This window comes from Sus scrofa, chromosome 6 (assembly GCF_054392235.1).
Source record: "Sus scrofa isolate SSC_HxYL_T2T_F1_AM1 chromosome 6, Sscrofa_HxYL_maternal_Yorkshire_Landrace_v2.0, whole genome shotgun sequence".
Classification (NCBI taxonomy): domain Eukaryota; kingdom Metazoa; phylum Chordata; class Mammalia; order Artiodactyla; family Suidae; genus Sus; species Sus scrofa.
In genome coordinates this window covers 88806480-88930000 of record NC_139388.1, presented here as the reverse complement: position 1 = coordinate 88930000, position 123521 = coordinate 88806480, and the positions used below count along the sequence as shown (strand labels likewise).

The window sequence follows — 123521 nt, the reverse complement described above, 5'->3', positions numbered from 1 at the left end:
GCTTAGGTCGAGACTGCGGCTAGATCTGATCCCTTGCCCAGGAGCTCCATATGCTGCAGGGAGGCCAAAAATGGGGGGTGGGGGGAGTCTCCTCTCAAAAAGTTAAACTTAGAGTTACCATATGACCCAAAAATTCCACTTAGGTATATACCCAAGAGAAATGAAAACCTATGTTAACATGAAAACTTGTACCTGAATACTCATAGCAGCATTGTTTATATCCCCAACATAGAAACAACCTAAATACCCGTCAATGGATATATAAAATGTGGTATATCTATAATGGAATACTATTCATCCATAAAAAGGAATGAAGTATTGATTCACACTATAACATGGATGAAACTTAAAAACATTATGTTAAGGGAAAGAAGCCAGTCATAAAAGGCCATATGTTGTATGAATCCATTTATAAGAAATGCCAAGAATAGGAAGAGCTACAGAAACAGAAAGTAGGTTAGTGATTGCTTAGGGTTGAGGGAGAAGATGGGGTCAGTAGGGTGGACTGTGATGGCTAAAGGTTACGGGATTTTTTTGTGGGGGAGGGTGATGAAAATGTTCTGGAATTAGATATTGGTGATGGTTGCATGACTTTGTGAATATATTAAAAAGTGCATAATTGCATGCATTAAAAGGGTAGAAGAGAAAAAGTTCCAAAACCCCTTTCTTCCTTTCTCTACCTCTAACTCACAACTTACAAAAAGAAAATTTAGTTCTCACTCTTTCCTTTGTCTGTCTCCTACCTTGAACAATAGTTATTTATTTAGTTATTCTCTTCCTTAAAAGACTAAAAGCATCCTGAGGGCCAGCTCTGTATCGGATTCATCTGCTGATCCTCCTGGCTCTCCAAGAAGTGCTATGGGCTTATTAGGTACCAATAAATACTTGCTGAATGAAAAACAGCATGACTGCCTTGCATACGAACAGTGTTTTTTATACCAATCAGAAGAATGCTTTTGTTTATGCTTTTCACTTGAACTTCACAACAATCTTGTAAGGAAGCTAGAAAGTTATTATCACCTCCATTTAACAAGGGAGAACTGAAGCACAATGCTATGTAGTACTGAGGAAGAAGCACAGAGCCTGGATCTAGGGTCTTGCACTCTAAGCCAAGACTGCCTCGAACTGGCTTTGAGACTCTGAGTAAGGCATTTCATTCCCTCAGCCTATTTCCCCATCTGTAAAATGAGAGGTAGACTCTGAGATGAGCTACAAAACCCATTTCTTTTTTTTTTTCTGTCTTTTGTCTTTTTAGGGCCACACCTGGCATATGGAGATTCCCAGGCTAGGGGTCTTATCAGAGCTACAGCTGCTGGCCTACACCACAGCCATAGCAATGCCAGATCCGAGCTGCGTCTGTGACCTGCACCACAGCTCACGGCAACACCGGATCCTTAACCCACTGAGCGAGACCAGGGATTGAACTCGAAGCCTTATGGTTCCCTAGTCGGACCCGTTTTCGCTGTGCCACAGCGGGAACTCCTACAAAACCCATTTCAATGCCATTATCCCATGACTCTGAGGATACACTGCTGGGTCAGAAGCATGGAGGAGACGGAACTCAGGTCATCTGTATTCTCTTTCCTCTGGACTTGCTGCCTCCCACTAGAGGGAGGTTGCCCCCAGCAAGTGACAACTGAACCCCTTTCAACATTCTGAATTATGTAAAAGATGTATGCAAGTTTCCTTTCACTCTATTTGCAATGGTTTCCCTACTGGCCATCCTACAGGAGAGAAAAAAAAATGTACTTCCAATGCATAAAGGTAATTAGAACTACTAAAATTTAAAAAAGAAAAGAAAAGAGGAATTCCCGTTGTGGCACAGTGGTTAACGAATCTGACTAGGAACCATGAGGTTGTGGGTTCAATCCCTGGCCTTGCTCAGTGGGTTAAGGATCCAGCATTGCCGTGAGCTGTGGTGTAGGTCGCAGACACGGCTCAGATCCCCCGTTGCTGTGGCTCTGGTGTAGGCTGGCGGCTACAGCTCCGATTCGACCCCTAGCCTGGGAACCTCCATATGCTGCGGGAGTGGCCCAAGAAATGGCAAAAAGACCAAAAAATAAATAAATAAATAAATAAAAGAAAAAAGAAAAGAAAAAGAGTTGGGCTGCAGAGTCTGACAGACCCAAGGTGCAAATTCAAGTTCTGCCACCTACTTTCTTTGTGACAGCATTTCTAAACTTTTTTCTTAAACAGTTTCCTAATCTACAAAACAGGGATGATAGCCTATCTTTGTAGAATAATGAGGAATGGAAGAGCCACATATGTAAAATGCTTGATACCGAGCCTGGTAAATAATACTTATTGAACATTCTAAGCATTTTACAAGTGTTAGCTGACAGATGCCTCATAACAGCCCTATGAAGCAGGTACTATTGTTATCCTCATTTTACAGATGACAGATCAGAGGCTCAGAGAAGTTAACCTACCCAAAGTTACAGCTACTAAATTAAGAGTCAAACTAGAGTTTAACTCCAGGGCCCAAGCCAATGGCCACTAAAAAATAGTTACTATTTAAAAAAAAAAAAATAAAATAAGTTACTATTACCATCTTTAACCAGACTGCCTCCAAGAAGTCTTGCTCAAAAGAACCTTTGTTCCCTTACCGTTTCTTAGGGTTAGAAACAAAATCACTTTGACTCTGCTGGTCTCAAACAAATTTAAAGTGCGTTTCAGAGTCACGGACTAAGCTGGCACAAAGGCAACATCTGGGAAAGGTGTTTTTGGTAGGACAAGCCCATCAGCAATTATCTACGGGAAAGTTCTTTGCCATCTTTGAGGGTCATGGCTTAAATGATTCCATATGGAGCTGACTAAAGCTTTCTCGCTGTGGAAGGCCATCCTAAGAAATGCTTCACTTTGTGGGAGCCTCTGGATAAAAACTCACCTTGATGTCTCTTCTGCTGTACAATTTTGTATTGCCATTCGAGTTTTGTGAAAAATTTTCCTTCATCTTTTCAGAGCTTTGCATTTTAGTTATCATAGCTAATTTATCTGCCTTTTCCTAGGTCCACAATTAAAGCAGCAGAAGGAAACAGAAAGACAAATGGAAGCATATTCTGATAATGCTATCCTTTCTCACTGTATTCATGAACATCTGAAAAAAAAAAAAAAAAAAAAAAAAAAAAGACAGAAAAAAGACAGGAGTTCCCGTCGTGGTGCAGCGGAAACAAACCTGACTAGGAACCATGAAGTTGCAGGTTCGATCCCTGGCCTCACTCAGTGGGTTAAGAATCCCCTGTTGCAATGAGTTGTGGTGTAAGACGCAGACAAGGCTCAGATCTGGTGTTGGTATGGCTGCGGTGTAGGCCAGCAGCTGTAGCTCTGATTAGACCCCTAGCCTGGGAACCTCCATATGCCGCGGGTACAGCCCTAAAAAAGAAAAAAAAAGAAAAAAAAAAAGACAAGAACACCCCAAGTTTTGAATTTTGCCTTTAACTTGCATCTTTCCAAATTCTGCCACAACTCAAAATACTTCTCACAGGGAAGCCTTTTAAATTTCTCCCTCTAACATTACTCCTAGCAGAAAGGTCAAGGAAAACTAAGTCAATCAATTTGGAAACGCTTCCTTTCTATTCAATTGCCGGCGTTACATCCAGAGGTCTGATTCAAGAGGGAACCAGGTAAGCCCAACACTCAGGTCTCAACTGATGAAGCTCCTTGACCAGAAATGCCTCACTCCCATTCTGAGAAAGACTAAAAGGTTTAAGAATAAGCACAGTTTCATGTTTTCTAAAAACAGAATCTGGAGGTTATGAACAAGGACAAAATTTTACCAAGGCCCCGATCCTAACATTGCCTCTAGCAAGCTTGCGGATAGCTACCTGAGCAAGGAGTGACCCTGCTCTGCCCCCTTCTCCAAGGAAATGGGGCTAATACCTCCCCAGATGGCTACAGGAAGGATTAAGGGTTATTATACTTAACATCCAGCTCTGTCAAAGCTCTAGCAGTTGTGACCCTGTTCATCCTAAAATAAGACATTAAATATTAAAATGCAAACAGTGATCTCCGAATCTGATTCTACAATCGGGTGAGAATTTTCTTTCCACAAGGCCTCTGACACTGCCTCCTATACTCCAACCTGTTGGCTGAATCCGCCTCTTATTCAGGACACAAGTTTTTAAACTATTAGTCACTAATACCACAAAGCCCTTGGAGGAGTCAGCAGCTATTACTAATAGCACAAAGAATGAAACCCAGAACTCTCAGGGTTTCAATCAGGGCAGAATTCACCTTGAAGAAACCAAAGGGGTAGCCTGTAATCCCCAAATGCAGGCTCTTGAGGGCAATCAATGTGGTCTAGTGAAAAGCGTATTTTATTACACCATTCAGTTCACATAAACCCATTGTATCATTAAGTCTCACTTCATAGATGAGGAAACTACAGCTCAGAAAAGACGTGATTTACCCTGGATAAAACAGCTAAGAAGGTGCAAACACAGGTTCAACTATTAGCCCTACTCCTACCAGCTGTGTAACTCCAGCATATTTTTCAACTTTTTGGACCCTCAGTTTCCTTATGTGTACAGTGGGAACAGTGATAATACTTACCTCAGGGGATTGCTTTTTTGTTTGTTTTTTAGGGTCCCACTTGTGGCATATACAAGTTCCCAGGCTAGGGGTCGAATTGGAGCTATAGCCACCACCCTACGCCACAGCCACAGCAACTCCAGATCTGAGGCACATTTGCGACCCGCATCACAGATCATAGCAACACTCTATCCCCGAGCCACTAATCAAGGCCAGGGATTGAACCCAAATCCTCATGGATACTAGTCAGATTCATTTGTGCTGCTCCATAAGGGGAACTCCCCTTAAGGAATTTCCGAGAATTAAATGAAATATTGTAGGAAAGGTGTCCAGCAAATGCCAGGCACAAAGTAAATATTCATTACATACTAGTTTTGTTTGGGGGGGCTGGTTTGGCCACACTCATAGCATATGAAAGTTCTTGGGCCAGGGATCAAACCCATGCCACAACAGCCAATGTGAGCTGCTGCAGTCACAATACTGGCTCCTTAACTTGCTGCACCACAAGAGAACTCCATATTTTAGTTTTTTACAGATCAAAATGACAGGAAATTGATATGACATCATTTTCACACGATAACAGTATTTAAAAATCAACCCACTTATTCCAATTACCTTTATAAGTATGAACTCCTCTACAATATACTTAATAAGAAGTGGCAAAGCCTTCGCTTGAATATCTCCAATAATGGATAACTCGCTCCCTCACAAGATAGCCCATTTTGTTTTTAGAAACCCAAATTCTTTTTTGTCAAGCCAAGGTCTACCCTCTTGGAACTTCCATCCTTTGATCCTAGTGCTGCCTTCCAAAAATCACATGAAGAAGAAAGTCCAAACCCTTTCCAAAGATAGTTCTTCAAGTATGTGCTCCCTCAGGCTCTTAGCTTTGGTCCTTGCAGCTCTTGCTCATGTGCCACAGTCCCTGAGAAAGACTTGGGTCTGAATTCCAGTTCTTTGCCTTACTAGCTGTGTGACCTTAAGCAAGTTTTTTAACCTCTCTGAACCTGTATCTTCATATGTATAAAAGGATAAAACGATTTTCAACTAACAGGGCAGCCATGGAGATTAAATTAAGTAAGAACACTACCTAGAACAGAGCCTGACATATACCAGGCTCTCAATAAATGTCAGTCACTTTTTAGGATGTATTCCAATTAGTAAATATCTCTCAAAGAAAATTACCCAGAATTAAACATAACACCAAGGGACTGGTTTCTGATGACAACTCTCAGGGCTTGGGTGTTTGAAGAGCTTTTTTTTTAGATAGCTGAGAAGAAAGCACAGTCTAGGAATTACATGGGTTTGGCAGCCCAAAGATGCAGTGGAGAATTTGGAATGGATCATTAAAATAGCGACCCAAAAGGAATTCCCTTTCTGGAGCAGCGGAAATGAATCCCAACTAGTATCCATGAGGATGCGGGTTCAACCTCTGGCCTTGTTCAGTGGTTGAGGGATCCGGTGTTAGCTGTGGTATAGGTTGCAGATGCGGCTTGGATCCTTCGTTGCTGTGGCTGTGGCAGACGCCAGCAGCTGTAGCTCGAATTCGACCCCTAGCCTGGGAACTTCCATATGCCTCGGGCACAGCCCTAGAAAAGCAAAAAAAAAAAAAAAAAAAAGTGACCCAAAAGAAAAGTATCATATTACATGTTGTCTATGACTCCCTCTCTGAGACCTGTGACTGTACATGTGGGCTACATTCCTTAATTCAAAAAGGAGAGAAAAAAAAATAAAAGAATAATTAAAGTCACAGCTCTAGGTCTTGCCAGCAGTTAAGCCCTCAAGATCCACAAATGTTCAGCAGGGGATTTCTTCAGTCGTATCTTTCAGATTCTGAAGTCCAGGTGTGTGAAACACCCTCCTTAGGATATCCCATGAGTTCTTTCCAGCTAAATTGTCAACTGTTTGACAATTCTAAAACTCAAAACTGGCAAATCGTCAACATTAACAACATCATCGCAACATTACACATATTTTCTTTCCTTCAGTGACCCCCAAGGGAAAAAATCCCAGGCAGAATATGGATTGTTGTTCAATTATTCTTCAGAGTTGACCCAAAGCACTGCTTCTACAAACTGGGATGTGACTTGAACATAAGTTTCCCCAAATAGGTCAAAAGAGGTAAGGTAGCAGGACTCCAGAATTAAAGCAGCATTATCACAAACTATGGCAGAAAAGGTTGTTTCTCACTTCTCAGTGAAATACAACAACCTGCAATGAAGAAATCCATTGTTAGTCTCACATTAGGCCCAAAGGAGCCCTGCTAGTTAATCCTTGGTCTGCAATAGAGGATTTGGTTATTACTATACTCAACAGCCATGATTCAATTCCATCTCTTTAAGAATGTAAGAATTACAAAGAAGAAAAAGCCAGAACTCAAATCAGAAATAGTCTTAAGTAGTTCCTTCAATTCAGTGAACAGAAACTGGCCACTCATGAAGGACTGTAAGGTACAGAAAAGCTTAGTGAGGCCACTGCACAAACCTGTGCCATAGGTGGGGATTTCATAAAGCCTTTGAGTCATGAGATGCCTTCAGAACAGCCTCCTTCTCAAAACTGATTCGGTCTTTATTAAAAGGGACACTTAACTGCCACTTTACCCTGATCATCTTACCCCATCTTTGGGGAAGCTACAGCCACCCTACCAGGCTTTTAAACTCACTAACTTGAGAGGAAAACTTTAAAGTTATTTCACCACTACCTCAGGAAGTTAAAGAAAGTCATAGAAGAAAAGGCCTTTGGGGGAAAGAGTCAAATTAGGTTGTTAGATATTAGTCATAAGTCCTACCCAATACCTCTTTCTAGAGACCCTAAGAGTACACCTGCAGAGGAGAGCCAGAGGGCACTGAATAAATTCAACCTGGTTGGCAAGGGGGCGTCTCACTGCAGCTTTCAGCAAGGAGAATTGGATCCTGCTGGGTCGCAGTCTCTCTTCTACTCCACACTTCCTATTTACCCTTTGAAGTGGGTACTGAATAGCCAGTCCCCAAGTAAAGGCCCTTTGTACGGGCGCTACAGTCGCCTGGTGGAAACACCTCGGCAGAGTTCAGTTTGGTGCCAGGATGGGCCACTGAAGGCATCTGCGGCTGCCAGAAGCCTGGACTGGACACGGGGACACGGACACACACAGAGACAGAGAGAGAAACTAAGAAAGAGCAGGTCAGGTCAGCGTTGCCCTCCAGCACTTCCACCTGCCCCCTTCTTCCTAAGACCCGCGCCAGATCAGATGTCAAACAAAAACTCCGCAAAAAAGTCCCGTGATGGGACGACTTCCATCTCTCCGTCGGCAGAGCCTCCCTGGACTCCCAGAGCCTTCCCCTCCTCGTCCCAGCCAGCCCTCCGTCCCCACCCCGCCCCGGGCCCGCTCTGCCCTCCGCCCAGGCGAGGCCTGCCCCCCCGGGGACATCCCGGAGCCCCCAGGCGGGCTGGCTCAGGCCCCCGGGCCGGCAAGGCTGGGGCCGGCCCAGAGCGGGCGGCCCGTGTGCCGAGGCTGTCGAAGCCGGTCCTCGCCTTGGCGCCCGCGAAGAGCAGGGGGCGGCGGCTACCCATACCTGTCAGGCCTCTTCCCAGGACTGGTGTCGGCGCAACTTCAGGAGCCCATGTCCGTCCCGGGGGCCCGGCCCCTCTCCCCGGAGGGGGGGCGCGGATCCCGGGGAGGGGGCTGGGGGGCCGGGACAACTCTAGCCCCTTCCCATGCTCCCCGCCCGGCGCCTGGCCGGGGCCGGACAGCGCCTCCGCCCGCCCCTGCGCACCGCCTCACACCCGCGCTCACACACACTCACACTCCCTCGCGCGCTCTCACACACGCACTCCCCTCCCTCCTCCTCCTCTGTTTATCTCCTCCAGCTGTCTGGGGACCCAGGAGAAGCCCAGCACCGCGCCTGCGCCACGCAGTCTCCGCCCCCGCCCCGCGCTTCGCAGCCAGCGGCTGCGCTACGGAAGCAGCGCCCGGCCGTTTCTAGAATGGCGATCAGGGCTCCCCCCCGCCCCCCCAACCCCACGAGTCCGGTCAACGTCTGCTGCCGGCGGCACCCACTAACCTGCTAGTGGGGGAGCCGCGCACGGCTGCGGCCAATCCGCTTCGCCGCTCGCCAGACCGGCAGCCAGTGGGCGGATGGAAAAGCCGGACTAAGCCCTGGGGCATCTTGGGAATTGTAGTTTTTCTCCGTCGAAGAGCTTCTGCGGCGCGGGCTCACCCCGCCCAGTTGCTATTAGTTACTCGGACGCACCTCCCACCCTACATTCTCGTAAAATGCTCCCTCGCGGCGCTTCTGGGATACTCGACTCACGCGTGTCCCCCAAAGCCCGACGTAGCTTCCCAAAAACCTGCTCAAGACTTGTTCCGAGCCCCTTAATTGGGGAACCCTTTAGGCTGGGGCCTCAGGGCCCCCAGAGCCAACCCTTAGCTTACTCCTTCCTGCTCTGGGGGTTGCCAGAGTGGCATATTACTCTCTGGTGTCCCCAGAAGGAAGAGGATAAGAGGTAAACAGTCTACACCGGGTGGCCTGGAAGGGAGCCAGCCACACCCACATTCTGGGAACCCTCTGTTGGTAGAGAGAAGGTCTGTGTGAAACTGGTGGAGTTACTGCTGTTCCTACCCCTGAAAAGAAGAGGCAGTTCCAGCGTGGTGGAGTCCCAAGTCCGATGGGAACACTTCCTCTGTAAGGAAGTTCCCAAGGTCATAAGAGTCATCATGCCTAACTTCTGAAGGTAGAAACCAGGCCCCACCCATGAGGAGCCTCCAGTCAGAAAAGGAAAAAAATGGTCACCTTCTGAGAATGGAAACTTTTCATTCACCCATAGGGTGCCATCTGTCAGATAATAACAATAATTTGCTTTTGTTGAGCATTTAATATGTCAGCACTTAATACTGAGTACAGTTCCTTAGATAGGTACAGTTTTGCAGTAGAGGAGACTAAGGCATAAAAAAGTTAAAAGCAACTTGCCCAGGGTTACAGAGCTAATAAGGAACCCATTTGAGATTCAAACCGAGCTAGGCCTAACTCCAGTGTCAGAGCTTTAGACACTGTCCTCCAGGCAGCAGCTACCCTCAGAAGGGCTGTATATACATATTTAGCATTTAGAGTGTTTGTCCTGTGTTTATCGCTCCATGAGTTGCTTGTTTTGTCCTGCTCAAATCAAGAGTTGAATTAGTCTGCAACATCCAAAGCTGATTTCTTCCCATTTGGAGGAGTTAGAAACTACCCTTGTAAATTCATGTTTCCATGACTCTTAGCACAGCCTTTTTTTTTTTTTTTTTTTTTTTTTGGCCACACCCTTGCATATGGAGGTTCCCGGGCTAGGGGTCAAAACAGAGCCACAACTGCTAGCCTAAGCCACAGCCACAGAAACATCAGATCCGAGCCAAGTCTGCAACGTACACTACAGCTCAGGGCAACACCAGATCCTTAAGCTACTGAGCGAGGCCAGGGATCGAACCCGCAACCTCATGGTTCCTAGTGGGATTCATTTCTGCTGCGCCACGATGGGAACTCCTCTTAGCACGATTTTTGGCACAGAGCAGACACAGTAAATATTTGTTGTCAGAAAGAAACTTTGTTGATAGGGAGTGGATGACATGAAGAAGAATATTAATAATAGCTGCAGCTACTATTTTCTACCAGGAGCTCACCTGTCCTCTCATGCACTCTTTCCTACACCTATGAATATATATGCATGTGTCTGTCTGTGTCCACATGTAAATGTGTCATGTATGCATATATGTATGTGTATATACATGTATCTGTACAAATAAGTTTATAAATGTGTGTATATGTACATGTATACCCACACACATATGCATTCACACAAACTCATTTGATCCTCACAACTACCTTGTGAGTTAGCTACTATTCTTATTCCCATTTTATATAGAAGAAGAAACAGAAACTCGCAGGGGAATTTAGCTCAGAAAGAGACACTCCTCCCAGCTACAGGTGTTTTCAGATCAGTTTCAGAGAAAACTCTCTAACCATTAGAACTGGGCCACTTTGGGAGGTTTTGAGCCCTCTGTCTATGGTAGTATTCAGGTATAGGATGTATAATCATCTGTCCAGGATACTCTAGAAGCAACTGTTGTATTGTATAGATATTTAAGTGACTGATTCTAATATCTCTGACATGGATTTTTGGAAGCAAAGATTATTCACATAAGGCTTGTGGCAGTGAATGCAATTCTTTTTTCTCTCCTAAAAGCATCAGATGATACCCCCAACTGAATAGCTCTGCAGAAGTAGTCACTGACACCACCATTTTCATCTTCTGATTGGACTCCTGGGCAAAAGAGGTTATATGAAGATGCTCATATTTACAACCCATCAACTTCTGATATTTTAGAGGAACTGTTGCAGATGTGCACAAGGAAACATGGGCAAGGATACTTCTTCCAACTCTGTTACAGTAGCAAAAAAAAACTTCAGAACAACCTAACTGCTCTCTGTAGAGGAGTGGATGGATGAAGTATGGTTTGTTTATACCACTAAGTACTGCATAACCAATTCAATGATTTACATGCTATCAAGAGAGATAAATTTTTTTTTCTTTTTAGGGCCACACCTGTGGCATATGGAGGTTCCCAGGCTAGGGGTCTAACCAGAACTGCAACTGCCGGCCTATGCCACAGCCATGGCAATGCCAGATCCAAGCAGTGCCTGCAACCTACACCACAGCTCGTGGCAATACCCGATCCCCAACCCACTGAGTGAGGCCAGGGATTGAACCCACAACCTCCTGGTTCCTAGTGGGATTTGTTTCCTCTGTGCCACGTCGACAACTCCAAGACAGATAATCTTAAAAACATAATAATGAGTGGAAAAAAGGAAGTTGAAAAGATGATGTTAGAATGATACTGATGTAAAATAACACAAAAATACCATGTTAGAGCTTACATATGAAATGGAAGTACAAAAACTTAAATGGGAAACGCACACAGCAATTTTGGGGAAAGTGGTTACCTCTGAGAAAAAGGAAGAGAAAAGACCCCAGCGATGGGGTTTTAGCTGTATTTGGTAACACATTGGTAAGACATTTCTTTAAAAGGAGATCAATAGTAAACAGCAAAATATTAAACTTTGAAATAGCTTATAATTAAATATTTTTTTAAAAATGCACTCCTTGGAAGTTCCCTTGTGGTGCAGCAGGTTAAGGATCTGGCATTGCCTCAGATGTGGCACAGGTTGCAACTGCACTGTGGATTCCATCCCTAGCCCAGGAACTTCCACATGCTGCAGGTGTGGCAAAAAAAAAAAAAAGTACTCCTTCCTTGTATTTTCTTTAGGACTTGTGGCTGCAAAGCATTTTGGAGTACATTCTAAGTCATTGTAAGAAAAGGTTGAGACCCACTTATTTCTTGGTAAAATGTTAGTCCCTCATTTTACCAAGGAGAAAACTATAGCCTAGAAAAATCTGGTAACTTGTTTCAAGTCATAAATTCTCAACTCATCTTGGGCACATTACACCTCTGTCCAAGCTATGCCCTTCTCTTGGAATCGCTCGTGTGCTCCCATTTATCTTACTGATCTTTTTTCTTCTTTTGGCCCTGTCCATGGCATGTAAAAGTTCCCCGCCCAGGGATCGAACCCCTGAGCAGTGACCTGAGTTACAGCAGTGACAATGCCAGATCCTTAACAGCTATAGGCCACCAGGGGACTCCTATCTTACTGATCTTCTGTTCCTTCTCTAAAACCCTACTTAGCTAGACTAAGAATTAGTTAATTTCTTAACCTAAACTTGGTCTGAAACTTAGAGTCATGGGGGCCCTAATCTTCCCTGCTCACATCCTCGGCTTTTGGCTCACCGCTTCCCAGAAAGTTCTCCAGTTCACAGTACATTTCCTTATTTGCATTATTCCAAACATTAGACAATTCTTAATAATAAAGTTCTAGGAGTTCTCTTGTGGTGCAGGGTGGAACAAATTTGATCCCTGGCCCAGGAACTTCCATATGCCATGGGAGCAGCAAAAAAAAAAAAAAAAAAAAAAAATTAATATAAATAAAGTTCTACTTCCACTATTTGCTTTAGCTCTCTTCTCTGTGGCAACATGGATTTTGTGTATTAAATGATGTGATATTTTTGTAAACAATAAAGGCTTGGGTCAATTTCATAAGAAGCAGTAGGAGTATTAGTCAAAATGATCCTTTTCAGAGTCCCCTTGTATCACAGCAGATTAAAGATCTGGCATTGTCAGTGCAGTGGCTTGAGTTGCTGCTGTGGAGCAGGTTCAATTCCTGGCCCGGAAGCTCCATGTGCTTTTGGAATGGGAAAAAAAAAAAGAAAAAAAAATCCCCTTTGCTCTTAAAAAAGCTTTAGAATACAACTCTCATATACACACTGAGTCTTCCCTTTCCTAAATAAAATATCTTCATTTCTTTCTAATCCAGCCAAAGAAGGGGCAGAGATTGACCTAATGGGGACATTCAAGAGACTATGTCAAGAATCCTATGGCATTACCAAAAGAAGCATTCCAGAAATGTCTATGCAATGATGCCCCTCCCCCACTAGAATAGTTAGCAGATTGATTGAGACTGCAGTTGCAAGTAATAAATAACCTGACCAGCAGTGGCTTTAACACCTGAGGCTGAGATTTCCCACATACCAAGAAGCCCTGGAGTTCCCATCATGGCTCAGTGGTTAACAAACCTGGCTAGTATCCATGAGGATGTGGGTTTGATCCCTGGCCTTGCTTGGTGGGTTAAGGATCCGGTGTTGCTGTGAGCTGTGGTGTAGATCACAGATGAGGATCAGATCCCATGTGCTGTGGTGTAGGCTGGCAGCTGCAACTCTAATTCGACCCCTCGCCTGGGAACCTCCATATGCCGCAGGTGCAGCCTAAATAGGCCAAAAAAAAAAAGACAAAAAATAAAAAGAAGCCCTGAGGTAGGTGGTTGTTGTAATTCAGCTGTTCAACATAACTCATTTCTATTTTTTCTGCTCCAGCATCCTCAGTTTTAGTTTTTCAGCACAGTAACGAAATGGCTGCTACAGCACCAAGCGTCCTATGTTCAAAGCAAGAATAAGGGAAAAGGAAACAGCACTGGCTGCCATTAAGAAACCAAAAGCTTTTTAGAAGCCTCCAACAGATTTCTGCTTGCCAGGATATCAAATAACTACCTACAAGGTAGGTTTGAAAAAGTCCAGAAAATGGTTATTTAGCATTTTGAGCCTCTATATTGCAGGAGGCAAAGGAAAAAGATTAATGAATGGATATTGGGCCAGTCAACCAGGAATAGCTGCGGTAAAATCTTGCAAGGTGATAGTCTGGGGTAGAACGCAGATCCAGGGAGTTCTTGCTGTGGCACAGCAGGCTGAGGGTCTGGCATTGTCTCTATCCCTGGCCCTCATCACAGTGGGTTAAGGATCTGGCAGTGCTGCACCCGTGACGTAGGTCACACCTGAAACTCAGATTTGATGCCTGGCCAGGAAACTTCCATATGCTTTGGGTGCATGAAAACAACAACAACAACAACAAACAACAAAAAACACCCTCAGGAATTCCTGTCGCGGTGCAGCGGAAACAAATCCGACTAGGAACCATGAGGCTGTGGGGCCCATCCCTGGTCTCGCTCAGCAGTTAAGGATCTGGCGTTGCTGTGAGCTGTGGTGTAGATCACAGACAAGGCTCAGATCTGGCATTGCTGGTGTAGGCCGGCAGCAACATCTCCGATTGGACCCCTAGCCTGGGAACCTCCATGTGCTGTATGTTCGGCCCTAAAAAAGGACAAAAGACAAAAAATAAAAACAAACAAAAAAAACCCAAAAAAAGCAAAAAAAAACCTCAGGGAGTTCCCACTGTGGTACCACTGCTGTGGTATCACTGCTGTGGTGAGGATTTGATCCTTGGCCCTGGAATGTCTGCATGCCCCCCAGGGGAGGGGGGAAGACAGTGTGGGACTGATGAAAGAAGAGACAAATAGATCAATGGAATAGACTAGAGAACCCATAAATAGACCCACTGATCACAGACAAAGGAACTAAGACTATTCAAGGGAGAAAAGACAAGCTTTTCAACAAATAGTAATGGAATAACTGGACATCTACATACAGAAAAAATAAAGAATCTAAACACTACCTTACATTTTTAATAAATACTAACTTATAATAGATCATAGACATATGTATGTAAAACATGAAAGTATAAAACTTCTAGAAGATAACAAAGGAGAAAATTCAGGTGACCCCGACTTGAGTGATGAGTTTTGAGATCCATGAAAGAAAAATGTGGTAACCTGGACCACAGGCCAGCAGCTGTAGCTCCAATTTGACTCCTAGCCTGGGAAACTCCATATGCCGAGGGTACAGCCCTAAAAAAAAAAAAAAAAAAAATCATGCACATAGATATTATGGCAATTTTATTCATAATTGCCAAGGACTGGAAATAACCAAGATGTCCTTCAAAAGATGAGTTGATAAACAAGCTGTAGTAAATTGATACAAAGGAATATTGGTGATAAAAGAAATGAGCTATCAAGCCACAAAATGACATGAAACTTAAATGCCTATCATTTAGTTAAAGAAACCAGTCTGAAAATGCTACATATTATATGATTCCAACTACACAGTATGCTAGAAGAGGCAAAACTACAGTAACAATAAAAAGATCAGTGGTTACCAGGGGTTTAAGGAGGAAGGGAGGGATGAAATAGGATTTTTAGGGCAGTGAAACTATTCTGTACGATACTAACTGTGTTGGTGGATATATGATATTATGTATTCATCAAAAACCTTATTGCTGCACAACACAGAGAATGAAACTTAGGTAAACTACAGACTTTAGTTAATGTATCAATATTGGTTCAAATGTAACAAATGTACTGCACTAATACAAGATATTAATAATAGGGGAATGGAAAGAGGCTGAATTGGCCTCTCTGTACTATCTGCTCAATTTTCTATAAATCTAAAACTGCTCTTTAAAAAGTCAATTTATTAAAACAAGTAGCAATGAGATATCTTTGGGCAAGTTTCTTCCTTTTTTTTTTGTTTCAAATTGTATTTTGATGTTGACAAAGATTGGGAAGGATGGACAAACTCACATTCTGTTAAAATTAAATGGCAGGGAGTTCCCCTTGTGGTTCAGAGTGTTATGAACCCAACTAGTATTCATGAAGATGCTGGTTCGATCCCTGGCCTCACTCGGTGGGTTCAAGTATCTAGCTGTGGTGTAGGTCACAGAGAGGCTCGGATCTGGCATTGCTGTGGCTGTGGTGTAGGCCGGCAGCTACAGCTCTGATTCGACCCCTAGACTGGGAACTTCCATGTGCTGTGGGTGCAGCTCTAAAAAAAAGGCAAAAAAAAAAAATATATATATATATATATATATATGTATATTAAAAGGCAAACTACAAAGAAGGAGAAGATATTTGCAACATATGCAAATGAAAAAGGCTTGTGTTCAGAATACATAAATAACTACTGTAAACCAATAAGAAAAGAGCAACAACCTTTAAAATAAAAGGAAGGTAAGGCATTCCCTTGGTGGCTCAGCTGTTAACAAACCCGACTAGGATTCATGAGGATGTGGGTTTGATCCCTGGCCTCACTCATTGCTATGAGCTGGTGTATAGGTCATGGCTCGGATCCTGTGTTGCTGTGGCTGTGGTGTAGGTCTGCAGCTGTAGCTCAGATTCAACCCCTAACCTGGGACTCTCCATATGCCACAGGTGCAGCCCTAAAAAGAAAAAAAAACATGAAAAACTCCTCAAGGGCAAGGATGAGGATTTAAGGATTTGCCCTCTTCTTTTTTTTTGTCTTTTGTCTTTTGACGGGCTTGATCCTCTTAAGCCTCATCCTAAACAAGTCTCGTTCTCGTGACTAAATGCCAGCCTCTTTTTTGGTTTCCTTAGATGGGCTCTGCCTTCTCCCCCTGGAAGATTTTTGTTCAAGGATTCTCTCAGCTGAAACACTCTTCCTCCTCAGACAGACTGTGTTTTTCAAAAATGGTCACAGCAATCTTTCTTATCCCACATGCTCTTCCAGAACCGCGTCTGCAACCTACACCACAGCTCGCGGCAATGCCGGGGTGCTGGATCGTTAACCCACTGAGCAAGGGCAGGGACCAAACCCGCAACCTCATGGCTCCTAGTCGGATTCGTTAACCACTGCGCCACGACGGGAACTCCGGATTTTTTTTTTTTTTTTTTTTTTTTTGCCTTTCTCTAAGGCCACACCCAGGACATATGGAGTTTCTTAGGCTCAGGGTCTAATGGGAGCTGTAGCCACTGGCCTATGCCAGAGCCCCAGCAATGCCAGATGCAAGCCGAGTCTGCAACCTACAACACAGTTCAAGGCAACGCTGGATCCCTAACCCACTAAGTGAGGCAAGGGATCGAGCCTGCAACCTCATGATTCCTAGGCAGATTCCTTAACCATTGAGCCATGATGGGAACGCCGAATGAATGGATATTTTGCCCCACAGTCCCTGGCACAAACACTAGGCATGAAGCAAAGTTGGACACATCCTTGAGGATTTGGGACTTAATTTTGGCAACATTCTTGTGTGAGGTACTACATTGTCACCAGAGTGGTCTTGAATTACTGTGTAAATCCTTTACTGTTGCCATAAAAAGATACCCAAGATATATTATTATTATTATTATTATTATTTATTTTGGCTGTGCCCATGGCATGTGGAAGTTCTGGGGCCAGGGATTGAACCTGCCCCACAGCAGTGACCAGAGCCACATAAGTGACAATGACAGATCTTTAATATACTGAGCCACCAGGGAACTCCCCCAAGATGTATTTTTCAGTAACAAAAGTTTCCTTTTTAAAAATTTTTATTTATTTATTTATTTATTTTTAGGGCTGCCTGAGGATACTAGTCAGGTTCATTAACTGCTGAGCCACAATAGGAACGCAATTGTAATTTTTTTTTTTTTGGTCTTTTGTCTTTCTTAGGGCCCCACCCATGGCATATGGAGGTTCTCAGGCTAGGTGTCAAATCGGAGCTGTAGTGTCTAGGCCACAGCTACAACAACGTGGGATCCAAGCTGCCTCTGCGACCTACACCACAGCTCATGGCAACGCTGGATCCTTAACCCACTGAATGAGGCCAAGGATTGAACCTGCGTCCTCATGGATGCTAGTCAGATTCGTTAACTGCTGAGCCCCGACGGAAACTCCACCAATATGTTTCAAGAAATTTCATAGGCTTTTACTTTCACTTTAGATGACAAAAGTGGCAAAGAATATCACTTCCAATTTAATGAGGAGAAAAAGGCAGATAATCTACAAAGTCATAATTTTTCTTCAGTCTGTCAGAGAGCTGAGATTGTAAAGCAAACAAGTCAACTGAATTTCAAAGAGCAGAAAGACTCTCAAAGGTAAGATCGGATAGCACATCATAACTAAATGGGGTTTATTCTAGGAATACAAAGTTCATTCAACACTTGAAAACCAATCAATAGAATTCACCATATCAATGACTAAGAAAAATCATACAACCATCTTATTTTTTATTTTTATTTTTATTTTTTTGTCTTTTCTAGGGCCACACCCATGGCATATGGAGGTTCCTAGGCTAGGGGTCTAATCCGAGCTGTAGCCTCCGGCCTACGCTACAGCCACAGCAATGCAGGATCCGAGCCATGTCTGCAGCCTACACCACAGCTCATAGCAACGCCAGGTCCTTAACCCACTGAGTGAGGCCAGGGATGGAACCCTCAATCTCATGGCTCCTAGTCGGATTCGTTAACCATGGAGCCATGACAGGAACTCTGTCATGCAATCATCCTAACAGGTGAATAAGGATTTACTAAATTTAATGTCCATTAATAGTAATAATAAAGACAATTCTCAGCAAACTAGGGACGGAAGGGAACTTATGTAACCTAACAATGGGCATTTTTCAAAAATCTACAGCTAAAATCATACTTAATAGTGAAACACTGAATGCACTCTCCCTATGATTAGATAGGAATGTTTAATGGAGGAGTCACATTACCTGATTTTAAGACATACTGTAGGGAGTTCCCATCGTGGCTCAGTGGTTAACGAATCCGACTAGGAACCATGAGGTTGCAGGTTCGATCCCTGGCCTCACTCAGTGGGTTAAGAATCCGGCATTGCCGTGAGCTGTGGTGTAGGTTGCAGACGTGGCTCGGATCCCGAGTTGCTGTGGCTGTGGTGTAGGCTGGCAGCTACAGCTCGGATTTGACCCCTAGCCTGGGAACCTCCATATGCTGTGGGAGCGGCCCAAGAAATGGAGGAAAAAAAAAAAAAAAAAAAAAAAAGACATACTATAAAGCTACAGCAATAAAGGCAGTATGATATAGATGAAAAGGTAGATATTAAATCAACATAACAGTATAAAGAGTCCAGAAATAGAGCCATATACATACGGTCAATTGATTTTCCACAAGGTTGCAAAGGCATTTCAATGGAAAAAGGATAGACTTTCCAACAAATGGTGCTGAAACCACTGAATGCCCATGTTCAAAAGTATGAATCCTGATCTATACTTGTACCAGGTATAAGAATGAACTCAAAAAAAAAAGAAGAAGAAGAAATTCAGTAGTTCCCACTGTGGCTTAGTGGTAAAGAATCCAACTAGTATCCATGAGAATCCAAGTGTGATCCCTGGCCTTGCTCAGTGGGTTAAGGATCTGATGTTGCAGTGAGTTGTAAGTCATAGATGCGGCTCGAATCCCATGTTGATGTTGCTGTGGTGTAGACTGGCAGCTGCAGCTCCGACTCAACCCCTAGCCTGGGAACCTCCATATGCCACGGGTTTGGCCCTAAAAAGCAGAAACAAAGAGGGGGGCGGGTGTTAAGAAATGATTAACATGGAGTTCCCGTCATGGCGCAGTGGTTAACGAATCCGACTAGGAACCATGAGGTTGAGGGTTCGAGCCCTGGCCTTGCTAGTGGGTTAGGGATCCAGCGTTGCCATCAACTGTGGTGTGGGTCGCAGACACACCTCGGATCCCTTGTTGCTATGGCTCTGGTGTAGGCCAGCAGCTACAGATCAGATTCCACCCCTAGCCTGGGAACCTCCATATGCCGTGGGAGCGGCCCTAGAAAAGGCAAAAAGACAAAAAAAAAAAATTAATGAGGATCAGAAGAGCCTTCCTAATCTAATTCTGATAATCAGAAAGAAAGGAATACCAAAGAGTGAGATTTGAACCCCAGTATCCCAGGAAGATCTGCAATATAAACATCTTTTTTTTCCCTGCACCTGAGGAAGGCTGATGTTCCTGGGCCAGGGATTAAACTGAGCCATAGTAGTGACCAGAGCCACAGCAGTGACAATGCCAGATCCTTAACCTACTGAGCCACCAGGGAACTCCCTAAACATATTATTTTTATTGACTCACACGTACCAGTTTTGTCTGGTCACAAAATTCTCCAAATTCCTGCTACTTAAAATGTGCTCTGAGAGTTCCCTGGTGGCCTAGTGGTTAAGGATCTGTCTTTGTCACTGCTGTGGCTTGGGTCACTCCTGTGGCATAGGTTCGATCCATGGCCTGGGAATTTCTGCATGCCTTGGGTGCAGCCACCCCTCCAAAAAAAAAAAAGTGCTCTGGAACCAGTAACCTTGGCATCACCAATTTGTTTGAAACATAAGTTCATAGGCTCTACTCCAAACCTAAAACTACATTTTAGCTACATTTTAGACACACAGTTCTAAGGTACCTTGATTGCAGGAGCTGTGGGTTTTGGACTCAGTATCTTAAGCCCATGAGAATGTGAACTCCATTAAGAGAGGATTTTTAGGGAGTTCCCCTCATGGCGCAGCAGAAATGAATCCAACTGGGAACCAGGTTCAATCCCTGGCCTCGTTCAGTGGGTTAAGGTGTTGCTGTGAGCTGTGGTGTACGTTGAAGAAACGGCTCAGATCCTGAGTTGCTGTGGCTGTGGTGTAGGCTGGCAGCTACAGCTCTGATTGGACCCCCAGCCTAGGAACCTCCATATGCCATGGGTGTGGCCCTAATAAGACCCCCCCCCAAAAAAAGAGAGAGGATTTGTATTCATCTTATTCTCTTCTGTATCCCCCAGTGCTTGTATGTGGTTAAAAATTCAGGCTGACCATCCACAGAGGAGTGGATAAAGATGTGGTACATATACACAATGGAATATTACTCAGCCATTAAAAGGGAAGAAATAATGTCATCTGCTAATTTCTGGACCTAGAAATTAGCATGCTAAGTGAAGTCAGTCAATGAGACACCAATGTCATATGCTATCACTTACATGTGGAATCTAAAAAAAGGACAAAATGAACTTTGCAGAAGAAATACTGACTCACAGACTTCAAAAAACTTATGGTTTCCAAATGAGACAGGTTGAGAGGTGGGGAGTTGCTGGGGGTTTGGGATGGAAATGCTATAAAAGTGGGTTGTAATGATTGTTGTACAACTATAAATGTAATAACATTCATTGAGTAATAAAAAAATTCAGACTGAGTGCTGGGGAACCTTTTGCATTAAATCCTACACCCTCCAATGATCTCGCAGAGGATCCACAGGATACTAAAGCTGGAAGGAACTTAAGTACTAGTCAATGCTCTCTATTAGAACTCTCTGCAATAATGGAAATGTTCTATATCTATGCTGTCCAATATGATAGCCACTATCTACAATTGTCTATTGAACACTTAAAATATGACTAGCGTGTCTGAGAACTGGTTTAAATTTTAGTTAGTTATAATTAAATTTAAATATCCACATGTGGCTAGTGGGTACCATATTGACATCAAGGCTCTAGACTAATCCTCTGTTCTACACACAGGAAGACTGATGCTCAGAAGAACATCTGTGACTTGAGTACGTGGGCACCTTGAGTAGATGGGCATGTAGATGTGATCTGATGGGCGTTAAAGATGAAGTGCACTGAATTTAGAAACAGACATCCAAGGGTCTCTGGTACTGGCTCAGCCACAAAACTGGGCAACTTGAATAATTTCTCTGGGCCTTGTATGGCTTCTGTAAAAGGAGGCATTTACTTTAAGATTTGCTTACTCTAAAATCCTTTCTAATTATTCATGTTGAAAAGTTCTAATTGGTTAATTTGTGTGCCCTCCTCGCAGTGCCACCTGGTGGTGCACTATGAGCCTTGCATTTCCTCCTAGATCAAATTCTCAGAAGTGGAGAATGGAGACTGTTTTGAGTTGTTCACTCCCTCACTGTGAGTGATTTGGCCATCAAATCCCACTCCTACCTACTCTCCTCATGTAGATGCGGGCGGCTGTTCAGGGCTGACACTGCTGCATGTCCCAGGGCTTTTCCTGGCCACTTCTTATTCCCTGCCTCCACAGGACCAAGGCTTTGTGACAGCTCTTGGTGGAGTCACACCTAACTTACATGTCAAAAGTCTCCTGTCTCTGTGCCTGGTCCATGACATGGCAGCCACCTCCTCTGACAAGCCTCTAGTTTGATAATTTTTTTTCTTTATCGAGACACAGTTCAGCTGATGCCCAAGGGAAGAGTCAGTAGGAGGAGAAACATGAGCCCCATAACATCAATGTGGGGACAGTGCCAGAAAGACGCACGAGGCCTCTGCTCCCATGGTCATAACAGCTCTGTGGATAAATAACTTGGATAAGTTATTCAATTTTTCTCAGCTTCAGTTTATATAGTGAAGATAAAAATACCTACCTCTCAGGTAGTTCTAAGAAATAACATATAGAGTATTTAGTGCATAATAGGTGGTCAATGAATGGTGGTTGGTTACTACCATGGTAATACAATACAAATTCTGGGACGTCCCGTCATGGAGCAGCAGAAATGAATCTGACTAGGAACCATGAATTTGTGTGTTTGATCCTAGGCCTCACTCAGTGGGTTAAAGATCTGGTGTTGCTGCGGCTGTGGTATAGGCCAGCAGCTGTAGCTCCAATAAGACCCCTAAGACCCCTCCATATGCCAAGGGTGCAGCCCTAAAATGCAAAAAAAAAAAAAAAAAAAAAAAAAAAAAACCAAACCAAACCAAACCAAACCAAACAAAAAAACCTACAACTTCTGTTTGCTCAGCACCAATCTCTGAACTCTAGGGGATGCAGAAGAGCTGCAGAGATGTGATCCCAGTTGGCTTCTGCCTTGGTCATAAACAGCAGCCTACCACACAGGAGCAAGAGATCATTGGAGGCAGGGTATCATTTAGTGCAAAGTGGTGGGTCATTGCCTGTGAGAGCTGCGGGAGCACAGTGCCAAGAAAGATAATGATCATCCTCATGTCTACATAACACTTCAGTATTTACACTGCGGGTTTTTTTTTTTTTTTTTTTTTTTTTTTTTTTTTTTTGTCTTTTTGCCTTTTCTAAGAAAGGGCTGCTCCTGCAGCATATGGAGGTTCCCAGGCCAGGGGTCCCATTGGAGCTGTAGCTATTGGCCTATGCCAGAGCCACAGCAACTAGGCATCCAAGCCGCGTCTGCGACCTACACCAAAGCTCATGGCAATGCCGGATCCTTAGCCCACTGAGCAATGCCAGGGATCGAACCCACAACCTCATGGTTCCTAGTCGGATTTGTTAACCACTGCGCCACGACGGGAACTCCTACATTGCTTTTTAACATCTATAATTTTACTTATAACAACTGTAAGATGGATATTATCATCTCCATTTTAGTGGGAACTGCGATGCTCAGGGGCAAAGTGACACATCCAAGGTCACACTAGGTCACACTAGGAAGTGACAAAAGTGGGACTTGAGCTAGGGGCATCCTAATTCAGAGGCGGCCTTCTTTTCCCTCTCCAGGAGATTTTCTGGATGAGTCTGGACCTGAGATGGGTCCTGAAAGGTGACAGGCAATAAAGGCTATTCAGTGACACCCACAGGATGCAATGGAAGAGGGTGAGAAATTGGAGCAGGTGACCACTGGGACCAACACCAGGGATCAAACCTGCATTGTCAGTGGATACTAGCTGGATTGTTTCTGCTGTGCCACAGTGGGAACTCCTGACTTCTGGTTTCTGGCTGGAGCAGCTGTGGGGGTGGCGGTGTCAAGCCCCAGGCTAGGGAAGATGAGAAAGAAGAAGTCCTTGAAGGGAAGGCAAAAGAGTTAGGCTTTGGGAGTTCCCGTCATGGCTCAGTGGTTAACCAATCCGACTAGGAACCATGAGGTTGCGGGTTCGATCCCTGCCCTTGCTCAGTGGGTTAACGATCTGGCGTTGCCGTTAGCTGTGGTGTAGGTCACAGATGCAGCTTGGATCTGGCATTGCTGTGGCTGTGGCATAGACCGGCGGCTACAGCTCTGATGAGACCCTTAGCCTGGGAATCTCCATATGCCCTAGAAAAGGCAAAAAGACAAAAGAGTTGAGGCTTTGAAGGGTGAGAGGGATTGAGCAGCTCATGGGTAATAATAGGGCATCAAGTCCTCCAAAGAACCCCCCCTTTTTTTGTCTTTTTAAGGCTGAACCTACAGCATACAGAGGTTCCCAGGCTAGGGGAACAATGGGAGCTGTAGCTGCTGGCCTACACCACAGCCACAGCAACACAGGATCCAAGCAGCATCTGCGACCTACACCACAGCTCATGGCAACACTAGATCCGTAACCCACTGAATGACGCCAGGGATTGAACCCGTGTCCTCATGGATGCTAGTCAGGTTCATTAACTGCTGAGCCACGATGGAAACTCCGAATTTCCCGCTTTTTATTCATCCAACACAATAGGGATCTACTAGAGGTCAGACATGAGGAAAACAGCAGGGACCCAAACAGACGAGGTCCCTGTTCTCATGGAGTTTACATTCTAGTGGATGGATACGGACAACAGTAGAGAAGTATAGAAATATGTCAGAGTGAGGCAGGTGCTATGAAGACAGATGAGCACAGGAGTTCCCATCGTAGCTCAGCAGTTAACCAATCTGACTAATATCCTTGAGGACGCAGGTTTGATCCCTGGCCTCACTCAGTGGGTTAAAGATCTGGTGTGGCCATGAGCTGTGGTCTAGGTAACAGATGAGGCTCAGATCCTACGTTGCTGTGACTGTGGCCTAGGCTAGTAGCTACAGCTCCGATTTGACGCCTAGCCTCCATAAGCCTCGAGAAAGGAGAGAAAAAAAAAAAAAAAAAGACAGATGATCACAAGTAAGGGGGTGTGAGCTATAGAGGCTGCCATTTGCATGGGGTGATCAAAGAAAGTTTCTCTCATTTTTAGACATAGACTTGAATGCAGAGAGAGAAGGACATGGAGGGAGACCCTTCTGGGCAGAAAGAAGGGCAAGGCCTTGAGGTGAGAGGTCCTCTACACACTGTGGCCACTCCAGAAATCATAGGTATGAGGTCAGAAGTGGCAGCTAGGAGTTCCCATTGTGGCTCAGAGGATTAAGAACGCGACGTAAGTGTCCCTGAGGATGCGGGTTGGATCCCCGGCAGTGTTTGATCCCTGGCCTCCTTCAGTGGGTTCAGGGTTTGGCGTTGCCGCAGTCACATATTCAGGTCAGATCCTGTGTAGCTGTGGCTGTGGCACAGGCCAGCAATTCCAGCTCCAATCTGACCCCTAGCCTGGGAACTTCCGTATATGCAGGTGTGGCCATAAAAAGAAAGAAAAAAAAGAAAGAAAAAGAAAAGGGGGGCTAGACACCCTGAAAGCAATTTGGATTTTACTCTAAAACCATTCCCTCTTCCCTGTAAGGTAAAATTCCCCAAGATCATTTCCAAGCCCAAGACTCGAAGTGGTTTTGCTCTCTCCCAGCCATGCCACCTATCAGCTGCATAACCTTGGACGTGCCACTTACCTTCTCTGAGCCTCGGCCTTCTCATAGAGTTGCTGTGAGGACCAAATGAAATTATTCGGAGTGCCTAGAACAGATTAGCCTTTTGTTTTCTTTTTTCCATGGAGGAATAAAAGATATGGATGGAGAAAATTGGCTTAATTGAAGTTTGAAATCTGATAAATTCTAGCATTGAACTCTCATTGCTACAATAAAGGACAGGAAAAATGTACAGTCATCCCTCGGTATCTGCAGAGGATTAGTTCCAGGACCTCCTGCCAATACTAAAATCCACAGCTGCTTACGTCCCTTATACCTATAAAATGCATAGTATTTGCATATAACCTATCCATACCCTCTTGTACACTTTAAATCATCTCTAGGTTACTTATGATACCTAATATAATGTAAAAACCATGTAAATACTTCAAAATACAATGCAAATCACTGCGAGTGCTCAACAAATTTAAATTTGCTTTTTAGAACTTTCTGGAATTTTCTTGTTGTGAATATTTTTTTGATTTGCAATTGGTTGAATCTGCAGATTCGGAGGGCAGACTGTGCACTGATACTGTTTCTCTCCCGTTTTCTTCCCCCCAGCTTCTGACCTGGACATCCTTGTGTTTCCAAGCAGGCTTTCAATGAAAGACTGATACTGGACAATTTTCCTGGTGGCACAAGGTTCTGTCTTAAAGTTCCTTCTTCTACTGCTGGCGAGCTCCCTCCCCCACAGATGAACTGGTTTCATTTCACTTTGGGAGGAGAGAGGAAAGAGAAGAGAGAGCAGAGAGGGCGTGGTGGAAATGACTCCACCTAGAACTTGTGGGATTTTTACCTTAGGCTCCACCCTGCTCCTCCTCCTCAGGGGTCTCACGCTGGGTGGGTTGAAAGGTGACTCTAGCCCTTACCAGGTGTGGCGGCTGCTGAGCCTCTCAAGACCACTGAACCAGGATAGGGTGGAGGTGGAGGGTGGGCTGGGGTGATGAGCAGCTAGTGGCTTAGATTCCTGCCAGAGCTTGGGCCCTGCAGGCAAAGAATAAAGAGCACGTGGAAGGAAGAGGATCTCCGGTAGGGGAGGGTAGAAAGGGGCCTGGGGAAGCTGAGGTGTGTGACCTTGGCTGAGTCACTGTGTAATCAGCCACACCCTTGCTCGGTACCCTTCATTGGTTCCCCACTGCCATGGGATAAAGTCCCAAAGGCTTAACACTGATCCAACCTATAGTATCAGCTGGGCCTGCTACTCCCCTACCCTTTACCCACGCTCCCTGCAATGCAGCCTTATCAGAGGTCTCTGCTTTTTTTTTTTTTTTTTTTTTTTTTGATGCCTTTCTCTAGCAAACAATAGGATCCAGGGCCAGGAATTTTTTTTTTTTTTTTCATATTTTGTTTATTTATTTATCTTTTTAGGGCCACACCTACGGCATATGGAAGTTCTCAGGCTAGGGGTACAATCTGAGCTGTAGCTGCTGGCCTACACCACAGCCACTCAGGATCCGAGGCTAGTCTGTGACCTACACCACAGCTCATGGCAATGCTACATCCTTAACCCACTGAGAGAGGCCAGGGATGGAACCTGCGTCCTCATGGATGCTATCAGATTCGTTTCCGCCAAGCCACGACGGGAACTCCCTGTGATAAGTTTTTTAATTAAACTTTTTCTTTGGAATAATTTTAGATTTACAGAAAATGTGCAGATAGTCAAAAGTGTTCCCCTATATACCCCTCATCCACTTTCTCCTAATAGTAGCATATTACCAAGGTGCATTTGTCAAAATTAAGGAGTGCCCGTTGTGGCTCAGTGGAGACAAATCTGACTAACATCTATGAGGACATAGATTCAATCCCTGGCCTCGCTCAGTGGGTTAAGGATACAGCATTGCTGTGAGCTGTGGTGTAGGTTGCAGATGAGGCTCAGATCTGGCATTGCTGTGGCTGTGGCATAGGTAGGCAGCTGTAGCTGCAATTCAACCCCTAACCTGGGAACATCCATGTGCTTCAGTTGCAACCCTTAAAAAAAAAAAACGCCTCAACATCGGTATACATACATATTATCATTAGTTAAATACCAGACTTTATTTATTTATTTATTTATTATTATTTTATGGCTGCACTCACAGCGTATGGAAGCTCCTGGACCAGCGATTAAATACAGGTCACAGCTGCCACCTAAGCAGCTGTGGCAGCAATGCTGAATCCTTTTACCCACTGCACCAGATGGGGGTCAAACCTGTGACTCCACAGTGATCTGAGCCACTGCAATAGGATTCCTAACCCACTGCGCCAGAGCAGGAGCTCCAATTCAACTTTAATTAGATTTCACTAATGTTCTTTTTCTGTTCAGGGACCCCATCCAGGATACCACATTGCATTTAGTCCTCATGTTTCCTCAGTCTCCTCTGGTCTGTGACAACTTCTCAGTCTTCCCTTGTTCCTATGACCTTGAAGAATATTGGTTAGGTATTTTGCAAAATGTCCTTCAATTTGGATTTCCTTGAGGTTTTCCTCAGGACTAGACTGAGGTTATGGGTTTAGGGGAAGAATAGCACAGAGATGAAGTGCCCTCCTCATCACATCCCATTAGAGGTCACATGCTGCCCACATGACTTACTGGTGATACTCTAACCCCCATCACTTGGTGATATTTGCCAGAGTCTCCACTGTAAACCCACTCTACCCATCCCCGCTCCCCAACTACCCCCCGCTTCCACCTGTCTTTTCTTTTTTTGTCTTTTTAGGGCGTCACTCATGGCATATGTAAGTTCCCAGGCTAGGGGTCAAATCTGAGCTGTAGCTATTGGCCTTTACCACAGCTCACAGCAAGGCCAGATCCATAACCCACGGAGCAAGGCCAGGGATTGAACCCACATCTTCATGGATATTAGTTGGGTTCTTTACGGCTGAACCACAACAGGACCTCCTCCACCTTTTTCTTTTATCTTTTTTCTTTTTCTTTCTTTTTGCCTCATTCTTGGCATGCAGAAGTTTCAGAGCCACGGGTAAAACCCATGCAACAGCAATGACAACACCAGATCCTTAACCCACTGATATACCAGGGAACTCCTCCACATTCCATTCTTTAGCAAGTCACTAAATTCAGCTCACACTCAAGGGATGGGGAATGGGATTAATTTCCAACTCCCGAACAGCAGAAGCATCTACATAAATTATTTAGAATTCTTTTTTTTTTTTTTTGCCATTTCTAGGCCCGCTCCCCCGGCATATGGAGGTTCCCGGGCTAGGGGTCGAATCGGAGCTGTAGCCGCTGGCCTACAGCTAGCCACAGCAATGTGGGATCTGAGCCTCATCTGCAACTTACACCACAGCTCATGGCAACGCTGGATCCTTAACCCACTGAGTAAGGTCAGGGATCGAACCTGCAAGGTCAGGGATCGAGCTGTTCCTAGTCAGATTCGTTAATCACTGAGCCACGATGGGAACTCCTAGAATTCTTTTTTAAAGAAGATCTATCTCTTCTCCTCCATTTATTTATTCAATCATTTATTTTTATCAGCAAGGGCTCAGGTAATGTTTATTTTATACTTTGGCTTATAATCCAATGCTATGTTATTTCTTTTCTTACTCAAATTGTCTCAGCTTTGGCTATTGGGTGCTCTCTCAGGTTGACTCTGGAGTCTTTACTATGCCCTATCCATTTTTTTTCTTTTTGCCTGTTTGTCTTTTTAGGGCCACACGCGGTATATGGAGGTTCCCAGGCCAGGGGTCTAATCTGAGCTGTTGCTGCCAGCCTACACCACAGCCACAGCAATGCCAGATCTGAGCCATGTCTGCAACCTACACCATAACTCACAGCAACACCAGATCCTTAACCCACTGAGCAAGGCCAGGGATCGAACCCGCAACCTCATAGTTCCTACTTGGATTTGTTTCTGCTGTGCCACAACAGGAACTCCTGTTTTTCTTTTTATCTTTGTCAGGCCCCACCCAAGGCATATGGAACCCCAGGCTAGGGGTAGAACTGAAGCTGCAGCTGCCAGTTGACATCACAGCCACAGCAATGCCAGATCTGAGCCGAGTCTGCAACCTACACCACAGGTCTCCGCAAAGCCAGATCCTTAACCCCCTGAGAAAGGACAGGAATCGAACATGAATCTTCATGGATACTTGTCAGTTTCATTACCACTGAGCCACGATGGGAACTCCTCTTTTTGTTTTTTGAACACATTCTTACTTTCTGGCACTGTGCAAGATGCCCTGACCTCATCTTGTCTTTTCTCTAACCCAGCCCTAAAATCATCTACTTCTCCAAAGATCCCTGGTTCCTTCTAGTGGAGAATGGTTTTTAGAAGCCAAAATCTGGATCCTGGATCATTGTCCATCCCCCTGCTTTATTTTTAAATTAAAGCATAGTTGATTTACAATGCTGTGTGCATCATTGCTCATTGTTACTGGCGAGTAGACTTATGTATTTAAATTGTGAAATATATGATATACAGAAGAGTACATCAAACATATAAGTACAACTTAAGAAATAATTATAAACTGAATATAATCAAATCTATTTTTAACCAACTATGTCCTTTGGCTAATTTATGTCCATTCCTGTGTATCTTCCTCCTGAAACCTACCCCTGACCTACAAGGCCAGGATGGGGTGCCTCTCACATGAGCATCCATAACACCTAGTTCTTATTCCCATCTTGATTCTATATTAAGTTCCCTGAGGAGTTCCCATTGTGGCTTAGCAGTAATGAACCCAATTAGTATCCATGAAGATGAAAGTTCAGTCCCTGGCCTGGCTCAGTGGGTTAAGGATCTGGCGTTGCCGTGAGCTGCAGTGTAGGTTGCAGACATTGTTCGGATCCCTCATTGCTGTGGCTGTGGTGTAGGTTGGCAGCTGCAGCTCCATTTCTGCCCCAAGCCTGGGAACCTCCATACGCTGAGGTTGTGGCTCTAAAAAGACAAAAAATAAATAAATAAATAAAAATAAAAAAAAATTAAGTTCCCTGGTGGTGAATCGGATTAAAGATCTGGCCTTGTCACTGCTGTGAAGCAGGTTTGAGCCCTAGCCTGGGAACTTTCACAAGCTGAGCCTGTGGCCAACATGGAAAAAAAAAGAGAGAGAAGGAAAGGTAGCTCAGCGGTAACAAACCCGACTAGTATCTATGAGGATGTGGGTTCAACTCCTGGCCCCGCCCAGTGGGTTAAAGAGCTGGCATTGCTGTGGTTGTGGTGTAGGCTGGCAGCTACAGTTCCAATTTGACTCCTAGCGTGGGAACTTCCATGTGTCTTGAGTTTGGCCCTAAAAAGACAAAAAAAAAAAAAATTATTAAATTAATTTTATTTGTACATGTGACAAAACTTTTACACTTAAAGTTGGATTTATTTTATTGTATGTAAAATAATAATGGGGATTTAAAAATTCTAAGACACAAAATTTACATAGTTATGTATTTATTTATTTTTAGGGCCATACATGCAGCACACAAGATTTCTCAGGCTAGGGGGGGAATCGGGGAACTGCATCTGCCAGCCCACACCACAGCCACAGCGACGCCAGGTCCTCACCTCGTCTGTGACCCATACCACAGCTCACGGCAATGCCAGCTACTTAACCCACTGATCAAGGCCAGGGATTGAACCCACATCCTCACGGATGCTTGTCGGGTTCATTACTGCTGAGCCACAGTGGGAACTCCTTGAGACACAAAATTTAATTTCAGCTGTGTGTTTTGTTTTTTTTTAACTTAAAAGATTACAAGAGTTCCCATTATGGCTCAGCGGTTAACAAACCCAAGTAGTATCCATGAAGATTCGGCTTGGATCCCATGTTGCTGTGGCTGTTGGTGTAGGTTGGCAGCTACAACTCGACTCGACCCCTAGCTGGGAACTTCCATATGCTGTGGGTGCGGCCCTAAAAAGACCCCCCACCCCCCGCAAACCCCCCAAGATTATATATGTGGCTCAAATTATTTTTCTGTTAGAGGGGGTGTTCTGTAAAGACTGAGCTCTGGGTGACTAGCACTGAGTGGATTTGGGTGGAGTTGTGGTGGTAACAGATTGGATTAGGTGATTTTTAAGATTTTAGCCTTGAGGAGTTCCCATCATTGTGGTGCAACGGAAATGAATCTGACTAAGAACCAGGAGGTTGTGGGCTGGATCCCTGGCCTCCCTCAGTGGGTTAAGGATCTGGTGTTGCCGTGAGCTGTGGTGTAGTCCACAGACATGGCTCAGATCCTGCATTGCAGTGGCTGTGGTGTAGGCCAGCAGCTGTAGCTCGGATTTGACTCCTAGCCTGGGAATCTCCATATGCCACAGGTGCGGCCTTCAAAAAGACAACAGACCAAAAAAAAAAAAAAAAAAAAGTTGAGGGAAGTTCTGATTTTGTTGTCATTAGAGATAACTTTTTTTTTTTTTTTTGGCTGCCCCTGCAGCATATGCAAGTCCTTGGGCTAGGGGTTGAATCAGAGCTGCAGCTGCCAGCCACAGCCACAGCCACTTGGGATCTGAGCCATGACTTTGACCTACACCACAGCTCATGGCAACACCAGATCCCTAACCTGCTGAGTGAGGCCAGGGATCAAACCCAAGACCTCATGGATACTAGTTGGGTTCTTAACCCGAAGAGCCACAATGGGAACTCCCTAGAGATAAATTTCAATAATAGGTCACTATGTAATTTTTTTCACTTATAACTCCAAGAATCAAAATAATTAGGTGTGGCATAGGTTGCAGCTACTGCTCGGATTTGATCCCTGGCCTGGAAACTTCCATATGCTCGGATGTAGCATAGGGATGCTGTCCAAAAAAAAAAGTGTGCCAGATATCCCGCATTTAGACAAGCAGATCCATTCTCTGCCCTACTCCCGCCCTCCTTCTCCCCTTGTTGGTTGGGCTGGAGGATATCAATGGTTCTGGACTACTGGTTTGGCCAAAGGGAAGTCCTGGCAGGAGATGGGAGGGAGAGAAAAGAAAGAAGTTAGGGTCTCTATTCCCCTCACTCCCACTTCTGGACGCCTAGTCAGTCTGAAACAGGAGGGAAGGGGGAGAGCACAACATTAAAAAAAAATGACAGTACCAGAGTTCCCATTGCGGCGCAGCAGTAACAAATGCGGTAACGAATCCAACTAGGAACCATGAAGTTGTGGGTTCAATCCCTAGCCTCGCTCAGTGGGTTAAGGATCTGTGTTGCCATGTGCTGTGGTATAGGTCGAAGACTCAACTTGTATCTGGCGTTGCTGTGGCTCTGGCATAGGCTGACAGCCACAGCTCCAATTCCACCCCTAGCCTGGGAACCTCCATATGCCATGGATTGGCCCTAAAAAAAGGCAAAAAAAAAAAAAAAAAAAAAAAAGAAGAAGACAGTACCAGCTATAATGAAAAAAAAATCATTCTATACAAAAAAAAAAAAAAGAAAAAAAATGACAGAGCCCTTGAGGATATGACAAAAACTGGTTAGCACCAAGTAGGTCCAAGACGGCAGAAGATTCCATTTCCAGCAGACCCTGAGGCTCATTATACTCTCATTGTAATACATTAGCATATCCAAAATGACACGCCCACAGGCACCAGGACAGTTCTGAGGTTGACCATAAAAAGCCAAAAATGGGCATAGCCCAGTTCCTGGGAATCCCCGCCCCTTACCCAAAATAGTTGGAATAATCCTCCCACTCATTAGTCCATGAAATTACCCAGTAAAAACTCACTACCACATATTTAGGGGCCTTTTGCCTTCTGAGATGGCTCACACTCTGTATACCTCTCTCAATAAATCTACTTCTTACCCATTACTTTGCCTCTTGTGAACTCCTTCTGCACTGAGACAGAAAGAACTTGAACTTCAGCAAGTCCTGAGACCAGGTGAGTGTAATTTTATTTTATTATTTATTTGTTTATTTATTTATTTATTTGGAGCAGCTTATGGAGTTCTTGATTCAGGGATAAGGTCCAAGCTGCCGTTGTGGCCTGGGGATCAAACCTGTGTCCCAGTGCTCCAGAGATGCTGCTGATCCCATTGTGCTACAGGGAGAACTCCCAGGTGTGTGATTTTAATGAAAAGACAATGGGTTCAGGAGTTCCCGTCTTGGCTCAGTGGTTAACAAATCCCTGGCCTCACTCAGGGGTTGCCGTGAGCTGTGGTGTAGTTTGCAGACATGGCTCGGATTCTGCGCTGCTGTGGCTGTGGTGTAGGCCGGCGGTTACAGCTCTGATTTGACCCCTAGCCTGGGAACCTCCATATGCCGCAGGTACGGCGCTAGAAAAAGACAAAAAAAAAAAAAAAAAAAAAAGTAAAAAACAATGAGTTCAAGTCCCAATCTGAGTCTTGGCTGGGTTAGAGTCCCAGCCCATGGGATTAGAGCCTAAATCTCAATCTGAATTTCTTTTTTTGGTCACCTCCAAGGCACGCATAAATTCTCCAGCTGTGATTGAACCCACCTCCCAGTTTTGACTTCTGCCACAGCTGCTGCAACACCGGATCCTTAACCCTCTGCATCACAAGAGAACTCCTCAATCTGAATTTTGGCTGGGTTCAAGTCTCAATCTAAATCATGCTATTTCAAGTCTGACCTATCCCTGAACAGTTAATGCTCTTATCTTAAGGCTGAGAAATTGCCCTTCAGACCTCAGAGGGTAACATCCTAGCTGCAGCCCTTCCTAGCTTCCTGCATAATCCCTTGCGATTTCCCAACACCTTGACCACACCTTCTAAATTAGCTGCTTTTTATATATGACCTTCTTGAATGGTCCTACTTTGAGTGTGTAGTTTCCTGTTGGAGTCTCCACAAATAGAGAGTTTTAAAAAATTCTTGAAGGGGGCACAAGAGCAAAAATTCTGACCAATGATCCAGACTATAGCCTCATTCATTCATTCATTCAATAGACATTACCCAGAGTTTGTTTACAAAGATGTTTTAGACAGCCACTTCACACCTGTTAGGGTGGCTACTATCAAAAACACAGGAAACTGGGAGTTCCTGTCATGGCTCAGGAGAAAGGGATCTGAGTAGTATCCATGAGGATGCAGGTTCCATCCCTGGCCTCACTCAGTGGGTTAAGGAGCCGGTGTTGCTGTGAGCTGTGGTGCAGGTCGCAGACAAGGATCAGATCTGACGTTGCTGTGTCTGTGGCATAGGCCAGCAGCTACAGCTCCGGTTTTTCCCCTGGCCTGGGAATCTCCATATACCAAGGTTGCAGCCCTAAAAAGGGGAAAAACAAAAACAAAAACAGAACCCCACCCCACTCCCACCCCCATCCCCCTGCAGGAAACAGGAGTTCCAGCCCTGGTGCAGTGGGTTAGGAATCTGACTGCAGTGGGAGTTCCCATCGTGGCACAGCAGAAATGAATCCGACTAGGAACCATGAGGTTGTGGGTTCCATCCCTGGCCTCATTCAGTGGGTCAAGGCTCACAGCATTGCTGTGAGCTGTGGTGTAGGTCGCAGATGCAGCTCGGATCTGGCATTGCTGCGACTGTGGTGTGGGCTGGTGGCTACAGCTCCGATTAAACCCCTAGTCTGGGAACCTCCATATGCTGCGGGTGAGGACCTAAAAAGCAAAAAAAAAAAAAAAAAAAAAAAAAATTAGATGTCACTTCCAAAAAATAGAGTATTGAAAGGGGAAACATAGCAACTTTGTAGTGGAGAAACATGGACACACCACCTTAACCAAATGATTAAAGGTAACATCATCAGTGATAAGTCTTGTGGGTAGGATGTGTGATGACAAAGGCACTTCATCTCCTCCCCAAAACCCATAACCTCTGTCTAGCTACGAGAAAAATATCAGATAAATCCAAACTGAGGCACATTCTGCAAAATACATGCCCAGTGCTCCTCAAGACCATCACGGTCATAGGAATAAGGAAAAATCGAGAAAGTATCAAAGAGCAGAAGAAAGTAAAAAGACATGAGGTCTAAATGCAGTGTAGTACCCTGGATGGGATCCTGAAAGAGAAAAAGTTCTTTAGTGAAATCTGAATAAGGTCTGGAGTTTAATTAATAGTAATAAGCCAATGTTGGCTTCTTAGGCTTTTTTTTCTTTTCTTTTCTTTTCTTTTCTTTTTAGGGCTGAAACCCCAGCATATGGGAGTTCCCAGGCTAGGGGTCAAATCTGAGCTGCAGCTGCTGGCCTACACCACAGCCACAGCCATGCCAGATCCATGGCAACACTGGATCCTGAACCCACTGAATGAGGCCAGAGATTGAACCTGCATCCTTATGGATACTAGTCAGGTTTGTTACCACTGAGCCACAGTGGGAACTCTGGCTTCTTAGTTTTGACAAATCTGCCATGAAAACATAAAATCAATGTTAGGGGAATCGAGTGAAGGGTATACATATGAGAACTCTCTTAACAATCTTTGTAACTTTTCTGTAAAGCTAAAGATATTCCAAATTTATTCTTAAAAATGATGAGATACTATTTTCTACCATCACATTAACAAAGAATAAAAAGTCTGACTTGGAGTTCCCTGGTGGCTTTAGTGGGTTAAGGACCTGGTGAACTCCCTCATAGTAAATTCATGACACAAGTTCTGTTATCACCCCTAACTTATAGATGAAGACTGAGGTTCAGTGAAGTTGAGTAACTTTCCTAGGGTCACACAGCTGGACAGTGGTTGAGACAGCAATTAAATCCTGGCAGCCTGGCTCCAAGTCTGTATTACCAACCATTACGTTCTCTGCCTGGAATCCACTACTGTCATGGAGCTTACATCCTAGTGAAGGCAAGACAGGCCACAGAAAAGGTGTAGTATGTCAGACAGTGAAAGAGCTGTGGTGAAAAAAAGAGATGGGAAGAAAAGAGGAACTGTGGGGTGCTGGTATTACCTTTATTATTATTTTTATTTTATTTTATTTTATTCTAGTTTGTCTTTTGTCCTTTTAGGGCCGCACCTGCAGCATATGGAGGTTCCCAAGCTAGGGGTCTAATCAGAGCTACTGCTGCTGGCTGGAGCTACAGCTGCTGGCCCCAGCCCCAGCCACAACAATGCCAGATCCGAGGCGCATCTGTGACCTACACCACAGTTCACGGCAACATCGGATCCTTAACCCACTAAGCGAGGCCAGGGATCGAACCCCAACCTCGTGGTTCCTAGTAGGATTCATTTCTGCTGCGCCACGACAGGAACTCTGGTATTACATTTAAAAGAAGGGGTATGTTTTTCCCTTTGTAGTTCAGTGGTTAACGAACTCAACTAGTATCCGTGAGCTGTGGTGTAGGTCGCAGACTCGGCTCAGATCTGGCGTTGCTGTGGCTGTGGTGTAGGCTGGTGGGTACAACTCCGATTAGGCCCCCAGCCTGAGAACTTCCATGTGCCACAGGTGTGGCCCTAGAAAGACAAAAAAATAAATATAAAAATAAAAAATTAAAGAGGGGGTGTGAGTGTCATAGATGGTCTTGCTGAGAGATAACATCTGAACAAAGACCCCAAGGAATCAGAGGAAACCAGGCAGCTATCTGGGGGTAACTGTGGTCCAGGCAGAGAGAACAACAAGGTCAAAGGCTCTGGGAAGCAAAACTTGGTTGTGTTTGAAAAATAAATAGCAAGGAAGCTGGGAATAAGGGCAAATAAGGGGGAAAGAGATAGGGCAGAGAGGTGGGGGCTAGAATGGGTGGGGCCTTTAAGTCCTGTGGGTCTTGGCGGGGTCTGAGCAGAGGCTGACAATATCTAACTTAGGCTTCATTTATTGGGGAGGGGGTGGCCACACCCATAACATATGGATATTCCCCGGGTCACGGACTGAATCCGAGCTAGAGCTGCAGCAACTTCTCCAGGCCAGGAATCGAACCCACACTCCCCTCCCCCACAGAGACAATGCTGGATCTTAACCTGAAGCAGGAACTCCCTGACTTAGGCTTTAGAGGAACCCTTCTCAGTTGAGCTGAGGATGCTCAGAGGCTATTGTAGTAATCTGGGCAAGAAATGGGTGGTGGCTCAGACTGGACTGGTACCAGTTGGAGAAGGGAAGAAGTGATTGGATTCTGGATAAATTTTGAAGATCAAATTGACAGTATTTTCTGAGGAGTGACGTGACAGAAGGGAGTTAAGCATGACTCAGGTTTTTGGCCGATGTACGTGGGAAGACAGAACAACTGTTTCCTGAATAGGGAAGACAGTGGGAGAAGCAGGTTTAGGGAGAGGGTGGGAAGGCTTGGAGTTCCATTTTGGACATGGTGAGTTTGAGGTTTCTGTTGGACAACCAGGTGGACTCGTTAAGTATTCAGCTGGACATGGTAATCTGAAGAGATAAAAGAAGAGCAGAAGAGATAAAAAAAAAATCTATGTATCCTCTGCATATAGATGTTATTTGAAACCACAAGAAAGGGTGAGATCACCAGAGAAAGGAATACAGATACAGAGCAGTGAAAAGGTAAGAACTGAAGGCTGGGGCCCCACAGGGTTTATAGCTGAAGAGGAGGACAGGGAGAAGGGAGAGGAGGATTCAGCATCAGAGGCTGAAAAGGAACAGCCAGTGAGCAGGAGGAAAAGCAGGAGAAAAGCCAGGAGAGAAGAGCCAGTTAATTGAAGAAAGTGTTTCGAGAAGAATCAAGTGATCCAATGTGTTGAAGGCTGCTGATGTGTAAAGAAAGATGAGGATTGAGGTTCAAACGACCATTTGATGCAGCAACATGAAGGTATAGAGCAGCCGAATGTGCCATCCCAAAATATGCTACTTTGGCATAGGATTATTTTGAGCTAAAAGCAATTAAGAAGCAGATACAGGAAAGGCTCTTTGCCCAATTCTTTTTCCTTCCTTCCTTCTTTCCTTTCTGCTGCACCAGTGGCATATGGAAGTTCCTGGGCTAGGGACTGAACCCAAACCACAGCAGCGACCCAAGTCACTGCAGTGAAATATCAGATCCTTAACCCGCTGTGCCACAAGGGAACTCCTGCCCTACCCTTATTTGCATTAAAGTAGGACACACGTTTATAAAGATGTTCCTCCTCCTGTCAATACCAGGAAGGACAGAAAGACAGACATTAATCACCAGAGAAAATTTTAGACGCTTATCAGCCTAGAGACAACTCCATAGGAATCTCTACAGCAAACTTTACTAACTAGCCTTTATCTACCATATTTTTTTTTTTGTCTTTTGTCTTTTTTCTGTTGTTGTTGTTGTTGTTGTTATTGTTGCTATTTCTTGGGCCGCTCCCATGGCATATGGAGGTTCCCAGGCTAGGGGGTGAATCGGAGCTGTAGCCACCGGCCTACGCCAGAGCCACAGCAACTCGGGATCCGAGCCGCGTCTGCAACCTACACCACAGCTCACGGCAACGCCGGATCGTTAACCCACTGAGCAAGGGCAGAGATCGAACCCGCAACCTCATGGTTCCTAGTCGGATTCGTTAACCACTGCGCCACGACGGGAACTCCCATATTTTGTTTTATTTTGTTTTGTTTTTTTTGCTTTTTAGGGCCACACCTGTAACATATGGGTGTTAATCAGCCCAAATTCTAATTAAATCTTTGAGTCACTGTCTGTAAGAATGTGATGCACATGTCTATGAACTTCTGATTGTTTTTCTCTTGTTAATTTCTCTTTGGCCAGTCAAATTTGTGGGACTCCAGCTGGAGAAAATAAGATGAGCAGAGGAAGAGATTCTTCCTCTCCTATAGAGGTCATTAGTGACATTGACAAGGGCAGTTTTGGAATACCACATGGGGCTGAAAACCTAATCGGATCAGATTTGAGAGTCTGGGAGGAGAGAAATGATGGACGCATACAGAAAACTCAAGGTTTTGGCGATGGCTGGAAGAGAGTGTGGGATAAAGACATATTTGTTAGAGTGTCAAAATAATGCATTAGACCCATGATAAAGTTTGCCCATCATTGGTAGCGGCTGATATACCTTACTTTCTTGCCAGAGGTCGATGTTAATGAAGGTTCAAAGGCTTTAAAGTTTGATAAAATAGTGCAGATATTTTATTTGTAAAAATCAAAAAAAAATTGAACAAACTGTAAGAGGTGATGATTCAGAAAGGTGAATTTAAACTTTTTTTTTTTTTGCTTTTTAGGGGCATACCTGCAACATACGGAAGTTCCCAGGCTAGGGGTCAAATTGGAGCTACAGCTGCCAACCTACACCACAGCCACAGCAACTCGGAATCCAAGCCGAGTCTGCCACCTACACTGCAGCTCACAGCAATGCTGGATCCCCAACCGACTGAGCAAGGCCAGGGTTTGAACCTGAATCCTCACGGATACTAGTCAGATTTGTTTCCACTGCACTACAACAGGAACTCCCAGAAAGGTGAAAAATTTGATGTTTGTTATATTGTTTTTATGCTTTCAAGTTTTCTTATAAATAATTAGGGGGAAAAGAATTTGTGGGCCTGAATGTGCGAAGGCCTGAGAGTGCTGTGTCAGGAATGAGATCTACAGCTGTCTAAACAAGAGGTGACCATGGCTCAGAAAATTCTCCTGAAAGCTGTGTGTAGGGCAGAGTAGAGGCGGAAAAAATAAAAAGTATATTTTAAGAGTTCAGCCCAGGACTTCCCTGGTGGCCTAGCAGTTGGGGATTTTACAATTGTCACATTGTCACTGTCAAGTTTGATCCCTGGCTGGGAGTTTCTGCATACTGGGGCCCTGGGCAAAAAAAAGAGTCCAGGAGTTCTCGAGGTGGCTCAGTGGTAACAAACCGGACTAGCATCCATGAGGATGCAGGTTCGATCCCTGACCTCACTTAGTGGGTTGAGGATCTGGCGTTGCAGGGAGCTGTGGTATAGGTCGAAGACAAGAGTTTGGATCCGAGTTTCTGTGGTTGTGGTGTAGGCTGGCAGCTGCACCTCTGATTCAACTCCTAGCCTAGGAAATTCCATATGCCATGGGTGCATCCCTGAAAAGCAGGGAGTTACAGGGGAAGGTGGGAAGCTGTGTTTAATATCTGTGGAGAAGGAGGTGCCCATAGGACTTCCAGTCTGTGAGTGAACATAAGAGGTTCAAGTTTACCAGGTGTTTATCTGATTCATCATCCAGTCTTTCACGGCAGGAAGCACAGGGACCTGCACATAGTAACATAGTAGGTACTAAATGTTATGGTTCCTAGTTGGATTCTTCTTTTTTTTTTTTTTTTTTTTTTATCTTTTCTAGGGCCCCACCCGAGGGATGTGGAGGTTCCCAGGCTAGGGGTCTAATTGGAGCTGTAGCTGCTGGCCTACACCAGAGCCACAGCAATGCAGGATCTGAGCCGCGTCTGTGACCTACACCATAGCTCATGGCAATGCTGGATCCTTAACCCAGGGAGCGAGGCCAGGGGTTGAACCCGAAACCTCACAGATGCTAGTCGGATTTGTTAACCACTGAGCCAGGACAGGAACTCCTACTGGGTGAATTATGAGTTCAGCTTAAAAGCCATTAAATTCTACCTCTTTACCAACTCTCTTCTAGTTGCCTAGGGCAACTGTATTTATTCATGGTGGCTATGGGCCCAGAGAAGTGGGAAAATCTTGGACTTCATAATCAGACAGACTTTGATCCTCCCTTCTTCCCAGTTCTGTGACCACAAGTGACTCTGCTTGGAACCTTAGTTTTCTCATGTGCAAATAATGTACTCTGTAATTCACTCATTCATTCACTCATTTGGGCTCCTCTGCCCTCCTGAAGCTTACATCCTAAGGGGGGGATTGGCAGTAAATAAATAGATAAAATAAAAGTGTAGTAAATAGGTTTTTTACACTTTTTTTTTTTTTTTTTTTTTAGTGATTGTTTTTGGTTTTTATTGTGGTTGGGGGATTGGACTGGAGTGAGGGTTCTCATGTGTGAGATTTTTTTTTTTTTTTTTTGTATTTTTGTCTTTTTTTGTTGTTGTTGTTGTTGCTATTTCTTGGGCCGCTCCCGCGGCATATGGAGGTTCCCAGGCTAGGGGTCGAATCGGAGCTGTAGCCACCGGCCTACACCAGAGCCACAGCAACGCAGGATCCGAGCCGCGTCTGCAGCCTACACCACAGCTCACGGCAACGCCGGATCGTTAACCCACTGAGCAAGGGCAGGGACCGAACCCGCAACCTCATGGTTCCTAGTCGGATTCGTTAACCACTGCGCCACGACGGGAACTCCTACACTTTTTTTTTTTACACTTTGCTCTAAACCTGAAACTAACACAACATTGTAAATCAACTGTATTTTTTTTTTTTTTTTTTGTCAGTACCTGCTGCATGTGGAAGAATCTAGGCCAGGGATCGAACCCGAGCCACAGCAGCTAGGGGTGCTGATCCTCAAGGAAACTCTGTAAATAGGCTTATTATACCATATGTAGAAGATGAAAATTGCTATGGAAAAGAAAAAAAAATGGAGCAGAGCGAGGGTTGGGCCTGGGTGGTGGTGGTAGCATCATTGGTAGTTAGAGTGACCACATAGTGGGCCACGTTGGCGAGGGAGATTTGTGGAAAGCCTTGAGGGATGTGAGGGAGTGAGCCAAGTGGTTATCTGGGGAAAAGTGTTTTAGGCATAAGGAAGAGCAAGTCCTAAGGTCCTGAGGCCGAATTGTGGCTGGCAGTGTTTGAGAAATAGCAAGGAGGGAGTTCCCATCGTGGCCCAGTGGTTAACGAATCCGACTAGGAACCATGCGGTTTCGGGTTCAATCCCTGCCCTTGCTCAGTGGGTTAAGGATCTGGCGTTGCTGTGAGCTGTGGTGTAGGTTGCAGACATGGCTCAGATCTGGCATTGCTGTGGCTGTGGTGTAGGCCGGCAGCAACAACTCTGATTAGACCCTTAACCTGGGAACCTCCATATGCCATGGGAGTGGCCCAAGAAATGGCAAAAAGACAAAAAAAAAAAAAAAGAAATAGCAAGGAGGCAGTGTGGCTGGAGTGGTGTGAGTGAAGGGGAGGCTGGAAGAAGAGGGCCTCCGGGCCAGTGATATTATGTAACAAAGGGAAGAAGGAAATGAACTCAGTTGCAGAGAGGCAACACTGTGTAAGGAACTGAGCTTGACACACATCAGCCATTTAATCCTTGCGATAACCTTAAAGGCCGGTATTAAGACCTCACCCACCTTTGTTTATTTTTATTTTATTTTTTTGTCTTTTCACCTTTTCTAGGGCTGCGTCCTGCGGCATATGGAGGTTCCCAGGCTAGGGATCAAATCAGAGCTACAGCCGCTGGCCTATGCCAGAGCCACAGCAATGCGGGATCCGAGCTGCGTCTGCAACCTACACCACAGCTCACGGCAATGCTGGATCCTTAACCCACTGAGCAAGGCCAGGGATTGAACCCGAAACCGCATGGTTCCTAGTCGGATTCGTTAACCACTGCGCCATGACCGGAACCCCTCACCCACCTTTTAGACACATGAACAAAGCAAGTGACGGAAACAAACTATGGCTTGCCCATGACACACAGCTAGTAGGTGGCCCCATGGGTCCTTTTCGAGTATTACACATGGTTGGCTGCGAATCTGTCACAGCTGCAGCAATTCCATAAAAGTCCTATTCCTTTTAGCAAAAGGGTCCAATGAAGGGGACAGAGGAGCAGACATGGCCTAAGCTGGGGGAGAGGCCACCCGTGTCCATGCATCCTGAGACTGTTCTGGATCTGCAAGGAGAAGAGTCTGCCGAGACATGGCCCTTCCGTTGTTTTTCTTTTTAATTTTTACTGAAATATAGTTGATTTTTTATAGTTTATTTACTTATGAAATATAGTTGATAGTTCTCTTGGATGCAACAGGTTAAGGATTTGGCATTGTCACTGCGGCAGTTCAAGTCACTGCTGCGGTTTGGGGTTGATCCCTGGCCCAGGCATGTCTACATGCTGTGGGTGCAGTCAAAAAAAGAAAAAAGAAATATGGTTGATTTATCATGTTGTGTAAGTTTCAAGTGCACAGCAAAGTGATTCAGTTATATATGTAAAAACGTATATTCTTTTTTATATTTTCTTCCATTATAGGTTATCACAAGATATTGACTATAGTTTCCTGTGTTATACAGTAGGTCCTTGTTGGTTAGCTATTTTATATACAGCAGTGTGTACATTTTATTTTATTTTATTTTATTTTTTGGCCACGTCTGTGGCATGTGGAAGTTCTGGGGCCAGGGATTCAACCCATGCCACAGCTGTAACCAGAGCCACAGCAGTGATAATCCTGGCTCCTTAACCTACTGAGCCACCAGGGAATTCCAAAGTATTGTGCATATTTAAATCCCAATCTCGTAATTTATCCTTCTCCCACCCCTTTCCCCTTTGGCAACCATAAATTTGTTTTCTACATCTGTGAGTCTATTTCTGTTTTGTAAATGGGTTCATTTGCATCATTTTTTTTGATTCCATGTATAAGTGATATCATATGATATTTGTCTTTGTCTGGCTTATTTTGCAGAGACATGTCCTCTGAGTCAAGAGTAATGTGAGCCTGCAATGGTTAAAAAGTGAGGACTTGGGGAATTCCCATCATGGCTCAGTGGTTAGGGAACCCGACTAGTATCCATGAGGATGTGGGTTTGATCCCTGGCCTCACTCAGTGGGTTGGGGATCCGGCGTTGCTGTGAGCTATGGTGTAGGTTGGAGATGTGGTTGGGATCCTGTGTTGCCTTGGCTGTGGCGTAGGCTGGCAGCTGTAGTTCCAATTCAACCCCTAGCCTGGGAACTTCCATATGCCGCGGGTGAGGCCCTAAAAAAACAAAAAGAGAAATAAAAAGAAAAATGAGGACTTGCCAAAACAGCGTTACAAATATCGCAGCATATTTTAATTGGTCACCTTTAACAAGATTCATGCTTTTAACATGCAAAATACCAGTAATGTGATTTTTTATTTTATTTTATTTTTTTAATTTATTTTTTTGCATTTTTAGGGCCACATTTGCAGCATATGGAAGTTCCCAGGCCAGATCCTTAACCCACTGAGGAGTCACACCAGCATCTTCATGGATACTAGTTGGATTTTTTAACCTGCTGAGACACAGTGAAAATTCCCACAGTCATATAATTTATATAAAATCATCAAATTCACAGCACGCCACAGATGGTGTGATCTGATAGTAGGACTAGTTTCACAGATGTTAGGGACCCCTTTCTAGCCTGCATTTCTGGGTCTGAATGTATGACTTCATGTGACTCTAATACCAAAAGCCCACATTTGAGGCCCTCGGTACATGTAAATAAAGATAAAGATAGAAAATATATGTGACACTTGCCCAGCGCTGTCCTGAGTTCTAAGACCCTTATAAGAGCCCCATGAGATGGGCATTATTGTTGCCCCCAAGTGATGGGGAAAGAAACTGTGAAACAAGGAGGTTGATTTATCCAAGTTCTTCTAACTAGCGAGTGGTGGTGCTGGGATTTGAACCTAGACAACTGGCTAGATTCTAATTTTTCTTTCTTTCTTTCTTCTTCTTTTTTTTTTTTTTTTGGCCACACTCATGGCATGTGGAAGTTCCTGGGCCTGGGATCAAACCAGCACCACGGCAGTGACAACACTGGATCCTTAACCCAATGAACTACCAGGGAATTCCTAGATTCTTATGTATTTATTTATTTATTTTGTCTTTTGTAATCCTCTCTTTCTTTTTTTCTTTTTCTTTTTTTGGCTGCCCCAAGCCATATGGAATTCCCGGGCTAGTAATCACATCTGAGCTGCAGTTTCGACCTTGCCACAGCTGCAGCACTGCTGGATCCTTTAACCCACTGTGCTGGGCCAGGGATCAAACCTGCATCCCTGTGCAACAGAGACACCCCTGCTCCCATCACACCACAGGGGGAACTCCTAGATTCTTACTTTGAACTTTTAATGTTATACTGCCTGGTCCAGGCTGGGCCTTGGCCACAGGCAGTCCCAGGTGTTTTTTCCCAAGAGTTCTTTCCTGGCACTGTCATGTTGTTATAACCTTCTCCAGACTCTGGAGGATCTCAGGGCTGGTATTTCCTGGTCCTCGTGGGATCTGCTACCTCCCAGGCTGGCACCCAAGGAGGACTGGAGGGCGGAGGGGAGTCACAGAGTGAGGAGGATCAGAGGAGGATTAGAGCACGCTAATGAATGTTGCCTCCAGGACTGGAAAGAATTATAGGTCTCAGGTTCCTGGTCCCATGTCACCTGAGTCAAGTCCCTCCACTAGCCCCACCCATGTCCTCCTTTTTTCTGTTCTTTTTTTTTTTTTTTTTTTTTTCTTTTTAGGGCCACCCCTGCAGCATATGGATGTTGTTCCCAGGCTAGGGGCTGAATTGGAGCTACAGCTACCAGCCTGTGCCACTGCCACAGCCACAGCCACAGCCACACAGGATCCAAGCTGCACCTGAGACCTACACCACAGCTCACAGCAACGCTGGATTGTTAACTGTATGAGCGAGGCCAGGGATTGAACCTGCAGCCTCATGGATGCTAGTTGGGTTTGTTAACCACTGAGCCATGAAGAGAACTCCCCTCCTTTTCTCTACACTGAACCTATGGTATTTTGAAAGAACTCTGGTTTAAGATGTTAGAAAAATGACTCAGGTCCTGAATCTGCTACCTCATAGCTGTGTGCTCTTGGCCAAATGGCTTCATGTCTCTGAGTCTTCATTTGTTTCCTCTATAAAATGTAGATGAGAATAATACCTACTCTTCATTGAGTACAGGGACTTGGATTATTGATAAACCTGAGTACTTGGTTGAAAACTGTAAAGGACTAAGCCATTGTGTGATACATTGTCATTACTCTGATCCTTGCTCTAAATGCTTTTCCTCTCTTTGGTTTATTTTCATTACAGCTGATGTTCTCCTTTCATCTGCTTCCAGGAGACACAGGGCCCTTCTCTTTCTCTGATGGCTCTTCTAGGCTCTTCTGTCATCTCCCAAGTGGCTGGACCTGTGCCAGAAGAATGTGACATACAGAGAATTCAGTTTGATGTTGGCACCTTCGGTCGCAATCACATCACTCTATTTCATTTAAATATAACTTTTTGTGGAAGGAGAGCTTATCTCATGAAAAGCGCAAGATCATGAGCGCTCAGTGAGTTATCACAAAACAACAGCTGTATAACCTCTGTAACCACCACCCAGTAAAGAAACAGAATATTATCAGCACCCTAGAAGCCCTCGCTGTGCCCACTTTGTGCCCCCTCCCAATCACTGCCACCTCCTTCCGCCCTATGTCTATCTCTGTGTTGACAGAGCCCATTACAAAGCCTTGTCAAGAGGCCCATAAATAGTTGCTAAACCGAATCGAACCCCTTTGAAATCATTTTGTGATCTCGAGCTTGTCACTTTGACTTACTCCTCTGCATAACAGGGATGGCGTTTTTGTAATTTCAATAGTTCTCAACCCTAGTTGTACATTAGAATCACCTGGGGGAGCTTTTGAAACACTCTCCATCATGCCTGGGCATTACTCTGGAGCAGGTGGTCCCAGGTAATAGTAGTTTTTAAAGCCTTCCAAGCATTCCAGGGTACAGCCATAACCTTTCGAATCTTACAATTCCCACCCACACTTTATGCTCAAATCTCAGTTCCACTACTGCTTTGGGTTGAACCGTGTCCTCCTCAGAGATGTTGAAGTTCTAGGGAGCTCCCTGGTGGTCTAATGGTTAGGACTCAGCGTTTTCACCACTATAGCCCAAGGTCAATACCTGGTCTGGGAACTGAGATCCCACATCAAGCTGCTGCACATCAAGGCAAAAAGAAAAAAAAAAAGAAAAAAGATGTTGAAGAACTTGAGAATGTGGAAACCCCCAGTATCTGTGAATGTGGACTTATTTAGAAACAGGGTTATTAAAGATGATCAAGTTAGAATGAGGTCGGTAGGGTGAGTCTCTAATCATTTGTGACTGGTGACCTTAAAAAAAGGGGAAATCTGGACCCGGAGACAGACTCACAGGCAGATCATCAGGTCAAGACTAGAGTTATGCTGCCACAATCAAGAAACACACCAAAGATTGGGAGTTCCTGTCTTGGCACAGCAGAAACGAAACTGACTAGGAACCATGAGGTCGAGGGTTCCATCCCTGGCCTCGCTCAGTGGGTTAAAGATCCAGCTTGCCATGAACTGTGGTGTAGGTTGCAGATGCAGCTTGGATCACAAGTTGCTGCGGCTGTGGTGCAGGCCTGCAGCCCCAGCTCCAATTGGACCCCTAGCCTGGGAACCTCCATATACCCCAGGTGCAGCCCCCAAAAGACAAAAGACAAAAAACAAAACAAAAAACCACCAAAGATTGTTGTCCAACCACCAGAAGCCAGGAGAGAAGCAGGGAACAAATTTTTCCTCACCGCCCTTAGAAGGAACTCAGATGACACCATGATTTCAGATCTCTAGCCTCCAGAATATGAGACAATGAATTCCTGTTCTTTATTTTTATTTATTGTCTTTTGTCCTTTTAGGGCCACACCCACGGCATATGGAGGTTCCCAGGCTAGGGGTCTAATTGGAGCTGTAGCCACCGGCCTACACCATAGCCACAGCAACATGGGATCCAAGCCACATCTGCAACCTATACCACAGCTCATGGCAACGCTGGATCCTGAGCAAGACCAGGGATTGAACCTGCAACTTCATGGTTCTTAGTTGGATTCGTTTCCGCCCTGCCATGACGGGAACACCTGAATTCCTGTTCTTTAAGCCACCACGGTTTGCAGCACTTTGTTACAGCAGCTCTAGCAAACTAATACAACTAGTGTTTACATAAGGAATTCCTTTCACCTATTTCCTCAGCTACAAAACTGGAACCATCATAGTGCTTCTACACGCTGGGCTCCATTCTAAACAGTTTACATAGAATATCACCTTTAGTCATCACATATACTATACGCAGCAGCATTAGCAGATAGAGATACTCCTGTTATCTCCACTCTTCCCCGTGAGAAAGCTGTGGAACAGAGAGGTTAAGTAACTTGCTCAAGGTTACACTGTAACTAAATATATACCGTAATAATACATCCCTCACAAGATTATTGGGAAGTCTCCATGCGACTGTGGATGTGAAAGCACTTTGTAAATAGTAAAGCATTTTACCCTTGTTAGTTAGAATCTTTGTAGATTTGGGACTCTTTTTTTTTTTTTTTTTTTTGCCCATCTCTGACTGTCACTGCTCTTTCGACGGGATACTTCCTTCCCTCGGCGAGAGAGGGCGCTGCAATGCGCGGGCGCCGACAGGTCCTTCTAGCCCGCTGCGCTGGCTGCTCGCTGGTGCCTATAAGTGGCAGCGCCGGGCTCAGTGAGGCATCAGTCAGCCGCTGCCGGTGCTGGGGCCGGTGTTGGAAGTGGAGCCGGACGCTGAGGAGCTGCAGCTGGGCCGGGGCGCAGCGCCGAGCCGGGGCCGCAAGGAGGGGCGTTTTGCTGCTGGCCCACCGCGAGCCGCCCCCAGCCCGCGCCGAGGCGCCTTCTCGCCAGGCCGCCTGCCTCCGCCTTCCGCCTCCCTCCATTTCCCCGGAATCTCAGCCCGGCGCGCCTGCACCCCGGTCCTTCCCTGGGTGGGGAAGCTCCCGGCCGCTTTCTGGTTTCACTCCTTCCTCGCAGCCTGGGCTCTCAGCCCCCTCTTCTTTTCCTGCACCGGGTCCCACCCCCTTCCATCCTCTTCCTTTAGCTCAGGCTCCCTGCCCCTTCGCTTAGCCAAGTCCCAGCTCCTCAGTCACTTTCCTCAGCCGAGGGTCCCTGCCTTCCCGCTTCCTTTTCCTTGCCTGGGGTTCAGCCTATCCTGTCCCTTCCTCTGTCCTTAGGGCGAAGTCCCTCCCTTCCTCTCCAAACCCCTTTCTCGGGCCTGGAGTTCCAGACCTTTTGGCCTCCTCCTATGATCCTAACTGGGTCCTTGTCCCTTTTCCCCAGTTTGGAGTTCTAGGTCGTGAAGCCAACCTTCCTCCACCTCCAGAGGACTGCTTCCACAAAAACACAGCTCTAAAACATGAACTTTGCCTAGAGACGCCCTGGTCTCTCTCACCCCTTGCAGACTCCTCGCTGCCTATGTCCCAGGTCTCACTTTGCTAAGGCTCGAGGGGCGCAGCAGGATGCTTCTGTGGTCTGGCATCTGTGGCCTCTCTCCACCTCGAATCTTCCCTTCGCTGCTTGTGGTGGTAGCCTTAGTGGGGCTGCTACCTGTTCTCAGAAGCCATGGCCTCCAGCCCAGCCCCACTGCCAGCACCATCAGAGGCTCAGAGCCACCACGGGAACGCTCGATTGGGGATGTCACCACCGCCCCACCAGAGCTCGCCCCGGAGAGCCGCCCTGTTAACCATTCCGTCACTGAACACGGCATGAAAGCTCGGAAGGCCTTTCCCGTCCTGGGCATCGACTACACACACGTGCGCACACCCTTCGAAATCTCCCTCTGGATCCTGCTGGCCTGCCTCATGAAGATAGGTAAGTCCAGTTGGCCCCGATGCCTCTGCCGCTGCCACCAGACTGATGAGCTTCTTGCCCCATCCTTACTGCCTGAGGCTGCCCAGGAATAAGGGTCTGGACTTCTCCTGTCGCATGGGCAGCCTCCATCCTGCCATCTTGGTCCTTCTCAAACTTGAGCTCTGTGGCCTTTGTGGTCTGAGGCCTCCTATAATGGGAGCCAGGATTGTTCATGGAAGAGAGCGAGAGGAGGAAGGGGTGCTCCTGATACTAGGTCCCTCCAGTGAGGCTCCCAGGCCTGGCAAGTCTCCTTTGGCTGGGCCATACCCCGAGGGGAGCCAGGCACCCAGCTGTGTGAGACCGGAGTGTCTGCAGCAACTGGCCCAGTCTACTCTGTCAATAGCAACCAGTGCAATTACACGCTTCATGGGAGGGTGTTCCAGGATGGAGTGTATTTCTACTGGGTCTGTCTAAGGAGTGTGAGTTTAGTGGGGGACCTGTGGGCTGGAGACTTACAGGTGTGGTGGAAGAGGAGGCGTCCCCATATTCCCACCTTCCTTCATCCCCACAATGTTATCTGTCAGCGTTGCCTGCCCAGGCTGGTCAGGAGCCCCTGAGTCAGTTTCCTGCCCTGGAATGCCACTCCTTCTACAGTTTATGGGACAGGGGGCCTGAAGTCTGGTTTGGGGGTGGAGGGAGAGGGAGGGAGGTTCACCCCTCCAGCTCACCTCCAGGTTGGCACCCAGGTTCTGGCCCCAGCTCACCTCCAGGTTGGCACCCAGCTGCGTCTCTAGGTGGTGTCTGGGCCGGCCAGTCATGTTGGCCTGCCTGTCCCTCAACCAAGTGGGAGAGGGGCAGATGGAGGGGCTCCGGATGTTCTGGTCTGAAGAGACTTTGAAGCCTTTTTGGGAGAAGGAAACAGAAAAGTTTTTCCCTTCCAGGGGATTATCTCCCTGCCAGGTCTGAGCGCTCTGTTCTGCTGGGTGATGGAGCTCACCAGAGCCTGCACAGCCCAGAATTCCCTGGAAGGGGTGTCCAGGGGGCTTTGAAAGCCACCTTTGCCTTTTCAGCCCCCAGCCAGCTGAGGAAGGCGTGAGGGCCTGGGACTCTGCTGGTTTGGAGAGTTTGTGACTCTTGGCAGGAAGCCTTGCAGCTTTCCCAAGGACACGCAGGAGCTGAGTGGCAATGCCAGACTGGTATGAGACAGGTTCTGGGACATGCTGCGGGAGGGCACGGGTGCCTCTGTTTTGACAGAGCCAGAAGCTGGCTTCCTGATACGGGGCTTTGGTTCTGTGACAGTAGCAGGCCTGTACATGGAGCTGGGCCACCAGCACCTATCCCCAGATGGCATCTAGCTTCCTGGAAGAATCAAGGACTAAGCAAGGGGAGCCGAGTGTACTGATTCCAACAAATACATGACCTTGAACAAGCCGGGGGCTGTTTCTGCAGGTCTTGCCCACCTGTGAAACTGGCAAGAATCTCTAAAATTTGACCATATCATTGAATCATACAACCTTGTGCCTTAATTTGCCTTAGGAAGCTGGAGTCACTGATGTGTCATTTGCCAATGGGAGACCAGGAAGAGGCTTTGCAAGCACTGTTTATGAATTGCCCTCCTCTCTCCAGCCCCTCGCCCCCCAGCCCCACCTGGCACTGTATTAGGGCACTGGGGGCTAGTGCACACATTGTGGGTCTCAGTGTCTTCTGCTGAGTTGGCAGCGTGGCCACAAAGATCCAACTCTGGAGAGTCCGTTGTCCCTGCAGGCCTGATTATCTCTAATCCTAAGGGGGTCAATCTTGACCTGCTTTCTCCTCACCAAAACCTGTGCCTGGGACCCTGGGCAGCTGGAGAGCAGAGGTGGTGCCATGGCAGGGGCATCAATCTGGAAGTTGGGAGACTAGCCTCTTGTCCCACCTCCCTCTGTGACCTTGGGCCAGTCAGGACTTTCCACTTGTCAGTAGATCTTTGTGGCCTCTTCCAGATCTGACATTTCTGCCATTCCACTGACTTAGGTAACACTGGCAAGTCACTCAGCCTTGGGCCACAGTTTTCCCATCGTAAAATGAGGAGGCTGGATATGATCTCTGAGGGCCTTTGCAGTTCCCCCAAACTGTGTCTCTGGCTTAATAAAGTATTTTTCTGCCTCTGAAAACAGAGGAGCCCTGCCGTCTGGCTCTCCTGGAGAAGACAGTATAGAGAAGGGGGGCTAAAAGGTCTGTTCAGGTGGCAAAAAGCAGAAACCCATTTTTCCCTTTACCTTTGCAGTGTTGAATCAAGGTTAGCACCATTCTGCCACTTACCCTCTCTGGGCCTCAGTTTCCTCAAGCATAAAAAGGGGGGAGGAGTCCCCATTGTGGCTCAGTGGTAACAAACCTGACTAGGATCTATGAGGATGCTGGTTTGATCCTGGCCTTGCTCAGTGGGTTAAGGATCCAGTGTTGCCGTGAGCTGTGGTGTAGGTCGGAAACATGGCTCGGATCTGATATTGCTGTGGCTGGGGTGTAGCCTGGCAGCTGCAGCTCTGGTTTGACCCCTAAGATGCTGCAAGCATGTCCATAAAAAGCAGAAATAAATAGGAGTTCCCTTTGTGGCACAGCAGAAACGAATCCAACTAGGAACTATGAGGTTGCAGGTTCCATCCCTGGTCTTGCTCAGTGGGTTAAGGATCTGGTGTTGCTGTGGCTGTGGTGTAGGCCAGCAGCTGTAGCTCCTATTAGATCCCTAGCCTGGGAACCTCCGTATGCCGCAAGTACAGCCCTAAAAAAGCAAAAATAAATAAATAAAATAAAAAGAGGGGAAATAATAGTATCTTGTTATAGTGCTGCTGATGTGATGGAGACAGAAATTAATGCACTTAGAGCTGACTTTGTACCCACAGGAGGCACTCAGTGAGTTGCAGCTGCCTGGTTGGTACTGTAACCACATAAGGTAACTACCTCCCCACCATAGCCCCCTACAGTCTTCCTCTAAGGCTGGGGGCTTACAAATCTCTCTACCTGGGCTGCCACCGGGCCCCTTTCCTTAAGGTTTTGGAGTTTGGGGTGTGTCCTACTTTGTTCTTCCTTTCCCTTAAGCTGCCTCCAGAGCAGGTCCTATGGGGAACGGGTGTGGCACCATCTGACTGGGGAGATAGGGGTGGGGCCAAGAGCATGCTTCCTTTGCACCATCAGATACGCGGGAGCCTAGGAGTTCATTTTGGGGTCTTGCCTATTCTCTCAGCTTCCCAGCGTGGGTAGGAGTTATGTTGGAGGCCTCATTCTGTCAAGCAGCTGCTTCCCCTGCAAGGTACTCCTCTTTTAAGAATAGAAGGTGCTGTATGCAGTTCTCACTCCTATCTTTTTTTGTTTTGTTTTGTTTCCTTTTTTGGTGGCCCCGTGCATATGGAGTTCCTGGGCCAGGGATCAGATCTGAGCCATAGTTGCTCGGATCTTTAACCCACCATGCTGGGCCTGGGATGGAACCTGCGTCCCAGTGCTCCCACGAGGTGCTACTGATCCCATTGCACCATAGTGGGAAACGCCTCACTCCTATTCTAATCGTTGAGCAGAATCTCAGGTAGACTCAGAGATGGGTGTGGGAGGGATAGAGCTAAAGTTCACGCTTCAGGGTTCTTTTCTAAGTGACTCAGTGGGTGACATTAGGCAAGTCACTTCCCTTCTCTGGGCTTTTTTTCTCTGACCCGTCGGGATTCTTGCCTTGAGGAGAGGCTGGTGGCGTGAGTGGGGGTTAGACTGTTGGGAGAACTAACTGTGACTCAAAGCTCTAGGTAGGTCCATTCCCCAACATTATGGTTTGGACCCTGCGTAAGCTCTGCGTTGTCCCCGTTTACCTGGCTCCTGGTCCAGTGCCTATTTCAAGCGAGAGCCTCACTGTAACCCAGCTCACCACTGGCACCCCCTGCGTTTGTTTACCCATGTCCCTGACCCGGAACTCCTGGCAGCCCGTGAGGCAGGTATTCATCTCATCTCCTGACTGGAGACAAAAAAAGCCTTCTTTTGTCCCTTCATGTCTTAGAGCTTTTTTTGGTTTTGGTCTTTGCAAGGTATGTCCTGCCAGCTCCTCCTTACAACGCATCTGTGAGGAGGGGAGATGGGGGTGTCGTTGCCCCCTTCACATGCATGGCTCTCAGACCCAGCAACCCAGACCCTAGTTCGCTGTATAGGACTGGAGCGCACCTCTCTCACTTCTCAAAAGGAGAGAGGAACCCCTTAAAGGTCACCTTGAACCTGGCTCCAGAAGCCCAGATGGGACTCTCTGAGAAGAAAAAGATGACCTTTTTCTTTCTGGGAGAGCAGCTGAATGGCTGCAGGACAGTGGGAGGGGAGGTCAGGTGGGGACTGGGAGGAAGCTTCAGGTAGTTCATGTGCGTCCCGAGGCGCCAGGGCACTTAGAGAACCTCTGTTGGTGGTGTTGCCTGGACGTCATTCAGCAGAGCACCCACGAGGCACATCTTCCTCTCCTTCCTGCCACCCCCACCCCCCACCCCCCGCCACCCCAGACCCTCCAGTTCTGGCGGAAGGGACACAGAAAGGCTCTGCCCTTGTCCCTGGGTACCTGTGTGGCCAGGCACCTCATTCCCCTGAGCCTGACTTGCCCTATTGGGCAAGGATCAATGCACCTTCCAGGATTGATGCAGAGACCGAACGCGGGAATGCCCAGCCCAGGGTGCAGCTCCCTGCGGCATCTCTCAGGGCCATTCAGATTCCTCCCCTTTGGGCGGCCTTCCCAGGCCACTCCAGCCCACAGCCACTGCTTTCATTTCTCCCCCAAAGCCCTATTCCTTTTGTTTATCCACAGTTTTGGCATGAGGCCTAGCATGCCCTGTGACATCCCTTCTGTTGGGGTGTGTGTGTGTGCTTTAATAAGAATCACTATTTATTGAGTATCTACAGAGTAGTGTCAGGCACTTTATAAAAGTAATCTCATTTAATTCCTACTAAAATCATATGAGATAAAGCCCGTCTCTGTTTTACAGATGAGGAAACAGCTCAAAGGGGTTATCTGCTGTGATGTTGCACTGCCATTTATTTTCTGTTTGAGTCTTGGCACAGCCTCCTCCAGGGGTGCAGCTGCATCTCCTGCCCCTCACATTCCCCTCAGCAGATGCAGGGCCCTGCACTGGGAGGTGCCCAGCTCACAGCATTTATATTCAGGAACTTGGCTGATATCAATGGCAGGAGCCCTCTCCCTGCCTTGAGAAAGCTGGAGGGCTTCTGTGCTGGCCTTGGGCCCATCCTCGGTCCCTATGGGTCTGCATGTGTGCACCTGAACCCCTCAGCCAGGCTGGGCCTCTTCCTTGTCCTCTGGCAGTGATCATGCCTGCCATCTCTTTGCTCTCTCAGTGGTCCCATTGAGCCTGGTTCCCTGCTTGGACAGGGGAGTACCTATTAAAGGGGAGTTTCCTTTAGTCAGCAATGGGTGACTTGTGATTGCCATCTCCTGCCTCTGGGCTGGAAGGGTGCTGAGCTGCTTTTGGTTACCTTTGGGGCCCAGCAGGATCCCTTGAGAGGCAACCTCAGTATTGGGAGCAGGTGGCACAACTTTCCTTAGCCCTATAAGGCAGGTGGAGTTTAGTAGTAATTCTCATTAGTATTGTAACTTGTTTCCAAAGCACTAGCATCGACAGAATTTAATTCTGATCTTCTCAATGGTCCTGTGGGTTAGAATAGTGGGTGGTATTGATGTACCCATTTTACATCTAAGGAAACTGAGCCTTGGGTTGTGACCTGCCTGAGGTCCCTTAGCAAGTAAGTGGCAAAGGACACAATCCCTGGACTTCTAACCCAAGCTCTTATCCTCTTTCTTGCCTGGCTGGGTCATTGCAAAGATCAAGGGAGACCAGAAGTCCCAAGGGGCTTTAGCTAGAATCAGTGGCCAGGCACATCCACGTTGGTAACCCGAGGGTTGGCTGGAGGGACACTGTTTCCTCTTGGAGGAGGGAAGGGCTAAAGGAGCATGGAGGTTCAGAGTGATCTGGGGCCCAGGCCAACTCAACTCCAAGTTCTTAACCCCTCAAGCACACCTGCGTTTGTGTGAAGGAAGTGCGAGAGTGTGAAGGCTGACTCAGCCTATGGGTCTGTCATCCTCATAGTTTATGGAGCAGCAAACTTCTGAAACGGAGGGCCTTTCCTCTCCTTTGTTGTGTTGTAGGGCCTCTGGGAGGAGAAAGGAGAGGCAGAAAAGTGAATCCAGAAAACATGCTGGATGGGGCAGGAGGGGGAAGGTCAAGAGACCTGGGGTCTGGTCCTAGCTTTTTGCTGCCTAGCTGCATGACCTTAGACAAGACACTGCTTCTCTGAGCCCTCTTTTGTCATATTTACGTTAAGATTTGTTAATTCTATTAGCTGTCACTTACTAAGCTCCTGTTTCAGAGGTTGTGTCAGGTACACATACAGCTAGAGAGCATTGGGGTTGAAGCACAGATCTGACTGCGGAGCGCGTGTTCTTTTCATCATCATGCCCTGATTCCCTTTCAGTTCAAAGTTTTATTTTTCCCATAGTCATTTTGAACAGGGGAGGTTTAAAGACATTTCAAGTCTTGGCTGTTCTCTGTGGATCATTTCTTGGATTCAGGGAGAAAATTGTGACACCCCCGCCCCCCCCCCAAGTCCCACCATGAAGCAGATAGCCCTTCTCAGAGGTGGTGGCAATCAGAAACACAGAAGGGGAGTTCTGTCATGGCTCAGTGGTTAACAAACCTGACTAGCATCCATGAGGACTCGGGTTCAGTCCCTGGCCTCGCTCACTGGGTTAAGGATTTGGCGTTGCCATGAGCTATGGTGTAGGTCGCAGAACACGGCTCAGATCCCGAGTTTCTGTGGCTATGGTGTAGGCTGGCAGCTACAGCTCCAATTGGATCCCTAGCCTGGGAACCTCTATACGCTGCGGGTGTGGCCCCAAAAAGACAAAAACACAGAAGGGACAGGGACCTGGGGCTCTGGAACCCTGGGCTCCCTTTGGGAATGCTAGCCTGTGCGCAGCTGGCGGGCCTGCCTCCCTCCCTCCCTCCTCCTGTCCCCCCGCCCCCCTGCCCCCCTTTCCTTCCGTGGTGAGAAGGCTCACTCAGCAAACCCAGGACCTGGGTTATTCCTGAGTCATCCATCGCCTGTGTGGGCCTCCTTCTGCAGCACTTGCTCCCCCTGCAAACATCTGAGTCAGACATGTCTCCCCAAGGTTGTCTGCACACACCACGCAGGGCCAAACCATCTCTTTAGATGCCGACAAACATCAACTGATACTTTAAGGCAGCCCGTGATTACATGTGGGTATTTTTAATCTTACAGGCTAATCTAATTTTAACTGAACTAAGTTTTGAGTTGAGCTGGGATCAGTGGGCTGCCCCCCTTCCTGGGGATCTCGCTGACTTCATTCCCTTCCCTCTAAAGCACTTTCAACCTGCAGGGCCAGTTTGGGGGTCTTTTAGGCCAGACATGACCCCTGAGTTCTGACACTGACTTGCTGAGAATCTGGAGTTTCCCCAGATTACCCAGGCAAGCTCTTTCCTGAAAAGACATGTCCTTAAGCGGCTCTGAGTGAGGTTCTGGATGGGAATTCTTGTTCCTTCCCAAGTCCCTAAGGGACACTTACCCCTAAGTCCAGTCCAGCCCTTCCACAGTGCTCAGCCTGTCTGAGACCAGGCCACTGAAGGCAGAGAGGTGACATCAGAGAGGTGCCCGTGTGTCAGTCAGAGTCTGTAAGCTCACCAAAATAATAAGTAGCTAACACTTACATAGCACATGCTGTGTGCCAGGCAGACTCACAGAGGCTGTGGCTTTGGGCTGGCCAGCCAGGACTGAGAGTGGCCAACTAATTCGTCTGTTCAAGCTGGAGTCGAAGAGGCAGGTTAGCTGAAACTGACCAGCAGGCTCTGAGCTTGTAGCGCACGGGGACCGAGACGAGTGAGACCCGGGCCTGGCTCACTGGGAGCTTCCAGTCTGCTTGGAGAAAATGGTCCGTCTGTACTGAGGGCTGGGCGGACGCCTGGCACAGGCCAAGTTCAGAGGGAACAAGCAGTCCCTGAGAGCACAGGTCACTAGGAAAGGCTTCTCAGAGGAAGTGGAACTTGAGCCAGTCTTGAAGATGGAGAGGGATTAGGCAAGCAGGCAGGACAGAGAGAGCTATTCTTAGCATGGTTCCTAGGAGGATGTAAGCCCCTTGAGGGCAGAGCCTTTGTTTACTTTCTTCTCTGTGCCCAGCACAGAGGAAGGACTCCTAAATATCTGGGGAACAAATGAGTGCTTGACTGACTTCCATGTAGAGATAGGGTCCGTGTGAAGCCTTTGGGGCAGACAAGAAACCAGCTTGACACAGCGATGCTCTAGGCGTCAGCCAGCGGGTGTGTGTTAGTGTTGCTACAGCAGCTGCCTCTCCCCCACCCCCACCAACTTGGCTCTAATGGAGGATCTGCAAGGGCATCCTCTGTGGGCTGGGTGGGGTCTCTCTGGGAAAGTCTGGGTTTGTTTGGTCTGCCCTCGATTTGTGTAAGTAAAAGCAAGATACCAGAGCTTCCTCAGGGAGCTGCTGAGAGCCCTAATTGAATTAAGCTTTTCCCGGGAAGAGTCCTCAAGCCATCAACCACACTGTGACTGTGAATTAATGAGACCAGTGGCCATAAACTATGCAAAAAGGCTCACTAATTTCTAATTTATAGTTGTACCTGGACAGGTTGACTTAATGGCTTCTCTTTGTTTTTATGTGTGTATTGGGAGTGGGCTGGGGCCAGAATCTCCTTTCTATGGCAGATTTATTTTTATAATATGAATAAATAAAACATGTTTGTGCTAAAATAAAACAGACGAACAAAAGTAAAACCCAGCAGTGCAGAAGGGTATTAAGGTAAAAACTGAAAGTTTCCCGCCTCACTTCTCTGACCATGTCTGCTATCATACTCCTCAGTTACCACTGTTAACTTTCTCATGCATCTTTTCAGAAACTCCCTGTGCATATATGAGTGTAGGAATGTGAGGGCAGATTTAGGCTGTTTTTCTTTTTCTTTTTTTGCTTTTTAGTGCCACACCTGTGGCATATGGAGGTTCCCAGACTAGGGGTCTAATCAGAGCTGTGGATGCCAGCCTATGCCAGAGCCACAGCAACGCCAGCCCTGAGCCATGTCTGCAACCTACACCACACCTCACGGCAATGCCGGATCCTTAACCCACTGAGCGAGGCCAGGGATCAAACCCGCAATCTCATGGTTCCCAGTTGAATTCGGTTCCGCTGCACCACGACGGGAACTACAGGTTTTTTTTTTTTTTTTTTTTTTAATGGGAATATGTCAACTTATAAAGTTGTGTTAATTTCAGGCATCCAGCAAAGTAAATCAGTTATGCATATACATATATCCATTTCTTTTTAGATTCTTTTCCCGTCTAAGTTACCATACGGTACTGAGTAACTTTCCCTGTGTTATACAGTTGGTCCCTGTTACCTGTCTATTCTATATATAGCAGTGTATGTATATCAATCCCAAATCCCTAATTTATCCCTCCCCACCCTGTGTTTCCCCTCTGATAAATATAAGTTTGGTTTCAAAATCTTTGAGTGTTTCTGTTTTGTAAGTTCTTTCGTATCATTTCTATTAGATTCTACATGTTATTGTCTCATACAATATTTGTCTTTGTCTGATTTACTTCATTTTGTGTGATAATTTCTAGGTCCACCCATGTTGCTACAAAACATTATTCATGCTTTTTATGGCTGAGTAATATTCCATTGCATATATGTACCACATCTTCTTTATCCAGTCCTCTGTTGATGGGCACTTAGGTAGCTTCCATGTCTTGGCTATTATAAATAGTGCTGCAAGGAACATTGGGGTGCATGTATCTTTTTTGCATTATGGTTTTCTCTGGATACATGCCCAAGAGTGGGCTTGCTGGATCATATGGTAGTTCTATATTTAGGTTTTGTGTTTTTTTGTTTTTTGTTTTTTTGCTTTTTAGGGCTGCGCACGCGACATAATGCAAGTACACCATAACTCATGGCAACGCCGGATCTTTAACCCACTGAGTGAGGCCAGGGATTGAACCTGCAACCTCTTGGTTCCTAGTTGAATTCATTTCCACTGTGCCATGATGGGAACTCCTATATTTAGTTTTTTAAGGAACCTCCATACTGTTCTCCATAGTGGTTGCACAGCTTACATTCCCACCAGCAGTGTAGGAGGGTTCCCTTTTCTCCACACCCCCTCCAGCATTTATTGTTTGTAGACTTTTTGATGATGGACATTCTGACCAATGTGAGGTGGTACCTCATTGTAGTTTTGATTTGAATTTCTCTAATAATTAGTGATGTTGAGCATCTTTATGTGCTTTTTTGCCATCTATCTGTCTTTGGAGAAATGTCTATTTAGGTGTTTTGACATTTTTTCATTGGGTTGCTTTTTTTAATAAAAAGCTGTATGAGATATTTATGTTTTGGAGATTAATCCATTGTTGGTCGATTCATTTGCAAACATTTTTTTCCCATTCTACAGGTTGTCCTTTCGTTTCATTAATGGTTTCCTTTGCTGTGCAAAAGTTTTTAAGTTTAATTAGGTCCCATTTGTTTATTTTTGTTTTTACTTTTATTACTCTAGGAGGTGGATCTGAGAAGATATTGCTGAGGTTTATATCAGAGAGTGTTCAGCCTATATCTTCCTCTAAGAGGTTTTTTTTTTTTTTTTTTAGTATTTTTAGGGCCGCACCTGCGACATATGGAGGTTCCCAGGCTAGGGCTTGGAGCCATAGCCACAGCAATGCCAGATCCAAGCCATATCCACTACCTATGCCACAGTTTGCAGCAACACCCGATCCTTAACCCACTGAGCGAGGCCAAGGATTGAATCCATATCCTCATGGATACTAGTTAGGTTCTTAACCCGCTGAGCCACAACAGGAACTCCACTGCCTCTTTCTTGAACATTAACCTATGGCATATCATTTGCCTCCCTGGGGCTTAGTTTTGTCATCACCAACTCTAGCTCAGGGTTTGGGGGTTAAATGAATGGGTCTACAGAGAGTCTGGTCTCTTGCTGGGGCAGTAAGACAACATACAGGAAAGAAAGCACAGTGAGAAATTGTGTGGCTCTGGCTGGGATGCTGAGGGGCTCAGAGAGGAGGAGGAGGGATGAGGGAAGGCTCCCTGGAGGAGGTGATCTTGAGCACTGGGCCAGGTAGAGGAGAGGGACATCATTCAGGGGGCTTCCTGTTAGAAGGGCTTAGGTGGGAGAATGGACTGGGTGACCTACTGTTCTTCTGGGATCTGGGTTCTAAGATTTTTCCTGAGTCCTTGATGGAGTTCTGGGGACCCATGGACCCCTCAAAAGTCTGCAGACATATATGTATATGTATCAGAGGAAGAAAGACCATAGTAGCCACAGATTCTCAGCAGATTCCCTGAACCCCAAAGGCCCTTTGTCCTATGGGAATTTGAAGAAGGGTAAAGGACTTTCCTTGGACGAAGTGACCCTAATTCTGGGATGAGTAGGATTTGCCTGCAGGACTGCAGAACTCTGTAGGCAAAGGGAATAAACCCAGTCAGAATAAGTAAGCTGTGTCCAGGGCAAATGACTCCAGCAAGCAAAGAAATGCTTTTCTGGACTGGAGATCAAAGCAGATGAAGCAGGCTTCCCATGCCCAGTGTGGGCAGAGAAGGTGCTGGGTTCATTCTGCACCTGGGTCTGCTGGGTTTCCAAGGTGAGCTCAGCTCACACCCCAGGAGGTAACTCAGGCCTCTACCCTTTTTTTCCTAAAGTGGGCAAGGCCCAGCCATTCCTCTGAGGCTCTGTTAGGGGAAGTAGCTGCCTTGGAGGCAGCAGAAACAAGGAATGACCTCTGAAGGGGACAGCTCTGAGGGCACAATAGTAGGCAGCCCCCAATGACCTCTGCTGTTTCTAGACTAAGAACCCCCATCTCTTGCTCTGACCCTGCTTCCGGGAGTGAAAGTAGAGAACAGTATTCTACATGTAGAATATTACAGGTAGAAAGAGAATCTTTTTTTTTTTTTTTTTTTTTTTTTTTTTTTGTCTTTTTAGGGCCACACCCGTGGCATATGGAGGTTTCCAGGCTAGGGGTCGAACCAAAGCTATAGCCACCAGGCTATGCCACAGCCACAGCAGCACAGGATGCAGAGCCAAGTCTGTGACCTACACCACAGCTCCCAGCAATGCCAGATCCTTAACCCACTGAGTGAGGCCACGGATCGAACCTGCATCCTCATGGATACTAGTCAGGTTTGTTTCCCCTGAGCCATGACAGGAACTCCCAGAAAGAATCTTAATCAAACCTGTGGCCCCAGGGCCCAGAGGAGAAATGGAGACGTTCTGCCCATTCTCCTTCCACCTGCCCATTGCCCAGAGCCGTGCATGTGTTCATGGCGGGGGGTGGGGTGGGGGGGCACTTTGCCCGCTCTTTTAACTAACCCAGGGATGTCTAAGCAATAAGAGCTGGCCCAAGGCATTTCCACTGTGGCTCAGCAGGTTCTGAAGGCCATTGTATCCATGAGAATGCGGGTTCGATCTCTGGCCTTGCTCAGTGGGTTAAAGATCCGGTGTTACTGTGAGCTGTGGTGTAGGTTGCAGATGTGTCTTGGATCCCACATTGCTGTGCCTGTGGTGTAGGCTGACAGCTGCAGCTTCAATTCAACCCCTAGTCTGGAAACCTCCAAAGGCCTCAGGTGCTGCCCTAAAAAAAGCCAAAAAAAAAAAGAGCTGGACCAAGAGTAGGGGCTGTGGGCTTTGGCCTGGATGTTGGTATCTAAGCATTGGGAGCTCTCTAGTAGGCCCTAAAAGCCTAAGGAAGGGCAGCTTCCTGCTGGACTGTCCATCAGGAGAGTTGTTCCTGGCAGAGAAGCCGTTTGACTTTGCCCACACAGGCTCTTGCAGGAGAACCAAATGCAAGGCTTGGGGCCAAGAGGCTTCTACCTTCACCCACCAAATTCCTCAGGCCTTTGTACTTCATCGCAAGCCAGTGTTGAGCCTGGGTGCTCTGCTTTTTATAGTATCTTTGCCATCAAACCAGGGAATGAGATCTTATCTCCTGGGGCCAGGGCTCAGAGGAATCTGGATGTCGTACCAGGTAGGCAGGATGCCAATGTGAGGCGGGGCTAGCTCACCTCACTGAGACCAGCCCAAGACTCAGGTTACAGCTCGGTGGGGGAGGGAAGCAGACACCCTATCTCAGGCACCCTTCTGGGCCTGCGTAGCTGGTGGAACAAACAAAAATGCACAAGAACTGGGAGTTCCCATTGTGGTGCAGTGGAAACGAATCTGACTAGTGACCATGAGGTTGTGGGTTCAATTCCTGGCCTTGCTCAGTGGGTTAAGGGTCTGGCATTGCTGTGAGCTGTGGTGTAGATCGCAGACGTGGCTCAGATCCTGCATGGCTGTGGCTGTGGTGTAGGCCGGCAGCTGTAGCTCCAATTCAGCCCCTCGCCTGGGAACTTCCATATGCCATGGGTGCGACCCTAAAAAACAAACAAAAAATAAAAACACACAAACAAAAACAAATATGCACAAGAACTGCTTCTCTCAAGGAGCTCAGGGACTGGTCTGAGAAATTCACAGATGCAGAAGAGTCGGTAAAAGTGGGTGTGATTCAAGGTGCAGATGGAATTCTTTGAGGGTTTAGGGGCAACAGGAAGACCTTCCTACCTGGGAGGATCAGGGAGGCTGTAAGGGGGCCTCTGAAGTAGGCCTTGAAGGATAGGCCTTGAGGGCTAAGTAGGGTTTAGATGAGCTGTTTGAGTGAAACGGGGCTCATTGGGCACAGCCAGAAGCTTCTACTTAGGGCAGGACCTTTGGATTTGGCGAAGAGTGTCCCAGAGCAGTTACCTTTGGAACCCAGGTGGTTAGGAACACAGGCTTTGTGGGTGGACCTAGATTCAAACCTCAGCTCAACCACTGTAGCACCATGGCTTTGGGCAAGCACTTTCCCCTGTTTGAGTCTCAGTGTGATCATCCCCAACATGGGGTAACCCCTGGCAGGGATGTGGGGAGGATTCAGGGAAGGTACCCTTGTGAGATGCATGGCACAGAGTTTGACACATTCTGAACACATGATAAATGGTGGCACTTAGGAGTCCCTCTAGGATCAGGAAGAGGAGAAATACTGGCTTGTTTTCTCTGACTCCTGAATCTCTTAGCAACTGAAAAATCACTTAGCAAGACCTACTGATGCCCTGCTGTGTGTCCAGTGCTGTGCTAAAGGCAGGGGTGAGGTGGCTGTGGATAAATCAAATTTATTTTTTTTAACGAGGTGGGTAGACCACTTTCTAGCATGCATCAGGAAACCTTTTGGGGAGCTATTGTCATTCACCTTTTTACAAATGAGGAGACTGAGACCCAGAGAGGTTAGGTGACTTGCCTGGAGTCACATAGCTTGACTGCGGCAGAGCTGGAGCCAGACTCATGGCTTCCCATTCCAAGTCCTGTGCTGCTTCTGCTACATAACAGTCCTTTCACCACTTAGCTGGAGCAGCAAGACTGAGCGCTTGAAGCATTTAATGAGCAAAGCACGATTTCATATGACAACTTGATGTGTGCTATAAAAGCATTACATTTTGCAGAAGAGTTGATGGTTTTTAAAATAGGCCCAGCTATGGTGTGGTACCTACTACAGGTGATCTGTGCTAGTGTTAAGGGCAGAAGATTCTGCCACTTCACAACTATATCACCCTGTCTGAGCCTCAGTTTCCCCAGTCGAATGGGGATAATGTCTGTAGAGCCCCAAGAACATCACAAGTGCTCAGAGGTGAGAGTCACCACTGTCCTGTAGCCGTAAAGGAAGAGGAGGTGAGAATGAAGTCTCATCTTCAGTCATTCCGTGGAGGATGATTTTAGGTAAGTGGACCAGAAGGCATTGGGGTAGGACTGAAGGACACCAGGACTGGAGTGGGCATAAAATGAGACCATGAGCTGAAGTGTCTGAGTTTGGTCTTCACTTGGAAGAGGGGGAGACACACTCAGTAAGCAATGATTCGTGCCTGATAAATGCTGTGCTGGAAGATGGAAAAAGGAGTAAATATAACCCCAGCCTCATGGGGGAGGCCGATGTGAAAACAGGCACTTGGGATGTGCTGTGAAGTGCCACAGCAGGGACCCACAGAGTTGTGGGTACATGGGAGGCGTTGGTTGGGGGCGGATCAGGAGGGCTTCCCAGAGCTTGAAGGTTAAGCAGGAGTTTGCTCATCTCACATGGAGGGAGGAGCTGGAGAGAGGCAGAGATGTGGATAATGCACAGCGTGGGTAATGCAGTGCCATCAACCTTTGCTTTTAAAATCCGTGGGGGCATTCTTCATCCCCACCACCTCACCCCCAAATGTACCTAACCCACCTGCCTGGTTGGGCAGAGATGCTGCGCCTCCCTGGGGCAGTGTGAGCCCCAGGGCTGGGCGTCCTCATACATAAGGTAAGGAGGGAGCTAGCTGAGTGCCTGGCCGTGTGCTGAGGGCTCCACACAGTGCATCATTGTGTGGGCCTCACAACTGCCCCGAAGGGTGCGGGTTGAGGTGTCTACCTTTATCCAGTTTCCTGCCACCTTGGGAGAATGAAAGAAGGAATAGTTACATGCTGGTGATGGCTGTGCCACCATCTCAAAGCCCCGAAGGACTTCAGGGAGGGAAGAAGTGTGGCTGGAGTGAGCAGTGAGCAGGGGCCCTTGTGCAGGTGCCTTCACCAGACCCTCCTAAGAGGAGGGGAGACGGCAGGTCAGGCAAGGGTCATAGTCCCAGCAGCAGGTGTGAGTGGGCACCCAAGAGGAGGCCCAACCAGCTGTGGGGAGAGTCTGGGCTGGGAGTCACCAGGAAATAAGGGTGGGTAGGTGGGCTGGGTTGGATTCCCCGAGCATCTAGAACTCCAGCCAGAGAGGATGAAGACTCGCCAGGCCTCTCAGGCCGGTGGCAAAGCATGACTCCATGGTCAAATGCTTGCAATGCCCCATTTCCACTTCTGCTCTCCCTGTCCAAGCCACGAGCATCTCTAACCCGGATAATTCCATTGGTCTCCAGATTGTCTTCTGACCCTGCTCCCCTCTGCCTGGAATCAGCTCTCCGCAAAGCAGCCCGTGGGATCATTTAGAAATGTAACCCACAAAAGTGTTCCCCTGCTAAAACCTTTCACTTGCTTTCTGATGAACTTGGGATAAAATCCAGGCGAGGTGTGGCCTAACCTCTCCCTGCCTCACCCCCTGCTGCCCTTTCCCCTACTCCACTCAACACCAACCTTCTCGGGTCCTCAGACACACGGCCTCTTCCTCCGTAGGCCATGGCACCTGCTTCCCCCAGCCTGGAAAACTGCCTGGAGACGCCACAGGCCGGCTGCTTCATTCAGGCTTGGGATCAGATTCCATTTCTTCAGAGAGGCCTCCCTGGCCACCCCGTCTAATGCGTCGCACAGCCCTCACCACACTGCACCCCCGCTCATATCAGACACTTTGGGTTCAGAGGACACAGCCAGGAACAAGACGAGGAGGGTCCTGGTGTCAGGGGGCTGAGACGCCAGTGTGAGGTGCTGGACAGTGGATACAATGTCAGGCAGCGATAAGTGTCCTGAAGAAAATAAATATGAGAAAGATGTGCTACTTTGAATGCTCAGTGAAGGCCTCTCTAAGGAGATGGCTTTTGAACAAGTGGCAGGAAGGAACCTGCCTTTCAAAGATCAGGGCCCCTGAGGGGAGAGTTTGAGGAACCCAGGGTGGAGTAAGAGGGAGGCGTGGTATGAGGACAGAGGGAGGCAGGAGCCAGACCCGGCTCAGCCTGTGGGCCTCGGGATAAGGCACAGGATTGGCATCTAGGTGCTGTGCGGTGCCACTGAGCAGGGTGATGAGATCTGACCTGGAGAGGGATGTGTAGGGCAGCCTAGGGGGGGCAGAGAGGGCTCCCAGAGTTGGCTCTGGCTTTGGGCTAGCCACAGTGAGCTGAGCAAAGCAGGACCCTGGTTCATGGCTGCTCAGGCAGGTCTGTGGGAGCAACAAGAGCGAAGCTTCCAAGCAGGCACCTCTGGCCAGGCCAGAAGTGGGACAGAGAGCCATGCCCAGGGCGGAGTGGACAGGGATCCGGAGCTGAGGCAGGAGGGGGTGAGAGCACATGGGGAGGGGAGCGGCTGAGTGAGGCGCCAGGCTCTGAGGGACTCCTGCCCCCTCCCCTGCCCCAGGGCCCACAGGCAGGATGTCACCAGACCTGTCAAGTGGGAGGTGTGGCGCCGTCCAATGCCAGGGCCCTGACATGCCTGTTCCTGGCTAAACCTTATGGTCCCACGTGGCCTGGGGAATTATCAGGCCTAGAAAGGGCAGGTCTTGAATCAGAGAATTAGACTTTATTGTTGGGCGGGATCCCAGAGACCAAGTTAGAAGTCCAGGAGGTGTAATGGAAAAAGATAAAGGGGTTGGGGATTAAAAGACCTGGACTGGAATCTTGGCTCCTGCTCTTCTGCTGTGTGGTGACAGATGTGCAGAGCTGTGGAGGTTTGGTGACCGTGCTGTGGGGAACACCTAAGAGTGAGAGCTCCTAAATATTTGGCGGTGAACAGCAACGGCGCCCTGCCCAACCCCCTCTTCTCACAGAGGAGGAAGCAGAAAGCCAGAGCGGAAATGACTTGCCCACAGGCCACAGTTTGTTCAGGTCTTCATCGCCTGGTCCAGATCTCTCCTCTGGCGGTGTAGATGGTCCTCCTCGCCTGTGCCATTCCCTCTGGAACAGCTCTCTGCTCCTGCAGGGGTGAGGCAGCTGCCCCTGGGCATCCCATCTTCTGAGCTCTCCTATGAGCACCTACTATGCATCGGCTCGGCTGTGTAGGAGGTGGTTCCCACCCTTGCAGCGCTGACAGTTTTGTGTGGGAGATAGACATGTAAACAGCTTAAATACAAGGCAGGCTGATGTGACACAGGGAGGCAGGCACAATGCAGCGTGGGCCCTGGTGGCAGACGGTCTCAGTTCTGGCACTGTCACTTAGAATGTAGTGGTGACGAGGCTCAAGCCAAAGGTGGGACAGATCAGAAAGGCCTCTGATTCACTGCAGAACAGCGAAGACTGTAGTAATAGTAGCAGTAACAGTAGAGGTTTGGGAGAGGGGCATGACTATGACTGAGTGGCCCGTGTTTAGGGTGAAGCCTCTCCTGGCAGGTGGATAATGAACTCGATGACATTTTTCCCAGTGTTCTTCGCGCTGGAAATTTTCTGCCTCGTCCCTCCATGGCTAATTATCCTTCCTAAGAAACTGATCAGATGGGAAGCTGCTGGAAATGGTTTGGGGCAAGGATTGTGTGGGAGTTGGGGGGAGAGTGAAGAGGATGTAGCAGGAAAGGGGGATCCTTGCCAAGCAGCAGGAGGTGGCTCCCTCAGGAGGGGGCGGGGGAGCCTGGGCAGGCTGGGAATTTAAAGCAGAATGTGGGTGGTGCTGGGGAAGCCAAGTTCCTCAGATCCTCTGCTCCTGGTGCCTGGTGGGGAAGAACAGAGAGATTGACCACCGGAGTCTGGTTTTTCTGAATCATAGGAGCTAAGGTTCTTTTTTTTTTTTTTTTTTTGCCTTTTTGCCATTTCTTGGGCTGCTCCTGCGGCCTATGGAGGTTCCCAGGCTAGGGGTGGAATCGGAGCTGTAGCCACCGGCCTACGCCAGAGCCACAGCAACGCGGGATCCGAGCTGCGTCTGCAACCTACACCACAGCTCATGGCAACGCCGGATCCTTAACCCACTGAGCAAGGCCAGGGATCGAACCCAAAACCACATGGTTCCTAGTCAGATTCGTTAACCACTGAGCCACGACGGGAACTCCAGAGCTGAGGTTCTAATGGGGAAATGTGAGGCAGTGAAGCCCAGTGGCTGGAGCACTGGGCCAGGTGTCAGAGCCAAGCCCAGGCTCTGCCACTTAGCTTTCCTTCCACAGCTGAATTCCCTTGGTTGTGGGCCAGGGCCCATTTTGGCAAGTGGGTGTGCCTCAGGCACCCTCTCCAGCACATAGCACTCCACCCATCCCAGTTCCTAGCGGGCCCATAGCCTGGCCTCTGCTCCCTTTGGCTGGTTAAACAGCAGCTCTCATTGTGCTGAGCCTTCCCAGAAGCCAGACTCCCCTTGGTGTGAGCAGGCGACTGAACCACAGTGACCAGTGGTTACACAGAGAGGAGCGAGCCAGTCCTGAACCCACAGACAAGGCTGCTTGTGCAGCAACACAGGGGCCCTGCTGGGAGATTCAAAGCATCCTTTGGGGCAGTCAGGGGTCAGTATAGCCTGGTGGCTAAAGGTCTTCAGAGTCCAATGAACATGGCTTTGAATCCCAGCTCTACTACCTGTTGGCTCTATGACCTTGGGCTGAGTATCTGACCTCTGAGCATCATTTTTATCTGGAAATAATTCTTTTTTCTTCTGTTGATTTAATTGAGGAATAACAAACTTATATATGTGCAGTAGAGTGTACTGATCTTTGTGTGTGTGTGTTTTTAGGGCCACACCCGAGGCATATGGAGGTTCCAGGCTAGGGGTCACATTGGAGCTGCAGCTGCCGGCCTACATCACAGCCACAGCAAGGCAGGATCCGAGCCGTGTCTGGGACCTACACTACAGCCCACAGCAATGCTGGATCCTTAACCCAATGAGTGAGGCCAGGGATTGAACCCAAGTCCTCATGGATGCTAGTTGGGTTTGTTAACCACTGAGCCATGATCAGAACTCCGAGTGTGCCGATCTTAAAGTGCATGGTTCAATGATTATTTATAAATGTTCACATTCCTGTTACCCACCCAGATTGAGATAGAGGACATCTGTGTGTACCCCTGAAGTCCCCTCTGCCCTCCCCAGTTTGTACCCCCACACTCCCCTGAGGGAACCACTTTTTAAGCTTCTGCACTGTCACTTGGTTGTACCTCTTCAACTCCATATACCCGCTGCCGTCACAGGTACTCTTTTGTGTCTGGCTTTTTCCCTCAGCATTTCCACGAGGTTCTCCTTTATCATTGCATATCCCAGAGTTGGTTCTTTCTGGAGCTGTGCGTCATTGCCTGATATGAATAAGCCACAGCTGGCTTTTTTGAGAAAATTAAATGAGGTAATCAATTACAGTGAAGTGTTTAATACTGAGTTTTGACTTAGAGCTGATGCTCAGAAAATTGTTCATAAAAAGAAAAAAACAAAAAAACAGGGAGTGCCCATCATACCTCAGTGGTTAATGAACCCAACTAGTATCCATGAGGATGCAGGTTCATCCCCTGGCCTCGCTCAGCAGATTAAGGATCCAGTGTTGCCATGAACTGTGGTGTAGGTTGCAGACAAGGCATGGCTCCCAAGTTGCTGTAAAGTGGTCTAGGCTGGTGGCTGGGGCTCCAGTTTCACCCCTAGCCTGGGAACTTCCATATGCTATAGGTGCTGCTCTAAAAACACAAAGGACGAAAAAAAAAAAAAAATCTCTGCTATTATTAGTGGCTCAGCAGTTAAGAAATCTGATTGGTATCCATGAGAATGTGGGTTCAATCCCTAGGCTCACTCAGTGAGTTAAGGAGTTGCCATGAGCTGTGGTGTAGGTAGGTCACAGAGGAGGCTCGGATCCTGAGCTGCTGTGGCATAGGCCTGCAGCTGTAGCACCAATTCGACCCCTGGCCTGTGAGCCTCCATATGCCTCAGGTGCAGCCCTAAAAAGACAAAAACCAAAAAAACACCCCCAAACCCATTAGTATTTAAAGAAAATACGCATGTCAGGCATCCCTTTTACCCCACCTGCTCCTCAGAACTGATCACTCTTCACAGTTCAGTGTGCCTGCCTGGATTTTTCCCTGCAGTGGTGTGAAGTTATTTTTTAATAAAAATAGTTTCACAATAATTGGGGAGTTCCCTGGGATTTCCCACTGTGGCACAGCAGAAACAAATTCAACTAGTATCCATGAAGATGTGGGTTCAATCCCTGGCCTCCCTCAGTGGTCATGGATCCGTGTTGCCGTGAGCTGCGATGTAGGTCGCAGATGCGGCTCAGATCCAGTGTGGCTGTGGCCGTGGCATAGGCCAGCAGCTGTAGTTCCAATTTGACCCCTGGCCTGGGAACTTTCATGTGCTGCGGGTGCAACCTTAAAAAGCAAAGTAATAATAATAATAATTGGAGTTCCCTGATGGTTCAGCAGGTTAAGGATCTAGTGTTGTCACTGCTATGGCTTGGGTTACTGCTATGGCGCAGTTCAGACCCTGGCATGGGAACTTCTCTGTGCCATGGGCACAGCCAGAAAGTTTCACAATAATAATCATGCTGTCCATATGCTTTTGCACCTTACTTTTGTCGTTAAATCTGATCTTTGAAAAGAGTCCCCTTATCTGCTTCTGTGGAATAGCTTTGAGAGAGACAGGCTAGGTGAGCTTTGGAACTGGTCTCTTGGGCCTGCCCCCCTGGCCTGGCCGGGGCGCCTTCAGCTTTCCTCTATGTGGAGCTCAGGATGCAAGTTCTGGCTCTGTTGAGCCCTGTCTGGGTGTGTTCTTGGGCTTAAATGCCCTGACCTGTGTTTTTTCACCTTTAACTTAGGAGAACCCGTGCTTGCCTCAGAAGGATGCCAGAGGTTTAAATGCAACAAAATGTGGCAAAGTACAAAGCAGACTGGACAGTCTTACATGTGTGCTGGTTACTGTGTAGAATTAGGGGTTGTCAGAGCTAGAGGAGGCCTCTGAGAAGCTCACTCAGCCCATCGTCTTACACATGAAGAAACAGTGGCCTGCAAGTGATGGAGCCAGAACCGAACCAAGAGAGGCAGGCATTAGAACTACATCTTCCTGGGGCACCCGGTTTCCCCCCACCCCCTGCGCCTGTTCCCTCTCTTTCTGGACCAAAGCTTGGCTCTGTCCCGAGCCCATTTGCCATCTGTGGAGACTCACTGCTAGGGAGGAAGAGTCCCCTAGAAAATTTCCTAGCCCAGTCTCCCCTGGTTCCTGGCTGAGGCCACTGGGGTGATGGAACTTCCAGGTAGGGCTCTGCCCACCCTCCTCTGGTCCAGGAGAGCAGAGAAGCAGGCATTGGGTGCAGAGGAGCAGAGACTTGGATGGGAAGGAGATGCTGCCCTGGTCTGGGACCCCCAAACTCAAGCCACTGTGTGCCCCCAGCCCCACGGAGCTGACTTCCTCCCCCTAAGAAGCCAAGTGGGCACCCCTGCCTCCATGCTGTCAGGCAGATGAAGGCCTGGAGCTGAGCGGTCACTCCAGTATCTTCCAGCTCGGTGTTCAGATCTCCTGAGCCTTCACTCTCACAGCGTTTGTAGAGGGTAGACGGGGTCTCCCAGGCCAGCGAGATTACAGCCTAGGCTGAGGTTAAGAATCTGGAGACGAAACCCTGACCATTGGCTGGGCCTTTGCCTCACTACCCCACTCCTTCCCGGGAAGAATTTGGCATGATAAGATTTGCACCGTACCAGCCCGGGTGGGCCCCCCTTTCTTGCGTGTCAAGCCACCGCACATGGTGCCAGGCACACAGAGGCGGACATGGCTCCCCAGGCCGTGGCCCCACCTGTCTCGGAGCTGGAGCCACAGCTCATTGTGAAAGCACCTGGAGGTGATAGCAGGGAGCCAGGCCGGCCCCGCCTGGGAGTGCCCTGTTGGCCCAGGGTGGAGTTCGGGGAGGGGTGCCAAGCCCTGGTATCTGCTTTCAGGGCACAGTTGTGGAGTGACACGTGCCCCAGGGGCCGTGAGTGGTGATGTCACAGGAGCCCTGCTCAGAGTAGAGGCGCCCTCACCTCACGTGCCTTCATCAACTCCATGGGCCTCACCTGACCCTGTGCGGTGGGTGGAGGTGTCCCCATTTTATACACGAGGACCCTGCGATCTGAAGAGGTTAACTGTCTTACCTAGGGTGACACGCACCAGAACGTGCCAGAACCGAGCAATCTTGAATCCTAGGAAGCCAGCGTGAAAGAGCCATTTGAGGTTACCTTGTCCTCTCCCCTCACAGGAGAGCAAACCTGAGGCCCAGAGTTAGGGCAGTGTGGGAACTGACGTTCAGAGCCGGTGTTCTTTCTCTGCCACTGATAAGGGCATAGTTATTCCATACTGGGGCCCCCAGCCTGCTCCTCTGAACATTCTGAGACAGTTCCAGTTAGGTCCATCCTTTGGAGAACTGAGGAAATCATTATCCAGATCCTGTTCTCTGTGGCTCAGATGAGGACCCTGGCTGAGAAACGCCCTGAAGGGTGAGTACCTGTGAGCTCTGGAGTCAGCCTCCCGGGCTTGAGTCCTGTTGGCCCTGCTGCTTATCAGCTAGGAGGAGGCTTTGGACAAGTGACCTAGCCTCTCTGAGCCTCAGATTCCTCATCTGTGATATGGGTACAATAGGGCCTCCTTCACTGAGAAGTTGTGAGGACAAAGGAGCCCTCGGGGGGCTGATGTCGCTAACATGCCATCTCGTGGGGAAGCTGGGCCACTGAGCTGATTAGAACCAGGGCTCTAGCTGGAGTTGCAGGCCCTCTGTGTCCCATCCTGCGGGGGCTGCTCCCTGGTTCCTGCTGCTGTGGGCATTCCCACCCCTGTGCCATCTGAAGGATGGGCCCTGCCTGGGGAGGCAGGTGCTCACAGAGGCTTTTTTTCACTCCTTCCTGGGGCTCTGACTTGTACGGGGTGGGCTGGCGGCCTCTCAGTCTGCCCAGGACCTTGGCCCTTCGTGCTTGGCTCAACACTGATGGGCTCCCGGCTTCCGGCCAGGCTCTCGCAGCACAGCCACATCTGAGCTGGACTCCGGAACCTGTGCCCTGAGGACGACAGTGACAGCAGGAAGCTGTTACAGGTCATTTCCTATCGAGCAGCCTGGCCTCCGGGATCAGGCAGTCCTGGGATCAAATACCAGTTGTGTTGCTTGCTGGCTATGTGCCATCTGGGCAAGTTCTTTAGGCTCTGAGCCTCAGTTTCCCCTCAAAAAAAAAAAATGGAAGCAGTGCCTACCTCTTGATACTGCTGAGGAGAAATGAGAAAACACAGGGCTTGGGGTGATTCTCCCTTTCCAGGCCGGGGTGCCCCCAAGGCAGTGTGCACAGCCAGCCCAGGCCTCAGAGGTGCCTCTGGAAGAGTTTTGAGCCTCTTCCTTGGGGCACCAGACAGCTCCTGGTTCTCCTGGAGGCGGAGCACCCACAGAACCAGGGCACTTGGGTACTGCTAGGGGTCCCAGAGGGAACCAGAGGTTTTGGGGGGGGGGCAGGTGGCTCACCCCCCCCAGGTCACAAAACAAGAGAGTGACAAAGCTGGAAGTGAACAGAGACTTCTGCTCCCAGCTCAGCAGAACAGGAAGCCAGGGCTCAAAGATGGAGGCAGCCTGGTTGAGCCATGGCTCTGGCGTCAGAAGACCAGCTGCCAGCTTGAGTCCCTTCACCTCTTTCTGCCTCTGTTTCCTCAGCTGCAGAAAAAAGGGTGGGAGTAGGATGAAGAGTGGTACTGTGTTCCCAGAGAGGACTGGCCTCGGAGGATGAGTCCTGGGTGTGAATCCTGGCCCTGCCACCATTTTGTAGTGTGACCTTGGCCAAGTCCTTGCCCACCTCGGGGCTTTATTCTTTGCATCTGTGAAATGAGGGGTCAGATTAAAATGGTCTCAGGAGGCCCTGCCTCTCTAAGCTCCGGTGGCTTTTTGCTGCTCCTCTTCTTCCCCAGGAGAGGCCTGACTTCTTCCCTTTGCTGTTTCTGGAGCCCTGGGCTTTCCTGGCACCAGGACCAAGGCCTGCAGCCGGCTGTGTCCTCATCTCTTCTCTGCAGTGTCCTCTAAAGGGCAGCCTCCTCTGAGCATGCTCAGCTCTCCCATGCACTCTGCACATCTCCTGTCTCCTAGAGGCCTGAGGTGGCAAACGGTCCCCAGTAGACAGGGAGAGGAGGCAGAGGCCCACCCAGTGTGCCCTCTGTGTCCCCCTCCTTCTTGACGCTCAGCCAGCTGGGCTGTTTTCAGAAGTGGGTGGGACCCTTTCAGGGCAGACCCTAAGATGCATGCCTCAGGCACCTGCTTAGGAGGGGACTCTGGCCTCACCACCCCCAGCCTGCCTCAGGGACTCTGCTGTTAAGGTTTCAGGGAACCGCATCTGCATGGCCCAGCCACACTCACAGTTCTAAGGTATGCTGGAAGGAAGTTTTTCAGGTTTATAGGGGACAAGAAGATTCAGTGGGACTCCAGAGGGCTTCTGCCTTTCTTCAGCCTCCCCTCTGCCTCCCCTCAGCCCCTCTAGAAACTCCTGCCAGCCAGGCTTTGCCTGGAACCAGTGATGACAGAGACAGGGTACCAACCTCTGCATTGGAGGGGCTGCCTTGGAATGTGGCCTGGTCTCCTGACGGCCGCTTCCCTGGCAGCTGTGTTCTGGTGCCAGCGGGCCCACAGCCCTCTCTGGCCTGGGACGGGGGGGACAACGATGGGACCGTGCCCTTTGCTAAGCGCTTTCTTTGGCAGCCCTTTTCTCCAGATGCATCATCTCATCTCGTTGGACCTACCGAACAGCCCTTCGAGGTAGAAATGATTATGAGCCCCTGCTTTTCAGATGAAGAGCTGGAGAGGCAGAGGTGGAGTGCCTGCTGTAGGCAGCAGAGCCGGGACACCAGGCTGCTGAGTTCTCAAGACCATGCTCTCTCTTAACCACGGGCTCTCTGTCTCCCCTGACTGGCAGCTGAGTTTGAGTTGAAATTTTGGACAGGACCTTGAGACAACACCTCTCTTTGGTTTTCTGATGCCTCCCTTCGCAGCCGTCTCCCAGCCTGCACATTGGCGGCCTCTCCTAGCCCAGGGCACCTTGGATGGAGCCCAGGGCCAATCCTTTTGCCTCAGTGCCCCAGAGGCTGGCTGCCTGGGCCCCAAGAGAAGCTGCTTCTAGTGCAGACACCCTGACCGGTGGCCCCTCCTCTCACTAGGCTCTGGCTGCAGGGCCGGGCTGAGGCTCCAGAGCGAGCCTCTGCTGCAAGGAGGGCCCAGCGCCTCTGGTGTTACAATATTCCTCCTGTGCTCTTGTGGAACCCAAGCTGGGCAGCAGCCACGTTGTGCTGCAGAGTAGGCAGAGCCCTGGAGGATGGACATGCCCTGCTCCCCACACCCCCCCAACCCCCCCATCCATGATGTGTCCTCCTCCCTCTTCCTATCTTCCTTGAAAATGGTTGTCACAGATGGCTGCAGCTCTCTGGGTGTTTATTTTCCTCTTAGTCTTTTTACCTCCATTCCCTCTTCTTCCCCACAGCTGCCCTGGGCCTCGGGGTTACTTATCTCCATGCCAGAGAGGGAGGAATTGAGGTTCAGGGCAGTACTGTGATTTGCCAGCGATCCCAGAGAAGTTCAGGTTTAGAACTAGGAAGCCAGCGCCCCGGTTGGCAGACCAGGGCTCTTTACACGGTCCCGAGCTGTCTCATGAAGTCTTGCTATGCATGAAGACTGTTCTGGTCCCAGGCATCGTGCTTGTTGGCATGGACAGAGATGCTAAGGGTTACAGAGCTCCGGCTTTGCCCATCAGCAGACTTCATTGGTCAGGTGTCTGAGCTGGAAAGGCTCTCCACACACCTCTGAGAAGGGGGAAACTGAGGCCGGAGAGAGACAAGGGCTTGTTCAAAGCACCCAGTGAGGTGGTGGCAGGGTCTAGGCTAGACCTCAGGTCTCCTGACCCCTGCACCCGAGCTCATTGGTTCAGACCCCTTCCTTCTCCCCATGTAGCTCTCTGGTCTTTGCAGGCATTTGGAGGTGATATGGGGGCCTGGGGCTTATCTGCCTGCTGGAATCTGCAAGAGGCAGGGCCTGCTGCCTCTAGAGCCTGGACTTCATGGCTGGGCAGTTGGAGAGCTGTGCTCCACCCCAGGGTGCTGAGTCTGGAGAGCCAGCACTATCTCCCTGACTCCCTCCCCGGGCTGCTAACAGGCAGGACTCTTCCACCGTCCTCTGTCACAGCCCTCCAGCAGCTCTGCCTGGTTCATCAGCTTGACCCAGAATTCTCTCTCCAGGATATTCACACTGGACTGGGAGTCAGTCATCTCGGCTTTGTGGCCTGGCTCTGCTGCTACCCATGTGACCTTGGGTGAAGGTCAGGACCTCTCTGAACTTCTGTTTTCTCATCTGTTATCTCCTGCCCTGGGTTTTTGTGAGGATCAGAGGATAGGCTGCTTTATGACCATCTGAGTAGTTATTTCCTTGTCAGCCTTCTCTGTCATCTGTGCCCAATAGAAGTCCTCTGCCTACACCACACTCCTTCCGCCTGTTCTGCCTTTTCTAATTTTTTTTAATTTTTTTTTTTTTTTGCTTTTTAGGGCTACACCCACAGCATATGGAGGTTCCCAGGCCAGGGGTCAAATTGGAGCTACAGCTGCCGGCCTCCACCACAGCCACAGCCACGCCAGATCAGAGCGACGTCTGCGACCTACACCACAGCTCACGGCAACGCTGGATCCTTAACCCACTGGGCAAGGCCAGGGATCGAACCTGCATCCTCATGGATGCTAGTCAGGTTCATTAACCACTGAGCCACGACGGGAACTCCCCTTTTAATTTTTTTTTTTTTTTTTGTTCTGCCTTTTCGCAGGCTGGGGCTTTGCCTGGAAGGCCTTCCTTGTGCCTCCCTAACCCTAGCCCTTCCTTCAGGCTCAGGCCAGGTCAGCTAGCATTTAGTGCACATGACCTTATTGCAACACTGGTGATTAGGTTAAATTCTGCCCTCAAATAGCCATGCAGACTCAACAAACAAGCCTTATCCTTGCCCTTTGCCAGGCTCTATGCAGAGTGCTGGTGGGTCGGTGGTGAGTGGGACAGGGTCCCTGCCCTTAAGGGGCAGAGTGGCCTGCAGGGGAGATGGCCAACCAGCCACACAGTGTGAGGGGACTCTCAGAGGGCTGTGTATCCCAGGCCCCGCAGGACCCCAGCCCTGGGTGTGACTCGTTCTGCCCTACAGGGTATTCAGGGAAAGCCGCTGGAGGAGCTGGAGTGAGCAGAATACTTTGGAGGATGGCTCTTGAGTGACCCACCCCGACAGGGCCTTGCGTCTGCGCAGTGCTCCCATGTCCAGGTCTCACGTGGGTCTCACAACAGCCTTGTTAGGTCACCGAGGTGGGAGACAATCATCCATTGAGCAAACTCTGCTTGTGAACCTGCAATGTGCCAGGCCCAGCTCTAGGTGCCAGGGACATGACAGCAATTGTGACAATCTGCCCTGATGGAGCTTGTGTCCAGTGAGCACATACAGACTGTCAGGAGGTGGAAGGGCTCTAAAAAGCAATAAAGCAGGGTAAGGATGGGAGGGCATGGGAAGACCTCCCCAGAGGTGGCATCAGGCAGGGACCTGTGAGAAGGGAGGGAATACTGCCGTCCACCTAGGTGATGCAGAATATTTCAGGCAGAGAAGCCAGCAAATGCAAAGGCCCTGGGATGGAATCAAATTTGCACTCAAGGAAAAGCAAGGAGGCCAGTAGAGCCAGAAGGGAGACAGTGGAGCCAAATCCAGAGTTTGCTGCAGGATTGGATGTGGGGTATGAGACAAATAAAGGAGCTGGGGGGAGTTCCCGTCATGGCTTAGTGGTTAATGAACCTGACTGGCATCCATGAGGACGCAGGTTCGATCCCTGGCCTCGCTCAGTAGGTTAAGGCTCTGGCGTTGCCGTGAGCTATGATGTGGGTTGCAGATGTAGCTTGGATCCCACGTTGCTGTGGCCGTGGTGTAGGCTGGCACCTACAGCTCCAATTGGACCCCTAGCCTGGGAACCTACATATGCTTCCGTGTGGCCCTAAAAAGACAGAAAGACAGACAAAAAAAAAAAAAAAAAGAAGAAAAGGAGCTGGGATGATTCCAGGGTATGGGTCATGAGCAACTGAGTGATGCTGGGGAGACGGGGACCAGGGCAGGAGGAGCAGGTTTTGGGATGGGGAAGTGAGAGTTCAGCTCCTGTGCCCCTGCCACTCTGCAGGTTGACCCCATGCACACCCGGCCACACTGGCCTAAGGGTTACCCCATGACATCCCTCTGGGAAGCCTTTCCATCTTCTCAGGCCTGCTCCAAGCTCTGTCCCTTCAAAGTCATTTTCTTTCATCAGTGTCTTTCTGGCCTTTCTGAGAGGTCACCAGAACCTCTAATTGAGGAGTGCTGGGCACCCCTTCTTCATCACCACCCCCAGACATTATGAAATACATAATGGACCTCCCGATTGAGCTGGGAGGGGTGGGAGGGGCCCCAGATGCCTCCCTGGGCTGCTGTGCCTTCGCCCCACCCAGCCAGCGCCACCTCAGTCTTGTTCTCCCTTTGCAGCTCCCCCTCCCTCCCCTGCAGCCACTGAAAATGGGGCCACCGGGACTTGCTTTCTGCACGGCTGTTGTCCTGGAAATGGTAGAATTTCTCTGTGTTGTTTTCCTACTGCCACCTCTCTGTATTCCACATTTCTTTATCTAAGTATGATGATATTGTGAACAAGTTCAAGTTATGCATAATGGATTCAATTCATTGTTATGCTTCTAGGCTAAGTGATTTTCTACTGGGACACTAAGAACAACAGGTATTTGGTACACTCAATTTCAGTTTTCTCCTAAATTTGCATTTTTCGAACTACACCCTACCCTCACCAAAAGGAAAAGAAAAGAAAAATGCACCTTTCCCAGGGCTCTAAAGTTTCTGGAAATGGAACCTCTCTTATCGAGCCTCTTGTTTCTTCCCCACCCTAGGTGTGGGGCAGCCCATGCTTGGATCTCCTGCTGCCGTCTGCAAGTCCTGAGAGTGGTCTGGCAAGAGTCACAGCAGGGTCAGGAATGGGTGGGGAGGGCAGAGCCGTAGTGGGGTGGGGGCGGGGGGGGGGGTGCTGCACATCTGGGGCTCCAGGAAAGGAAGGGGACAATGGCTTGAAACCAGACCAATCCCAGGTTTCTTTGCCAGCTTACGCATTCTGTGCTTTCCTCTACTCCACGCTCCATAGTTGAAATCTGGGGGAGCCCAAAAGGGCCTCCCTTGCAAGGGATGTGATTTAGATTTTCCTGATGCTGATGGTACTATGGGGTCAGGAGAAGGCAGAAGCCAAGGCACTCTGGTTTCACTGCCAGCTGCAGAGGCAAGGCCTGGGGTGCTTAGTAGAGGATCTCAGAGTGTAAGACAGTAGCCTTGGGAGTTCCCATTGTGGCTCAGCAGTAATGAACCTGACTATTATCCATGAGGATGCAGGTTTGATCCCTGGCCTCACTCACTGAGTTAAGGATATGGCTTTGCCATGAGCTGAGGTATAGGTCACAGGCAAGACTTGGATCCCAAGTTGCTATGGCTGTGGTATAGGCCAGCAACTGTAGCTCTGATTTGACCCCTAGCCTGGGAACTTCCATATGCCGCAGGTTTGGCCCTAAAAAGCAAAAAAAAAGAAAGAAAGAAAGAAAGAAACAAAAACAAAACAAAGAGCAGATTTCAGCCTAATGCCATAATGGAGGGGCCATGCCATAGGTAATGGCACAGGCAAGGCCATGTACACAGTGAGGTCAATCTGAATCTGAAACACTGCTCTATAGCCCTGACTCTGAGACCTTGGGGCAGGTACATGGCTATCCCTCTGACCTTCTCTTTACTTACCTTAAAACAAGGACGATAGAGTTTCCATCATGGCCCAGTGGTTAACCAACCCGACTAGCGTCTATGAGGACACAGGTTCAATCCCTGGCCTCGCTCAGTGGATTAGGATCCAGCATTGCCATGAGCTGTGGTGGAGGTCGCAGATGCGGCTCGGATCTCAAGCTGCTGTAGCTGTGGTATAGGCTGGCAGCTACAGCTCCGATTGGACTCCTGGCCTGGGAACCTCCATATGCTGCTGGTGCAGCCCTAAAAAGACAAAACAAACAAACAGAAAAAAAAAAAAAAAAAAACAAGGACAATAAAAGCACCTACTGCAGCAAGGCTGTTCAGAGAATTAAATGAGATGCTTCGGTGAAGTGTTTTTCTCACAATCTCTGCCACACAGAAGCAGTTACAGCATAGTATGTAGAATATACCATTTACACAAAAATTTAAAACTATAGATGCAGAAAAGTTTGGAAGCTGGAGTTCCTGCTATGGCGCAAAGGGATCTGTGGCATCTCTGGAGCTCAGGGGCACAGGTTCGATCCCTAGCCTGGCACAGTGGGTTAAGGATCCTGAGTTGCTGTAGCTGCCCCATAGGATGCAACAGAGGCCTGGATCTGACTCCTGGCACTGAAATGCCATATGTCCCTAGGGCAGCCAAAAAAAGAGAAAAAAAAAAAAAAAGGTTGGAAGTTTGTATATTAATCTGTTAAACAGGGTAGATTGAGGGGCTAGGAGCTTGTTGAGTGGGTATAAGAAAAGGAGAATCACTGACAAATTATTTTCCTTTGACTTAATGAACTTATATACAGTGGAAAAAAAAGTTTTAAATGACCATGGGTTTAAAACCACCAAAGTAGGGCGTTCTTTTGTGGTGCAGCAAGTTGAGGATCCAGTGTTTTCACTGCAGCAGCTCTGGTTGCTATTGTGGTGTGGGTTCGATCTCTGAGCTGGGAACTTCCACATGCTGCTGGTACAGACAAACAAATAACAAATAAAATCACCAAAGTAATATGTTTCCATTTGGAAAGAAATCCAAAGAAACCAGTGTGTATCTCATGGTCCCCTGCCAGAGACCCAGAGCAGTCATGAGAGTCTTTGGATCCTGTGGTCCTACCCCACCCCCCGAGCTGCCACCCCGACTGGCTGCCTGGAGACTTCTTCCTTGCCAGTCCCTGCCATTGCCTGCTGGATCTCTGTGTCTTGTCAACACACACAGGCTGTTTACTGCCAGTCCCTGGTCCGTGTCCCTCCCTCCCTTGTGTGAGTCATTCTCCACCTCACTGCACAGAGACTGTCTATCCAGCACCTTTCTTGGGGTTGGGGGGAATCTGCCAGAGTGAAATTCATTCAACAAATGTCCATGGAGAACTTATGATTGGGAGGCTGGATGAGGGACCCAGAGGTGCTGCCCCAGCTCAGGGGGCAGTGAGGCTTGGGGGGGTACCCCAGTGAGTCTCGAGACCCGAGAGAAGTCTGGTGGGAGTGAAAGGCAGTGTGGGAATAGACCTGGCTCAAGGCTAGGTCAGTGGCATTCAAGGCCAGGCCTGAAGGTCAGGGGTCCCTCTGAGGCCTACAGCATCAGCTGGGGCCCCTTGACCTGGGTCTTCATACACCTGCCTCTTCCAGCTGTGTGCCAGCACCTCCCTCACTTGCAGTCTCATTTCCAGGCTGGCTGGAGGCCTCAGGGTCCTTGGAAGGCTTTTGAGATGCTCCCTCTGTTCATTTGTTCACACTTCCCCCATCAGCCCCCTGCCCTCCAGACCCAACTTCAATCCCACACCCCTTAGGAAGCTTTCACTATTCCCTTAACCCACTTGTCCTGAGCCGTCACCTTTGTGGAGCCCAGGGCCATGTGGTGGGCTGCCAAGCTGACTAGAACACCAGCTATAGAGCTCCCACTCCTCAGTTTGCCGGAGCTTCTGACTTAGGCTGAGGGGTTCAGGGAAGTCTTGTCAGAGGAGGCAACTCTTGAACTGGGTTTTGAAGGGTGGGTAGACATTCAAGGTGAAGGACTTCCCTCTCTTTGTGCACAGAAATGGGGTTTGGGGACTTCTAGCAACTGGAGAACAGGTGTTAATAGGGATGGGAGGTTAAATGCTAAGGGTAACCCTGAGCTCAGCCAGCTCCTCAATCCTTATCACAGTCTTTCCTGCTGGGTCTCTGCTCATTGCTCTCAAATCTTGGCCTCCAGGCCTCCAGTCCAAGTGGCATTTCTGCCCTGACCCCTCCTTTATCAGTGATCTCTGAGGTATGTCTGCCACTTCACAGTGTACTAGCTGCTCCGTGTCCAGCCCCTTGATTCTCACTTGTCTGCACACCAGGAAATTGTGGCCTGTCTGTGGTGCAATGAAGGCCCAAGCCTCCTGGTTATTAAAGGGCAGAGCTGGGCCTTAAACCCAGGTTTTTGACCCCCTGGGCTACTTCTCTTTTCCCCATGCCTCAGGCAGCCCCGCATATGCTGCTCTGTTCTCAGCCAGCTTATTAGCTAATCTCCCACTCAGACTTGATGTTCCTGAGATGTGGATTGAAACAGGCAAGAGATAGAGGTGCTGTTTGAAAGAATGATGGGGGAAGGCACAGGAAGACTGACTGCCCCGGCGTGGGGAGTGACTTCTCTGCAGGTATTTGGAACAGATTTATTTATGGCTGTTTTTACAGGGGTGGCATCTTGCACACTTGAATTCTCTTCCCATTGATGCCCGCGGGCTTAGGAGGTTTTTCTGTTTATTTGTTTTTATTTTTTTGCTTTTTAGGGCTGCACCCTCAGCATATGGAAGTTCCCAGGCTAGGGGGCAAATTGGAGCCTCAGCTGCCAGCCTATGCCACAGCTACAGCAACACGGGATCTAAGCCTCATCTGCGACCTACACCACAGCGCAACTCACAACGCCGGACACTTAACCCACTAAGTGAGGCCGGGGATCAAACCCACAGCCTCGTGGGTACTAGTCAGATTTGTTACCACTGAGCCACAACGGGAACTCATGTTTTTTATTTTTTTTGGCCACACTCACTGCATGCAGAAATTCCTGGGCCAGGGCTCAAACCCCTGCCACAGCAGTGACCCAAGCCACAGCAGTGATAATGCTGGTTCCTGAACTGCTAGGCCACTGGGGAACTACTGACAGGCTTATTTGTTTTCATTGACATAGTCTGGCACAAAGAACGGGCAATTAGGAGACCTAGGTTCTTTTTTTTTCTCTTTTTCTTTTTTCACCTCCACCCTTGGCATATGGAAGCTCCTGGGCCAGGATTTGAATCCGAGCTGCATCTTTTAGGGCCACATCCACAGCATATAGGGGTTGAATCAGAGCTACAGCCGCCAACATACACCACAGCTGTGGCAATGCCAGATCCTTAACCCACTGCGCTGGGCCAAGGCTTGAACTGGCAATGCCACCAAGATGAGCTGGATCATTGAATCCACTGTGCCACAGTGGGAACTCCCAGGAGACCTGGGTTCTAAATCTGACTCTATTGCTCCTAGCTGGGTGCCCTCAGGCAAGTCACTTCACCTCTCTGAGCCTCGGTTTCTTCATCTAATAAATGGAGGTCAGGATATGAGATGAAATAAAAGAGATAAGTAAAAGCCACAGCACAGTGCCTTGCTTTAGACACTCCAGGTGTCCAATAAGTTTTTTTCTCCTCTGTGCTGGAGATTGTATCTTAAAGTGAATCATGATCAAATACAGCCTTACCAACGGCACTAGTGGTTTACATTTTTAAAAAATTGTCATTCAGGGAGTTCCTGTCGAGGCTCAGCGGCAACAAACCTGATTAGTATCCACAAGGATGCAGGTTCCATCCCTGGCCTCACTCAGTGGGTTAAAGGATCCAGTGTTGCCATGAGCTGTGGTGTAGGTCGGCAGCTGTAGCTCTGATTCGACCCCTAGCCTGGGAACTTCTATATGCTGTGGTTGCAGCCCTAAAAAGCAAAACAAACAAACAAACAAAAAAAAACCCACAAAAAAGCAAAAAATTATTGTCATTCATTGGGTGACTCCTGTGAGCCAGGGGCTCTAAATAAATTATCTCAGTGACATAGCCACCCTGGTGGTGGCATCGTTACCCCAGTGACAGAGGAGGGACCAAAACTCAAAAGCATATGTAACAGGTGTTGTGCTAAGTGTTTTACAACATCTCATTTAATCTTCTCAGCAGCACTGATACTTGGACATTGGCAAAGGCTTGGTGAGGTCAGCCTGCCCTCCTATTTGTCTTTTTCTTTCTTTGTTTTTTACTCATTCATGACCCATATGTCCATTTACTGTGTGCAGGGTACTTGTGCTGGGCTCTTTAGTGAATACAGACTGAAGAATGGCTATTTTCCTGCTTCTCCCCCTGGCAAACTTCTCTTGATCCTTCAAAGCCCAATTCTGATGGTCCCAGCTCTCAGAGCGTCACCTACTCTTAAAATTTCAGAGTTCCCTGCCTCCACCTCCTTCCTCTTATCCACGTTTCACATCTGAAAGTCAATTTTATCTCAGTTCACAAATGTCTATTCTATGCTGGTAGCAGGAGACCCAGACGACTCTAGAAAGTTCCTGCCTTAGGGAGCTTAAAACCCAGTGATGGACAAGTGCACACCAGTGGGTCATGATAACGTACAGTGACCCATGTTGAACCTGAGTTTTGGAGAAGATTGTAATGATAATAGCAGTCACCACTTTGGCTAATATCCAGTGCCAGCGTTGTTTGACTTTCTTTTACCCTTATAATGTCCTCTTGTGCTGCAGAAACTTCTCAGATAGGCTTTTACACAGATGGGGAAACTGAGGGGAGGAGAGCCCACTTGCCCACGGCCAACAAGCTAGTAAACAGCCGCTCTCTGATTGGAACCCTGAGCAGAGTGGCGAGTGCCACACGTCTTTCTTTGCTGGCTTGGCTGTAAACGTACTGAAGCAGCAGCTGCATTGTGTTTATCTTTCTCCCTGGTCCTCAGACACTGATGGTGGGAAGAATCAACACTGAGAAGAATCCAACTCGAGAAGACTCTGAGCCCCTCCAGCCCCAGTGGAGCCTGGGGCTGAATCTAGACCAGGGAGGCAGTTGCTGAGCTTGGCTGATAGTTCTACCTCCTGCCCTAGGACTTTAGGAGAAGACTGACCCCTTTGGGTGGCGTGAACTCAGGACTGAGGGGTGGGCTTAAAAGATGGGGAGGATTCCCCAAGGTCTTTCCTAGGCCTCCAGAGTGGAAAAGGAGCAGCTGTGAGACTTCCTTGGAGAAGAGCTTGTGGAAAGAAATACCACCTCTGGCCCTCTGGGAACCACTCTGGAACTCTTTGGTCCTGGGTTCTGAGACTTCTCTTAGAAGCAAAATAAGAATAAAACCAGGGATAATGTGGCAGGTGGCTAAGAACACAGACTGGGGCCAGACTGCCTGGATTTTGAACCTGATAGCAGCCACTTGACTTTGAACAAGTTGCTTCACCTCTCTATGCCTCAGTTTCCTCCTCTCTAAAATGAGGGGGTGGTAATCGTGACCTCCCAGGGCTTGGTGAGCTGCAAATGTGTTAGCACCCTGCTGTAAGCTGTGCAGTGCCAGGCTTTTGGCGGAAGGTATTACCTTTCTTTACCGTAGTTGAGACCGGTTGCTGGGGCAGTTGAAGAGGGAGTTAGAGAAATGGAATCGTCATGCTACCGGGAATCCCTTGGGACCTGGCCGAGTTGCAGCCCCAGAGCAGTCTTCAGGCCTGGAACTAGGGCGCAGAGCCCCTCATGTGCCCCTGGGTCTTTGGTGACCTGGCATTGGTGGGCCAAGGAGGCCCTTCCTCCCAGCACTCCCCTCTGACTGCCCAGGCCAGGGGAGAGATGCCGGAAGTGGGATCAGGGGTGTCTGGTCACCCTGGCAACCAAGGGTGCCGTGGGATAGCCTCGCTTGCCTGCTCTACTGCACAGACTCAGCAGATGGGGAGTCTGGGGAGATGGGAATAAAGTGTTCTCAGGGTGAAGAGCAGAGAGGCTGCAGAGGACCGGAGGCCCCGCGTCAATGTGGTTTAGCCAAGTGTCTTTTCAGTTTGTGTGTGTGTCAGAGAGAGTCTGTGTAGGGAAGAGTGAAAGCGCGGGTGAGTGTGGTATGTGTCTGTGTTCCCCGAGTGCCCCCAGTTGCTCAAATGCCACCTATACTGGATGGAGTGAGAAACATCTCTCCTCTCCCCCAGCCTCTTCACCTAAAAGGGAGGCCAGCCCTAAACTGTGTCAGCCAGTTTGCCCTGAGGCGGGGAGATGCTGAATTCCACACTGTCTCCTCAAGTCCTTGCTCTGGGAGGCCTGGGTGCTCCAGCAGGAGGCCACATGGCTGGAGTGATTGCTGGACTTGGGGCTTCCTGGGTTCTCGTGGTGGGACTGGTCGTGACAATTGACAGGTCACCGCTTCCCTTTGATCATCAGTTTCTTTAACTGTGATGGAGGGTCGGGATGATCTCCAAGCTATGTTTCAGCTCTCGAGGCTCTGGATCTGAGCCTCACTGCCTCCGCCCCACCCCTGATTCCATCCTGGTGACATCACCAGTGCTGCATGTTTGGGCCCTGGGAGTTGTGCCTCCTTTCTTAACATCTTGGGGTCTCGCCTCAATGCTGAGCCTCTGTCAGGGGACCAGAGGCCCAGCTGTGCCCCCTTCATCTCTCTCAGTGTCAGCAAGTGTCCATGCTTTGAGGGGACTCTTTAGAGATGCAGAGTGGGGACGATTGGTAGAGTCAGGGCTTTAGGAGAGGGACAGGCCAGAGCAGGCCTGCAGGCCCTCCCCCTCCCCTGAGCCGCTGGGCCTGATGACAGAATCCACCCCTTCCCTGGGAGCTGCTTTCCAGTAACGTCCTCCCCACTGTGGGCGAGGTGCCAAGGTAGATCCTAGACCTCCCTTCCTAGCCTGGCCCACGCTCCCATTCCCTTGCCTGCCAGGGCCCAGAGTTCCTTCTGCTCCCTGAGAGGCAGGGCAACACGGGAAAACCTGGGGGGATCAGCTCTGGAAACAGTTTCAGCACCAGGTACTCTGGGGGCTGGCTCATTTGAAGAAAGTGCACTGTCCCCGAGTCTGGAGGCCTGGGACCTTGCCCTGGGTGCCTGGACACGTCCACCTCCTCTGGGCTCCAGGTTTTCATCTGTCAAATAGGAATGTCAGCTGTCTCTTCACCTAGTGATGGGGACCTGGTAGCCTGAAGGTCCAAAGGTTGGAGCAAGCATAGCCATTCCCAGGAGCTCCTGACGGAGGTTCTGACCCTGAGCCACCTCAGTGTCCCCAGCACACAGCCCTGGCCTGGCTCAGAAAACACTGAATCTCGCTGAGCCCCAGCTTTCTCTTCTGCAAAATGGGGACAGTACCTATTACATTGTTGTGAGGACTAAAGAGATGACATGTGCCAGGTCCCCAGCACTTTTAGGAGTAATGAACATTCTTCATGGTATTGCTCTTGACTTGTTACACACACACAGCCACACCCCCACACACACCCTGTCCCCCTGTGACAAGGTCTTGGGCCTGGATGGTGTATTGAGTATTGAATTGTGGCTGTACTGGCACTGCCTAGATCAGTAGCTAAGAGCAGAAGGGGCTCTGGGCACTAGGAGGGATGTTCATCTTCCTTCCCACTGATCTCAGAGGTGAAGCGAGCAGAGGCCTGGCCAGACAGGGTATTGGGAATCACGTGGGTCCTGGCCCAGCCCTTTGCATTTTTGAATCAGTAGATACTGGTAGAGCTCCTGTTGTATGTATCCTTGGCCCGGGGGGTATAATCATAAACAGATATGGAGTCTGCCTGCACAGAGCTTATAGGTTAGGGAGGTAGGGAGAGCGAGACAAAGTGTCAGACCCTCTTAACCAAGCAGACCCCAGGAGTTAAGTGCCCAGCATGCAGCTAGAACCCCAGGTCATCTCCACTTACTTCCCCACCCAAAACAACCCCAAAACCCATAGGGAGCTTGGGGCCAAACATGACAATTGAGAAGTATTAGGAGTTCCCCCCTCTTTAAAGGGGATTTTTGCTGTCTCTGCAGCTCTGGGTTTGGAGCCCCAAGGAGGCCCGCTGCAGAGAGTAGCCTGCTGCTGCTGCTGGTCAAGACCTGGCTTGGGGGGGTGGTTGGTTGGTCTCAGGCAAAGGGCCATTTTATGCCTTAATGGGGAGGCAGGAGGGGTTGACTCATAGAGCCACAGAGTTTGATGGGAGCTGGGAGGCCAGACCTGGGTTCTGTCCAAGTTCTGCCACTGATTTGCTCTGTGACCTTAAGCAAGTCCTTTTTCCCTTCGGAGCTTCAGTTACCCCATCATTAAAGTGGGTGGTATTAGGAGTTCCCGTTGTGGTTCAGCAGGTTAAGAACCCAACATAATGAGGATCTGGCAGCAAGCTGTGGTGTAGGTTGAAGATGTGGCTCTGATCTGGCAGCATTGCTGTGCCCGCGGCAGAGGCCAGCAGCTGCAGCTCCACTTCAACCCCTAGGCCATGAGCTCCCATATGCTGCAGGTGTAGCAGTAAAAAGGAAGAAGGAAAAAAAAGTGTGTGGGATTAGGCTAGAAACAGAGTGGCAAATCAGTTTTGTCTCACATGCAAAACTGGTTGCTGTCGGCTTTCTGAGCCACTCTCTGGGCTCAGCAGGAAAGCATGCGAGTCTGGGATTGGAGGTTGTTGCGTGCATTCTGCTTGTTTGCAAATCTGGGCTGTGTGGTCCCCAGGTTCCTTCCTGCGCTGATATGCTTTGATTCCTCTGTGCTTCCTATTTCTTGTGTCCCTTCTTCAGCAGCCATCATCTGCCTTCTGCTTAAACACCCGCTTGAGGGGGAACTTGCTATCTTCCTTCCGACAGAATTGTTAGATTGTTTGGCCTGGTCTTGCGCTCACGTCTGCCTCCCTGAACTTGTGCCTGCAAAGATGACTTCGGTTCAGGTGTTGGTCATGCCCTTAAGATTGTGGATTGAAGTTGTATGACAGGAGAAAGCACCAGAGAAGGACTCCTGCCCTAACCTGGGGTGACAGGGTGGTCAGGGACCTTGGAGGTACTTGGGACCTCAGTGACTGCTGTCTAACTGATGCTTTCTGCAGGCATACAAAGCTGCTTCTTTCTGCTACATTATGACAGAGATAGCATCTGTATAGCCTTTGAAAAAAAGCACTTTAACAACACGTCACTTAGTTTTTACAGCAACCCTGTGAAGCTGGCATTATCAGCTGTTTTACAAGCAAGGAAGCTGAGGCTCAGAGAGTTAACGGAGCGGCCCTCTGAGACCGTGCCTGCGCCCCTCTCACCAGCTGCCCTCCTCATCCCCAGCCCCGTCCGCAGCCTGGGGTTCTCCTGGCTCCGAACGATCCCACAGCCTCCCGTTCTCTCACCCCTGCAGGTTTCCATGTGATCCCCACCATCTCGAGCATCGTCCCGGAGAGCTGCCTGCTGATCGTGGTGGGGCTGTTAGTGGGGGGCCTGATCAAGGCCGTGGGCGAGACGCCCCCCTTCCTGCAGTCAGAGGTCTTCTTCCTCTTCCTGCTGCCGCCCATCATCCTGGATGCAGGCTACTTCCTGCCGCTGCGGCAGTTCACGGAGAACCTGGGTACCATCCTGATCTTCGCTGTGGTGGGCACGCTGTGGAACGCCTTCTTCCTGGGCGGCCTTATGTACGCCGTGTGCCTGGTGGGCGGCGAGCAGATCAACAACATCGGGCTCCTGGATAACCTGCTCTTTGGCAGCATCATCTCGGCCGTGGACCCCGTGGCCGTGCTGGCCGTCTTCGAGGAAATTCACATCAACGAGCTGCTGCACATCCTGGTCTTTGGGGAGTCCCTGCTCAACGACGCCGTCACTGTGGTGAGGGGGCAGGGACCACACCCATGTGCACACAGGACACAAGCCCAAACCTGGGTCCAGAGTGAATCCACCTCGGCCTGCTAATAATAGCAATAGGACAGCAAATGTGTGTCCATTCCTGCTTAGTGTGCGAGACTCGTGCTGGGCACCTGACGTGGATTGTCTCATTTCATCCTCATCACCACCTTAGCGGGTGCTTATTAGTCTCGCTTTACAGAGGAGGGATCAGGCTCAAAGAAGTTAAATAACTTGCTAGAACACGATAGATTCAAAATTAAAAGCCAGGTCTGTCTGATTCTTGAGCTCTTGGCCTTATCAGGTCATAGTTTCCATCTCTGATAGATTGTGATGTGATATTGGTTAAAATATTGATCTTCTTTAGACCTCAATTTACCCCTTATAAACCATTTAGTCTCTGGGGCATTTCAGCTTTCATGTTAGCCATGTTTTAAGTTAGAGTTTGGTTTGGGCACAGTTTGGGGGCAGCAATCGTGGGAGAGGACCTTGCCTCTAAAACCTCCAGAAAGTGACAAAGATTGGTCTGGATTGGCCACTTGCTTACTGTGTGACCTTAGGCAAGCGAATGTACCTCTCTGGGCCTCACCTTTGACAGCCGCAAAGCAGCAGAGTAGTGAGTGCTTTCCTCCCAGGTCTAGCGAGGACAGACACCCCCACCGCAGCGTCTGCACGTGGTACAGCTGTACGTGTTTGCATATGCCTTTCCTCCCAGGCGGCTTCCTCAGGAAACAGATACGTGTATGTGCACATTCACATCGTGTTGTGAAAACACCTCCATTCCCCCCTCCTATCTGGACACCCGGAGATCCTCTGCACACACAGGAAGACACAAGGACATGTGTGCACGCTTACACACGTACTCCCGCTTCACCCCCAGCCCCTCAGGAAGCCGTGCCTCAAAGAAGTTTCGGACGGTGGTGGTGGTGGTGGTGGTGGTGGTGGTGGTGGTGGTGGGCTGCTGACAGCCTCCTCGTCCTTCCCTCTTCCTCCCCGGCCACCCTCATCAGCTCCTCCTGGAGCTGGTGGAGCGGTGGCTTGGCCTGAGTGAATGCCCCCTTTCCCAGACAGTAGAACAGAAAGCTGCCGCAAGCTGTGTGGCCTCAGTCATGCCTTTGTCCTGGAGCCCTCCCCTCCCTTCCTCCTGCTTCCAGGTGCTGCCCAGGTACCAGAGGCCTTGGAGGGTCCCCTCTCAGGGTCCCTCAGGTCCTCTTCCCCTCTCCTTCAGCATCTCCGTGTCCCCAGACCTGGACACTTCTAGCTGGCTTCCTGGCAGAGCTGAGAGCCAGCCAGGCAGCCAGTACCTAAGAGGGGGCAGAACCTCAAAGCTGAATTCCCAGGAGGCCCCACCCACAGTGTCAGGGAACAAGCCCTGGGCCCATTTCTGCTGCTCTGGGCTGGGGGCCCTCTGGCAAGTTGCTTCACCACTTGAGCCTCGGTTTAGCAAGGGAATCCTTAGCCCACCTACCTCACGAGGCTGTGGTGTGTCGAGCAGGATGACCATAATCAAAGGGTTTCACAGTGTATGAAGTGCCACTTAAACGTCTGATGACAGTGTTACAATGACCATTTATTTCCCCAGCCAGGAGGTGGGGAGGCCTTAGACAGCCTCTGGTTCCGTAGCTTCTGAACTTGACGGTTCATCACAACCACCTGGGGAGCTTGTTGAGCAGAGATTTCTGGGCCCCACTTCCAGACATTCCAGATGGGGTATGTCCTGGCCATGTGTATTTTCAGAAAGCTTCCGCAGTTTAGAAGCCCTTTTCTGGATCATTGTCTGAACTTTCTCTGCTTTATGCTGAAGGAGAGACTGCAATCTAGACCAGGACATGAGAGGCAAACTTGGTGCAGGAGTGGCTAATGATGTGATAGGCACTTGCCTTCATTGACTTAATTTAATCTCACGATAGCCCTATAAAGTCAGTACTCTTACCCCCGTTTTCTGGACAGGAAAACAGAAGCACAGGAAGATGCAGTAATTTGCCCCTGTATACAGCCGGGGAGTGGCAGAGCCAGAATTCAACCCAGGCGGGTTGGCTGCAGAGCTGTGCCCTTAACCAGCCCTGCATGCTGCAGGCATGAGGACTCGCTGGCTCCCCCGTGGCGGGCAGCTGGTTTTTGCACCTGCTTGATGCTACGGTTTCTCTACTCCTACCTCACTGTGGTCAATGGAGGGGGTGGGATCACGTTGGGTGGACCCCAGGGAGCCGTGGGGCAGGCCCCACCCTCCCGCCGACCAGCCTGCACACCTTCCCCAGGTCCTGTATCACCTATTTGAGGAGTTTGCCAACTACGACCGCGTGGGCATCGTGGACATCGTCCTTGGCTTCCTGAGCTTCTTCGTGGTGTCCCTGGGCGGGGTGTTTGTGGGCGTGGTCTACGGGGTCATCGCAGCCTTCACCTCCCGGTTCACCTCCCACATCCGCGTCATCGAGCCGCTCTTCGTCTTCCTCTACAGCTACATGGCTTACCTGTCGGCCGAGCTCTTCCACCTGTCAGGCATCATGGCGTGAGTCTGGGGGCAGCATGGCCAGGGCCGGGGCGGGGGGGGATGGAGGAGGTGCCAACTCAAATTCCCTAGGCTGGTAGGACCACAAGGGAGCTCCCCAGGACCCAGCCCCCAGATGCGGGTTCCAGGTCCCAGGTCCCAGGTCCCAGGTCCCAGGTCCCAGGTCCCAGGTCCCAGGACTGCCCCAGAGTTGAAGGTTCTGAAAAGAATCAGCCCAGCCATTTCTCCCTTTCATTTGTCGCAAAGGGAGCCCTTTGGTGGTGGCCTGACGCTGACGCTGGCGCTGGCACTCACTGCTCCCCCTTGCAGCCCAGCCCCAGCTGGGTCTTGAGGTGGGGAGAGCGTGGAGGGGCAGTGAGGTGCTCCCCCTAGAGGAGGACATGAGAAATGCGGAGGCCGGGCCTGGTGGAGGGACTTGGGGGTGACAGTGAGGACCTCCAGCCATAGTGGGCACAGGCTGGCAGGGCTTGGGCTGCTGCTGGAAAGACAGCTCCCTGTGGGAACCCCCGTGTGTTAAGGGGACACCGCACTCAGAGAATAAACCTGCAGTCATAGACTTGACCCCTGAGAGGTGAAGGCACAGGCTTAGCAGTTGAGCAGGCATTCATTTATATCTTTGCACTGCCACTTGCTGATAGTGTGACAGTGGGCAGGTGACTCTATTTCTCCAAGTCTCGGGTCTCTCTGGAAAATTCAAGAACATGCCTGTGTCTGTTGAGTGAGAGGATTGAGAATAGGTGTGTGAAGCCCCCAGGGCCTCTGACCCTTAAGAGAAGCTCAGGAGATGGGTGCCTGGCTGCTCCCTGGCAGTGGAGGCGCTCCGGGAAGGTGCACTCGACTCTGCCCCCTGAACCCTGCTTTTCCCTGACCCCAGGCTCATTGCTTCGGGAGTGGTGATGCGCCCGTACGTGGAGGCCAACATCTCCCACAAGTCTCACACGACCATCAAATATTTCCTGAAGATGTGGAGCAGTGTCAGCGAGACCCTCATCTTCATCTTCCTCGGCGTCTCCACCGTGGCCGGCTCCCACCACTGGAACTGGACTTTTGTCATCAGCACCCTGCTCTTCTGCCTCATCGCCCGAGTGCTGGGTGAGGTAGAGGGCCTGAGCCCGGGGAGGTGTGTGTGCATGTTGGGGTGGGTGCTATGTGTGTTGGGTGCTGTGTGAGGTTGGCTCCCAGCTGCTTGCAGCACGGCAGGATGGGCTCCCCCACTCAGTGCCGAGACCATAATGAGCCCCCTCCGGAGGGGAGAGCCGCACGCTCTGAGTCTGTGGTCTCTAGGAAGATAGTCACAGTGTCTAGGGGAGGGGCGGCAGGAGCCCTGGGATGCTGAGCCAGTCAGCATCTGAGGGGGGACTGAGGCCCTCAGAGCCAGGTCTCTGAGTGTCTGAATGCCTCGTGGCACCGATGACATTGGCACTTGCAAAGCTGTAGGCAGCTCCTCCCGACCTCTGCCACCAGCCTGGGGCACACATGGAGACCAAGCCTCAGGCTCTTGGGGCTGCTTACACTTTCCAGACACATCACCTCAATGATTGTGTGGCCTCCCTCACCCCCGGATGTCACCTCCTCTCTGAGGTTAGGCTTGGGTGTCACACTTGTTGCACTGTCTTAAAGCCCCTTTAATCCTGGGCCTCATCCTCCAGAGGGTCTGGTTCTGTGGATAGCGGCTGAACTCCAAACTCTGCCTTTTATTTTATTTTATTTTTTTGTCTTTTTACAGCCTAAACTGCAGCACATGGAAATTCCCAGTCTAGGGGTTGAATCGGAGCCTACGCCATAGTCACAGCAACACCAGATCCAAGCCACTTATGTGATCTTCACGGCAGCTTGCACCAACACCGAATCCTTAATCCACTGAGTGAGGCCAGGGATAGAACCCACATCCTCATGGATACTAGTCAGGTTCTTAACCTGCTGAGCCACAATGGGAACTCCAGCATCTTCATTGTTTCTTTTTTTTGTCTTTTTGCTATTTCTTGGGCCGCTCCCACGGCATGTGGAGATTCCCAGGCTAGGGGTCCAGTCGGAGCTGAAGCCACTGGCCTACACCAGAGCCACAGCAACGCGGGATCCGAGCCGTGTCTGCAACCTACACCACAGCTCACGGCAATACCGGATCATTAACCCACTGAACAAGGCCAGGGATCGAACCCGCTACCTCATGGTTCCTAGTCAGATTCGTTAACCACTGCGCCACGACAGGAACTCCCAGCCCCTTCATTTTTAAATAACTTTTTCTTATGGAAAATTTCAAGCCCATAGAAACGTAGACCCCATGTACCCGTGGTATTTAACAGGTGTCAACATGTGGCCAGTCTTGTTTCATCTCTTCCCATCCCCCTCCTGACGTCCAGCTCCTGGAAGCCTCTGTGATATCTCTAAAGTCCATCCAGGTTAAAGATCCAGCCAGCCCTTGGATTGAGGGATTTGGGGTACCTGGGGCTGAGGGACCCAAGAAATGAGTGAGCCAGACAGGCTCACTCTTGGGAGCTTCCTCCAGATAGAGAAGTCCCTGGTGTCTAAGCCAGGAGGGGCTGGGCACAGCCTGACCCCTCTCTCCCTCGTCCCTGGCAGGCGTGCTGGGCCTGACCTGGTTCATCAACAAGTTCCGCATCGTGAAGCTGACCCCCAAGGACCAGTTCATCATCGCCTATGGAGGCCTGCGGGGGGCCATCGCCTTCTCCCTGGGCTACCTCCTGGACAAGAATCACTTCCCCATGTGTGACCTGTTCCTCACAGCCATCATCACCGTCATCTTCTTCACCGTCTTTGTGCAGGTGCTGGACAGGGGGGAGCAGCCCTCCCTGGGGACCCTGACTCTGCCACAAGAGAGGACACATGACCCGAGAGGGGGCCACGGGGTCTAGACCAGCTCCATGGATCACTGGTGCAGCCTCGAACAAGCACTCCTCCTTTCAGGGCCTCAGGGTCCGCAGTTGTGAAGGGCGAGTTGTGATCATGAGTCCCTGGGAGGTGACCAGTCAGAATGTAAAGTAGTCAGGAGGCTACATAACTTCGCTTGAACCCAGACAGCATCAGGAGAAATGGGTCCAGTCAGCTGGCCCACAGTGCTCATTGTAGGACTTTAGGGAAGTGATTTAATAGCTTAGGATCTCAGTTTCTACATCTTTAAAATGGGAACAAGAGCGCAACACAGGGAACTGGAAAGGTCCCTGAGTTGGGCAGCAGGAGGTCTAGAGTCGCCGGAGCTCTGTTGCTGTCAGTTTGACTCTCCTCCTGTCTCTGGGCCTCAGATCCCCATCTGTGAACTGAGGGGACTGGGCTGGACCATCCTGAAGAATCCCTCCAGCCCGCTGGTCATGATTTCTGTGCATTTAAATAAGCCAGGCTTGGAGTTCCCATTGTGGCTCAGTGGTTAACAAACCTGACTAGTGACCCTGAGGATGCAGGTTCGATCCCTGGCCTCTTTCAGTGGGTTAAGGATCCGGCTTTGCTGTGAGCTGTGGTGTAGGTCACAGATGCAGCTTGGATCATGCATTGCTCTGGCTGTGGTGTAGGCTGGCAGCTACAGCTCCGATTCGACCCCTGGCCTGGGAACCTTCATATGCTGCAGGTGTGGCCCTAAAAAGACAAAAGACAAAAAAAGAAAAAAAAAACAGGCTTAGCTGAGACCCCACCCCAGGTCCTTCAAAGTCCCCAAGGAAGCCCAGTCTGGGATGATATAAGTTGCTCCTCCTGACCTGACCTGTGACCTCAGGCAAGTGAGAAACACTCAGCCTGGGCCTCTGTTTCTCTTTCATCCCCTCCCTCTTTCCTGGACTCGAATCCTGCCAAGCCCTAGATGGGAAGCAGCACTGCCTTCTTGGGAGAAACAATGTAAAGAGAACCTCCTGGGACTGGACTTATTTTCTGTCCTTTAAGAGGAAAGGGGGCTGCCTCTTTCATCAAGATGATAAAATGCTTCCCTCTTCAAAAGCATTTTATCACCTTGACTTTGAAGTCACATATGCTAGTGGTTTACCAAGCCTATTTTTAATGAAGGCAGCACTGAGATAGGGGCCTCCCTGCCTGGGTTTGAAGCCAGTTTTACCACTTCTGTGAGACCTTAGAAAGTTCTTAACCTGTCAGTGTCTCAGCTTCTTCATCCGTCAAATGGGAACAATGAAGGGACCTACCGTTAGGGTCATCGTGGATACTGAACAGAACTGGCTCTGGCACGTGGAAGTGTGTGGTTCAAGTAGCTGCTGCTGCTCTTACTAGATCCTCCTCCTTCGCAGTCCTGTGAGGAGGGCAGAGCAGAGAGGGACCTCCCTTTAGCCAGGCCTGACTTCCCTGGGGTTCCAGAACACATCTGTGGTGGAGCTCCACTTGAACCCAGGCCCTCTGACCCCTGGCCCACCTGCGTGTGAGTCACTCGGCTGGATGGGCTCAGAAACCTCTGGCTGTGTCTTTGGGAAGAAGCAGGCCTTGAGGACCTGCATTTATATAAATTCAGGCTTGGGGGTTGGGAGATTGGGGACCTCAGAGTAGAGGGCCTCCCGGGCTCAGAGACCCTGGTGGTTGGTGGTGGTGCCCGGGGTGGGGGTGGAGGGGGGCGAGCTCTGAGGTCTCCCTGCCAGAGTAGCAAAACTGGAGTGCCTGACACTCACATGCTACCCCCACCCCCGCCCCCAGGGCATGACTATTCGGCCTCTGGTAGACCTGCTGGCTGTAAAGAAAAAGCAAGAAACGAAGCGCTCCATCAATGAGGAGATCCACACGCAGGTACTGGGAGGCAGGGGAGGCTCAGGGAGCGGAGGGTGGAGGGAGCAGCTAGGCCTGGAGTCCTTGCCCTCACTCAGCCCCTCCTCCCTCATCCCAGTATCCCAGTGCTGGGGTGGTCTTTCAACCTCCTGAAGTCACCAGGTCACACCACAGGGAGGTGGGATGTGAGCAGCCTAGACCCTGAGGTGGGGGTGTCATGCCATCTCTGCCTCTTCAAGACCCTCTCCCAGGCATCGGGCACCAGTGAGTTCAGAGAAGGGGGGCTCAGTCAGGCCCCATTGGCAGAAGGTTTGAGATGCCACTAGGGTTTAGCGTGAGTGAGGTCTAGGCGCCACCTCCTGGCTGCTCCTGGAACTACAGGGCTGGGCTGAGCCAACTGCGCTAGGGTGGAAGGTGGGGGGCCCTTTCTCAAGTCTCGGTAGGGGAGGAGCCTGGTGGTGAGGCTTGACCTGGCCCTGGGCCCGTTTCAGTTCCTGGACCACCTTCTGACAGGCATCGAGGACATCTGTGGCCACTATGGCCACCACCACTGGAAGGACAAGTAGGTGGCAGGCCTGGTGGGCAGGAGGGCAGGGAGGGGCAGGTAAGGGTCTCCCAGGGCCTGGGTGTCTCTCTACCTCTCAGAGCTGGCTCCATCCATCTCCCCTCTCTTCCCACCAGGCTCAACCGGTTTAATAAGAAGTACGTGAAGAAGTGTCTGATAGCTGGCGAGCGCTCCAAGGAGCCCCAGCTCATCGCTTTCTACCACAAGATGGAGATGAAGCAGGCTATCGAGCTGGTGGAAAGTGGGGGCATGGGCAAGATCCCTTCGGCCGTCTCCACCGTGTCGATGCAGTGAGTGCCAGTGGCCAACCTGTCAGCGTCTGCGGCTACACACGGACCCCTCGATGCCCACCGGGGGTGGGGGCAGTGAGCCAGGCCCCTCTGTCATCCTCCCAGAGCGGGCAGGTGGGAGAGCTGCAGGGCCACACTGAGGACCTGAGGCTTGGCCCACCCTCCCGGGCCATCCCTGGGGAACCCTTCTGGCCCAGCTCAGCAGGCTCCAGGGTCCCAGGAATTTTCCTGGGGCCCTAATCTCTGCTCCGTTATCCCAGGAACATCCACCCCAAGACCCTGCCTACCGAGCGCATCCTGCCAGCACTGTCCAAGGACAAGGAAGAGGAGATCCGCAAGATCCTGAGGAACAACTTGCAGAAGACCAGGCAGCGGGTGAGGGCCCTCCCCCCACAGCAGAGGAGCCCCTCCGCACCCCCACTCTGCTCCAGCCCCACCCCACACATGCCCAGAACCTGCCCTGCCTGACAGCTGTTCCTCCCCCAGCTACGTTCCTACAACAGACACACGCTGGTGGCAGACCCCTACGAGGAGGCCTGGAACCAGATGCTGCTCCGGAGACAGAAGGCCCGGCAACTAGAGCAGAAGGTATGTCCGGCACTGGAGCTGCTCCTGCCTTTCTCCAGGAACCTGGGCCCTTCCTCTCCCTGCACCCCCCCCACCAAGCCCTTTTGGAGACAGCCACTCCGATCTGATCTTGGGGGCCCCTCCACTTGTTTTGAAAGCTGAGCCCCAGGACAGGTTTCAGAAAGCTGCCTTCCCTACCCGCTCCCTGCTCAGTATGGAAGAGCTCCCACCCCCGCCGTATCCTGAGGCATCTGAGCTAGAAGAGTCTACCCATGTGCTCTGACCCTTCTGTTCTCCAGGGAGAAGACTGAGGCCCAAGGGGAAAGGGACTTGCCCAAAATCTTACAAAGCCAGGCACACATGCATTCATTCATTTGTTCAGGAAACATTTGGGGAGCAGTTCCTAAGTGCCGAGCAGCAGGGCAGCCTCTGAATCCAGTGGTGAATCGGCCCAGTCCCCCCTTGCAGAGCTTCTGGTGCAGGACAGGAAGTGCAAGGGGCCCTGAGCACCTTGAGCAAGGAAGTGGTCAGGGCAGGCCTAGGAATAAGCCACCGGGGAGGGAGTGTGGGCAGAGGAAGGGCCAGGCAAAAGGAGGAAGCTGAGCACAAGTTCCTGACCACAGACAGGGGGCTCAGCTTTCAAGGAAGCTTGTTAATGGCCTAAGGGTTTGGGCTTTATTCCAAGGGCATGGAGTCACGAAGGGTTCTCAGCAGTGGAGTGACATGCGAAGGGGTGGGGGTGGCCCAGATTATGGTGGGGGTGGGGGTGGGGATGGGGGGGTAGTGGAAAAGAACGGTAGATTCAAGGGACATTGAGGAGGAAGAAGTAGCAGGGCTTGGTCCCCAGTTTGAGGTGGGGCTGAAGGGGAAGAGGAAAAGGAGTCAGGCGTCTCTAGCCTTTGATTGGGGTGGTCGGGAGTGGTGGCCGAGGTAGAGGACACGAGGAAGGAACAGGTTTTGAAGGAAGACAAGACGCTGAGTTCACCTTTTTTTTTTTTGGTCTTTTTAGGGCCATACCCATGGCATATGGAGCTTCCCAGACTAGGGGTCTAATCATTAAAAAAAAGAGTGGAGGTGAATTTCACATAACATAATGAACCATTTTAAATTGAACAATCAGAGGCATTTGGTACCTTCACAATATTGTGCAACTATCACCGTCATCAATTTCCAAAACATTTTCATTACTCCAAACAAAAGTTCTGTAACCATTAAGCAACAGGGACATGTGTTTTCCTTCTTTTTTCTTTTTCTTTCTTTTTTTTTTTTTTTGTAGTTTTGTCTTTTCTAGGGTGGCACCTGCGGCACATGGAGGTTCCCAGGCTAGGGGTCGAGTCGGAGCTGTAGCCACCAGCCTTCGCCAGAGTCACAGCAACGCCAGATCCGAGCTGCGTCTATAGCCTACACCACAGCTCATGGCAACACCAGATCCTTAACCCACTGAGTGAGGCCAGGGATCAAACCTGCATCCTCATGGATACTAGTCAGATTTGTTTCCGCTGAGCCATGTCAGGAGCTCCTGAGTTCACTTGTGACATGTAGCATTGAGATACATGTAGCATTGAGATACCTCTCCCCGCCCATGGGGCTGTGGGAGAGGGCAGTGCAGGTGTGTTCAAGGTCACTCTGGAGATTGCGTAGCTTGACAAGAGCCTGGGCCAAGCCCTCAGGAACCCCTGAAGTGCCAGCTTGGCCCAGCAGGACAGAAAGCCTAATGAGGAACTGCCAGAGGGAGCAGGCACCCAGGACAACCAAAGGGGGGTGTGGCCACCGGCCTTGGGCGCTGTCCAGAGGGACTGCCCATGTTCACCCATCTGCTTTTCCTCTGTCAGATCAACAACTACCTGACGGTGCCGGCCCACAAGCTGGACTCGCCCACCATGTCTCGGGCCCGCATCGGCTCAGGTAAGTCAGGGCGTAGGGTCCCTGGAGAGGGGCCTCGAGGCTGGGCGCTCAGCGCCACCCTCTCATGAGAATGAGGCTCCAACAGGAAGGGGCTGCAGAGGGCCGGCAGGGCCATGGGGACGGGTTTCTTCTCCCTTCCTGACCTACTTCCAGGCCATGAGCTCCTCCTACGTCAGGTGGAGTGGGGGCTTCACCAAAGGGGGCAGAAGAGCGGCCCTGCTGTCCTCCCCAGGACAGGGTGCTCCACGTGGGGCCCACGCGGAGGGGCTGGGTGCCTGGCAGGGAGGCAGGAGGGGCGCTGTTGGGATCACCAGCGTGGGGGGAAACCAGGGCAACAGGGGCAGGTCTTCCAGGCCCGGGTGCCTCTGGGGGAGCCCGAATTCCTGTCTGAGGAGGGACTCCTGTGGGAGCCCAGGTCTGGGGAGAGGAGCACAGTCCTACCTTCGAGACCCCAGTGTGGGGGCAGAGAAGCAGCCGATGTTTGACGGGCCCGTCAAGGCCACCTGGAGTAACTGGAAACGGGAATGCTGCCCCCGCAGGAAGGTTCTCTGGGGGTTGCTGGCCTGGGCTGAGCAGGGCACATGCTAGGCAGGGCTTGGGGGTGGGGGTGGGGGGCAGAAGCCAGCTGGTGCCTTGCTTTTGGTCCCCAGACCCACTGGCCTACGAGCCGAAGGCCGACTTGCCCGTGATCACCATCGACCCAGCCTCCCCTCAGTCGCCCGAGTCCGTGGACCTGGTGAATGAAGAGCTGAAGGGCAAGGTCCTGGGGCTCAGCCGGGAGCCAGGGAGGGCAACCGAGGAGGAGGACGATGACGAGGACCATGACGGGGGCCTCGTGATGCGGACCAAGGAGCCCTCGTCCCCGGGCACCGACGACGTCTTCACCCCTGCGCCGAGTGACAGCCCCAGCTCCCAGAGGATACAGCGCTGCCTCAGTGACCCAGGCCCCCACCCCGAGCCTGGAGAGGGAGAGCCCTTCATCCCCAAGGGCCAGTAGCACCGGGCCCGCGGGCAGGGCCCGTTCCATCACAGACTCTCCCACTGGGGCTGCTGGGGGCTCCCCTCCTCCTTTCTGACCCGGACCAGCCTTGCCCCTCCCCCGACCCGACCGCATGGCAGCTGGGCCCACAGCCCCCACCGCAGCACGGCTTCCCCCTGCCTCCCGGGAAGCACCCTCCCTCCCACCAGAACTGCCTTCCCAGTCCATCTGGCAGACCTGCTGGGCTGTGAGGCAAACCTGGCCCCTTCCCAATCCAGGCCCTCCCCGGACCCCGACCAGGGCCTCTGGGTTTCCCAGACCTCTGTCACCGTCCTCATGCAAACCAATCTTAGTTTCTAACCAAAGAGCCTCTGGCTCAGTCTTGGTCCCTCCTGAGAAGGGAAGGAGCCGAGGCCTCCCTTGGCCTAGGCCAGGCCCTCCGTTAACAAGGGAAAGACCAGGGGACCAGGCATCTGACTTGGGGAGGGATGGGTGACCCATGGCGGTCCCCCCCTCCTCCTGCCACCTCTCTCCCCCGACCAGCCACCTGGCCTGTCCTTACTCAGAGCCGCAGGCAGAGGGCACCTCCGAGCTCTTTGTGGAGCCGGGGCACTCAGATGGCGACCTGACTCAGCTTCCCAAACTGCTCCCACGGGGACCACTGGGCCCTTCAGGGGCTCCTGTCAGGGGCTCCAGAAAGTGCTACCTTTTTATCTATTTTGTTTGTTCACACTTCATGTATGATTCTATTTGCACAGAGGGCATTCCTGTTTTTAAAACATTTTGAACCCCCTTGGCTGAACGGTGCCCTGGCCGTCTGCCTCCAGAGACTCACCATCGTCATCTGTGCCTGTCTGCCCAACACTCTTCCCCCAGATCAGTGCTCTGTCTCCCAGGCTCTGAACGGTGGCCCCCACCCAGAAAACCCTAATCACGATTTCCTTTAACTCATAGATGCTGGGCCTCCTGGCACCTTCTTCCTCTTGGGCCTGCCCCTCAGTTCCTGCTGACCTCTTCTTTCTCCCATCCTCCAATCCCCACTGGCCCCAGGAACCTCTCTTCCAAGCACCACACCCAGCTTGCTGTGGAGCCCAGTCCTTGGAGGATGAGGCCTCCCCTCAGCAGCTCCCCCCCCTCCACCGGCCATGGCTGGTGGGTGGGCAGAATCCTGGGCCCCCAGAGCCTTTGCTCACAGGCACACATTCCTACCCCCACTGCCACCATGGGCCAGGCCATGGCGTCTGTCCTTCACCCTAGGGTACTCCCTTCCCCAGGATTGTGCAATAGTCAGAGTGTCCCCCTTCCCAGTGGACTGGGCAGTGGGTGCTCATCTGTCCCCCTGCCTCCTCTCCATGTAAGTGCTGTTTTGGGCAGGAGTCACCATGCAAGGGTGACGTTGACAACCATGTTCAAAGCCACCACAGCTGCTGCCGCTCTGCCGCCTGTACAAAAGAAACCGAATCTTTTTCATATTCTAATAAATCCGTGTGAGTTTTTGATAGAGTTGAGGGCTGCTTCCTGGGGACCAGGGGCCTGGGGAGGAGGGTGGCCCAGGGGCCTGAAGGCCTTAGCTCAGTGGCTGGCACAGAAAAAGGCTTAATCCATGTCAGGTGCTGGTGTCAAGAGACATTCCCTGCCCTCAGGCCCTTCCCATGTAGGGGGAAAGAGCAGCATGTGGGTGTGAATGACAGTGGGGAGATGGAGGGGAATTCGAGGAAGACCTCCCCCCCCCCTTTTTTTTTTTTTTGTCTGTCTTTTTGCCCTTTCTTGGGCCGCTCCAGCGACGTATGAAGGTTCCCAGGCTAGGGGTCGAATCAGAGCTGTAGCCACCAGCCTACGCCAGAGCCACAGCAACGCGGGATCCAAGCCACATCTGTGACCTGCACCACAGCTCACGGCAACGCCAGATCCTTAACCCATTGAGCAAGGCCAGGGATCGAACCTGCAACCTCATGGTTTCTAGTCGGATTCACTAACCACTGAGCCACGACGGGAACTCCTCGAGGAAGACCTTCCGAAGTGATGTCCTGGGAGAGGACTATAGAGTAAGCTGAGGTTAACCAGGTGAAGAAGGTTCCAGAGTTCCCAAATACCTTAATTGGGAGCTGCACTTGGGAACACCCCAGGGTCTGTGGAAAGGCTGGTGTGGCTGGGTCAGAGAGTGACGGGAGAGGAGGGCAGGATGGTCCCCTGCAGCACATGGTCAAGGTTTTGGTTATACTAAGGGCACTGGGGAGGCTCTCCCCTGCACAGCAGGGCAACCACGCCTGGATGAAAAGTGCTCAGGTGTGTTATGGGCTCCGCACAGAGCCGGGAGGGCTTAGTTCAGCGGAAGTTGGATCCCTGAGGTGCATTTTCAGGAGCTGACCACCAGAGGGCAGTGGGGCCTTGGCACACACCTCTGGCGCTGGCACCCTTGGGGACCTGGGCTGTGGAGGAAAGCATTGCTTCAGACTAGGCCCTGTGAGCAGAGCTCGTCTGATCCATGAAATCTAAAGTGGTTGATGCCAGAAAGTGGAGGGACCACACCATCTATTCCTGTATCAGCGTCCCAGCAGGAAACGGATGGTACACTCAGGGTTACTGAAGTTACCTTCAACTAACGGATTCTGTACAGAGGTATGGGCAGGGTTAAGGGAACCTACCAAAGATGGAACCCAGGGGGCTCACGCTAGACGAAGCCATTACAACCCCTAGACCCGAAGGGCAAGAGCGGGGAGCTGTTAATAGGGGAGGGGGGCTGCCCGGCTGGAGCTGCAGCCTTAGAGAGCAGAAGACAGCTCCTGCCAGAGAGAGAGAGCCAGGGATAAGCGTTCTGACTTTGATGCTGCTGGTTCCTCCCCTTGGTTAAACCCATTGGAAAGCCCACGGGGAAGCACTGGAGTGACTGCACTGAGTGTGGTCCACACAGGTCAGGCTTCCAGGAATGGAGAAGGGCAGAGTGGATTTAGAGGGGAGACAGTATCCAAGCAGAGCCACTCCTTTTACCATTGCTCCCCCACACACACCACCTGTCGTTGTCCCCACCCCCACCCCGGCTCACCCACAACCACCGTCACCACCTGTCACTCTTGCCCTTCAGAAGGAAAACGCATGTCCCTATTGCTTAATGGTTACAGAGCTTCTGTTTGGAGTAATGAAAATGTTTTGGAAATTGATGACGGTGACAGTTGCACAATATTGTGAAGGTACTAAATGCCTCTGATTGTTCACTTTAAAATGGTTCATTATATGTTATGTGAAATTCACCTCCACTCTTTTTTTAATGATTTTTATTTTTTCCATTATATATAGTTGATTTACAGTATTCTGTCTCTTTTGTACTGTACAGCAAAGTGACCCAGTCACACATACATATATACATTCCTTTTTCTCACATTGTCATGCTCCATCACAAGTGACTAGATATAGTTCCCAGTGCTATATAGCAGGATTTCATTGCTTATCCATTTCAAATGCAAGAATTTGCATCTATTAACTCCAGATTCCCAGTCCATCCCACTCCCACCCCCTCCCCCTTGGCAACCAGAGTCTGTTCTCCAGGTCCATGAGTTTCTTTTCTGTGGAAAGGTTTATTTGTGCCATATATTAGATTCCAGATATGTGATATCATATGGTATTTGTCTTTCTCTTTCTGACTTCACTTAGTATGAGAGTCTCTAGTTCCATCTATGTTGCTGCAAATGGCATTATTTTGTTCTTTTTTATGGCTGAGTAGTGTTCCATTGTGTATGTATACCACATCTTAATCCATTCATCTGTCGATGGACATTTAGGTTGTTTCCATGTCTTGGCTATTGCAAATAGCGCTGCAATGGACATATGGGAGCATATATCTTTTTCAAGGAAAGTTTTGTCTGGATATATGCCCCAGAGTGGGATTGCTAGGTCACATGGTAGTTTCTGAAGTACCTTCAGACTGCTTTCCATAGTGGTTGTACCAATTTACATTCCCACCAACAGTGTAGCAAGGTTCCCTTCTCCCCACACCTTCTCCAGCATTTGTTATTTGTGGACTAATTAATGATGGCCATTCTGACTGGTGTGAGCTGGTACCTCATAGTAGTTTTGATTTGCATTTCTCTAATAATCAGTGATGTTGAGCATTTTTTCATGTGCTTTGTTGGACATCTGTATATCTTCTTTGGAGAAATGTCTATTCAGGTCTTTTGCCCGTTTTTCCATTGGGTTATTGGCTTTTTTTACTGTTGAGTTGTATAAGCTGTTTGCATATTTTAGAGATTAAGCCCTTGTCCATTGCATCATTTGAAACTATTTTCTCCCATTCCGTAGGTTGTCTTTTTGGGTTTTGTTATGGTTTCCTTTGCTGTGCAAAAGCTCGTCAATTTGATTAGGTCCCATTGGTTTATTTTTGCTTTAATTTCTGTTGCCTTGGGAGACTGGCCTAAGAAAACATTTGTAAGGTTGATGTTAGAGAATGTTTGTCTATGTTCTCTTCTAGGAGTTTGATGGTGCCTTGTCTTACATTTAAGTCTTTCAGCCATTTTGAGCTTATTTTTGTGCATGGCGTGAAGGTGTGTTTACCTCCATTCTTAGAGGCTAAAGAAGGCTAAAGAAGCTCATCTCTATTAGGGAAAACATATTCTCATCAACCACTGTATCCTTGTCTCCCTTCAGTCATACTCACCTGGAGCCTAACTTAGTCATCAACAAGACTCTTTCGACAAGACAGCAGAGTAGGAATAGCAACAGAAACCTTCTCCAGCCTCCTGTCCATAGCTGGTCACCAGACCTGAGTCACGCCTTCCTCTCCCCACCCCTTCCATACTCCTCTCACCAGCTGCCAGCACGTTGGCTGATGGGATTCTCTATGGGGCGTGTGTGTGTGTGTGTGTGTGTGTGTGTGTGTGTGTGTGTGTGTATTTCCTTTTCTTTCTTTCTTTTTAGGGCTACACCTGTAGCACATGTAAGTTCCTGGGCTAGGGGTCGAATCGGAGTTGAAGTTGCCAGTCTACACCACAGCCACAGCAACACCGAATCCAAGCTGCATCTGTAGCCTACACCACAGCTCATGGCAATGCAGGATCCTTAACCCACTGAGAGAGGCCAGGGATCCAACCCACATCTTTACGGACCCTATGTCGGGTTCTTAACTCACTGGGCCGCAACAGGAACTCTGTGTGTGTGTGTGTCTTTATTCCTATGCCATTCTCTATCTTACTGGTCTTTGTTGAGTTGCCAAGTTTCCCGCTGACCGTCATTGATGGACATGGAAGAACTGAGGGGCACCCAGTCAGTCTTCCGGATTCCAGACATGGGCTTCCTGCCCACCTTCCATCTTCCAGATTCATCACTCTGTCTGGTACATCCCCTCTCTGCCTCCTTTTTTTTTTTTTTTTTTTTGCTTTTTAGGGCCACACTAATGGCATATGGAATTCCCAGGCTAGGGGTCAAATCCGAGCTACAGCTCCCAGCCTACACCACGGCCATAGCGATGCAAGATTGGAGCTGTACTTGCAGCCTATGCCGCAGCTCAAGGCAACATCAGATCCTTAACCCACTGAGTGAGGTCAGGGATTGAACCGGTGTCCTAGTCAGGTTTGTTACCGCTGAGCCACAACAGGAAACCCCCCTCCTCTGCCCTTTAATTACCAACATATGGAACTCAAAATGACTAGAAGGAAGACTCTACTTCCAATTTATTTTTCTTCTTATTTTTTTTTAGGGCCACACCTGCAGCATATGGAGGTTCCCACGCTAGGGATCTAATCAGAGCTACAGCTGCCGGCCTACACCACAGCCACAGCAATGCCAGATCCAAGCCTTGTCTGCAACCTACACCACAGCTCATGGCAACAATGCAGGATCTTTAACCCACTGAGCAAGGCCAGGGATAGAACCTGCAACCTCACGGTTCCTAGTGAGATTCGCTTCCAATGCACCACGAAGGGAACTCCTCTACTTCCAATTTAAAGGAACCACCTCTGTGTTCCCTGGAGGAAGAGTTCCTCCCTTGGGCACTAAGGACTCCAGACCTGCTGAACACAAAGCTGAGGGGACCAAAAGCAAAAATTCCTCCAGGAGAGTACTTGGAATCATAGTGGAAGGATGCACTCCTATTTCCCCTTTCCGGTCTCTGGGCCTCTGTGTTCTGGCTGTGAGAGAAGAGGAGCCACTGATTTAAAACATATACTGCAGTCTACACACCAATGACCTAACCTTGCAAGTTAGTATCTCACAGCTGGCACCGAAAGTGTCTCTATCCAGTCCGCTACTTTAGAGTTTGGCTTAATAAAATGTAGCTAGATTCTCAGATCTGCTTTAGCATTTAGTCTGTTGTGTACATGTCATGTAGCCTCTGGAAAATTCCACTTTCTTGTCACTCAAGAAAGAATGACAATGAAGGGATTTCCTGGCGATGCAGTGGGTTAATGAGCCAGTGTTGTCATTGCCGTGGCAGAGGTTCGATTCCTGGCCTGGGAACTTCCACATGCCATGGGCATGGCCAAAAAAAAAAAAAAAAATGACAGTGAAAAAGGCAAATACTGTCTTAGTATTAATAAAAATAGGTGTGACTTCATAGAACCCCTGAAAGAGTCTCGGGGACCCCTAGGGTTCCTGGTCCACACTTTGAGAACTACTGTCCCAGAAAACAGCTTGACATTCACTGCCAGCAGCGTGGGCACCCAGCAGGGCCCAATTGAAATGTGCCGAGTTTATGTGTATTAGTTTCATATGACCACTGTAAAAAATTACTACAAACATAGTGACTTAATACAACACAAATTTGGAGTTCCCGTTGTGGCTGAATAGGTTAAGAACCTGACTAGTATCCACGAGGATTTACCCTCGCTCAGCGGGTTAAGGATCTGGTGTTGCTGTGAGCTTCAGTGTAGATTGCCAGTGTGGCTTGGATATGGCATTGCTGTGGTTGCAGCTCCAATTTGACCCCTAGCCCGGGAAATTCCACATGCTGCAGATTCAGCCCTGAAAATAATTTTTTTTTAAAAAACCACCAATTTACTATCTTACAGCTTGGGAGCTCAGAAGCCTGAAATGAGACTAACTGGGCTAAAATCAAGGTGTCAGCAAGATCACAGTCCTTTCTGGAGTCTCTAGAGGAGAATCTCTTTTCTTGCCTTTCCCAGCTTCTAGAGGTTTCCTGCATTCCTTGGCTTGCTCCCTCCTTCCAGCTTCAAAACCAGCCAAAGCAGATGGAATCTTTCTCACATCGTACCACTGTGATGCCGACTCAGCCTCCTGTTTCCACATTTAAAGACCCTTGGGATGATACTGGGCCCAGAATAATTCAGAATAATCTCCCTATTTGAGGGGGGTGCACCTGAAGCATATGGAAGTTTCTGGGCCAGGAATTGAATCCAAGCTGCAGCTGTGACCTACAACACATCTGCAGCCACACCGGATGCTTAACCTGCCACACCACAGCTGTACCCTCCTATTTTTAAGGTCAGCTGACAAGAAAGCTTAATTGCACTTGCAACCTTAATTTACCCCTTGCCATATCAACTGTAACATAACCACAGGTCCCAAGGTTTGGGACATGGACATCTTTAGGAGGTCATTATTCATCTGTAGACACTGTAAATAGACCCTTTGCCTGCCACATGGCCACTCTGTATGTGGGCCCACTGAGCAAGAGCCAGGGTACCTGGGGGACGAGATTGACATCAGTAGAATGGGTTGTCTTGTCCACTTGATCATTGAGACCCTCCCTCACAATGGATCATTGGACCTTCCCTCTCAGGGCATTTTGTGGGACTTTAAAAAACTTCACCACCTCCCCTTCCTCTCTTGTTCTTTCCCTCTCTCCCTCCTTCCCATCCACTCCAACCCGCCTGTGGTTTCTCCATGCCTATCTTCTCCCTCTTCTCTCTTAATAAACACTAAAAAAAAAAAAAAAAAAAAAAGGCAGGCGTTCCCGTCGTGACGCAGTAGTTAACGAATCCGACTAGGAACCATGAGGTTGTGGGTTTGGTCCCTGCCCTTGCTCAGTGGGTTAACGATCCGGCGTTGCCGTGAGCTGTGGTGTAGGTTGCAGACGTGGCTCGGATCCCGCATTGCTGTGGCTCTGGCGTAGGCTGGTGGCTACAGCTCTGATTCGACCCCTAGCCTGGGAACCTCCATATACCGCGGGAGCGGCCCAAGAAATAGCAAAAAGACAGAAAAAAAAAAAAAAAAAAAAAAAAAGGAAAAATTAAAACAAAACAAAACAAAACAAAAACCTTCACCACCTGGGAGTTTCCATCATGGAGCAGAGGGAACAATCCAATCAGAAACCCTGAGGTTGCAGGTTCAATCCCTGGCCTCACTCAGCGGGCTAAGGATCCGGTGTTGCCATGAGCTGTGGTGTAGTTCACAGATGTGGCTCAGATCCAGCGTTACTGTGGCTGTGGCAAAGCCTGGCAGCTGTAGGTCCGATTAGACCCCTAGCCTGGGACTCTCCATATGCCGGGGGGACGGGGGGTGGCCCTAGAAAGCAAAAAACCCCAAAAAAACAAAAAACCAACTTCACAACCTGTGCCCATTTCGAGAAGCTCATCCATATATCTTTCCTTGAGACCTCTTTATCACCAATCTCCCAATCTTCTTGTTTTCAAGTCCCTGACCAACTTGTTAGTCACTGCTCATGAATCAGCGTACATCTGTACCTCTGTTGTCTCTCCTTCCTTACAAACTGGACAATCAGCATCACCAGAAGTCCTGACCACGGAGGATAGCTCCATCACTGTCTTTTAGAGACACTCTGGGGGTGGCTTTAATGCAGTAGTTATCCATTTGTTTTTGTTTTTGTTTGTTTTTTTTAGGGCTACCCCCACAGCATATGGAGGTTCCCAGGCTAGACGTTGAATCGGAGCTGCAGCTGCTAGCCTACACCACAGCCACAGCAACGCCAAATTCGAGCTGTGTCTGTGACCTACACCACAGCTCATGCAACGCCAGATCCTTAACCCACTGAACGGGGCCAGGGATCGAACCCAACTCCTCATGAATACTAGTCAGGTTGGTAACCTGCTAAGCCATAGCAGGAACTCTCTAGTTATCCATTTGTGGCTGGTTCTAACATAGCGTGCAGACTCATTTGGAGATCATATCTGTGCTCTTTCCTCCATGACAACTGGTCATAGCAACTTTCCCAACTGTGGGTTGAGGGAGAAGCAGTGAAGCAGTAAGAGTACCTACCATGGGAATTCGAGCCACCTGCTCTTGCAATTTCTTCATGCCTTTTGGACTTGCTCAGACCTGATCTCATATATGCCATTTAATAATAGAATGTTGCCATGCATGTCCAATTTGATGATTAGATGGATCAGATAATACCCAGTTCTGGTCACATGGGTCACTTGGCATCCCAAAGCCAGGTATTCAGTCTCCACCGTGCCCAGCTCTGAGCCAGGAGCTGTTTTTAAATGGAGAAGAGTTATTGGCAAAAGAGGGCATGAATGAATCCAAAACTCTAAGGGTCTGTAACCGCACTGCAGCTCTTCTATTGGAGCTTGTCCATACGGCATCTCTTTCCGCCATAGTCATTTCCAAATCGTAAAGCTCACGTTACAGGGCAGCTTGCTCTGCAGTCTGGATCTGCTACAGAGTCTTATCTTGCTGCAGGCCTCACTCAAAACTTGCAGCATTTTGGAGTTCCCGTCATGGCACAGTGGAAATGAATCCAACTAGGAACCATGAGGTTTTGCGTTCAATCCCTGGCCTCGCTCAGCGGGTCAAGGATCCGGTGTTGCCATGAACTGTGGTGTAGGTCACAGATACGGCTTGGATCTGACGTGGCTGTGGCTGTGGTGTAGCCGATGGCTATAGCTCCAACTAGACCCCTAGCCTGGGAAGCTCCAGAGGCCACAAGTGCGGCCCTGAGGAGACAAAACAAAAACAAAAACAAACTTGCAGTATTTTGAGTTTTTTCAGTAAATGGATAGACTGGCACAACTAAATGTAGTACATATTGCCTCAAAAATCCAGAGTGCCAACAAACATTTTGCCTCTTTCTGTGAGGTGTGTAGCATAAGGTTTAGTGACTAGTGTCTATTTATTTATTTATTCCTTTTTAGGGCGGTACCTGCAGCATCTGGAAGTTCCCAGGCTAGGGGTCAAATCGGAGCTGTAGCCACTGGCCTACACCAGAGCTGCAGCAACACGGGATCTGAGGCACATCTGCAACCTACACCACGGCTCATGGCAATGGCAGATCCTTAACCCACTGATCGAGGCCAGGGATTAAACCTGTGTCCTCCTGGATAGTATTCAGGTTCATTACCGCTGAGCCAGAACGGGAACTCCTGTGTCTCATTTTAGAGAAGATAACTTACCATGCCCCAGACCCCTGGACAACCTAGCATCTTCATTGACAAGACATTCCTCTGAATTTCTGTGGGCTTTATCACCCTTCCTTTGGCATACATGTCAAACTGAGAATCTACCCATTACCATAATGTCATCAATATAATGGACCCGCATATTGTTTTGAATAAATCAAGGTGACCAGTATCCCTTTGGACTATAGTATGACAGAAATCAGGGGAGTCAATAAAACCACAAGGTAGTAGAGGGAAGATATATTACTGCCCCTGCTACACAAAGGCAAACTCCTTTTCTTTTTTTGTCTTTTCAGGGCCGCACCTAAGGCATATGGAAGTTCCCAGGCTAGGAGTTGAATTGGAACTGCATCTGCTGGCCTACACCACAGTCAGAGCAACACCAGATCCAAGCCATATCTGCGACCAACACCGCAGCTCATGGCAATGCCGGATCCTTAACCCACTGAGCGAGGCCAGGGATCAAACCTGTGTCCTCGGGTATACTAATCGGGTTCGTTACCACTGAGCCACAGTGGGAACTCCAAGGCAAACTCCTTCTAATAATCTTTACTTAGTGGAATAGGAAGGAAAGCGTTTAGGGTCAAAGATGCTCACCAGACCAGGATCTGTGCTGATCTGTTCCAATAAAAATGCCATGTCTGGAATCACAGTTACAAGTGTCATACCACCTAATTACTTATAATAAATTACAGTAACCTACAGTCATGCCTCAAGACCCAGCCGGGTTTTGCACCAGCCAAATAGGTAAGTTAAACTGAGTCTTAGTAGGAATGACCGACCACCTTTACATATTTCAGATTGTTGATGGTGGCACTAATTTCTGGAATTCCCTTAGGGCTGTAGTATTGTCTTTTGGCTTTTTTTGGGGGGGGGGGTTGTGGTTTTTTGGTTTTTTGTTTGTTTTTTTGTTTTTTTTGTTTTTGTTTTTGTTTTTTTTTGCTCTTTAGGCCCACACCCATGGCATAGAGAGGTTCCCAAGCTAGGGGTTGAATCAGAGCTACCACAACATCAGATCCGAGCTGTGTCTGCAACCTACACCACAGCTCAGAGCAATGCTGGATCCCTAATCCACCGAGCAAGGCCAGGGAGCGAACCGCAACCTCACGGTTCCTAGTCAGATTCGTTTCCACCAAACGATGATGGGAACTCCCTGGCTTACGGTTTTGATGGTGGGGACGCTGCCCTTCAGGGGCTTCCATGCGGCCCTTCCACACCTAAGAGCGCTAACTTCATGTGTCAGGAAATCAGCGGTGGCATTCTGCCCGTTAATTTACAGACACAGGATGGGTCCATGGTCCTACTGGTCTCACTCTGGATAAGAACAAATTGAAAGCCTTGACCTCATGACTCAATGCTAGGGTGGACATTCAGAAAGCCTCTAATATGGCTCTGAAGGAACTTTCATCTCTGGTGGCCACAGAGCAGATACAGCAGAGGACCAAACCCAGGCCTTGACTGTCAGGGTCTCAGGGTTGCAGAGTCCACTAAAAGTGCCACCCCACAAAGCCTCATATTAATGGAAGGGCACCGTTTAAGAAAGAATGGGATGCCAGGGCATGCGATGGGGACATTGGGATAGAACTTAGAACCCCAGCATGTCCCCAATCTTCCTGTTGGTGAAGGCAACACCCTTCACCCCCCGACCCCACCCCTCGATTTCCGTCCGAGGAAACCTGTCTCCCTAGCACAACCATCCTCCAGTGACTGCCTCTGGGGCAGTGTCCTCACAAAGGGTGCCGATTTTCCTTGGGACACAGTCCATCACCTCTCACTGCCTCTAGGCTCATAATGAGAGTTACATCCCGCCTGGCCCAATTCAAGGCTTTCGGTCTGTTTTTTTCTTTGTGTGTGTTTCCTAGGGCAATCAGATGTAGAGTCAGAAAGCCACTCCAGTCTTTGTAATCACTAGTGTCACCATAGTGACTAAGCATCAGAGCTTCTTCATCTCCCAACATCTAACCTGTCCCTCTCACGCCACCACTGGTCATAAAGTCAGTAACTCGTGCCACTGCGTGCTGCCGATTGCCATTGTCCATTACCCACCCCCTGCCCCCATCCCCCCTGAAGGAGGCTATTCACATACTAATCAAGATGTGTGAGCAACCCAATCCCAGAATCCCAGCCAAGAATCTGTTTCCCAGGGCTATTCTGGTACCAATTATTGTAGCAGTCAGGGCACTGGATGGAAACAGATGGCACATTTAACGGGGTAATTGAAAAGGGTTTGATGAAGGGATTATTACATAGTGGTGGGCACAGTTAAAGGAGCCAAGAAAGGCTGGTGAGGTACTCAGGGGGCCAGAAGCTGCAGGAAGCCTTGCCACCTGGGGAGCAAGGGACGTCTGGAACCTGATGGGAGCTGCAGCCCTGGGAAGGCCACCCACCCCCTCTGCTGACCAGTGTGGGATGGAGAAAAGTGAAGAGTGGGCCAGGACTGGCAAATGGTCAGACATGAGACCTCGTGTTACAGATAAGGAAGCTACAGCTTAGCTGCCCCCGTGCAATTCAGCAAATCAGCCCAGAGCCCCTATGTGCGTGTTAGAGTGTGTGTTGGTGTGAAGAGAGGCAAGCACAGAGCCCTGTCGTGGAAGAAGGGGCAGTCTCAGTGAGGCAGACGCTCACACTCAGCCTCATTTCCTCGTCTGTAACAAAGGATTCTGCCCACATCATAAACTCTGCAAAAGACGCGTGCCAGGGAGACCCAGGAAAGATATGTTCCATCAGTTTTTTCTTTTCTTTTCATGGCCGCACCCATGGCATATGGAAGTTCCTGGGCTAGGGGTCGAATGGAGCTGCAGCTGCCAGCCTACACCACAGCCATAGCAACGCAGGATCCGAGCCACATCTGCGAGCTTTATCACAGCTCATGGCAACACTGGATCCTTAATCCACTGAGTGAGGCCAGGGGTCGAACCGGCATCCTCATGGATACTAGTTGGGTTCTTAACCTGCTGAGCCACAATGAGAGCTCCTCCAAAGAATAGATTTTTAAGGGCCTATTGTAAGGGCTTACCCTGTGCTCACGGAAAGGATGGAGGAGTGGAAAGGCATACTTGTAAAGAGCTGAAGCCCAGCTTCTTAGCCCCCAAGATGTCCCAGAGAGGGAGCTAGGAAGGAGGACCAAGGGAATTGAATCCAGGAGCAAGAGTCCCTGCATCCAAGGCAGAAAGTTTGAGAGCTGCAGAGAGAGAAGGCAGTGGCTTTGGTCATGCATCTCTGAAGATCTTTCTCCTTCCACATCTCAAAGGAGCCCCTGGTTCCAGCCTGCAGCGCAGAGGCAGAGGGGGAAGTCAGGGGTGGGTGGCTCTGAAACTAGGCGGCAGGTCATCGGAGACATGTGATGTGTGAGGTATATCTGCTGGGCTGGAGGACACATCAACCAGACTCACTGTTTCAGCAGCCCATCAGCCCTGGGGCCACTGGCTGGCTTTCCGGATTCACCATCCAGCCCCTCAAGGTCCCTTTTGCTTAGCCTGTTCCACTAGTTCCACTCCGCTGTAGGGTCTGAATTTGGGCATAAACAGTGTGATATTAGATGTGAGTTAGTTTAAGCTCTGCTCCAGGGAGCCAGCAATTGCTCTGATTGGGAATTCATAATGAGAGGGACAGGGTGGAAATTACCAGCCCTCATTTAGCCAGAAGGGCCATTCTCCAGTCCTGGCCACTACCTGAGCTTCGGCGTATTTTATTTCCCATCAACCCCAGAAGCAGTGCCAGTTAGTCTACTGAATATTAGAAATGAATCTCATTGGTGATTAAAAAAAAAAAGTGGTGTCAAGCTGCGTGGATCGGCTGGAGTATTATAGAAATGCTCCACTGCCCTTGCCTGAACAGGGAATAAAAATCCAGCTACCAACAGTTATCGCCTGTAAGGTTTGGGAACTGAAAGGAAGGGGGAAAGCAGGAATTTGGAGGTTGATAGAAGTCTTCTATATCTTTATTGTGGGGATACTTTAAAAAAATTTTTGGCCACCCCACAGCATATGGAGTTCCCAGGCCAGGGGAGCAGGTCTGAGTCACGATTTTGACCTATGCCGCAGCTGTGGCAATGTCAGATCATTAACCCACCGTGCCGGGCCAGGGATTGAACTTGCATCCTGGTGCTGCAGAGACAGCATTGATCCCATTGCGTCACAGCGGGAACTCCATGTTCTATACACCGATCAGGGTATTATCCAATCTCATTGAGTTGTTCATTTAGGATGTGTGCATTTTGTAAGACCAATGTACTAACCACGGAGCTATGGAGCCGAGGATGTGTGCATTTTATATACATTTGGGAATGATATTAAAAAATGTAGCCACCATCCCTGAGTTTACATCCTGAATGATCCCTGCAGCACTCACTGTTCTGCTGCTACGTGGGAGGCTTCCGGGGTAGGTGCTGGTGGGTCAGATGTCAGCCCAGTCCCACAGCTGGAATAGGGTCCCTACTCCGCAAGCCCACCATTTGTGCAAAGGCAAAGCTGACCATGGGCTGATGGGGCAGATGGACAGTAGGTAAGTGCATCCATCCATCCATCCGTCTGTGCTAAGTGCACTGAAGGAGATGGAGGGAACACCTTAGAGTCAGTGGTGAGTGAAGGACTCCCTGAAAAGGTGCTATTTAAGCTACAGCTGAAGGAAAGAGGGAATCAGCCACGGTGAGCAGTAGAGAGATGGCTCTGTCAGAGGGATGGGTGAGACCATGACATTCCCAGGCGAGGGGTCGAATTGGAACTGTAGCTGCCGGCGTACACCAGCCACAGCAACGCCAGGTCCAAGCTGCATCTGTAACCTACACCACAGCGCACAGCAACTCTGGATCCTTAACCCACAGAGTGAGGCCAGATCAAACTCGCATCCTCATGGATATTAGTTGGGTTTGTTACCACTGAGTCATGATGGGAACTCCGAGGACCATGACATTTTTGAGTGTGACAGAAGGCACTGATCAGATAACCCAGACTTCAAAGGCCAGAGGGGAAAGCAGCTTTTATTTGAAGTGCATAGGCAATTATTCGTGTGATTTTTTTTTTCTTTTTCATCTGCACCCACATCATATGCAAATTTCCATGCCAGTGATCAAATCTGAGGTGCAGTTGAGACCTATGACACAGCTGGGACAATGCCAGATCTTTAACCTACTGCACGAGACTAGGACTCAAACCTGAATTGCTGCAGAGACAGTGCTGGATCCCTAACCCAATGTGCCACAGCAGGAACTTCAATTATTCACAGGATTTAAGCAGGACAGTGATATTACCTGATTTATGCTTCTTTTTTTTTGGTCTTTTTAGGGCTGTACCCGCAGCATATGGAGGTTCCCAGGCTAGGGGTCCAATCGGAGCTATAGCTGCTGGCCTACACCACAGCCACAGCAACTCTTGATCTGACCTGTGTCTTCGATCTATACCACAGCTCATGGCAATGCCGGATCCTTAACCCACTGAACAAGGCCAGGGATCGAACCCACAACCTCATGGTTCCTCGTTCAGTTCGTTAACCACTGAGCCATGACGGGAACTCCTACTTTGCTTTTAAAAGATTGCTTTGTGGAGTTTTCGTTGTGGTGCAGCTGAAGTTGTGAGCTGTAGTGTAGGTTGCAGGCCTGGCTCGGATCTGGCATTGCTGTGGCTATGGCGTAGGTCAGCGGCTACTGCTCCAATTCGACCCCTAGCCAGGGAACCTCCATGTGCCATGGGTGCAGCCCTAAAAAGCCAAAAATAAAAATAAAAAATAATGTTAAAAATAAAGGATTGCATATGGAGAATCGATTGAAGGGATCTGGAATGGAAGTGGGAAGGAAGGAGGCTGGAGCAGTGGTCCAGGTAAAGCTGACAGAGTCAGGACTAAGGTGCGGATGCCGCTGATGCAGATGTGTGTGATTTCAAGGTATAATGACAGACTTGGCTGCATATGAGAAGTGAGGGAAAGACAGGAATCAAGGAGAACTCCAGGTTCCTGGCTCTCTGACCAGATGGGGCTCAGTGCGGTCACCCAGAAGGAGAACAGATTTGGGGAGCAGGAGATGCAGAGTTCCTTTTAGAACATGATTCATTTGAGATGCCAGGGAGAGAGCTGCATGAAACGATGAAATAAGTCTCCAGAGAAATGAGCCTGGAGCTTGGGGAAGAGGTTTGAGGTAGAGATAAAATGGTATGAGTCTTTCAATATCTAAATGGCGTTTAAAGCCACAGAACCCCGTGAACGAATGCTAATCAAGGAGAGAACGCGGGTGGAAAAGCAAGGAGCTGAATTCTGCCACCAACTAGTGAGCTTGAAAGAGGAACTTGAGCCTCGGAGGAAATCACAGCTTTGGCCAACATCTTGCTTTCAGCCTGGTAAGACCCTGGGCACAGAGCCCAGTGAAAATCTGCCGGACTTCTGACCCACAGAAAGTGTGATGCAATAAGCTGTGTGGTATCAAGCCACTAAGTTTATGGTTGCGTGTTATATGGAATAGCAAATGCAGACAGATGTTTATCTTGTTTTACTGGGGGAGATGGAAGATATTAGAGATGTTTGTAACCTTTTGAGAAATGAACTTATTGAGAAGGAAACACTTTGAGCTTAAAAGGGGTAGAAATTCAGAGTCGGACACACTTGAAAGAAGCAGGGATAGCTTCTCCAGGACCTGCAGAAGCAGGTAGGTTTGCAGATTTGGGGGACGGGGGGAGGGATGAAATATATCGGTGTGATGGAAGGCTTTAATTCTTTCAGTAAAGAATAAGGCAAGGTCACCAAATGAAAATAAACCTAGGAGAGGAGGTAGGAAATCTGAGGAATGAGGAAAAGGAATGAAAGAGTAATTGTGAGAGAATAAAGAAGGAAATTGTGCTTGTTCAAAAACATGGTAGAATTTTCCATGTGGAGTCCATTTGATATTTGAGATCAGGAAACCAGTCAGTCCAATTGCATGATTTTCTTTCTTTCTTTTCTTATCTTTTTTTTTTTTTTTTTGCCTTTTTAGGGCCCCACCTGCAGGATATGGAAATTCCCAGTCTAGGCGTGGAATCAGAGCTGTAGCTACAGGCTTACGCCACAGCCACAGCAATGCCAGATCCCAGCCACATCTGCGACCTACACCAGAGCTCACGGCAACGCTGGATCCTCGACCTACTGAGTGAGGCCAGGGATTGAACCCACATCTTCATAGATACTAGTTGGGTTTGTTACCACAAAACCACAGTGGGAACTCCCTCTTACTATTTTTCTGTATCTAACTATCCCCAATATTTTATGATGAAAAATTTCAAACATACACAAAAGTTGAAGAAACTACCCTGAATGCACATGTACACAAAGCCTGGATTCTACAGTTGTTAACATTTTGCTATGTTTGCTTTATCATATATTTATCCCTTTATAGATCCATCAGTGCATCTTCTTTATTTATTTTAATTGTGGTAAACTATGTATTACATAAAGTTTACCATTTCAACCACTTTTAAATGTACAGTGGTGTGGCATTAAGTACACTCACGTTGTGCCACCATCACCACGGACCATCGCCACACTTTTCTCTTCTTGCAAAACTGAAACTCTATACCCATTAAATAACAACTCCTCTTTCCCCTCTACCCCCAGCCCCTAGTATATTATTCTTTCTGCCTCTATGAATTTAACTGCTCTAAGAATCTCATATAAGTGGAATCATAGAGGTTTTTGCCTTTTTGTGACTTGCTTATGTCACTTAGCAAAATTTTTTCAAGATTCATCTCCGCCCTAGCCTGTGTCAGAATTTCCTTCCTCTTTGGTGGTAGCAGGGGTGGAGTCCACTGTATGCAGTTCTTGGGCCAGTGATCCTGTGATCCAGTGACTGGATTAATTCTTAATCCAGTGATGGGACTAAGAACTGGTCTAGTATCCATGAGGATGCAGGTTCATCCCTGGCCTGTTCAATGGGTTAAGGATCTGGCATTGCTGTGGCTGTGGCATAGGCTGGCAGCTACAGCTCAGATTCGACCCCTAGCCTGGGAATTTTCATATGCCGTGGGTGCGGTCCTAAAAAGCAATAAAATAAAATCAGATAAAGGGGAATTCAAGGCAAACATTTAAAAGGGATTTTTAATGATTTTATAATTATTATTTTATATTGAGAAAGAATAAAGTTCACAGCAATGTCAAAAAAAAAAAAAAAAAAGAATGGAAATGCAGAGGGAGGATGGGAAAGCAAATTCAACTCCACAATAAGGTCCTATTGCAGGAGGACAAATTGCTGCCCCTCCACTGATGAGGTTCTTGACTAGCTTGGCTTAAGGGAGACACTCAGAACCCAGGGTGGCACCGTGTAACAATTTGTCTTCCTCTTGGGAAGCAGATGGAATTAACAAACTGTGTCTATTAAGCAAGTTACACCAGGGGATAAATTATACATATTGCAAAAAGGGGAAAGGGAACATGTGATGTTTGCAAAATTCTTAAGGGAATTTGTCCTAGTCCTAGGGGAAAAAAAAAAAAAAATCCTGGCTTGCAGTTTAACATTTCTATCAGAAAGTTGCAGCTCTTTCTTTGTGCCTCAAAGAAGGCAAGAAAGTCATGCTGGGATGTCACCTCCGAAGCTGCCTCACATGAGCAAAAGTCATAATCTAGTTATGACCAGTTCTGGCCCCAGGGAAAAGTAGCCAAATGTTGCTCGCGTTATCCTCGGTCAGGATAATAGAACAGGAAAAAGCCCGTGAATGATCTGTATCTCTTGTCTTAAAGTTTAAGTCCCACTGCAAGTAGAAGGATGAAAGGACTGGAATTCTGCTGTGGCTCATTGGGTTAAGAACCTGACATAGTGTCTGTGAGGATTCAGGGTTGATCTCTGGCCTTCCTCAGTGCTCTTAGGCCAGCAGCTGCAGCTCTGAGTCCACCCCTCGCCTGCAAACTTCCAGATGCCAATGGTGAAGCCCTAAAAAGAAAAAAAAAAAAAAAAGGATCCGGCGTTGCTGTGAGCTGTGGTGTAGATCACAGATGTGGCTCGGATCTGGCGTTGCTGTGGCTGTGGGGTAGGCTGGCAGCTGCAGCTCCATTTGGCCCCTAGCCTGGGAATTTCCATGAGCTGCTGATGTGGCCCTAAAGAATAATTTTTAAAAAAAAGGAAAAAAAGGAAAAGAAAGAAGTATGAAAAATAAGGCCTAGGGGAGGTTGGGATATTTTCTCAAAGTTTGGTCCCAAAAAAACAGAGAAGGGAAGACAGGGGATTCACAGGTGTCCCCTGAATATTGAGAGCCTCCTGTCAAGGGGTGCCCTTTGGTGGACAGTCACCTGGGACAAGCAGTCTCGAAATCTGGGCCCATCCCGAGAGGCCAACCACATAGCACGTCCTTGTCACCGGCTCTCCCAGCCCCCTCCTCCAAGTCCCTGGCCACCTGGCAAGACCGCCAGCCACTGCCCAGGGCTGACAGAGAGGCTGACCTCAAGCCGCCTGTCCCTCCGTACAAAACAGATCACAAAGCGTACTGCTAGCAGCCCTGGAATGATTTCGGTTTCTCATCACTGTCGCCGCCGGAAACGGCAGCAGCACCACAGCAATCGATTTCTGGCTGGGCTGCTTGCTTGTGGGACCATCTGTTAACAGGCTGTGGAGAGAGCTCAGAATTGTCTGAGAAATGACCTCGAAGGCTCATCCTGGGTTGCCTGGCAACTAGCAAGCCCGGACCAGTGGCTTCCCGTCCCTGAAGGAGGGGCTGTGTCTGAACTCAGCCTTTCATGCGGGATGAGATAGGAAGGGGCGCAGGGGCCCTAAGCCTCCAGGCCGACGTGTTCCCAAACAGCTGACACTTAGGGTCACCCCATCACTGCAAGGTCATTGTCACACTCGCCTATGAAAAGGAGAACAAGGCGGGCGGGGGACCCGCATCCCTCCATCCATCCCATGTCGCCTCCAGCCTCAGGCAGAAACTGGGTGCCTGTGGGAGCTCTGCCAATGAGTTCCAGGCTTCACCAAGCCTTGTGGCAAGTGTCCCCTGAGCTCTTTACATGGCACAGGCTCAAGTTTTCAGTCCTTGGGCAGCTGGGCCTAGGGACCTGCGTCTGGATTGGGGGTGGGGGGCAGCTGGAAGCCGGAAGAGGGACCCCGGGGAGTGCCTGCTCAATGGCTCACGTGGGCTTCAGGATGTGGCTGGGCTGCGTCCCTCTCCCCCGTGTACCTTCTCCCCTTGACGGCAGATGCTACTGGGCACACTGACATTGTGGCAAGGTCAGACAGCACTCAGCTCTTGTCACATGGGTCCCCAGGTGCTCATGTCAGGCTTTGAATCTCCCCTGGGGGCCCACCAGCTTATGAAAGGCATGAGCTGTTTCTCAAAAGGAGAACAGTGGCTTGCAGAAGGGGGAACAGCTTTGCACTAAAATCCTGGCTCCTGAGCCGAGATCTGCTGCCTGGGGCTCGTTCCGGGTTCCATAAGGGCATCTCCATATGCCATAGACACTCAGGGCCTCTGCTGATTCCAGCTTTGGAGCAACTGCCACGCGTGAGGGCAGGGGTATGGTGTCGACCCGCCCGCACCCCCACCCTGGTGATTGCGCTGCCTCCTCGGAGAGGGCTGCACAGCACCTGCCTCGGGGAACCAACACCAAGCGCCTGAGTCTCTGGACCCTTGACTTTTGTCCACAAGCCCTCCTCCGCCTCTGTCCCCCGTTAGGCCTCTGAGTTCCACCTGCCTTTAGTTCAACCCAGGGCATCAAAATGGATTCCTGAGTTTAAGATTTATAAGAGGAAATAGAATGACACGTCATGGTCTCAGACTTGAGTGTACATCAGAACTCTCCGGGTGGGCAGTGTGCTTAAAATAGAACTGCCCATTGTGGCGCAGTGGAAATGAATCCAAGTAGTATCCATGAGGATGTGGGTTCAATCCCTGGCCTCGATCAATGGGTTGGGGATCCAGCATTGTTGTGAGCTGTGGTGTAGGTCATAGATGCAGCTGAAATCCCGATTTGCTGTGGCTGTGGTGTCGGCCGGCGGCTACAGCTCCAGTTGGACCCCTAGCCTGGGAACCTCCATATGCCATGGGTGCAGCTTTAAAAAGACAAGAAGACCAAAACAAAACAAAACAAAACAAAAAAACCACCCATGGGTTCCCATTGTGGCACAGTGGAAATGAACCCAACTAGTATCTATGAGGATGTGGGTTCGATCCCTGGCCTCCATCAGTGGGTTGGGGATCCAGTGTTTCCGGGAGCTGTGGTGTAATTCACAGAATTGGCTTGGGTCTGGCATTGCTATGGCTGTGGTACAGGCCAGCAGCTATACCTCTGATTCGACCCCCAGCCTGGGAACTTCCATGTGCCACAAGTGCAGCCCTAAACAGAAGAAAAAAGAACTGCCCAGGCCCCAATTCTGAAAAGTCTAACCCAGCAGAGCTGAAGTGGGACCCCAGAATATACATTTAACCAAGCTCCCCACCCAGGATTCTGATTCAGGTTGTCTGCCGTCTACATGGTGGAGTGTCTCCAGGGCAGGGAAGCCTGAGTCCGGATTCAAGTTCTGTCTCTGAATTAGTTGGATTCATTTCAGCTATGAGGGATAGCTATCCAAAATAACAGGGGCTTAAATGAGAGGGAAGTTGGAAGTTTCCATCTCAGCCATAAAAAAAAAAAAAAAAAGAAGAAGAAGAAGTTTCCATCTCTCATGTGAATATTCAGAAATGTCCTGGATTCAGGCTGGTGTGGTGGTACCACAGCCATTTGAGACCTACGATTTTTCTATCTTGTTGGTCCCAATTCCTCCACATTCAGCTTTACCTCATGGTCCAAAACAGCTGCTCCAGCTCTAGCCATCACGCCTACATTTCATCTACAGGAAAGACAAAATGGGTCGAGAAAGGCACGATCCCTCTGTTTAAGGACAAATCTTGGAAGTTGCATAACCACCTCTACTTCCATTCCATTGGCCAGAACTTAGTTATACGGCTAGATCTACTGCAAGGGAGATTGGGAAAATGTAGGGGTTTTTTGTTTGTTTGTTTTGTATTTTTGTTTGCTTTTCAGGGCCGTACGTGTGGCACATGGAAGTTCCCAGGCTAGGGATCGAATCAGAGCTGCAGCTGCTGGCCTACACCACAGCCACAGCAATACCAGATTCGAGCCAAGTCTACAATCTA

The 123521-nt window shown here is 49.2% G+C and overlaps 2 protein-coding genes and 1 long non-coding RNA gene across 15 annotated transcripts in view; 1 reads left to right on the top strand and 2 right to left on the bottom strand.

Annotated features, from left to right (window-relative positions):
- Positions 1-9001, bottom strand: part of WDTC1 (WD and tetratricopeptide repeats 1) — a 69376-nt gene extending 60375 nt beyond the window's left edge. For 6 of the 10 annotated variants that reach the window (XR_014804784.1, XM_084958105.1, XM_084958109.1 and 3 more), the window contains exon 1: positions 8079-8397. The gene's annotated coding sequence lies outside the window, so the exon portion shown is untranslated. Of the gene's footprint in view, positions 1-2887; positions 3098-8078; positions 8398-8567 lie in introns of those variants that run through there. The other 4 variants (XM_084958106.1, XM_084958111.1, XM_084958107.1 and 1 more) reach the window with 3 other exon arrangements.
- Positions 9002-45781: 36780 nt separating this feature from the next.
- Positions 45782-57229, bottom strand: LOC110261121 (uncharacterized). The gene is made up of 2 exons (XR_014807377.1): positions 57103-57229; positions 45782-45913 (listed from the first exon to the last, which is right to left on the bottom strand). It is a non-coding gene; the product is annotated as an uncharacterized LOC110261121 (long non-coding RNA).
- SLC9A1 (solute carrier family 9 member A1) lies at positions 48226-102643 on the top strand. 4 transcript variants are annotated; one of them, XM_084958660.1, is made up of 13 exons: positions 48226-48510; positions 48863-49393; positions 89140-89600; positions 91874-92124; positions 92999-93216; positions 94705-94907; positions 96766-96855; positions 97326-97396; positions 97516-97689; positions 97950-98064; positions 98176-98277; positions 100089-100161; positions 100812-102643. In XM_084958660.1, exons 2-13 carry the CDS (start codon positions 49042-49044, stop codon positions 101156-101158), a joined length of 2457 nt encoding a protein of 818 aa, XP_084814786.1. In that variant the 5' UTR covers positions 48226-48510; positions 48863-49041; the 3' UTR covers positions 101159-102643.
- Positions 102644-123521: the final 20878 nt, after the last annotated feature.

Coding starts and splice junctions, on each gene's coding strand:
- SLC9A1 (XM_084958660.1), top strand. CDS start 49,042: ATGCTTCTGTGGTCTGGCATCTGTGGCCTCTCTCCACCTCGAATCTTC. Junction 94,908..96,765: donor TCTTCACCGTCTTTGTGCAG/GTGCTGGACAGG, acceptor CCCCGCCCCCAG/GGCATGACTATTCGGCCTCT. Junction 97,397..97,515: donor CACCACCACTGGAAGGACAA/GTAGGTGGCAGG, acceptor TCTTCCCACCAG/GCTCAACCGGTTTAATAAGA.